This window comes from Ammospiza caudacuta, chromosome 20 (genome assembly GCF_027887145.1).
Source record: "Ammospiza caudacuta isolate bAmmCau1 chromosome 20, bAmmCau1.pri, whole genome shotgun sequence".
NCBI classification, from domain to species: Eukaryota; Metazoa; Chordata; class Aves; order Passeriformes; family Passerellidae; genus Ammospiza; species Ammospiza caudacuta.
In genome coordinates this window covers 11,928,298-12,064,465 of record NC_080612.1, presented here as the reverse complement: position 1 = coordinate 12,064,465, position 136,168 = coordinate 11,928,298, and the positions used below count along the sequence as shown (strand labels likewise).

The 136,168-nt window shown below is 47.7% G+C and overlaps 6 protein-coding genes across 8 annotated transcripts; 2 read left to right on the top strand and 4 right to left on the bottom strand.

Annotated features, from left to right (window-relative positions):
- Positions 1 to 21,251: 21,251 nt before the first annotated feature.
- WSB1 (WD repeat and SOCS box containing 1) lies at positions 21,252 to 29,165 on the bottom strand. Its single transcript, XM_058817754.1, has 9 exons — positions 29,051 to 29,165; positions 28,405 to 28,573; positions 27,271 to 27,539; positions 26,272 to 26,403; positions 25,761 to 25,861; positions 23,481 to 23,653; positions 23,078 to 23,191; positions 22,857 to 22,964; positions 21,252 to 22,367 (listed from the first exon to the last, which is right to left on the bottom strand). Exons 1-9 carry the CDS (start codon positions 29,088 to 29,090, stop codon positions 22,208 to 22,210), a joined length of 1,266 nt encoding a protein of 421 aa, XP_058673737.1. The 5' UTR covers positions 29,091 to 29,165; the 3' UTR covers positions 21,252 to 22,207.
- An 11,947-nt stretch (positions 29,166 to 41,112) lies between these two features.
- On the top strand, positions 41,113 to 113,930 carry NF1 (neurofibromin 1). Of its 2 annotated transcripts, XM_058817974.1 has the most exons (58): positions 41,113 to 41,324; positions 47,438 to 47,581; positions 48,850 to 48,933; positions 51,055 to 51,245; positions 53,456 to 53,562; positions 53,824 to 53,891; positions 54,131 to 54,206; positions 54,720 to 54,877; positions 55,396 to 55,569; positions 55,739 to 55,861; positions 56,158 to 56,232; positions 56,560 to 56,691; positions 59,051 to 59,185; positions 59,724 to 59,837; positions 60,176 to 60,255; positions 60,818 to 60,941; positions 61,572 to 61,715; positions 62,032 to 62,278; positions 62,605 to 62,678; positions 62,795 to 62,878; positions 62,991 to 63,431; positions 63,874 to 64,013; positions 64,448 to 64,570; positions 64,850 to 64,933; positions 65,023 to 65,139; positions 66,077 to 66,258; positions 66,330 to 66,541; positions 67,124 to 67,285; positions 67,824 to 67,927; positions 68,436 to 68,571; positions 71,548 to 71,610; positions 73,434 to 73,592; positions 74,405 to 74,502; positions 74,622 to 74,768; positions 75,233 to 75,379; positions 75,717 to 75,827; positions 92,849 to 93,281; positions 93,466 to 93,806; positions 94,522 to 94,724; positions 94,990 to 95,183; positions 95,517 to 95,657; positions 95,867 to 96,146; positions 97,252 to 97,466; positions 97,779 to 97,840; positions 97,964 to 98,078; positions 98,909 to 99,010; positions 99,882 to 100,022; positions 100,350 to 100,476; positions 101,027 to 101,158; positions 101,701 to 101,836; positions 102,591 to 102,748; positions 103,592 to 103,714; positions 104,396 to 104,523; positions 104,978 to 105,078; positions 105,544 to 105,686; positions 105,795 to 105,841; positions 106,459 to 106,675; positions 109,327 to 113,930. In XM_058817974.1, the coding sequence occupies exons 1-58, from the start codon at positions 41,265 to 41,267 to the stop codon at positions 109,467 to 109,469; spliced, it is 8,502 nt and encodes a 2,833-aa protein (XP_058673957.1). In that variant the 5' UTR covers positions 41,113 to 41,264; the 3' UTR covers positions 109,470 to 113,930. The 2 variants fall into 2 exon arrangements, with proteins under 2 accessions (XP_058673957.1, XP_058673958.1); XM_058817975.1 differs by lacking the exon at positions 71,548 to 71,610.
- On the bottom strand, positions 78,925 to 82,600 carry OMG (oligodendrocyte myelin glycoprotein). The gene is made up of 2 exons (XM_058817971.1): positions 82,503 to 82,600; positions 78,925 to 81,774 (listed from the first exon to the last, which is right to left on the bottom strand). Exon 2 carries the CDS (start codon positions 81,766 to 81,768, stop codon positions 80,506 to 80,508), a length of 1,263 nt encoding a protein of 420 aa, XP_058673954.1. The 5' UTR covers positions 81,769 to 81,774; positions 82,503 to 82,600; the 3' UTR covers positions 78,925 to 80,505.
- On the bottom strand, positions 84,105 to 86,728 carry EVI2B (ecotropic viral integration site 2B). The gene is made up of 2 exons (XM_058817973.1): positions 86,617 to 86,728; positions 84,105 to 85,625 (listed from the first exon to the last, which is right to left on the bottom strand). The coding sequence occupies exon 2, from the start codon at positions 85,592 to 85,594 to the stop codon at positions 84,776 to 84,778; it is 819 nt and encodes a 272-aa protein (XP_058673956.1). The 5' UTR covers positions 85,595 to 85,625; positions 86,617 to 86,728; the 3' UTR covers positions 84,105 to 84,775.
- EVI2A (ecotropic viral integration site 2A) lies at positions 88,417 to 91,844 on the bottom strand. The gene is made up of 2 exons (XM_058817972.1): positions 91,687 to 91,844; positions 88,417 to 89,752 (listed from the first exon to the last, which is right to left on the bottom strand). The coding sequence occupies exons 1-2, from the start codon at positions 91,788 to 91,790 to the stop codon at positions 88,912 to 88,914; spliced, it is 945 nt and encodes a 314-aa protein (XP_058673955.1). The 5' UTR covers positions 91,791 to 91,844; the 3' UTR covers positions 88,417 to 88,911.
- Positions 113,931 to 116,725: 2,795 nt separating the features above from the next.
- AKAP1 (A-kinase anchoring protein 1) lies at positions 116,726 to 134,586 on the top strand. 2 transcript variants are annotated; one of them, XM_058817635.1, is made up of 12 exons: positions 116,750 to 116,864; positions 122,565 to 122,963; positions 126,054 to 127,650; positions 128,933 to 129,066; positions 129,571 to 129,697; positions 129,943 to 130,073; positions 130,155 to 130,332; positions 130,990 to 131,140; positions 131,787 to 131,854; positions 132,737 to 132,810; positions 133,308 to 133,373; positions 133,501 to 134,586. In XM_058817635.1, exons 3-12 carry the CDS (start codon positions 126,078 to 126,080, stop codon positions 133,558 to 133,560), a joined length of 2,562 nt encoding a protein of 853 aa, XP_058673618.1. In that variant the 5' UTR covers positions 116,750 to 116,864; positions 122,565 to 122,963; positions 126,054 to 126,077; the 3' UTR covers positions 133,561 to 134,586. The 2 variants fall into 2 exon arrangements, with proteins under 2 accessions (XP_058673619.1, XP_058673618.1); XM_058817636.1 differs by lacking the exon at positions 122,565 to 122,963 and having other exon boundaries at positions 116,726 to 116,864.
- Positions 134,587 to 136,168: the final 1,582 nt, after the last annotated feature.

Here is a 136,168-nt window from a genome sequence, read left to right as displayed (position 1 = left end):
CGCTCTCCTCAGCGCGTCCCTCACCCCTCAGTGCCCGCCTCACCCCTCAGCGTATCCCTCACCCTTCATTTCCCGCCTCACCCCTCAGTGTATCCCTCACCCTTCCTTTCCCGCCTCACCCCTCAGTGCCCGCCTCACCCCTTAGCGTATCTTTCATTTCCCGCCTAAGCCCTCAGCGAGTCCCTCGTCCCTCAGCGCGTCCCTCAGCCCTCATTTCCCGCCTCAGCCCTCAGCGAATCCCTCACCCCTCAGCGCGTCCCTCACCCCTCAGTGCCCGCCTCGCCCCTCAGTTCCCGCTTCCGTCTCTCCCCTCTCCGCGCCCGCCTCAGCTCCTCAGCGTCCCCTCAGGTATGTCAGGGCTCGCAGCTCGCTCCGAGGAGCCTACGGTCGGCTCCGCTCCCCTCGGCGCCCGTGGAGGAAGCAGGGGCGGCCTGCCCAGAACAGGGGAGGTGTGAGCGGGCATTAGGATGTGTTTTAGTGAATATAAGCTTTGCGGTAGGTGTGTGGGTTCATCCCTACCATGAGTAGGAGGGAACTTCATGATTCCTTGTGGAATCGCTGTGGTTTCAGTTTTCATAATGGACACGTGAGAAAAATACTCCAGGTAACTGCATTACATTTGGTTTCATATCCAGCCTGTCTAATGGACTTGCACAGAGCTGAGCTGTCAGTGCAGGAACCACTCATCTCCCAATTATTAGAATTGGGACTGTTCATCTGACATGAGGGATCCAGAGAGGCAGTTAGGTTGTACCTTACTGACAGAAGAAGACAGCCTCCTTAATTTGCACTAAATTGATACCAGGTTTTAAAAGCTTAAATGACATCTGAAAAAAAAAAAAAACAAACCTGAATTTAGGACATGAGGCAGTGGAGCAGGGCAAAGCAGCTGGCACTGAGCTGTTTTTCTCATGGTTAAATAAATACTGGTATCCACATTAGTTTGTGTGGATTTGCATCAAGTAGTGTGGCATATGCTGTTTAGTAATTTTCTTAAGAATGTGGGTCAGGTTAAGTATTTGATTTCATTGTCATTATTCACATGCTGTAAATTTCATACGCAATAAGGGCTTTGCTGGATTAGGGTTTAATTAGTTTGCCATCTGATGAGTCTGTGGTTTTGAGAAAGTAACTTTGCTTATTACCTCCATATTTCTGACCTTGTGAAAATGCCTTTATCTATCCTGTCTGCGCTCAGGAGCACTGGAAATTTAGTACCAGAAATCTTTGTTTCTAGGACTCTGACAGGTTGAAATCCTCAAATATAGGTGACTGTGGAACTCGGGAATGTTATTGACAGGATATTGTTCTCGTAGACATTCTCTGCTGTGCACCCACCTGAGAATATCCATTTGCTTACAGACAAGAGGCCGAGCGCATTGCATAAGAAAGCAACCTAGGAAACTTTGTGGGCCGTGCATCACAGGATACTTGGCATTCCCTGCAGTGTTTGTGTGCTGGGAGTGCCGGCCTCATTACCCGGCTGCCATCCGTGGGCAGCATTCCAGTCCCAGCGCACAGGGCTGCCCTTGGGCCTGCGGGAAGAATGTGCTGACTAAACACTGCCTCTGCGTCCATCCCTGCTCAGCATCGCTCAGCATCGCAGCTTGCGGGGCTGGCGCCTTCCCAGGAGCTCAGGCTGCTCTTCCACCACACACCTGGTGTGCACTCCTGGTAGTTTAAGTTGTCTGAAACCACACCTTTCTGTCTATAAGGAGATGGGGTAAAAGCACTGCTTATCTGAGGGTTTGCAAAGAGAAATACCATGGCTGGGCCGTGCTAGAAGGACCATGTGAGCACACTGAATGAGCCCTTTTCCCAGAGATTTCAGGAAGTGACATATTTAATGTTGTACTTTACGCATGTGTTGATGCACCTGTTAGGATTTTTCTTTTAATGTACGGTTTATGTAGGGTGGACATAAGAACTGCATTCTTGAGACTAAAACAACTGTTTTTTTCTTGAATTGAGTGAACCGTACCCACATTGTCAACTTCATTGTACAGTGGCCTTTTTTGCCACCCTGTCAAAAACCAATAGTTTTGAAAACAATAAAATGTGGAATGCCTGAACTAGATTGGAGAAAACCTATAAGTCCTTGGTTAAGCCACTGGCCTACAGATTGAGGGGATTTCTCTTCCCCACTGCCCCCATCTCTCTTGCCCACACAGATCAGGTTCTAGCTACCTCAATAAAACCCAAACCTTGCTAAGCATCCCTGGAAATCCTGGACCATAGCAATGGTCTTCGACTCAGTAAAATAAGCTCACTGGGGAAAAATACCTTTTTTTTTTGTTCCTGGAGAACGAAAAGCACAGATGCATTTCACAGGCTGCCTGTATGAAAAGCCTCTATTACCTTTTTAGCTATCTTGCCCCAATTTCATTCAGCTATCACAACACTGAATTTAGATGATGAGACTGAATTGCTCTATTTGATGTGTTTAACACATAATAGAGACCTGTTTTAAGAAAATGCAGTGTTGGGATTTGAAGAGCTGAAATGTTAGGTATTTCAGATAAAAGAGGCCTTTATTATCCGTGATTTTCCCCTCAAAGGCTTCCTCCTACACAGCCATAGGAGTATTCCTCTCCCCGGCACAGCACAGGAATACACAGTAGCTCTGGCATGCTCCTCTGCTGGGAAGCTGAGAAACTTAAGTCCTATTTTTAGACATGCTGCTGGATATTCTTGTTAGGATATACAGAGAAAGTGAGGATGGTGAGATGGTGTTCCTGGAACAAATCCTCACCATTCCCCAGTTTAGATATCTCTGTGGCTTGCAACTGAGCCAAACCAGTTCACACAAGTATAAGATATGACCTTCACCTTTAGGAAAAAGTTTAGTCTAAGTGCGCTTCTTCCATGGATTTTTTCCTTCTCAGCTGTCTGTGCCGAATGGCACAGTCAAATGCCAGGCATGGACCAGCAAATCTACAGCTTTGGCAGTGGTGGATCCCAGTGAGTCAGGGATAGATACAGGAAACTGAACTGTGTGCTGACAGTAATGGGGGGAAAGATGTGAAAATTAAACACTAACTCCTTTTCTTAAAAATAATTGTGATGGATGGGGAAAACAGTTGTGTTTGGGCAATCTTGAAGGAATTTCTGCCCCACAAGTAGAAGGCAAAAGAAACTGCTCTGTAGCTTCACTCAGTGTTTTCTGTGGACAGGTGTCGTGGTTTAACCCCAGCTGGCAGCTAAGCACCACCAACCCCCTGCTCACTTCCCCTGCAACAGAAAGAAACTTTGAGATGGGACTGGGAGGAGGAGGACTGAAGTGATGTGTTCATCTTACCTTCTGGAGTCATGTGAGTAAACAAGCATTGCAGCTGTTACAGCAACCTATAAACTTTCTAGCTTTAAGAACATAAGAATTTTAGTTGTCTATAAAACAAATAAAACCCCCAACATTTATTTTTAGAGTAATCTCATGGGTTTTGCAGTCTTTCTTTAGCATCAGCTGTGTTGCAATAGTGCTGCCTTTTTGTCTGCTATTTATCACCAGTAAAATAAACTGTTTGGGCAGGAAGAGTCTTTTACTCTCTGCTTGCACGGCAACGCCTGAATCTCAGCGAGAAGCCTCTGAGTTCTGCTGTAATATAAATACTCAATAATTACAGGCCCAGAGGCTTTAGCCCCCACCCCACTTGGAGCCCTGCCAGCCCGTGGGGTTTGTTCTAGCAGCAGACATGCCAACAGTGAAAAGTGACAAATTTTGTTGGCGAAAGATATTCATAGGTCTAACAAGGATAAGAAACACCCGCCTTTAGAAACAGAGGCTTATGTCTCTCCAAGGATAAACACACCCTGGATTGACTCATGCTGGCATAATCCCCTTGTGCAATTTGTATATTGGCATTAGATATGTGTGTGAGGCAAAAAGACAAATATTTGGTTAATGAAACAACAGAGGGATAATAAAAAATAATTAGACAGCTTTACCTCTCAGAACAATGCAGCAGGTGAGCTGCTGCTCTTCCCCTCAGACAGGCATATCCCTGCAAGCAGAGCTTCCTGATGTTTGTTTTATTTGCAGCAAAATAACCTGTTTATTTTGTTAAATGCTCTCAGAGTAAAAATAATTAATAAATAATTAAATGAATCAAGTCCAGTAGTGCACAGTCTGGTGAGGGAGGGGGCATATACTGTGGTGGAAAAAGCAGGCTCATATTCCACAAGAGAGCTTTGTCAAGTGTATTGCATAAGGAGATTACAGGCCTGAGTCTGAAACAGGCTGAAGGTTTTAGTTGTGTTTGTGATTAGCACGCTGTGAACTGCAGCACAACAGCCCCTCTTTCATCTGGGTGAGAAAAGGCTCCAGGTCCATCATTATGATTCTGGAGCTGGGACTCCACATGGCTATTAGCTTCATTCCCTAGAGCCCTTTCTTGGTGTTTAAATAAAGGAGAGGAGCTGGGCGGGTTAATCATCTGCTGCCATTCTTCCCGTGCGGGATCCGTTTGATGTGACAGCCCTCTGGGAGGGCCCCGGGCCCAGGCTCTGCTCTGCAGCCCCGCTGAGCCTTGTCCTGTGCTCCTCGGCTTTGCCAACCGAGTTATGTTAATTAGCAAAGTGAGAACAAACTCCTCCCACCCCCGTGCCCTGTGCCTGTTGGCAGCTCTGAATCAATGCCAGTTTTTCTGGTGACAGGAAAAAAAACCCAACTTCTCCTGATGCAGCCACTTCTGTGGGGAGATTTTACCACCAGCTCTTGTCCTGCTCTGTGGGAGGCCTCCTTTCCAGTTCTGCAACCCTTCCTCTGCAGCTGTGTGTGGAGTGCCTCACAAGTGGGCTGACCACAGCCATTTCTCAAGCACCACATTATGTCTCTCATTACATACCTAGCAGGAATGCTGTCCTGGGTTCATCAGGGTCTGCTGGATAATCCACATCCCTTCCCATGGGAGGAGCAGCACCACAAAGACCACTAGATCAAATATCCACATTCTTCCCAAGATCCACCTGCACATTTGATGTAGCTGTATCCCTCTACTGTGCATGATGGGACCTGGGAGGATCTATTGCCATCTTCCACCTGTGAAACATCTAGGAAATATCTTTTTGTGAAGCATTCTGGTGCATGTCTTGTAGGTCTCAGTTATGTAGTGGTCCCTGGGGAGAGCTTGCATGCACTGACAGCTATGTTTTGGAAGAGCTGCAAGAACTCTGCCATAGAGAAAATGGAAGGAGCTGAGTTCTATAGGTTTCTAAATGTGGAGACACTGTAAAAGAGGCTGGGCCAAATGATATGAGTGGAGGGACTGTCCTGATGCATCTGAGGGGCATTGCCTGTGGCATTCCTTCATTGGAGATGGAATTCTGTGTGCAACTGCCTGTGTGTTCTGCTGTTCCTCCTGGCCTCACAGCCTGATCCTGCTCTACTGAGTCAGGCTCTTGGAAACCAGGTCTGTGAAAAGCCTGCAGACAGTCTAAAGAGAGCTTACAACATTCTGAAGAATATTTAGAAACGTAAACCTGTCTGCTGCTGCTGCTGCAAAAAAGGCTCAGCAGGAAGTCCTTAGAGTATGAAAATAGAAAGGACATTTCATGCAACTATCAATCATTCTCACTCTTGATGAGTTGAGAATTAATCTGCAGAAGGAAAAACAAACACAGATCTTTTGTTCCTTCCAATTCAAAGTCCTTTGAAAGCAGTGTCTTCCCAGCCAGTAAGTTTTGGATTAAGTCCTTGTTCCACCCTCCTTTCCCCTATCCCTACAGTACCATGAAAATTCAGGCTGTTTCTCTTTACTTCCTTCCTCTTCATAAAATGTCTAATAATCAGCCATCTGGTGTCCAAGATGCCTTGAGTATTAGGGCATTTCCTTTATCCAGGGGAGGCTTGTGAGAAGGAAGATAAATGTGTCCATGACCCATCCCTGCTGTGTGCTGATTAGAGTCTGGCAGTTTTTCTTTGTTCACAGTGATTACAGTAGTGCTAAGTTGTTTAGGGGAGAAACATATTTAAAGGGAAAATCTTGGTTCCTGATCTACTAGATTTCATGACATTACTTAATTATGCTTAATGAGAATTCTGTAGAACCGTATAATACTGGTAATATATGTTAAAGACAGAGTGATATTTTCAAGGGAAGATGCAAAATGAGATTTACAGAAAACACTATGTATCCTAAAGAACTGCAGTCTGGATTCATTCTCATTTTAAATCTGTCTCACACTGGCACCCTATTTTTCAGAACTAGCTAAAAAAATTAACCCCTTCCTTTCATTTTGTATTGCAGAGACCACAGCTGCAAGACAAGCTGTGCTCAGAGCTCTGTTCAAGTCAGTGTCAGTCCCTGGGAACAAGGGTTCTGTTTGCCATGCTGTGTAGAACTGGGTCAGGTCTCAAGGTAGCCAATGGCTTGAAATTCAGGTTTAGGAGGAAAATACTGAAGGGCACAGAGAAGCTGTGACTGAGCTTCCACTGGACAATTGCAGTTTTTTAAAACAAAGCCTGGAGGGACTGGGCAAGTCATATACAGTGAAAACAAAAGCAGCACGAAGAATCTGCAGTCTTCGCTCTGAAGTTAAAGAGAAAAACCTACCCCCTATTATTCTGTGACAATTTGTCGGCCAAATTCGTGACATAAAGGAGGTTTGTGTCTTGATTTGTGAGCCCTTGAGAGCTGCAAATTCTTGCTGCTTTGACTGTGGTGGTGGGAAGAGATGCCAGCAAGGTTCTGTTTGTATTCACAGAATGATGCTCCCATTCCATTAGGGTATGGACAGTCACTAGACATTTGTACCAGGAGTCTTCACTTGATGGTATGTTTAAATAGTGAACGATTTTGGTCCAGCTGGAGTTTGTCAGGTGAAAGAGATATAAAAAGAGATGTCCTTAAAATACCTTTAGGCTGTTTCTGTACACCTTGGTTCTCAGCAAAGAAATATTTCTGACTTACTTTTTTCTGTTGAAAGTCACCTCACCTTTAAGGGCATATACTGCCCTAATCCCTGCTTGAACTCTGTGTACAGTTCAGGCTGTGGATTATGGCACCCATACAATACATAAGCTATTTAGTGCACCCATTAATTAACCAGCTAATAGCACGCATAGCTTGAGTGTGAGGAGTATGGTAGCCCAAACTTGCTGTGCAGGACTGTGCAAATCTTCCTCTAAATGAGGGCTCAGAGCTTCATGCATATGCTTATCTTCTCACAGAGGAGATAGATGCTGCCCAAACTACCCACCAAGAACAAACATACAAGCAGATAAACCTTTTTCTGATGATGCCAGAGAAAACAGTGAGCCACATACTTGCAGTTTACTCAAACACAGTAAAAGTCTTTGTCAAATCAAATGGGCATAAGTTTTACGTTAACTGTTGACTTGAGTTTCTCATTTTGAAAGGAGAAACTGTCAGTAACTGCCAGCTTGCTGGGGCTCAGCTGCCCCAGTTCTGCACGAGTGCACACCCTGATCTTGCTGAGAGTGTCTGAGGAGAGAATGGTCTTGGCTGGTTCTTGTGAGCATTTGAATTCAGTCTCCTAATTTTCTGCTCACTCTTCTTCCTCAGTTTCCATCACAGTCATTGACTTTCTCAATAGCACCATCTCTGGAAATAGTTTGCACCGGAAGCAAGATAAGAGAACTTGAATGCTGGCAGGAGCTGAGCCAAAGTTTTGAAAATTCTGACTCTTACCCCACAGCACTAAATAGGAAACCTTCTGCATTCATGGTGGACAAATGGACAGGAAAGAACAAAGTAAACCCTTACCACTTTCCCTCATACTTGAGTTTAGTTTTCTCTGATCCAGGAGCTTGTATGTTTTACCCCTGCTCTGAGTGCAGAATGGGAGAATTCAGCAGCTAAGGAAAAGGCAGCTGTCCCTGGCTGCTGCTTCTGCCATGCAAAGGGTGCAGGTCCCAGTGGTTCTGAGGGGGAATATGGCCTGACAAGACCACAGTGTTTGATCATAGTAAGGACAGAAGGCTCAGTGCAGGAAAGTGGTTGTATTCAGAATGTTGCATAAGCACAGAGTTAGTTTGATGTCCATATCCATACTTCAGTGCATGATTTCAGAAACCATTTCAAGGCAGGGAATGATGACCCTGTGGTTGAGACACTGAGACTGGACCGGTCTGGTTCAGTTCCTGGCTCTTTCAGAAAGTATAGCCATGGGCAAATCATCTCATCTGTCTGCCCCCCCCTGAACCAGAGATGAGAATATTTCCTCTGTCTGACATGTCTATTTAAACCATGGAGAGCACTGAGGAATTAAACTCAGAAGATGAAAGGGGTCGATGTGATCCGCATCTGTGCTTCCCAGAACCCTTTTCAAAAGGTCAGATTTTGCCCATTACAGTGGGCAAAATAAAACATGAATCCGTGGGTTTAGTGGGGTTACTCCACATATTCACTGAGCTTAGTGAAGTCAGAACTCAGAATACTGCACTTTAATGCTTCATTGTGGTGTTCCTTTGACGAGACTGTGGTCAGAGCATTTGATAGAATGCTTCCAGCTCCCATCCATCCATGAACACCCATTGCAAACTCCTCCAAATTCAAGAGCCTTGTTCAATTGTATTGCCTGTCTTTTACCAAAACATGAAACAAAGCATCTCTCCTCAAACCATAAACACTGTAATTTACCCCCAGAAATTCACATTTAAAATAGAAAATAAAAAATATCAAACCCACAAGCATCCAAATATTTTCATGAAGGATAATCAGGATTTTAAGAGTTGCTAATGATTTTATGTAGGTGTTCAAGCTATGAAAGAACCCATGTGGTCCTTTTCCATTCTGCATTTCTGTTAAAAATTGAGACATCTGCAGAATTTTAGCAGTTGTTGGTTGTCCTAGATGTCATGCTGATCACCTGTGCTGTGAGGCTGGGAATTTTAGGTCAGCCAATGCTCCCTGTAGTCCCCTCCACGTCCTGACGCCTCTGGCACCCTTCAAACCGGGACAGTTTCACCATCACCAGTTGTTAGAGGGATTTGCCCAGCTGGGCTCATCAACCGTGGCCCACGTGGCAAACAGCAGCCCCGGGGCTGCAGGTGCCTTTGTGCTCACATCTCCCCTCTGCCACAGGGGAGAGCTGTTGGGAGCCCCCGGTGGGGTTTGCCTCTGCCCTCTGCTGAGCAGACACAGCCATCTGCAAAGAATTCCAGCCCAAAGGTGGGTGCCAGCCCCGAGCCTCCCAGCCCAGCAGGACGGTGCATTTGGCAGTGCTAATGCTCAGTGTGCTCCCAGGATTGCATCGTTCAGTGCTGCCAGCTCCCTCTCCTCACACAATGTGGTTCAGATATTGGCTGCACAGGAGGTCAGCTTGTGCTAGGAGAACAAGCTGCTGCTTGGCTTGGTGCAGCAGTGGGGAGGGCTGGCAATAGCCTCTGACAGGAGACATTGTGCCTTGTTAAGTGTTGTTACTGTGATGTGGTCAAAGCATTTTGACCCAGCTTTAGTAGGCCAGGCTTAATACACTTCTTTTTCCACACAGTGATGTGTAAAGGAACTAATCCAGATTGGCTTGTGATTGCTTTAGTCATTCCACAGACAGCTCCCAGTCCAAACCAGTGACTGTCCTGGGGCATGAGGTGTGCAGGTAGGGGTGGGCTGTGCTCTCAGCACGGAGCTGGGGCACACAGAGTTCTGCTCCACATGCTGTGCTGGCTGCTTGTAGGAAAGTATTGGGTACAGCAAGGCAGCTTGTGTGACTCCCTAATAAACTATTTATTTATTTCAAACAAATGTCATAGAAGGGTAAAGGTATTAGTGATAATTAAATCCCTGCCTGATTGGGGAAAATAATCTTACGATGGAGGTGCCAAGTGGTAGTGTGAACTCATTGCTGATTAGACACCACAGAAAGGTTCTCAGCAATGTCTTTCCCGTTAGAAATGCTTTGTTTGGAGTTTGTTACCTCAGTCAGGTTATCCAGGCTCTTGCAGTCAGCACAATCTGACATTCCCAATCACACTAGCTTTGCTCCCAGAGAATCAATTGGGAATTACAGAGGGGAAGGCAAAGTAAAGCTCTGCATTAGCAGCTGAGCTGAGAAAAGAACACAGAGGGTTGCATTTGGGCAAGTGAAAAATCCCCACATGGACTGCAATGTGCTGGGTGTGCCAGGGGCTTTTGTGCCTTCCAGAATATTCCCAAGGGTCCCAAGTGTACATGGGGTTTTTTTCCTAAATGGATGGAGTTAGAATGACACAGCCTTGCCTCCATGGGGGCACTAGAAAAGCAACCAAGGAGTGCCTAATTAAGGCATAATTTATTTTTCTCTTCTGCAGCAGCTATTGCTATTCAGTTAGACAGATAAAGCAGCACATTAGGAAGGCACATAAACTGTGCTACCAGGGAAACCTGACTTTGGTTCTTGTTTCCTTTCTTCCTTTAATCCCACATACGGTATCCCTGCTGAGAGCAGACTGGCAGGAGCTTGTGAATAATGGAGAGGGGTAATACTGAGCAAAGTCATCCCAATGCACATCTGCTGCACACACTGTTTCTATTTAACCCTTTCTTTTTAACAGGTGCTTCTAAGGTATATGGATGTATAGAAATTGAAAATATACCACAAGAAGAAATAGTAAGACTACTAGGAGAGGTAGAAATAGTAAACACTTGCTAGATTTGGATTTTTTCCCCCAGGGCATCATTTTCTAGAATGAAGTGGTCACCCTAGACAGCCCCAGCAAGATGCAAGGCAGGGTTAGTACGTGGTGCAGCAGACTGGAACAAGGGTGGGCCCCTCAGAGACCAGTGCAGCTCAGGTGCCTCTTCCTGCACGTTAAAGAAGAAAATCTGCCATGTAGAAAGCTGAAGAAAAGAGGGCTCTGAGGAGAGGCTGTGCTGCCAAAGGCTGGGTTTGGAGGCAGCATGCTGTGGAGAGGACAGCAGAGGAGAGGAAGGCAGAACTGGCTGCCTCCTCCTTGCGTGCCACATGTAGCTCTGGGCACATCTCACAGGTGATCCTTTGATCTCCTTGTAAACTGGGGCTGATAGAACTTACCTAACTGTCTCTTTCACAAGGTTTTGGAGAAGGTTGGTTATTTTATTAGAGGAAATTTATCATGATGACTGCTATGTAGAGTACTTTTTGGAGGCAAGCCCTTGTAGGCAAGCCCTAAACTTGCCTTTAGACACGAGTGCTGTTCAAAGTCCTGCAGGACCTGGGAAAGGCAGGGAGGAAAGTGTCTGCCTGAATCTGTGGCAGAACTGAAAAGTGGAATGCAGCTGTTTTATCTGGGAAATGTTCTGTAAGTGTGGAATGATATAAGAAATTGTTGACCCTGAAAATCAGGAAACAGGCTGGACTGGCTCATCCCTCATGTGACTGGGCACTCCCTTTTGATTATTACCTGGGGCTGTGATAGCAAAGAACAGGAATGCAGTCAGGGTGTCACAGAAGGCTCTGACCTGGGCTCTCCAGATGTGTGCTGGATGGTCTCAACACCTCCCTGCTGCTCTAGAGAGCTGCAAAAACCGAGATGAAAGGCAGAGTATCGTGCTGCAACTCCAGCAGAAGCTTATCTGCACACAGGAACAGTGCTTGTAGGTCAGCTCTTCATACCAGTTTTGTGATTGAAATTATTTGGCAAAGAGGAAAAAACCAAGTGATTATACACGTTAAATCCTCCTGACCTGGGCTGTGGAAGATGTGTTTCAGTTGGTAACTTCTAATGGCCTCACCATGGAAGTGAGACTTGCAAATTGGGGCTGAAAGTCCCAAGGGCAGTACAGATTCCCTACCACTTGTGGAAGCAGTTGTGATCACTGTACTTTCCCTCACACACAGAGCAACCTCAGTGAGCTTATACATAAAGATAGGAGAAACAAAAGCCGCTGGCAAAAAGAGACAACAAAAGCCTTCAGGAGACACTCTCTTATCTGCAGTTTGCACTCAAATAACCCCAAATGGCTGCTTATCTGTAGCAACAATGGACTTCTTACCGATTTAAAAGTGGGAAAAATAAACCCCAACAACCCAGCCCTGGAGGGCTTTTCGAGTTACTCAGATAACTGTTCTGCAGTGATGTCAGGAAGAGAGCAATGATGAGGTCATAGGGAAAATGCAGTGCTTTTCTGTCACTGGGAATGAAGGATCGTCTTTGCTAAACTAAGGTGAAAATCTGAAATATTGACATGTTTGGGTTGTGCAGGGCTGAGATCTCAGCACTTGAAAATCACAGTAAAATGGTCACCAATATTCGCACAGAATGGGGCTGTTTAAAGATGCTGGGATAAAGGAGTGTGAGCACTGCTGTAATAGGAGTTTCAGAACGCTTGCCAGCTCGCAGTGAAGGCTGCAATCAAGGAGCACTGATGTTACAGTAGTGCTTATTTCCTGTTCCCTGTGGACCTCATCCAGTGCCTCAAAGTCTTGCAAAAGCTCCCAGCTGACTTTGTCTAAACCAATGCTGTTTCTGCCCAAACCAAGGCGTGGATTTTATGCCATTCTCCCCCAGTTATGTGCAGAGCATGCTCCCGCGAGCCAGGGAGGGACACAGACTCACTGAATTTATCAAAAGCCAAAGGATATGGTCTCAGCATTTTATGTCACTTTTAGTGACATCCCCTGTGCCTTGAAGTGACACAAGAGGGAGAAAACAGCTACCCAGGAACATTGTGCAATTCTGCATTTTCTCCCAGTCCGGGAAATTACTTAAGTAAGAAACTGAGCCGGTTGGGCCAATGTGTTTATTGCTACTTGTTTTGGCGTGCAGCCAGTACCCAGATGAAGCCGCTCCCCGGGGCTGTAAATCCCTGCTCTCCTCCTGGCACAGCGGCCGCGGCCCTGGTTCCGCAGCAGCGGCAGCGATGCCAGATGGTGCTGAGGTAACCGAGGGGGGCTGCCCCGGCAGCCTCGGGGTGCCCGTCACACCCCCAGGGCAGGCTCGGGGTGCCCGTCACACACTGGGGGCTGCCCCGGCAGGCTCTGTGTACCTGTCCCACCCTGGGGCTGCCCCGGCAGGCTCTGTGTACCTGTCCCACCCTGGGGCTGCCCCGGCAGCCTCGGGGTGCCCGTCACACACTGGGGGCTCCTCCGGGGCAGGCTCTGTGTACCTGTCCCACCCTGGGGCTCCCCCGGCAGGCTCTGTGTACCTGTCCCACCCTGGGGCTGCCCCGGCAGCCTCGGGGTGCCCGTCACACACTGGGGGCTCCCCCGGCAGGCTCTGTGTACCTGTCACACACTGGGAGACCCCAGGGACTGCCCGGCGCTCTCGGGGCGCTGCGGGGACCCTGGGCTGTCCCTTGTCTGTCCCTTGTCCCCTCGCAGCCCGGGCTGCAGCCGCACCTGCCCGGCGCTCTGGTGCCCTCTGCAGCCGCTGGCCTGGGGCTCCTGCGGGAGCTGCGGAGCATCGCAGGCAATGAAAATCGGTAATCCTGCCGGAGACAGCTGTTTTCGTTAGATTAATTTTCGGTAGATTAACTTCACACGCTGGTGCTGCCCCGGCCCGAGCCGCCTGTCAAAGCGAGAGAGGGAATCGTGCAGCCACGGGCGTGATTCCTGTAAACCAGCCTGGAGACTGATCCTTCTGCCCAGATAAGGGACTTGCATGCTTTGATGGACATCAATCAAGAGCAGTCCTGCAGAATAACAGCAGCATAACCACGCTGAGAGCCTGTGCTCCCTGTCCTCTTGCCCATCTGTGCAGAGGCTGTTTCATGCACGAGGAACACTTACAGTGGGGACAAATGCAAGCTGCTCCCCTCACAGAGTCCTGCTTACACCAGGCTCTTGCATCTCCTGTGGGCCTATCATTTATGAACCTAAATATTCTGCTCTTCATTGTGCTATGCATTTATTCATGGCTTTGCCCTGGGAGCCTCAGTTGTGGTCTGCCTCCCCACTGTTTGAATCACTAAGGAATATAGTTAGGGACAGATCCAGAATAAGAAAATTATTCTTGCCCCAAAACATTTAAAACCCATCCTTGTGTGTGTTATAAAATAGCAGAGGTGTGTATAATTTCTTAACAGACTCACTGCATAAATCTTTGTCAAGTCTACTTTCTCTCACAGCCTGTGAGAGTGTATGGTTTCTGGTTGTGGGCAAGATGAAATGAAATACATTCCTAGTGATTGAGAACAACCTGAAGGGAATGGTGCCTATCCTTCCGCCTACCCAGTCCACCCCTACGGAGAGCTGAACTGGGGAGGTGAATGTGGGGAGTGACCTCAGACCATCTCAACTACACAGTAACAATGCCATTGAGATACTGTTTCAGGTGGCTGTTTTGTGGAATTGGGTCTTATCGCTGGAGTCCTGTGCAGTAACGTAGTCTCTGTTGGAGAACTTTGGTTTTGGGTCTTTCCCTTCCTTGTTTTCCTGTCGTTGAAGTTGTTGTTTTTATTTTAAATGCAGCTCTTCTAAAATCATTGCTAATGTCCTGCATTGCAGTATCCTACTTTCCTCAAAGGTTCAGTTGCCAGTAGGAATTGACTTTGATGTTGGTGGTGCAGCTTTGTCTGAAGCCCCTGTTGTGTAGGTCAGAGCATCTCTGTTCTGGAAAAGGAGCTCGTGGGGGTGGCTGCTGCTAAAGCCCAGGTGTTGTCGGAGGAAGAGGATGTTGGATCTCTTGGGCCCAGCTCTGCTCTTTGAAGTCACTTCAGGCTGGTGGCCAGCTGTCAGCCGTGCAGGGCTCTGCAGCAGTCTGTCTGTAGCAGGCAGATTCAGCAGCCACAATGCACACTTGTCCTGTGCCCCCAGGCACTCCTGGCATCCCCCCTTTCCTGTGGAGCCACAGCTTTGTGGGGACCCTGCAGTCAAACCCCCTCTGTGCCAGTGCTGGGGAATCCTGATGGGGAGATTCTTCCTGCGGTGCTCTGAGCACTGCTTGAACAGTGCCTCTGCTGAGCCTCAGGCTGAGCAGGATGCTCCTGCTTCTGCCAGAGCATGGAAACAGCTCCTCCGGGTGCCTGCTGGCTGTGGGGGATGTGGAGCACACCCCCTGGGCTGGACATGGTCTGTGCTGGGTTCAGCCCCAACAGTGCTGGGGGCAGCTCAGGGCTGGGAGGGGAGCACAGCAGCCAGCGAGGAGCCAGGCATTTTACTGCAAACTGAAACTTCAGGGCAGTTTTGCAATGCAAGAACACTGACCCCACTTAGCCATGAGGAGATTTCGTGCCCTGTAATCCCACACTGATCTGGATTACTTTTTTATTTAAAGAAACTGACCTCCAGTAGACACAGCAAGTCTCTCTGGCCCAGCAAGCAAGTCCTGAGCACAAGAACAGAAACAAAAGTTCTAAGTAATAAAAAAAATGGTGGAGACCACTCTTGTGCCTCAATAAAAATGCCAAGGAGAGCAGTGTCTTCCATAGGTCTTGACATTTTATTATTTGACTAGTTTAGCTAGTCTTGTTAATTCTTTTTCTGAATTAATAAATTAAGAGTTACCAAATACTCAGCACATTTGCTGAGAAAGAGGGCATCATTAAAATGCTGCCTTCTCTTTCCAGCAGGCAGCCTCATTTCTTTTGGAGAACCTCCATAATGGAGTTTTAACCAAGCAAAGTTGTGCTTACATCTCTGGTGTGACACTCCATGTGTGACTCTGGGTAAGGTACCCATCTCCTCTGTGTTTCAAACATATTCCAGAACTTCTCCACCTCCCAAAGGTGTTCTGGTGTCCAAGCAGGTGATGCTCAGGTGTGTTATGAGCGAGGCCGTGAGGGTCACAACATGCAGGAGTAAATGGGAGGTGAGAATGTCCAAGGCACAGTTGTTCTGAAGCTGGAAGCCTCTGAAGTGGTGACTGGCAGCTTTATTGTGTTTGGGACAGTTTCAGAAAGTCATTCTTCATTACTTGTTCGAAGAGCAGTTTTTGCACTCTTCCTTAAGCCAGGAATCAGTCTGCTCTTCCCAGAAGTGATGAGAATAAGCAGGTTTAGCTGGACCTCTGCTGACACTCCCCAGTGCAAGGACTCTGCAGTGCAGCCCCACCAGAGAGCTGCAGGACTGTTCACAGGCGCAGGGGAGCGGGGCTGCAGATGTCACGTGAGCAGCTCCAGCAGAGGAAAGCAGTGCTGATGGATGCTAGGGTGCAGCCACTGCTGTCACGCTCTGGTGACTCACACCAGTGGATCAAGACAGGCCTGGAAAGCCGAGCTAATTTGTCACTTCCTTCCTCTTCCTCTCCCAGGGCAGCAGTTCATAGGGGCCCCTCTGACCTTTGGCCTCTGAAGGGATGAGAGACTGAAGAGCTGACAGAGGTGTGTGTTCAAGGGAAGAAAGCATCAAAGGCTTACATTTGTTTGCTTTTCTGGCACTCCTTGTGTTTCATGCATTGGCTCTTTTCTAATTAAAGCAGGAGGAACAAAAGAAGTCCGAGGTTTGTCTCCCGGCCTTGGCAGAACTCTTTCATGCTCGGTGCTGCTGTTTGCAGCAAGCACAGCACCCTGATGAGACAGAAATTCCCAACCAGCTCATTTTCTGTCTCTAACGCTGACAAATTCTATCTGCAGCAGGAAGCAAGGCACCGATATGACTCAGAGTGGAGGTGCTGCAGGAATCTCCCCTCCAAACACGGGCCAAGCTGCGAATCCCCCTGCAGACAGTCCCGTGGGGGTTATTGCAGGCTGGAGGAGCCGCTTTGCTCCTGCTCTTTGCAGGACACGGGGAGCCAGCAGAGAGCGCCACGGCCGCCTGCCCGGAGCCGGGAGCCACCGGGACCGAGATCAGGATCGGGACCGGGATCGGGGCGCGTGCCCAGGTGCGCAGAACTGTGCGTGCCCAGGTGTGCAGAACTGCGTGTGCCCAGGTGTGCAGAACTGCGCATACTCAGGTGTGCAGAACCGCGCGTGCCCAGGTGCGCAGAACTGCGCGTGCCCAGGTGCGCAGAACTGCGCATACTCAGGTGCGCAGAACTGCGCGTGCCCAGGTGCGCAGAACTGCGCATACTCAGGTGCGCAGAACTGCGCGTGCCCAGGTGTGCAGAACCGCGCGTGCCCAGGTGCGCAGAGCCGCGCGTGCCCAGGTGCGCAGAACTGCGCATACTCAGGTGTGCAGAACTGCGCGTGCCCAGGTGCGCAGAACTGCGCGTGCCCAGGTGTGCAGAACTGCGCGTGCCCAGGTGCGCAGAACCGCGCGTGCCCAGGCGCGCAGAACCGCGCGTGCCCAGGCGCGCAGTGCCGCGCGTGCCCAGGTGCGCAGAACCGCGCGTGCCCAGGTGTGCAGAACTGCGCGTGCCCAGGTGTGCAGAACCGCGCGTGCCCAGGTGCGCAGAACTGCGCATACTCAGGTGTGCAGAACTGCGCGTGCCCAGGTGCGCAGAACCGCGCGTGCCCAGGTGCGCAGAACCGCGCGTGCCCAGGCGCGCAGTGCCGCGCGTGGCCGGCAGAGGGCGCCGCACACCCGGCAGGTGTCCCGGAGCCCCTGCCGGGATTTGGGGCCGGTGAAGGATTCGGGATTTGAGGAAGGGGTTTGGATTTCCTCCCCCTGCTGCCCTCCCAGGCCTTTCTCTCCAAGCACGAGGGTACAGCAACAAGCCAAACCAATTCCAGCTTTCCAGGAGGAAAGAGCAGAACTAATTAGAGATCTTGTTCTCAAATATTTTTCTAGAAATACAACAGAATTTTCTTGCTCAAGGCTTCTCTTGCCTTGAGACGGGATTCAGCTCAGATCCCTTTGCTCTGGAAATTGAACATTTAAGAGCATTGGTACTTGGTGTGAGACCACAAGACCAGAGTTTGAAAGGGCAGAGAAAATCGAGGCAGCAGCAGAACAGCATCTGTGCTGAATGAGGGCAGGCCTCTGGAGCAGGCCCTGCACGCTGACCATCAGGAACTGCATTTACATTTGGCATTTGTTTGGAAAGCGTGATAGGCCTGTGCCAAAGGGACTTTCTGACCACATCAGGGAGGAAAACTAGATTCTGAGGTTGGCCACAGTTTTCTTTAGAATCCCTTTCTGTGCCTCATTTATTTACTTCTAAGTGAGTGATTAGGTTTTCTGCTCCCACCTTTGTCTCTTTTCTGTTTAACTTAGGAGTTGTTTGGATTAGAGAGACTTCTTTATTAAAGGCTTGGATGCTACTGTAGTGCACAAATGAAGATAATTCAAACATTTCCATGTTCCCATAAATACTCCAAATGTTATTATCCTTACATTTTCTCCATGAGTGCTACTGAGTTATGTTTTGTTTAAAGTGTGATTTAAGATAATTGGTGAGTCAGAATACTGGTTTGTTTCTGAATAATAAGTAGTTAATAATATCTGCTGTTGAAGCCAAGAACTATTATAGATTCCAGAAAAGAATACACTAAAAAAACCCCTCAACATCATATTTGTTATGAATTACTAGACAGAAGTGATACTAAAAAGAGGAAACCCTTCTCACCACAGCACAGTGCACAGAATAATGTCTTCCCAGGCAATGCATGAGGATCCCTGTTCAGGGGAGTTTCCTTGGGCAAAGAGTTCCATAGGAAAAGTGTCATTTCAGAAGTTCTCCATGCACACAGATGGACATCTTGGGTCCAGCAGAAGCTGCAACACTTGTGTTGGCCACATGCCACCCTGGCAGCTCTTCACCAAACACAAAGCTTTGAGCAGGTCAGTCCACTTCCAGCTTCTCTAATGTCTCATGATCCAGTGGACACAATCAATAAACCTGGAGATGCCAAGGGGCCTTTGCACCTTCCCCCAGGAGGTAATGCCCTCCCAGTCACTGCCTACCCAGTGCAGTGTTGTCACTGTGCAAGCACCGAGCTTTTCCCAGGCTCCAGAGTGACCCCTGGCAGGGAGTTACACTGTGTGTGAGTTACATACAGGCACACCTGGATGGAGGCACTCACCCCCACATCGACCCACAGAGATGTACATGTGTGTATCTCAAACTTCCCCAGCTTTATTGCAAGCCTTTGCTATGAATATGCTTCATTAGAGCCTGGTCAGTTGTTGCAGATGATTGCCATGGTGGAATCTGTTTAATTAGATTTTTATTTGTAATGCTGTGCTGGAGTAGAGTCAGGAGAGGATTCTCTAGGCACCAGATCAAATTCGTCTATGAGAGCACTGAGGTCAGAGAAATGGCAAAGTGCAGCCAGATTTGGTGCTGATTTATACAGTCACAGAGGCAGCATGCCACCCCTGGTTCCTGTTTGCTCTCAGAGCCTGCCAGCTGGAGGTGCTTCACCTGATGATCAGAACTATCTGAACTTCTGGGATCAGTGAAGGAAACCACGTGGCAGGTTCACACCTCCCTTGGAGGCCAGGTGGCCTTGGGGCTGTGTCACAGACCTGCTGGAAGGCAGGGAGGAGACTTTCTCAGCTGCTCCTTTTCCTCCCGTGCCAGTGAGCTCACAGAAACCAGCACAGCTCTCTGGACCGGGCAGCAGCAAACCCCTGTCCCAGTCTTGTGACATGCCACATCAGGACCAAAGTTCTGCCCAAACTCTTCTCACTGCTCTTATCTGCAATGGACCTTGGAATTTTTTTTTGTTTTTTCCTTTCCTCTGATGCAATTAAGATGAAGCAATATTTTAAGTCTTTCTTCTGGGCTTGTTCCTTCTGCAGTGACCACAAGGAGCTAGTCATAATAAATACCATCAAACACCCTAATGGCTCGTGGGCAGTTGCCCCAGGTTTGAATTACACTGTTAATAATGCATACTGATAGATTTTTCCCCATCTAATTTCAGTTGAAGTTTTCCATCCTGGCATTTATTCTGGTACAAGAGTTTTACTACGATTGCTGTTATATCAGGAAGCAGATTGAGATAGTATTCCCAAAGAAGTGCTTGCCTTTTGAAGCAGGAGGGGAGAGGAGCACCTGAAGAAGTGGGCAGAACTCTCCAATTAAATGGGAGAAGTTCCTCCCGTTAGTGTGCAGGGGGCAGCAGGAGCTTGTGTAGGCTGAGAAGTGAACTCAGAGAGGGAGAGGGATTATGATTTCTGTCAGGGAACCCCAGCATAGCAACTCTTATTAGAGCCCATAAATAAATATTTTTCTCCTCAATGCAACAAAGCACTCAGCCAGCTGTAATAGAAGTGAGCATTCAGGAGCTTCTAATCTCATGTTAGAAATAAATCATATCTGCCTCAGAACTTCTGTCTGGATTAGCTGGTTACACAAGGCATAACCTTGCTGATAACTACCAGTGTTATCATGACTTATCTGAAGTTTACTCTGGCTTTCTTTTGATTCTAGTACATCAATAATTAGGGTTGTTCTGATCCAGCTCATTGCAGTGGGATTTGGGTGTGGAGCAGTGTTTATAAAACAAACTCGTCCTTGTGCCGAAGCCAGCATCCCACAGAAACCCGCTGCCTGCCTTACTCAGGTGGTTCTGATCTGAAATAATTACTTGGGTAAACAGTTTCTGCCTGACACCTCTACCAGATTTCCCATGGGATCTTACATAACCCCTGTCCTTTATGAGACTATTGTAATATATAAGGAAAAGGTCACAGGATTCATCCACCCTATTTCTAGAGTGCTTCAATGGAAGTCCTCATCCAGCACTGAAACAACAAACCCCACACAATACTTAGCAGTGTTATTCACTCATGATTCAACTAAATGCCATATGTGAATGTGGAAAATAGAGCTTTCAGAGCACTCCAGAGAAAACTGGAGCTTCAGCCAGCAGGAAGTTTCTCCATGGTGTTGTCCTTTGCTTGTTCCCTTTCCCCCAACAGTGGTTACTGAACACAGCTGGGAGGAGCCGTGTGCCTCACCCTGCTGAAGGGCCCAGCTCTGTGCTGTGCTCACAGCTGGGACCTGCTGGGGATGCTGGGGATCAGGCCTCACATTGTGGTGTCCCACCATGGCAGGAGGAGGCTTGTAAACGTGGTACATGATTATAAATAGCCTCACTAATGAGCAAAGCTTGTGTACTTGGTCTGACACTATTATTTGTGTCCTGGGAGAAAGGTTAGAGCAAACAGAGGAACTCCTGCAGGCAGAAGCAGCTTTCAGAGGTGGTGAAAGGCGGAGCTGGGATGTTGTTTTCTTCCTCCAGTTGCATAAATCAGAGCTTTTGGTGAACACAACCTGAGGGGACCTTTAGTAAGGCTCTCCTGCAAGACCCCCCCTATTGCTGTTCCAAGGCTGGAACTGTGATCTTGCAGAAACAGGCTCATGGCAAGCCTAGCTTTTAGCTCAGCTCATGAAGGGGCTTAAATAGGCAGATTTGCAGCTCACACATGCCTATAACACTGTCATGGCTTTAGAGAGCTCTGTAAACATCTGTCAGGGAGCACAAACCAGGCCTCACCAGCTCAGCCTGGAACGCTGCAGCCAGACAGTGCTGATAAATCAGTCACCACATGAGACACCAAAAAACTTTTATACAAGTTTTTAATACAAAATTCAACAAAAATATATATAATCAGGCATTTTATGCAATGCATACATTCTTTATATCTGCAGGTACAGATAAATAACAGAAGGCAAAACCAAGTATTTTGCTTATCTTTGGCCATTAACCAATAATCACCCCCAAACAGATATTATAGGGTTAAAGGATAATAAACTGAGTCTGCAATGTCTCTCATTACAGACACAGTATCAGGCAAAAATACAGTAGTCAGATTTTCAGAAATGTAAGGAAATAGTTCTCTAACACTGCCCAATACTGAAATTTCACCTGGTTTGCTGCTATGGAGCATAAGGCCTTCAGCTGACTCAGGCATGGTCCTGGGTTACATCAGATACACTGCACTCCTTTTAACCTCCTGCCCTTTCCCACACACTGCTCTCTACAAAGCTGTACCTCTCACAAATAAACTAGCACAAAGTCTGACCTGGGGGGCAGCTTTCTGCACCCCAACCAATGTACAGAAGGAAGCTTAACTGCTGTGTAAGTCAATAGTTTTCCTACCTCAGTGTGCCAGACCAGCTGTCCTTCCACTTACAGCTCAGATGCATCATGGCTCTACCAAAGCAATATATACATGAGACACATGAAAAATCATACAAGCAATTTTAAAGGTACACTGATAACATGTAGCAGCTTATGTCTATATATGTACATGTTTTCACAGTTACATTTTAGAAAATTGAGAACACCAGAATACTTCTACTGTGTTTTCTATAAATAGTAAAAAAAATTACCTGTCAGGCATTTTGATAAAATAGTATTTAGGTTATCACTTTAAATAGCTCTTGAAAACCTGTAGAGTTTTAAGCTTAAAGGCTGTACAGTTTGAGGATTCTGTAAAGTGTTTGTAGCCAGTTTCAGCAGCTGGGCCACCTCCCAGTTGTTGGTTTCGTTTGCTTGTTTTCTTCTCAAATAACTCAGATCTGGTAACAAAGGAACTCCACCACTTTGCCCGGGATAGGCAAGTTCTTGACCTGGCTGGTGGGCATCACCCTGCGGATGGCCATGCGACACAGGTGCTGCAGGCTGGACACCTGGCTCGGGGTCGCCCAGAAGTACAGGCTGCCATCCTGGGTCCTGCACAAAACCCACAAAAGCCTCCAGGTTATTCCACAGGAACCAGCTCAGCCTGCTACCAACTCACACACACACATGACTAGGTAGGCGACTTGCTGGTGCTCAGTTCCAGCTGCTCCAGGATCCTGATTTACTCCAGTTCCTATTGTAAGCTGCAGCAGCACAATAAGCAACTTGTCTATGCAAAGGGAACAGATCTCCCAGCAGCTACTGCTGTGCCACCTAACACACAACAACTGCTCTCAGCTATCTGATGGGCTTCTTCCAATCCTCATGTTCTGGGTCTCTCACATATTTATTTTTAAAGATAAGAAATGAGTTTATCAGCTGATTGATTTTACTGCTATTCCAGGCATGTTTAAACAAACAGTACCAGTCAGAAGCACCAGGCTGCAAGTCACAACTGAAGATTTTCAGAACACTGAGCCACTGTTTTCAATCTCTTGTGTTACCTTCATATTTTAGAAAGGAAAAGAAGTCTGTACTTGCCCTGCAGCCAGAACACTGCCATCAGTAGAGAAAGTACAGCAGAGTCCATTGTTCAGAGGTGCAACTTGTACAGGGTATTCTTCATCAATTCTCCAGAACCTCACCATTCTGAGGGGGAAGGACAACACAGGAAGTTATCAGAGTGGGTTTTTAACTGTGCTAGGCGTTTTCTGTGACAGTGCTGAGAGGCTCCTGTGCCAGGGCAGAAGGCCCACACTCACTTGTCATCGGCCAGGCTGGCCACGTGCAGCCCGTCGTGGCTGAAGCACACCGAGCGCACCCAGCGGTCGTTGGCGCCGCCCGCGAAGATCGGCGTGGGCGGGGGGAACAGGTGCCTGCGGACAGACGGACAGACACACGCTCAGGGACAGGGACACAGCCAGGACAGCAGAGCTCGGGCACTCACAAACAAACAGCGTTGGACCAGTTCACTGCGGATTCAGTGGGGACTGAACTGCCGCGCGCTCTTCGGTGTAATTCAAACCTTAAAATACCGGTCCTGTAAATTCACTCTCAGATGGAAGAACAACCTCTAGCCTCTGCCATTTTACGACTTCCATCAGCCACTGCTCATTTCCAAGTCCATTCTGGGAGACAGTTCCCAGATTTGAGTGCTTTACTTACCCAAACTCCCTAAGGATCACTCCAATATGTGGATCCCAGAGATAGACTCGAGTATCGTAAGATGCAGTAGCCAGTAACGCTCCATCAGGAGAGAACTCACAAGCTACAACATCATTGTGATGGCCTTCGAGTTTCCGTAGCATGGAGTATTTATCCATATCCCACAGGAAAACCTGCAATTAAATCAGCTGATGTTATAGCTCTGCTCAGAGAGGCAGTGAAGCATTTAATTTGTTTTTTAAGTATAGCTAGTCTTATTTAGGATTACACTAAAATCAGGTATTATGAATTACTACAATTAAGAAATATGCTCAGTGTCATATTCAGATTAAAATCAAGGTTTTTTAAAAAATAATTAAAGCAGACATGCAAGTTCTAACTCAAATTTGTTAAATGTTATTAACAAAACAAGCCAAAATATAAGATAAAGGCAAAACAATTTAACCATGTAGCTTACTGAAATTCATATATTACAAAACTATTTTATTAAAATATTCAGAAATAAATAGGGTTAAACTCTACAGTACCCTCTTTTCAGTAACTACCAAAATTTTAAGAAATATACAGACAGAAAATGTAAGGTTAACATATTGTTACTCCAGTGGCATCCCTTTGAGTTTAAGATCACTTGTTTACAATTGCTTGGATCACCAACGTCAGCCTAGGAAGAGAAACAGATACTGCAAGCAAAAAGAATTTTCACAGCCAAAAGTTATGTCTGTGGCAAAACAACAGGGAAGTCTAACCACATTATTAGAAAGAATTTAGTCATTTAAAATCAAGTCAACAGTAACAAACAACATTAATATTACAATTTACCCAACTAATTGCACAGTGTATTGTAAGAATTCATGAAATATTACAGTATTTTACATGCAGTTGTATATTATATATTATCAAAACAAGGACTGTGCAGAATGACTTAATAGGAACTATCCATGCACTGCAGCATGGTTTTACAGGAATATAAGTCTTTAGCAAAGGCTATTATGTCCCTCAAAGAGCTCACTAGTGGCCTTGATTTTACCCTTGACAGTTTTACTGCACAGGTTAAATTCTGACAACTTGGACAAATTTATGTTTGACCAAAACAAACTCAACCTGAGTGCCTCCCATACCGCCTATCTCTGAACCATTTTACAATCAGTTATACACTAATAGTTCACTAATTTTTCCAAGGAGACCCCAACATTCTATGAAACTGGAAACTAAGTTTGAGGAGTCAGTGTGTTTCACTGCTGTGAAAATTATTAAAAAAAAAAAAAACAACAACAAAAAAAAGCAAGCAAGCAAGCAGACAGTGGACATGGAGCAGCACCTGCGTACGTACAGGACCCCTTGCAGCCGAGGGCAAGGTTACTTCGTCCTACGGTACAGACGGTACAGCTCGCCGGGCTGGCGGCCAGAGCTGCCACTCTCTGCCCGCCAACACCACTGTGCTCCTCAGAGTGGTGCCAGCTTAACTCAATCACACCAATATTGCTGCCACCACCTGTGACAGGGAAAGCAAGAAGCTTATGGAAAACACACAGCCTCCAGACAGCAATGTACACATCCCCCTCTGCTCCACCACAGAGCCAAACCCCAGAGCTCGGCCGTGCTCACCGCTGTGGACAATGCCTCTGAGCACTCCCACAGGAGCGATGGCCAGTGCCTCAGCTGGGCTTCTGAGGCTGCACTACACTGCCTACAGAGCCCCTGGAACCAGGCTGAACTCCCTTTCTGGTCTGCCCTAACTCTTCAGTGCCAGGAGTAGCTTATGGCATACATGCATTACCTGCACTGCTTTCAGTTCTCTAGCAGAGCATTAGGATGGAAGCAAAACCAGTGTGCTCCTCTTCCCTCTAACTCTCAGGTACTACTGCCATTGGTAGGAGAGAAATGTTTTTGTTCAGCAGGAGATGCCCTGTCCGGCTACAACTTTGGGAAGCCTTTGTCATTGAGCACGAAATAGGAAGGACAAAATCAAAACCAAAATAGTTTTATGCATTAATCTAAGTATCTTTTAACACTGGCAGCTTTAGTGGTCTTTGTTTTATGCCATGACCCTGTGCAGACCTATTTCTCCACACTCACAGCCTCCTCAACTAAAAGCAGTGCAAGTTCCATTCACAAATCAGGGTCTCAATGCACCATTTGCCAGTTTAATTTCATGCACTTTCACATCATCATCAAACATTAGAAGTTCATGACACCGAGCACAAGCTTAATGTTCTTAGATTTAAAATGATTATGCACACAATTCAGGAGAATTAAGGAACAAGAAACTCTGACACATACTGCTTTACTAGCTCCAACAGAACAGAGGATGGAGGAGTCTGGAGAGAATGCACAGCCATACACCCAGTTCGGATGGCCTCTCAGCACCTTCATCATGTTTCCTAAACAGAAAGGCATTGCTGTAAGGATTGGTTAATTTTCAGATGGGAAATCTTTTCCAAGTTAGTTATTTCTTTGCAAAATTTTGTATTATTTTCCCAAACTTCTTGCAGAGTCATTCTACACAGAAATAAAACCCCTGGGATGCAGCCTCTACTTCCATGTCCCTATTCAGAAAGGTCACTTCATGCACTCTTAGCCCAAAACCTGCTTCTGCCTCCAGGCTTCAGACAGATAAGGAATTCCAAGGGGCTGCAGAGTGAGTGACTAAAGAATTCCAAGTGCACAGTGAGTGACCAACCGAACACTCAGTTTTTAAGCAATCCTGACTAAACTGAGTCTAGAGCAATAAAAGAGGTGAGTACATGGGTGCTTCTCTCAGGTACTGGAGCAGATAAAGCCCAGACATTACCATCATCTTTCAGGTCCCACACTCGCAGGGTTTTGTCTCTGGACGCAGACACGAGAATCAGGCTGCCATCAGGGGCAAAGGTTAAATCTCTGACAACTTCTGTGTGGTCCATCAGGTTAAGGAGGAGTTTTCCTGTTCCATGAGAACACCACAATTTAACATGAGGACTATTGCACCTAAATAAAATGCTTTATGGACACAAGTACTGAATATAAAATTACTGCATGTAGATACAATTTTCTTTGTAGAAATGGTCCCTACAATGAGCAGTACATGGATCCTTTCACTCTCCTGTATCAAGAGGTAACTCCTGGAAAAGCTACAAAATCTATATACTAGAACCTCAGAAATAAGGTAAGACATGTCTTCTGATGAACATACCTGTTCTAAGCTTCAATTTACAAGGACAGATTACTCAACAGTCATTATTTTTTTTAACTGTGTTTTCTCCAACCAAACAGCTGTGCTACCAGCAAAACTGAAAGTCCCTAAGTTCAGATTCAGTCTTTTTAAGTCATTCATTTTCTTTTTAAAAAAATTAAAGGTCCTTATCAACATAAACCAACAATTTCATGCTTTTAAAGCTTGGTAAAACTAGGAAGACTATTGAGTAAAGAACCAATGTATGTATGCACACATTTAATTATTTTGCATCTTCCATCTCTCACATCTCAAAGCATGACGTGCCTCTCTTGTTCCTTTGGCAGTTTCTTGTTACTTCTAGTTGCAGGAACTCATGCTTTTTAAATATTTTGAATTTGTATTGAAGGTTCAGTTCCCAGTTACAATTCTATAACCAACTCCAGGTGTGTACCAACATTATCACTGCAAGAAGTGTGAGCTGGCACCTGAGCGTGACACGGAGCATCTGGACAAGGCTCTGAGGGACAGGGTGGCAGTGCTGGGGTGCCCTGGGGCAGGCCCGGAGCCGCACCGGGCGCTCCCCGCGTGTCCCTGAGCTCAGGATGCCCGCTGTGCCCTCAGCTCCTCCGCACTCACCCGTGTACACATCCCAGATCTTGATGCGGCCGTTGTTGAGGCCGGTGGCGAGGAGCAGCTGGTCCTGCCCGAACTTGAGGCGGTGCCACTCGATGTTGACGCAGCGGCTCTGCTTCTCGGGCACCGAGGAGCCGAAGGCCAGGCTCCACACGATGTCCCCGCAGTCGATGACGTGCTCGCAGGGCTTGTTCTTCTGGCCGCCCTCGCTGCTCTGCCGCGGCAGCCGCGTGCCGGCCGCGTTCGCGCCATTCTTGGTGCCGTGCAGCAGGCTGAAACACAGCACAAAGCACGCTGCAGCACAAGGTGCAGCCAAAAACAAACCTTTCTTCTAATGAAACCTGGGAGGCGTCATGATGTACATCTCTGAGGCGCAAAACGGTGCATCTTTACTTTAAAATTATAAAAGTGGCTTTTTCTGGTAACTGATAAAAACGACCAGCACCTGGAAATCTTCCAACACAAAATAATACTTATACTGTGTATACAGTTTTACCTCCATGGAGAGCAAGATACTAACTTAACCTACTAAAATCGAACAGTTCTGAACAATTTACAGAAAAAATGAGCCACAAAATTTCTAGGATTTTCTGCTAAAGAGTTACTGAGTGTCCAGCACATGGAAAACAATTAACCACCCTCAAAAGGGGGAAAAAATGGGTCAGAGAAATATAACCATCTACAAAACTGCAGTGGTGAGCTACCAGCTTTGCTAACATGCAACCTGCATGTGTCAATAAAATGTGTGTTTTGGAACTCCACTTGCATTCGAACAAGGATGATAAGGAAAGAGGTCTGCCTTTAAGTAAATTCCTAAAAGGTAAAGCCAAACAGCGTTGTGATAGGAAGTGTAAAGGGCCAGATCTGCCCACGTCTCTAAATTCCCTTTTCATTCAAACTTCCTCTTATTTTAGAGTGTGTGAATTGATTAACAAGTCACTCCTCCACAGGCTTTGTGAGGTTGCAATAGTTGTTCCTCTTGCTGGCCACATAGGAAGAGAAAGAACAGCTGTTATTTTAAGGAATTAATTTCTCCCCAAGGTGTCAAAGCCTAGAAGACCAATACATGCGTTTTAATCGATCTGAAGCTATCTCCTGTTTTCCAGGTGCACCGAAAGCCATAGCGGTTTGTCTTACAAGTTGTTGAGGCACTGTGCCCAGGGGACCAGCTTCACTATGCGATGTCCCTGTGACCACGCCAGGTACGAGCCATCGGGAGCGAACGCGACCGTCCAGTTCTCCCTGCCGCACTTCTTGTCGAAGGGAGACGTGGGGGCCAGGAGCTCTCCTACCGTGCGCGACCGAGCTAGGGGGACAGAGGAGAGCCGTGAGGGGAGAGCCGTGAGGGGGGGAGAGCCGTGAGGGGGGGAGAGCCGTGCCGCGCCTTGCACCGGCTGCACGGGCACCCGCGCGTCACCCCGCTTTGTTTCACGGCGGTTACCGCCATCGGGAGGGGGCCCGGTGTCACCGAATAACCCAGCAGGGCTGAGCCCCCGCCGGGAGACACGCGGTGCTGACCGAGCTGTGCGCGATACCGCAGCCGGTACAGTACGGGCGATGCCGCCAGGCCCGCGCCTGCCCATGGCCGCGAGAACGGGCCGGCGGCCGGGAACGGCTCCGTGTGCCGGGAACGGCTCCGTGTGCCGGGATCCCGCCCGTTCCCCGCGGGCAGCCCCGAGCGCGCTGCCGTGCTGCGGGATGGGCTGAGCGCCCGCCCGCCCGCGCCCGAGCCTGGGCCCAGCCTGAGCCCGGCCGCACTGCCCCTGCCCGCCCCCCCTCTCACCGATGAGCTTCTCGTTGACACTCGGAGGAAAGCTGGCCATGGACGGGCGGCCTGAGGAGCTGCGGGGCTGCCACGGAGCGGGACCGAAGGGCGCGGGCTGGGCAAGATGGCGGCGGCGGGCGGCGGGGCGGGGCGGGGAGCGGAGCGCTAGCGGGGCCGGGCCGGGCTGCGAGGGAGCGGCTCTGCCCGCCCTGCCCGGCTCGGCCCTGCCCTGCTCGGCCTCCCGGGACCCTGCCCTGCCCGCCCGCAGCCGTTCGCGCTCCTGCCCCGCTCCGCTGCCCGTCCCGGCCTGGTTCGCAGCCCGACCCCGTCCTCCCGCTGTGCGCCTCCCTGGTTCAGGGGCTGGAGGAGTCTCCTGCTCTGTAATGTTACTTTCTGTATGAGTGTAGTTCAACATTTAAATCCAGCAGCGTCAAGTTTGTGATAAAATTTTGCTGTTAATGAAGTTGTTCACAAGGAACTTGGGGAAAGACACCCTGAGAGCCCCTTGCTCTCTGTGATTTTGTATTAACATCTCTATACATCCCTCTCTCCTTCCATTAGCTCTTTTCTCCTTTTGCATATCTAAATTCTGCCCCTCTTCTCAACGAAGTGACTCTTCCTTGCTCTGCCTATGGACTCCAGAGAAGCACGCAGCAGGATAATTAACTGCAGATAATAACTGTGATTTCATTCCAAAGCAGTGGCCTCGCTGGCAGGCACATTACAATAGCCATGGGATCAACTATTCAGCTGTAGCAAGAGCCAGGAATTACCCCAGCGTGAGCTGGGCTAGCAAAGCATTTTTTAAAATTATGCAAAGATACAATGTCAAAGAAAGGAGCAGGGAGAAGTTCGACACGTTCTTGGTGATGTGAGCCCTAGCATGGATTAGTGCTGGTTTGTATAAATTCCCCTAGCACATCCTAGCACTTATTTGAAACAGCACAATCCTGTTCCTGCTCTGTCCGTCCCCCACTGCCTGCTGAGGGAAGAGCCCTGAGCAGCTCTCTGCAGCTAATCCCTGGACAACTCCTTGGAGCAAGGCAGACTTGAAGCCAGTGAATATTGTGAAATGCTGCTTGGAATTGCTCATGGGTTGTGGATGTTTGAGCCAGGCCAGCCCAGAGCTGAGCTGACTCACGTAAGGATTCTCTGGAGGGTTTGAGCTTCGCTCAGAGCCAGCACATGCTGCTGACTCTGGGGGCTCTTACAGCCAGCAAACTGCAGCTTTGGCTTACTCAGCTTCACTGGGGTGTTACCACCCTGCCTTTCTCACTTCTTTTTCTCCAGTCCACATTTTGTGCATTATGGACACAAAGGCAGAAAGGGATATGTAAAACCCCAGGGGTTTGCAAGCGTGTTAGGAATTGTTTGTTGTCACAGGCTGTCCTGGGGACCTTGGTAGCACCTTCTCTGTTTGGGCAGGGCTGGAAGGGCTTGTCCTTGTGTCTGAAGCCAGAGAGGGAGGGGTGAAAAGCTGTGCTCTGTCTGCAAGCTGCCAACTCATCCACTCTGCTCAGTAAAATGTATCTGTCCGAAATGCAGTCTAAACTTGAGGAGATAAAGAAACCACACTTTCCTTCCTGGGGACTTGCTGTGTTTATTTTCCTGGCAAGTGGCATATGCAGGGTGATTTTTCAGTTCTTCCTGGGTGAGGTGTGGCTGTGGGATCCAGGCTGTCACACACTGCCGGGGCCTGCAGCGGGTGGCTCAGGCTGATTTATGGGTTTTCCATTATCTTCCTTTAGGGATGCAGCTGCCAAGCCTCCACAGGGCTGCTCAGCTGGGAAGCTCACAAACTTGGTGCTGTCTTTCTCCATCAAGTCTTTGCTCACTGCAGTAAGCTTTCACAAGTGAAGGGGCTTTTGTCCTTTTTGCCTGTCCTGGAAATACCTTCAGGGTTCCAGGCTATGGAGCTTTCCCCAGGCTGCTGGAGCACCAGGATCTGCTGGTTTCACACTCCTGTATTCTGACATGGTGAATTCAGTTCTACACATTTTCTTTGCTTTGTCTTGTCTTTTTCAGGCCCACAAGTGATGTTCCTTCTCCTCACAGCTGTCATTCTATAAAGCACTCCTGGCAAATTAGTAACAGGTCCAGTCACACTTAAATCCAAGGTAGCTCATCTGTGCAATAGTGCTTGCCATTAAAAATTATGCTATTTTTAGTCTACACTGTTAATTATTCACAAGCTCCTGTTTGAGAACCTCTTGGGGATGGAGGAAGTTCAGCCTCAGGCCATGGAGGCAGAAGAGAAGGTGAAAGGAAAACACAGAATGGAAGAAAGAAGGAGATGGCAAAGAAGGTTGAGAAGGAAAAGGGCTCGCAATGAAGAGAATGGTGAGCAGCAGAGGATTGAGACAGGAAAGTGCTGCCAGGAGCTGGACTTCAATGATCCTTGTGGGTTCCTTCCAGTTCAGGACATTCTGGGGTTCTGTGATCCTAGTCCAAGTGACAGCTGCCCCCAAGCTGAAGGGTTAAAAACTCAACATGCAAGTAAAGCAACAGCCCAGCCCTGCAAGGAGCTGTTAGAGTGCATGGGACCTTGCACACGAGGCTTTGCCAGCTCTTGGTCTGTGAATACATTTTCAAAACTCTCAGCAGTTTTGGCCCCGAGTGCCTCCTGCCCCCCTTGTGCAGCAGTGCCCTGAGGTGCTGCTGGGCTGGCACCAAGCTGTTGCTCCATTTCCCCTCCGTGCTGTTTTGTGCCTGCTGACTGTGAGCAGTGTTGGCACCACCGTGGCCCTGGAAAGTTTGCAGTCTAAACAGACAGGGCAAACAGCAGCTGGGAGGAGGAACAGGGGGATGAGGCCACTTTCTCAGGGTCATCATGGAGCAGTCAGGAGCATAACTGTGTGATTTTCCCACAGGCACCAGATAAGGCTGCCTCCCTTCCTGGAATTCTGGGCTGTCATTTCTCCCCTTTTGTCCATTGCTCTGTGATCTCTTTACCATTGCTTCTTGTGAAGAATTTTAGGTGATTCTAAATTGATGTACATCTGGTACTTAAGGGTTAATTTCAAAGGTCTGCTGGAAGAGTGTGCAGTGGAAAAGTTGCACAGATGGAATATCAGACCATGGGAATTTTTTCTCTGGTTTTTTTGGTCTCGTTGGGATTTTACAATTTTTGGAGCACGTCTTTGGATATAATAAATAGAGCAGATGGCTCAGTGTATGTGGGGAATTCAGTGCTTCCAAGATGAGTAGCTGCACTGAAATAACAGAGACAGAAGTTTGGGGTTATTCCTTTTAGATTCAAACCATCCCTTCTCTGTAAGCCAGCCACAGGTGCCTTGTAAGGGAGCTGCTTGCAGAAATATCTGTGCTAAATTTACCCTCTGAGGGTACAAGAGGTCTTATCCCAGATGGCTGAAGTGACACTGAGAGTTTTGAGCTGTCCTAAAGAAGGGCAGGGGCAAAGGAAGGTCTGCAAGTGCTGAAGAGCCGGGTGCTCAGCTCTCCTGGGCCCATCAGGCATTGGCCAGAACAGGCTGGGATTGGGAAGCTGGTGTAAGACCAGAGGAATTCAAAGCAGTCACATAACAAGTTAGAAAAAGGGCTGTGTCCTGGCCAGCTCTGAGTGTACAGATCACAAGGCAGCAGAGAATGTTCTGAATTGTTCCAAACCCAAATGCTTTTGTGCTAATATGAAATATTTACCTTTTTTTAAAATATCTGACCCATGGCAGAACTCTACAGCGGTTGCTGCTAACCTGGGGTGCAAGCAGTAATAAACTGCTAAACATGTTCACGATGGAAGGGAAAGATTATTTTTGGCTGTTGGTTTTTTGTTTTTTTTTTTTTTTTTAATGCTTTGGCATTGAACTATCAGGATTGTGCAAACAGAGGGAAAATCAATGGCATGGAGGGTGTAAATGTCAATAAGTCATCTATAAAGTCAATTTATAGGAAACCAGGTTGTGTTTAGTAGGAAGAACAAATGGGATAGACTCCCTACATTCTGTAGAGCAGCTCAATAAAATAGCCAGGACAGAAGAAGTCAGCTTGTAGGGAATTGCAGGGCTGTGTGTGACAGCCTCTGCCTGGAAACAGCCGAGGCTGCATTCCTGCTGCGGGCAGTTGGGAAAGAGCAGGTTGCTTATAGATAAAGAGTGTTTGCTCACAGATCAAACAGCTCCAGGTGGGCCTGAGCTGGTGTTGAACTGAGCTTGAAAATATTTGGGTGGCTTGTGTCCAGCCCTGTTGCTACAGGGAACGCAGGCAGAGGGCTACAGAGGAGGTGCAGAATCTGAGAGAAATGGACATTCTTTGAAAGTGGAGGTTGGACAAGCAAATTTCTCCTAGTCCCCATTTGTGGGCTGTGAAAATGCTGTAAATAGGAGTAAGAGGAGAGAACACAGACCCTTCCCTTCTGTAGTACCCTGAGAAGGGTGGCTGTGCTTGCCCCGTATGTGCAGGTAAGGCTGGTGTCACCCTTGGAGGGGACACCCCGTGCACACACACAGGAGGGAGCTGCCAGCAGAGCTGGCCGTGCTGTACCTTTCAGTGATGGCCTCTCAGGTCTGGCTGAGCCCAGCTCTCTGTTCCTCACACTCCTGTGCAGTGCTGCTCTGCTCACAGCTTTCTGGGGCTGCCAGACCACTCTAGAAGAGACACAGTTAAACTCATACTGCAAATGGATCTGTGACCATGTGCATGTGCCTTAAGAGAGCACAGCCCATTCCACAGGGTAAAGGAATAAGCCACAGCACCACAGATCCCAGTGTCTGGCTGCCCCACACCACAGCACAGGCTTTGTTTCTTTATGTGTGTTCCTGAGCAGCCCTGGGTGCAGAGGCTGTGCCTGTGTAATTCACCTCCTGCATCACCTTTCTCAGCCAGCCAGGGTCACTCCAGCGAGTCTGAGAGCTCTTAAGGGAAGGCCCTGCCCTCTGCATTAACGTAATTGCAGGTTATTTGTGAGATTCCTCCCATGGCTTACTTCCTGAAGGTCTGGCACAGAAATCCGGTTTTGTAATTTGAGCTCTAACGAGTGGCTGGATGTAATTATGGGCTCCATTATCCCAGCAGCCTCTGTAGCATGGAAAGTAAAAGCTCAGTGTTGCCACTAGCACTGAAAATGCAGCAGTTGGCAGCTAATAATTGCCTTGTGCAAGCAGTCTGTGGGCACTGTGTACACAGGTAGGACCCAGGTTCTCTGGGTCTGTTTGTAAATGTTTCCCAAAAGAAGCTGACGAGATTTCTGGTTATACTCTCATTATAGTTCTCCTGAAGGCACAGATTGCACACAAGATGTGTAACAAGTAAGATTAATAGGTTCCCCACTAAAGCAAAGCAGGATTTGGGGGAGCACAATGAACCTTTCTGCCAGGTGTCATAAATGGGGGATGAGCTGGACCTATGGACACAGGGATCACCTGCAGAACAAGGAGCTCATGGCTGGCTGAACACTGGGAATGCTCTGGGAATGCTCTGGTCACTGGGAAAAGGCTATTGAGAACTAAAGGCATGGACAGAGAGCACATTCCTGCCAGGCCTGACGTGTAAGGCAATCTGCTCCCACATGGCTCAATCCAGGCCCTTTTTTGGGCTGCATTTGAAAGCTGTTAGGCCATGACTCTGTCCAAAAAATGGTGAAATTTTCTTTTTTTAATTTGAGATCCATATATGGAAGTAAAAGATGAATTGACCACTTGAATCCTGCCAGTTTAACACAAGAAAATATTTAAAATGCAATTCCATTGCACGATTTAGCTGGAGGAAGCTCGTGTGCTACACAGGTGTAACCTTCTCCTTTCCTTCCTTACTGAGCCTGGGAGTGTTGCCCTCTTGCCTTTCTTTCTGTTGGAGCTGGCTTTTCCTGTCATACTGCATACCCTGAGAGAGCTTGGCATTTTTCCCTGCCCTCTGCAGCTCTGGAATGCTTTCTTGCTGTTTCTTAATGCCCGTTATGACTGCAAGTAAGGCAGAGGTGGTGCCTTTGTTTCACTGCTGCTTTTGAGTCACATGCTGATATTTGGGGAATCCGTGGACCTGCAGCACTGCAAAATCCACCCACAATGAGCAGCGAGTCCAAAAATGCAAAGCAGGTTAATGAGCCCTTACAGGGTCAGGGTCAGGGGCAAGGACAGTTATTAAATGGCCAGCAGTGTGAGTCTTCAACATTGTCATTGCCCATGTGGCCAGAGAATTAAAAAAATAAATACAAGGACTGGATCTGTGTGTGGATACCAGCTGGGAGCTCACCAGGACAGTGCAAATGTAACCCTGGTGTTCACAAGAGCAGCATGGCCCTGGGGTAAGCTTTATCCCCCGTTTCCAGCTCCATTTATCAGCAGCTCAAGGACACCATGACCAAGGCCTCTGTGCTGCTCAGCATTATTTAGAAGCCCAGCAAAGCAGGACATGTTGTATCCAAAGGATATTGCCATGTACCATCCATCCAAACCACTGGATATCTCCTGCAAGTAAGCTTTTTTAAGGTTTTATTTTAGAAAAGCTTGTGTGGGCTTAAGCAGCAGTTGCAATTAAACAGGGCAGCATCAGCTAATGGCATGAGTCATGGGGAGGAAACTGAGCAGCAGTTGGGGAAAACTCTTCAGTAACAAAGAGTCTTTATATTCATAAATTCATACAGGCTGACACAAGGCTTACACAGAGGTTGTTTAAGAAGTAGAAAATTCAATTCTGGTCTTGACATTTTCCCAATTCTTAAAGACTTACCTTTCCATCAGACAATTCCTTTCCCTCATCAGTCCCTCCCCTAAGCTCAGTACTTCAGGAGACAGAGCAGGAGGGAAGGCAATCTCTGATGGCCAGGCTGCTCTGATGGCTCTTCTCCCCAGTGCACTGCACCTGTGTTTAAGGTAAGTTAAAATAAAGTCCAGGTGTCCCATGTGTGAACCTGCAGGTCTTTGCTAAGCACTGACTCCAGCTGTGCCAGTAAATCCCATTTCTGCCCCAGCCCCTTGGTCAGGGTGAACTGGCAGGAGCAGTGCTGTGGTGCCACCAACAAAGGCCATGCCCGATGGGTGTGCTGGTGGTACTGAACCCAAATCCTGGCTCCCAGACTGCGTGATCATGGTCTAAAATCAGCTGATCTGACTGAGAAATCATGCCTCTGAACTGAATGGGACTTGCACAGTTTTTTTACACCGTGCCAGGGGGACAAGCGTCAGGCCCAGTCCCATATTGTACAAACTGAGACTGGTTTTAATTCCAGGGGTCCCCAGGCGATGTGCGTTCCCTGGGGCTCCTTGGGTGGGTCTGCTTGGTGCTGAGCAGCCTTTGGGAGCTGATCTCCAGGCACTGGAAGGCTTTCTGGAGACACGTTTAATGTGATTTTAGGAGAGTTCTGCGTTGCTTGCAGTGGTACCACTGTAGGATGCAGAGGAGATAGAGACTAAGAACAAGCTGAAAGCTCCTCTTGCTGACCCTGTGGTGTGATAAACAAGAAAGGAAACAAAATGTCAGGCAGAGGAAGTGATAACCTCGAATTATCCTTTGGGGCAATGTTCTAATCTAGGCTGAACTAATTAGTCATCCAGAACAATTAAAATACTGCTTTACAATATTTAAGTAACTTAACCTCTGCAATGACTGTCGTATGTGGGGATGGCATTACTCACTAAGGAAGGGAAAAGTAGATACACAAAATGATCTCATTCTGCTGAAGTCTTTAGAACATGAACACGTACACTGGGAGTGATTGTGATCAAACAAACTTCAACTGGGACTCGACAAAGAGCTTGTTTCTAGCTCCCAGGCAAATGGGCAGACACTAACGGGGCTGTGTCCCTTTGCCGTGCAGGCATCAGCCTCCATTTCAGAAAATATACTGTTCCATTAAGTGCAATTAGAATATCTGAGCTCTTAGGGGCCCTGATAATAGACTGTTCCTTTTATCAGATCAAGTACCAGGGATTAAACTCCTGGTGTTTTGCATCCAAATGAGATTTCTACTGGAACAGAAATATTTGCTTTTAGAATTGATTGTGTGAAACATCGTGCTACAATTTGAATGATCCCTTGATGACTGGACTTTCTGGGATAGAAGTTCCGATGTGAGTGTTTTTTACAGAATCCCTAATAGTCAGATCATTTGCTGACACTGCTCTTGTTCAACAGATCCTGTCGCCGTCAGGGAGGAACTGGGAAGCAGAGAACACAAAGGAAAACCCGTGGTTTGCTCTAATGAAAAGGTTTCTTCGCGTTTTGCTGTATATCCACGGGTGCGGGGTGAGTCCGTGACGCAGCTCACGGCGGAACAGGAGCTCACAGCCGGCAGGCAGCCCGGACCCGAGGTATTTCAGCGGCCTCTAATGCCCTCTGATGGACGAACGGCGGGGAGCTCCCTCCGGGCCGTCCCGGCTGTCCCGGGGCGGCAGCTCTGCTCGGGACCTGCCCGGGTTCTGCTCGGGACCTGCCCGGGTTCTGCTCGGGACCTGCCCCGGGTTCTGCTCGGGACCTGCCCGGGTTCTGCTCGGAACCTGCCCCGGGCTCTGCTCGGGACCTGCCCCGGTTCTGCTCGGAACCTGCCCCGGGCTCTGCTCGGGACCTGCCCCGGTTCTGCTCGGGACCTGCCCGGGTTCTGCTCGGAACCTGCCCCGGGCTCTGCTCGGGACCTGCCCCGGTTCTGCTCGGGACCTGCCCCGGTTCTGCTCGGGACCTGCCCCGGGCTCTGCTCGGGACCTGCCCGCTCCGCCTTAAATTTGCGGGGTTCGAGGGCTTTGGAGCTAGGAAGATTAAATCACCTCTGACTAAAACCTGGCAGATCCTTTCCATCCTCCCTTCCTTCCTCCTTTACTCAGGTTGGTTTGTTTGGCTTCTCTCAAGAACAGGAAATATTTTTGGATGGCAGATTTGGCCCGGTTCCCCCCCAGTGATACCCCGTCCATCAGGAATGGTATCAAACCTGTGCCTTACAGAGGGATGCTTCCAGAGCAGAGCTTTCTGGACCAAAGCAGATAAATAGAAATTGAAAAGTATCACTCTGCATGTTTGAGCCACTGCTGCAGTGTTTGGAAAATGCCAGTAAAAATGAGAAACTGGGATGGGAAGGAATGGAGAGAAAAAAATCAAAGGATGAAACAGCCTTCAGGAAGTCAGAAGGAAAAAAGGTTAATAAATAATTTGAGTAAAAACACAAAATAAGGAAAGCAGAAGATGTGAGAAAGGAAAAATTCTATATTCTCTGGCAAGAAGCCAAGTGTCACCTCCAAGAGCCAGTTCAGGTATATGCCAGAGAGGCTCAGATCTCCTGGGTACAGTGTGGGTGATGTTCATGAAATTAACTGAATCTGAAAGGGTAAATGCAGCAGAAAGGAAGGAAATGCTGCAGAGCTTCTGCCTTTGAAGGGGACTTTATTGGAGGTGGGGCTGTTAACTGATGGTATCTGTGACACAGGATCAGCACCTTCACTCCCAGCAAGGACAAAGGGTGAGCTGAGAGCTCCCTGAGGTTTTCCTGCAGGCCTGGCCAGGTCATTTCCCATGCATGCCTCGATCTTCTCCTCTGCCTCCTCACCCTCTAGCTCAGGCAAAAAGCAGAAGTGCCAGAATACCTCCAAGGAAGTGATTCAAGGGGCGTTTTTGGCTGGATTGAAAGCATCCGTGGCTGGAAATTTCACAAGGGGGACTCTTCCCACGTGGATAAATTTCCAACTCACACTTTATGGCTTGGCTGCGCAGGCTCTAAACCTCTGCTGAGGGGGAATGGAGACATGGCAGGGACTTCCCTGTGCCAAGAGACTCCTACCACTAGTGCCACTCTGACAGCCACTCTGGGAGAGTCTCAGTGAGGAAAAGCCATTGGCATTCACAGCAGAACCTGACAACACTCTGTGGATGCCTTAGGCTGCAATTCCTTATTTTAGTTCACATGGAAGCTTAAGGAAGTGCATAAAAAAGCTCTTGCTAAAGTGTCCTTAAAAATCCACAAGCGGGAGTTTGTGAAGAGCTGCAGAAGAAATGGTGCCATCCCTCAGAGTTCTCAGGAGCTGGGGAACTTGGAAAGGCTCATTCTCCAACAATTCCCAGCTGGCAGTCACAGACTGTCCTGTCTCTGCCTGGGGAGGGCACAATCAGGGGGGCTCTGGCACAAAAATCAATAGAACAGCTGTTGTGGGGCTTTGGGGACAGCAGAATGGGTCTCCAGTACTGGCTGGAATTTTTCATGGAGTTTGGGGGAACACTATGAGAATTTCCAACATTGCCGTTCTCCCCCTGTGTCTAAAATCTGGGAATACTGCAGCAAATCTTGTTTGCTTTTAGATTTACAATGGGAAAAGCACTGCCAGAAGCAGGAAGAAACAGTGTTTGTTTTGTTTGGTACGTTTTGAAGGGAAGAAATAGCCTGTCCTTTTCTACCTCAGTCAGGAGTTCCCAGGATGCTTCTCTCTTATCTAATCATATCACCCTGATTTCTTTCTGGCATTTAGGGACATGTTTTTCATAACCATATCAGTCAGCTGAAGCCCTTTCCTGCCCCTACACGAATTATTATTGTTTAGATTTTGGCAGAACGCAGAGATCCCTGTGAAGATTTGGCTGGATTGCCTTCAGTGGAGATAATTCCAGCCTGGCTGCTGTGGGACACTGAGGGCTCAAATCAGAAGCAGCTGGAAAAGGAGACGTGCCCAGGGGCCCAGTGGGGTCGGCTCTGCCCCAGCAGGGAGACCCAGCCCTCAGTTTAATGTGAATTAATAAACCTTGCTGGGGAAGGGCTCTGCTCCACTGAACCCTTGGGGTTTTGTGTTCATCTCTGCACCTTCGGTGTCGGTGTTTTGTGTTCTCTGCCTTTGCACTACTCCCTGGGACAAAGCCTTATTCTTCAACCAATTAATTGGGTTTTTTCCTTAAATTAAATATTTGCAATTGATTTTTGTCTTTTTATAAAACATCTGCTCTTCAAAAATTTGCTGTCACCCAGATTCCTGGATTTGATGCTGGAATGCAATGGAACTGCTTGTCCTGTAAATCCAAATTACAGGATTTTTATTGCTCATTATTTACAGGGAAAGTTAACTCAGGATAAATTTGATATTGCTGTTGCTGGTAATAATTCCTGTGTGCTGTGATAACAGCAAGAGTCTCTGAGTCACATCAAGGCCCTGACTGAGTGGGGGGGACAGAAATTTCGTTTGATTCTCCAGTTCTTCTGCCAATTTTAAATCCACTGTTCCAGAGCCCTCACCTCAAGCTGCGTCTTTATTCATATCATCAGAATTTCAACGTGACTCTGGTATGAAAGAACATTATTTTGTGCTTCTGTCTACACAGAAGGAAAACAAATTAACATTCCCAAGAAGGAAAGTGGAAGTGGATGTTTATTTGTGTGCATCCTCCTTTTCTGAGTCACCGAGTAAAGAGCTGGCAGGGGCTGGTGGGACCAGGCTCGGATCTGCAGTTAGTGCCAGAGTGAAGACTCGGAACGTGACAGAATAAGTGAATTTATGGAAATACCCGGGTTTATGTTGGAAGGTAAGATACAGCTGTGCATCCCAGAGCCAGCGAACCTGCGGGGGATGTGTCACGCACAGCGCTCGGAGATGGCCCCGCAGGGGGAACACGGCCCCAGCCGAGGTGCGGTCTGAGGGGAGCGGCCTCGCTCCGGCAGGGGCGCGCACCGGAGCGCCGCGGGGAGGGGCACGCTGTGTCCCCAGGGCGGTGTGTCGGTCCCGCAGGGCGGCGTGTGTCCCTCCCGCAGGGCGGCGTGCCCGTCCCCCAGGACGGTGTGTCCCTCCCGCAGGGCGGTGTGTCCGTTGTGCCCGTTCCCCCGGGCGGTGTGTCCGTCCCGCAGGGCGGTGTGTCCGTTGTGCCCGTTCCCCAGGGCGGTGTGTCTGTCCCGCAGGGCGGTGTGTCCGTTGTGCCCGTTCTCCAGGGCGGTGTGTCCGTTGTGCCCGTTCCCCAGGGCGGTGTGTCCGTCCCGCTCCCCAGGCCGCCGCCATGCCTCCTCCGGCCCCGCCCACGGCGGCCCCGCCCCGCCAGGCCCCGCCCCAACCGACCCCGCCCTCGTCGGGCCCCGCCCTGCTCCCGCCCAGCCCCTCCCCTGCGCAGGCGCCGCGCAGGAGCTGGCGAGCGCGGGCGGGGGCGCCGCGCAGGCGCAGTGCGGGGCTCGGTGTGCCCCTGGCGCGGCGGGCGCGGCGGCGGGGGCGGCGCGCGCTCCCGCTTCCGGTGAGGTGTCATGGCGGGCCCCGCGCGCTGAGGGCCCGCGACACCGGCACCGCCCGCGCGCACCCGCCACTCCCCGGGCGGGCGGCGGCGGCGGGACATGGCGGCGCACAAGCCCGTGGAGTGGGTGCAGGCCGTGGTGAACCGCTTCGACGAGCAGGTAGCGGGGGCGGCGGCGCGTCCCCCTCCCCGGGCCGCGGGGAGGGCCGGGGGCGCGCGGCGGGGGAGCGGTCCCGCTCCCCGGGATGGGGCGGCCGTGGCAGCGCCGCTCCTGCCGCCCCCCGCCCGTGCCGGGGCCGAGGCCCGGGGCCCCGGCGCCCTTTGTGCCGGGCGGGCCCGAGGCGGGGCCGCGCTGCCCTCGCAGCCCCTCGCAGCCCGGCGCTCCCGCCGCTCGGGGTCCCGCCGCCGTCGGGCCAGCCGCTCCAGGTGCGGCGCATCCGTCCTTGTGCCGGCAGCGGCCCTGAGGAGGGGCCTGGCTCCCCTCGCCGCTGCTCCCCCGCCTCTCCCGGAGTGTCCCTGCTCTCCGTGGACAGTGCTGTGAAATTCGCGTCCTTGCTTTGCATCATCTGCCTCTCCCGAGGGGAGCCGGCCTCAGAGCGGGGTTAGGAGCGCTGGAGGCGCTGCCCGTGCCCCCGGTGCCGTAGGATGTCGGTGTGCAGCCCCAGCCCCTGAGGCGTCACGAGGGGGTTCCGGCCCCTGGTTTCCATTGCAGGGATGGATATTTACATCTCCTTGCAAAGTCAGCGCTAGTAGTTCCGAGAAGGATTTTCTGAATGGAAGGAAGAGGGATTTGTTGGCCTTAGGCTTTACATTTCTCTGATCCACCAGCAGGAACTGCTTACCGGGATTAGGTGGGTGACTCCCCGTGGGGCTAAGCTCGGAGCTTACACTCCTTCCCTGCTCCCAAGGTGCTTTCCTGACTCCGGTAGCTCCCCTGAGGCTCAGTGATCAGTTCCTGTGGTGTTTGTCTCATTTTGCCACACTGCGAGTGCAGCCCTTGTGTCACAGGAGTCCCAGCTCTGTGAGACCCTGCTTGCTGTAAATCCATCAAAAACGTGGAGCTGTTCCTCCAGGCTGAGCCTTGTTCTGTGCTGCATCTGTCCAGTGCTGCGGGGCTTCAGCACCCTGCAGAAAGATGTGGCCTGGTGCAAGAAAAACAAGCTGTTTCTTTTCACATTTATATGAAGTTTATTTTGAAGAGGAAAATATCAAACTTTATCTTTTGACATTACAATGAGGCAAATTTTTGCAATATATTATAGACACATTTGCATAGTTACCTTATTCTCCTCCTTGAGTCATAGATCATTTTTTCCATAAGCTTAGAAAACATAGGATTCATTATGTTCTTAATAATGCAAGAAAATATTTCCTGATGTACTGGTGTTTAAAGGAGCTGGGCTTTCTCCTCTTCTTTGTTGTGTTTATTGTGGAATTGGGCTTGCCAGCATCTATTAGGAGTTACAAACTTAGAACAGAATTATTTTTCTGTACTTTTTGTGGCATGGTTATGGATAATGTAGGGGAGGAGTCCTCTCTGGGTAGTAAGAAAGCTGAGATGCTGAAATAGTGGAGTTACAGTGATAATATGCATCAAGTGCATCGTTGTCAGTCACAGTTGTGCTGTCTTATCAAAATACACTGAATATATGCAGATTATTTCAGTGGTTCATGCAGCTGTGAGGGTTTGCATCCTGTGTGCGCCTGAATGCAGGACCTGTGGGTTCAGCACCAGGAGCAGCTTGGCATGCCAGAGTGGGTTTGAGTGAGGAGGGGGAGAGGGGCAGCTCAGCTCCGTTGTGTTTTGGTTTTCCTGCCCAGGAGAAGACAAACTTTTCCAGGGTTTCTTCCTTCCTTTGCGAAGAAGGAAAGTGTAACCATCTTTCCTCCCGATTTACAGATGTAGACAGGCTTTTCATTCATTTGCTGAGTGCTTGAATTCATTTTAGGAAAGATGAAGCAGCAAGCTGAGAGGATGCTAATCGGTATTGAAAACAAGGGAAATCAGGGCAAACCAGTCTGCTCTGGTCTCCCCTTGTTTATTGTTAAAAATGCTGCTTTAACCGAAATGTGCTTTTGTGTGTACAATTCTGTGGGCCTGCAGTGACTGGCAGGCAGAGTTTTGTGAATTAACCAGTGCCTGGCTCACAGAATAAATCCTGGAGCTCCTGCCAGTCCTGCCCTGTGCTCCACTGAGCCCTCACCTGCAGCAGGTGAGACCTGTGGGACCAGACCACGCTGACAGAGAGCGTGGGGACACCTCTCAGCAGGGCCTGCCCTTAGTACTAGTACTAGTTTCTAGTACTAGTTACTGCATTTTTCAAAACTTGGGGTGAACAGGATAAAATTAGACTGCGGGAGCACAAAGAGCCTGGAAATTCATGGAATTCCCTGTGATTTCAGACATAGTCAGAGCTTTGGAAAATAAAATTCTCTCTGTTTTTCCTATGGAAATACTCACTTCCAGTTTTATGTTTTGTGTTTTCCTAGTGCTTGAAGTGTGTTACAATGTGAAATCACAGGAGGGCTGGCACTGCACTGAGTAGTTGTGAGCACAGTTGGAGGAGTCTGACTGCCCAAACCATTTATATCTAGATTGGTTTAAAACTATCAGATGTAATAAAAACTATAAATCCTTTATAAACTTGTGGCCATGTAAGTGGTTATTGTGGTGGGATGCCCATCCCTGGAAGTGTTCAAGGAATGACTGGATGTGGCACTCAGTGCTCTGGGCTGTGACAAGGTGGGGATCAATCACAAGGTTGGACTCAGCCATCTCAGAGGTCTCTTCCACCATTAATCATCTGTGGTTCTGTGATTCTGATATGCTTTAAAGAAAGAAGACTTCTGTTATGTGGGTTTTGGTTTAGGCTTCCCATTTGCAGTTCATGAGGTGTGATGGCTGTCAGTTAAGTGCATAAAAACTGGAAGTCAGTAGTAATGTTCCATTTTCCCTTTAATTAAAAGGTATTGAATTAAAGCAAATATTCCCTCCTCCTGTTGATTTTTCTCCACAGTGTTTGAAATCTGTGCAGAATCAGAGACCTGAAAAGGCAGTGGTTGCAGGTACCAGCTGTGGTTTTCCTCCTGCCTTGTTAGGCCATCCCTGGTAGTAATGGGGTGTAGTGTGAGATGTTTGCTGTGCTGTGCTGTGCTGGCTGTGCCCCCAGGGCTGCCCTGTGCCGGGAGGTGAGGCTGGGCCGGGCTCAGCTGCTGTGTGTGGGGCAGAATGCCCCAAGGGCTGGGGCTGAGCCAGGCTGGAGCCCTGCCTGCGGCACAAGGCGTGCTGTTCCATCTTCCTAGAGCACTGCCTGCCGTGGCTCTGCTGTGCTGGCTCTCAGGGTGTGTGCAGGGCATCTGCACTGAGGCGCTGCTCTGCCCAGGCACAGCAGGGAGATGCCCAGTGCCACAGGTGTGCCCTGGCTGCATGGGGAGCTGCTCAAAGTGTCCAGGTGAGCCATGGCCCTTCCTCACCTGGCACAGTGTTTGTGTTGGCAGGATGGGGAAATACAGGATTGGTCACAGCACCGACTTCCAGTTCACTTTCTGACAATGCTTTATCTTTAGAGCATCATATATAAAATCTTCTGAAAGTTTTGAAACTTGGGAAGGCTGGGCTGTGAGGTTCTTTTCAGGGATAGTGCCTCATTAGCAGGTGTGTGTTGATGAAGGGGGGAAGGTGCCTGTTGATTTAGAGAGATTTGTGTCTGGTTCTGACAGTGCTGATGCTGAGGAGGGGTGCTGCTGTGGGGATTTTCTGTCACCAGTACGTGTGTGTATTATGTTCTGCTGAAAAGTTCCAAGAGATTGTTTGGAAGGGTGAACTGAGGCGGATTTTGGGTCTGTTAAGGATAGCAGTAGGGATTTTTTCCTAGATATTGTGTGTTTCTCCAGACTATGAAGTACCAACTAACTAGAGTTGATTTAACTTTGTGTTCATTAATTACAAGTGATAAAGCAAAACCCATGGCTCAGTGTAGTTTTTCTCAACAGCCTGAGTGCCCAACTTAGAGACACTCAGGCCTGTCAGCGATCATGGTTCCAAACCAATGTCCATCTTCATATAACAAAAGATTGGACCTTCTTGCATCAGACTAGAGAATCAAAAGTCAATGAAAGTTAAATTTCAGCTTTCTCCCACCCCCAATGTTTAGATTAATGGATATTTGTAGAGAAATAAAATAGATTCTCTCTAGTTGCTCACCACTGTCTCTGCATTCTGTGAGGGGAAATAAAATGTTCCAGCATGTCAGAGTGCACAAAGAAAAGAGCCAAGTAATAAAAACCCCCCAAATAACAGTGCTAATATTTCCTTTTTGTATAGTTTCCTTTTTTAAATGATAGTATAAAAAGTAGTTTTACTTCTAGGTGACCTTGTTGTAGTGGCTGTTGTGGCAGGAAGCTCCAGAAGCGTGTAATGTGATGTTTCTCTGGCATGGGAGCACACAGAACTAGATCTATGACACAGTTTCTTTGAGAAGCTCTTCTCAAGTGTTTTAGCACTCAGGGGTATTGAGCTTTGCTGCTGCTGTCAGCACAGAGACTTCAAAATTCAAATAAAAAGTACTAGCAATAGTGAAATTTTAAATTAAATGTATCTATCATCCTCCAATGACTTCCAGAAATGTATTGTAGAAATAACATCGGACAGTGAAAACAAAGCTTGAGTCATAAATGCTGTTTATTCTGCTTTTCCAGGGGTAAGGGAGCACACTGGAGCGCCTCACGCTGCTGTGAAGCCCTGCAGCCCAAGCTGCCAGGAGTCACAGATTCATTGACAGTCAGCCATTCTCTTAGGAAAGACCCAGCCATGTCCATAGGGATCCTAGTCCATGGTACAGAAGAATTGACCTTGAACCCACACCAAAGCTCAGCACATACAGAGAGGGAGTCACCCATGGCATCAGAGCAGGACGGTGTGTCAGTGCCCGTTTCCCTCCCAGGGGACAGGCTGGCTCAGGCACACTGCATTCACAGCTGCTGGACAAAGGTGCTCCAGGCTGGGGCTCTTCAGTGCCATTCATCTTGCACTTTCATTCTGGGCATTTGGACCTTCCCCAGCAGAAGGTGGGGCCGGGTGGCTGCAGGGGGGCAGTGGGGAGGGTGCCCTCCCAGAGCCCCCAGCCTGGCAGGGGCCTCCTAAGGCACTTTGCTGCTGTAAAGCTGGTTGTAATTCCTTGGAATCCTTCTTTTACCCTCTCTTAAATTCTCTCTCTCTCCGATAATCTTTTCTAATGCACAAATATTACACATGGCCTTTCCATTGAGCTATTGCTCTCTTTCAGAATACACCTTTGTTCACAATTCTGGTCAAAATTGGTTAAAACTTTTAGTGGCAATTCAAGCTCCTATGGATAGGGAATTCCAAAGTCGCACTTTCAAATACAAATGGCATAAATGTTCCTGTATTAGTTTGCTTTAAAAAATATAAATCCTGAGTAAAGGGATTGTTTCAGAAGAGTGGCGGCTGGGAGCAGGCAGGGGGAGTGGGTGTGTGCCTGGGAAGTGACTTGTTTGTGACCCCTGAAGAATTTGGGTGCAGAGGAAACAAAGTACCCAGTGTTCACACAGCAGCAGGAACATCTCAGGCCGTGCAGTGGCTCTGAATCTTCTCTTTCTGGGCAGAGATGGATTTCAGGTCTAGTTCTTACCACTGGCTGATGGGCAGGGACAGGTAATGTGTGGCTCACGGGTGCTCCAAGCGTGTTTGAGGCTGAGATTCAGCACTGGGGGTGTTTGTGGGGGACCCCAAAGGTACCATGTCCATGGGGGCTGCAGGGCCAGCACTGGCTCCTCCTTGGCCAGTCCTGCCCTGTGACAGAGCAGGGGACACACATGGAGCAGCTGCTGCCTTCCAGCTCACCTGCTCTGGAACCTTCTGGGGTTTCCCTCCCCTCAGGTCCCAAGATGCATTTTCTTCTTGGAAGCTTTTTGGTCTTTATTAAGCCCATTTTTAAAATAAAGGCTCTTTTCTTATAATTCTGTCTTATATTTTTTCTGCTCCTTTTGATTGCTTTGACATCCAGGTTGTAGAAAATTTATCACAAAATAGAGGTTTAGTTTCAGTTCAGAAAAAGGAACAGGTGAGCTTAAGTGTTTTGTTTTATAGATAACTAATGGAAAGATGAATGTAGAGAAGATGAAATAATGTGTTTGCTGTTATCTCTTGTTGAATGTTTTTCAAGGTGGTTTCTGGTGTGTCTCAAGTTTTTAACCCATCTTTAAAGCTGTGAATTTCAGTGTGAAAAAGCTTATAACAGTTCTCTCTTGTAGCTTCCAATAAAGGCTTGCCAGCAGAATACCCACACCAAAGTCAGCACGGAGCACAACAAGGAATGTCTCATCAACATTTCCAAGTACAAGTTTTCCCTGGTCATCAGCGGTCTCACCAATATATTAAAAAATGTTAATAACATGGTAAGTTTTCTAACTTGAGCTATTTGAATTTTCCAGGCTGCTTAGGTGTTTCACTGCGTGTCTGTGTATATATAAAATAGATGTGTTTTTTAACAACCAGAAGAGTTTCAGTCAGAACCTTTGCCATGAGAAAAGTTTAGTTCATTGAGTTCTGAATCAATGTAATTTGGGATCATTTGGAATCTCCCCAGACAGGTAACAGAACTGGCCAGGCTCTGGCAGTGCTTTCTTTATGATTTTAGAGACATTATTTAGAGTGAGCCCTTGGCTGTCAGTTGTACAGGGATGTGCATCTGCTGGAACTGCAGAGGACTGATAAAATGAGAAAATAGGTTGCCCTGCTGCTAGGGATTTTAGGCTGCTTAAAGCTAGCTGTAATCCCTTTGGAGAGAGAATTTATTTTAATTAAACTCTACAGGCATGAGGGAGCATGTTGATGTGCAAGGTGATTGGCTAATAAATGAGAAAACAGTACAGTTTAAAGACATTTCTCTATGTGATACACAGATTTTGAGAGGAAAGACCTAGCTGAAAGTGTCAATTAAAAGGTTTGCCCTGAGGAGCAAGTCTGAATGTTTGTCACATGTGGTGGTGTGAGCTTCTGTGGCAATCAGCAATAACTGGGGAGGGTTTCTGTGGCTGGAACAGACCAGGCCAAGAGACACTCAGTCATAGCACTCAGAAAGAGTGTCAGCTGAAACCTGGGCTGAGGTGAGCCACCCCTGCCCTGGGGTAAGGTAAACTTCTCTGGGTGGCTCTGACAGGTGCTCTGTCTGTGGTTTTGGTTGAGTCTTTCCTGCTGTATTTTGCTCTTTCAATGTTGCTGGAGGCAGTGCCTGTTCTAGGCACAGGGCTGGGTGGAGGCTGGAGCACCCCAGGGAACCCTGCCTGTGTCTGCAGTGGGGCATCCTGTACAGAGCTGCAAAGGAGTCAGCACTGATTGATACCAAAATAGGTTCTGAAAGGTGAACCCACACTTCTGAGCAGCCAGTGGGCCTAGGGGAGGGGAGGGGCTGCAGGGCACCTCCACTCTTACTTTGCTGGGGCTGTTGGTTCCTTATTGCTTTTGGCATTGCAGACTGGACAAAGATATTTCTTTAGTGATAAGGTTTTACTTCCTATTTTAATTTGACTTTTGCTGGCTTTATGTCTAAACTCCAAACCAGAGCAGTAATGGAGCCATGATTTACTGTGCCACTTTGCTGCTTCCCTTTCATTACATCACAAGTCAAAGATCTGTGTCTCAGATGAATCCATTCTTCTTCTAGAGAATATTTGGAGAAACTGCTGAAAAGAATTTATATCTATCTCAGCTGATTATCTTGGATACACTGGAAAAATGTCTGGCAGGGGTGAGTAGGCTTGCTTAAGTAATTCTAACTTGGAATCCAGTGGGTTGGAGAATACAGGTCAAATGCTTGTGTATCTGTTGTTACTGGTACTAAAAACTCATCAGATTTAGAGCAAAATAGGATTAATGCAATTTAAAAACACTAAAACTTCCTATAAATGCAAGTAGTTGATGTAACTGATGCATTAATGATTTGGAGGGTGCTTTACATTGCCTAAAATTAGTGGTCCTTTTTCCTGTTAAAAGTAACAGAGGATTCAGTACAAGCTTTTCATTTTGTGCTACTTAGTTCTCTGTATACAGGGCTGAGTTTTTTTAAAATGTCTTAAAACTTTCATTTGTTGAAGTAATTTTCCATGTGCTTTTATACAGAGCAGAAACTTTGCTGCCACTACTCTAGAGATGATTTCTGCAGGTGTTTCCTAGATTACATTAGTTAACCATGTCCAAATCTCCACTGGGAGTGCAGGCCTGAGCTTTCCAGTCAGAGCTGCTGCGAGGCAGTTTGCTGGTCCCTTTGGGAGGAGAGTGCTGCTGCTTGTACAGCTTACTGTGCCGAGCTGCAATTGCAAAGCCAAACTTCACTGAGAGTGAGATTTGCAGTGGTTTATTCTTTTAACAAGAACAGATTTTATTTTTAAGCTGTATTCGATTTCCAGCTTTTACAGCTGAGGAAAGCACCCCTTTTTAGCACTTTTTGTCTTTGATGTGTTGAGTCAAAAGAACAGTTTGAGTCAAAGAACCAGAATTTTATCTTCAGAATTTGGTTATTTTTAAATATTTCTACTATGCATAATATTTGAAACAGTGGTTTTCCATATAGATCATCATATTTAAATAGCCTAAAATTGTGCTGAATCTTTCTTGCTCTGTCACTTGAAATGAGAGCAGTTTGAGGCAGAATATGTTAAATCAGAGTGAGCCAAAGCTCTGTACAAAGCATGTTGTGTTCTGTGGTATCTTCAGATGGATTTCTTGCTCAATGTTTCATCAAGTTCTCATGGCAACAGGACGCAGGTCAACTAAATGGGAGTCTCTGAAACTTCCCAATTCCCTATGGAAAACTCATTGGTAGAATTTTAGAAAGCTTTAGTGCTGACCCTTCTGTTAAAACTTGCTCTTAGTAGAGCAAAGTTTCACTTTGAATTCTTCTGTAAATAGTTTCCTTATGTCTCACACTGTGCAAACTGGCAAAAATTAGATTTTTCTTTTGCAGGGAAATTAAGCTGTTTTTGACTCATATAGAGCAATTCCCAGAAGGAACGAGGGAGAAGCACCTCTTTTTTGTTCATTTTTAATATAAAATACTCACTGTCAGAATATGGCCAGCAAGCCCCTACCCCAAGGGAAGTGAGGGTGGGCTTTGCTCTTTAGCCCTCAGGGGGAGCCGAGGCAGGCAGTGCTGTTCTGATCCTCACCCAGAGCAGCAGGGCACGTTCATCAGGGCAAAGCATGTATTGCTGCAGAACCTGGTTTGATGTTTGCCTGGGGCCCAGTGGGATCCATCAGCCTGGGGCCCAGTGGGATCCATCAGCCTGGGGCCCAGTGGGATCCATCAGCCTGGGGCCCAGTGGCATCCATCAGCCTGGTGTTCAATGGGATCCATCAGCCTGGGGCTCAGTGGGATCCATCAGCCTGGGGCTCAGTGGGATCCATCAGCCTGGTGTTCAATGGGATCCATCAGCCTGGGGCTCAGTGGGATCCATCAGCCTGGGGCTCAGTGGGATCCATCAGCCTGGTGCTGCTCAGTGGCATCCATCAGCCTGGTGTTCAATGGGATCCATCAGCCTGGTGTTCAATGGGATCCATCAGCCTGGGGCCCAGTGGCATCCATCAGCCTGGTGCTGCTCAGTGGGATCCGTCAGCCTGGGGCCCAGTGGGATCCATCAGCCTGGGGCCCAGTGGGATCCATCAGCCTGGTGCTCAGTGGGATCCATCAGCCTGGGGCCCAGTGGCATCCATCAGCCTGGGGCTGCTCAGTGGCATCCATCAGCCTGGTGTCCTAGGCTGGAGCTGTGGGGTGGTTTGGCCGTGCTGGGGCAGGAGCCTCTCTGTGCAGGTCGGGAGGTGGATCCAGGCTTTGCCTCCCGAGCAGAGCTCAGGGGACGCTGTCTGCCCGCAGCAACCGAAGGACACCATGCGCCTGGACGAGACCATGCTGGTGAAGCAGCTGCTGCCCGAGATCTGCCACTTCATCCACACCTACCGCGAGGGCAACCAGCACGCGGCCGAGCTGCGCAGCTCCGCCTCGGGCGTGCTCTTCTCGCTCAGCTGCAACAACTTCAACGCCGTCTTCAGCCGCATCTCCACCAGGTACGGACTGCTGGCATCTGCACTGCTGTGTGCAGGCAGCCCCCTGGGGAGGGACAGCGTCTGCACTGTGCCTGCAGCCTCTGTCTGCCACCAGCTTTCAGAGGATCCGATGCTTTAAATACTCTTTAATGGGGTAGTTCTTAAGTGGAATGCCCTCAACCTTTCACTGGGCAGAGTAAAAGGTTTACTTGGGTTTCAGGTTATGAAATGAACCCATTTCAACCCCATCCTGGGTTACTGCCGGCTGCATTTATTGCTTTTTTTAATCTGCTTTCAAAAGTACCACTGAAAATGGTGAGTGAAGATAATGCAGCAGAAGTTGAGTAAGTTATTGTGGATGCAAGGTGTCTTGGAAAAAAAAAAGAATGCCGAAGCTAATGGTTGTATCCATTTACTTACAAATTTGGAGTGAAAACTGGTGATTGTCCACAACTCTGCTGATTGTTTTCCTGCTAGGAAGCTCTTATGTTAAATCTGTCTTATGCCTGAAGGGGACAAACAGCTGGGTTGTTTGTTACTTGTTGGAAAAGACCCATTTGTCTTCTGATTTGAGTTTCATAGCACATCTACTGTAAAAATAACTGGATTTTCTGCTTTTCTAAGTAAGAAGGGAGACAGGCCCAAAATTTCCATCTATTGTCTCTTTTTGCTCTGTTCCAGATCCTTCTGATGCTTCAGCATTTGTCAGTCCACTAGAGTGGTGTGCTAAGCTTTTTATTACTGAAGTACTTTGATATTTTTGAAAGGTGCTTGAAGTGGCTTAGCTCTTGTCACACAGTGTTACAGTTGACATCATTCTTGAATTATTAGAAATGGAGCTTGGGCAGCCTTACATGGTCACATAGCAATGAGCGAGCCAATTTAATTGAAACAAAGATTTATATTTTCCTCATATGTTTATATATTTCTTTGGAAAATGTTTGTGTTTTAGAATTCAGTCTAAAATGATTGAGTAATTTGAAATTTAAAGTATTTTCTAAGTTGTTACAGAACCTTTAATAACTTCATTTCAAGAACATAGACTTGGCAGCTAGCATGGGGAATGTTGTTTTATTCTGTAGGTTGATAGTGTTTTGTTGCTTATGGAAATGGAAACAATTTCTTTTGCTCCTTCTATTGGAAGCATTTTTTGGTTGAAACTTTTTGAGAATCCTTGATTCTAGTGGCTGGATCTGTGTGAATTTGTATGCCTGTAGCATGGTTTGTTCCCCTGCTCCAGAGCCCCCCTCAGCATCCCTTTGAGCTGGAGCAGAATGCTTTTCCCCTAACCTGTTTTCCCTTGCAGATGGCTTGTACAGCAACAGTTAAATGTTTGACCGATTGTTGCTGGTCTCCACAGGGGTCAGCCTGCTGCCAGTCAGCACTGCTGATCCCTGACCTGGGTTTCCTGTTTAGGCATATTTCTGGGCCTTGCACAGCAGCTGGGGGATTTTTGGCATGAAAAGCACAGCAGTGGGGACCTTCCCATTCCCAGCGAGGGCTGTTAAGTTTCCTTGGCGCTGAAGACATGAAGAACTGCTTTTGTGTCTAGTACTAGAAATCACATTCCATGTCTGAAACACATCTGTAGCCTTGGAAGGAGCCATGGCACTCCGAGTTTGTGGGAACAGATGCTGCAGTGATCAGTGGCTTGGTGTCTGGGAGATGCTGAGTAAATTCTCTGGGACAGCAGTGTGAAAAGATGCTGTTGTGTTTAAACGGGTGTGATTAAACTTCATCCTGTGTGCCCAGGCCAGAGAAATGTGGAGCAAGAATGGTTGTAGCTCACTGCGGTGATACCCAGTAGTACCCTCAGTCCCTGCTGTACTCTGAGGTCTTATCTGGGGCAGGACCTGCTGGGAACCAACAGTAGCCTAAAGGTGTCAGGAGTCCATGACCTCAGTGTGTAGTTGAAAGGATGACAAGGTTACTGCCACAGGAGGGTGGATAACAGGAGCATTTAGGCAAATCTTGGGCACAGTCAATCCACAGAAGGTACTGGCATCTTGTAAGATTATCACTGGTTTTCTAGCTCCATTTTCAGTATGAGGATGGCACAAGACTGTAATATTAAGTCTTAATCGTGCAAGATCTTTTATTTCTAAATCTGGAAATGTTCATCTGAGATGATGGAACATTCTCCTGCTATTGAAATGTATAATCTCACAGGTGTGTTCGTACCTGTCTGGCAGGATCTGATGGAAAAGTTTGTTTACTTTGTGTATTTTTAGATTACAGGAACTGACTGTTTGTTCAGAAGATAATGCTGATGTTCATGATATTGAACTTTTACAGTACATCAGTGTGGATTGTTCAAAACTCAAGCGACTCTTGCAAGGTATGGTCTGAGCCTGTGTTTTGAAATATTTCTATTTTAATCTGATTAGTCAGAGATGACACAGTGCAATTGATATATAAACAGGGTTTATTGCTCTGTTTTACTCCAAGGAGTCATGTATTTACTGAAGTATTTAAGAGTAGTTAAGTACTATTAAAATATTTATTTGAAAATTGCTTTGTGCTTCAAATATCTTGTATAACCTGTGTTGTTTTTAGAACAAGTTTCTGTTCTAAATGCAGAAATATTTTATCTTTACAGAGACTGTATTCAAGTTTAAAGCTCTAAAGAAAGTAGCTCAGTTAGCTGTTATCAACAGTCTTGAGAAGGTAAGTGTTCAGTACTTCTGTTTCATTGCTTATTTGTAGACTTTCTTCTAGTTTAGCAATAGTTGCAATTCAGTAATTTACTATAAAATAAAAAATTGCTGCCACCCTTTGATGCAAATATGTTTTGCAAGAAATTTTGAGTGATTAGAATTAAGAATAAAACCTCTCTTTGTTTAAATGTGTAATTCAGTAAAATTGTTGAAGCTCTGGAATGTGAAGGTGTTTCCCATTATCTGCAGGCATTTTGGAACTGGGTGGAAAACTATCCTGATGAATTCACAAAGCTGTACCAAACCCCCCAGACTGACATGGCTGGTAAGGCATAACACATGACAGTGTTCAAGGCTGGTTTCTCAAATATCACCAAATGCATTCACTTGCATTTTGTGCCCTCTTTGCTCCTTGTGCAGCCTGCAAATAAACAAATTTCTGTCAGCCTTTGTCAGGGCAGGCAAGAGTATGTTCCTGTCTGTTTTCTTTCCTGACTCCCCTCTTAAATGAGATTGATTTTGTGCTTCACAACACAAAGAAATAAACCCCAAAAGATGGAGACGCTTTAAATTTATATTTTTCATCTTGATACAGGGTAAAACTTAGAGAACATCACCTTTACTTGTCTCTAGTGAAAAAGAGAGGAGAATTTATATTTTCAGGTAAACTATGTCTTTAACTGGGTTGAGACCATTTGATCCCCAGTAGCATGTCAGTATTGTGCAGACCAGAACTTTCCTTCTGTGTAGGTGGAACCATCCCTCTGCTCTTTTATACCTGTTCTTTACCTCTTCATAGTTAAAACTGGTATTGGACTTGGGCTTATGTTTTATGCAGATTGTGCTGAGAAGTTGTTTGATTTAGTGGATGGCTTTGCTGAAAGCACGAAACGTAAAGCAGCAGTGTGGCCACTGCAGATCATCCTCCTGGTCCTGTGTCCAGAGATAATCCAAGATATAGCAAAGGATGTGGTAGAGGAAACTAAAATGAACAAGGTAAGAGAATGAATTCTGGCTCTGGTTTTTAGAGTTGGCTTGGTTTTGCTGATTCTGTATTTCAAGGATGTTTAATTTTGTCTTTCCTCCTTCAAGAGCACATTGCAATTCCATATGTAAATTTATGCACTCTTTTGAAGTTCTCACCTTACATACGTTCTTTTACTGTCAGTAATTCATACAGATAGTATGTCCCAAACAAAGTTATTTCAGAACTTTCCATTTCCTTGGAGATTTGAATCTCTGTGCTGTGATTTCCTCTGCCTCCACCCGCAGCAAACAGCTGTGCTGAGGGTCTGGGGTCTGCAGGGGGCTGTGAGCCCCACAGGTGCTGGGTTTGATGTGGCTGCAGCATGAGGGCTGAGAGTGAACAACCACCTCTTGTGCCATTCTGATTGCCCCAGCTCTGTCAAAGGGAATGTCTTTAATAATGACAGGATTTCTCTAGGGTGCTGCATCCAGTGGGTTTTTGCCATCACAGTGTCTGGTTATAACTATCCCTGCTTGGAATTCTGCAGAAGCTGTTCCTGGACAATCTCAGGAAGGCCCTGGCAGGACACAGTGGGAGCAGGCAGCTGACTGAAAGTGCTGCTATTGCTTGTGTTAAACTGTGCAAAGCATCTACGTACATCAACTGGGAAGATAATTCTGTCATTTTCCTGCTAGTGCAGTCCATGGTAGTAGATCTTAAGGTAAGAATGTCTATTTCCTAATTGCAGTGAAGAAATTTGAAATAATGAAGTTAATTTTGAATTTCTTAATTGAATACCAGTGGTTTTCAATTGAAAGTTTTGTATTAAAAGTAGCCAAGAATAATAATGGTATCTGATTTATATATTTATATCTTTCTGAATTATATAGAATTTGCTGTTTAACCCAAGCAAACCTTTTTCAAGAGGCAATCAGAATGCAGATGTAGACCTGATGATTGACTGCTTGGTTTCCTGCTTCCGCATAAATCCTCACAATAACCAACACTTCAAGGTAAGAACACTGCTTATGGTAAGTCATTCTCTACATACTATTGACAATCTGTCAGTTATAAAAGCTGTGCTAACAGCAGCTTGAAGCTCATAAATGAGTTCAACTGTATAAATATCCCTTAGTAATAAATCCCTGCATGTTTTGATAAATCTTTTCACAGCTGATTAGGCTTCTCTTGTTCAGATTTGACAGCTTTGTCAATTTAATAAAAAGGCTCCAGAATGTTTTTCAGGATGATAAGAAAGATGGCAAAGACAAAGATATTCCTAAGTGGCTTTTATGTATTTTTATTGTAGATCTGCTTGGCACAGAATTCCCCATCAACATTTCATTATGTGCTGGTAAATTCACTCCACCGAATCATCACAAACGTAAGTTCTGGCAGTATTTCATCAGCCCAGTGTCTGGGGCTTCTGTTCAGATCAATATCTGCTTAGTAAATACCATTTGGATGGCAGGCTAGATCTTGTGAGTGCAGAACATCTCGGGGTTGGTGCCTGTTCAGGAGGCAGAGTGTTTTAGTGAGCAGCTAGGTCGGAATCGTTGCTTCAGTTGCAGCCTGTTTAAAGTTATAGGTTTGATAATGGGCATGCAGGATGACTGGGCATACTGGTACAATGTACAGGGAATTTGGGGCGAGGGCTGGGGTGAGGGGTTGAGAGCCATGGCTCAGGGTCAGCGCTGCCCTTGCCTTGCAGTCGGCGCTGGACTGGTGGCCGCGGATCGACGCCGTGTACTGCCACGCCGTGGAGCTGCGCAGCATGTTCAGCGACACGCTGCACCGCGCCATGCAGGGCTGCGGGGCGCACCCTGCCATCCGCATGACCCCGGTAAGCCTGGGGCAGCCGGCCCTGCCTGGGGCAGCCGGCCCTGCCTGGGGCAGCCGGCCCTGCATGGGGCACCTGGCCCTGCGTGGGGCAGCCGGCCCTGCGTGGGGCAGCCGGCCCTGCGTGGGGCACCTGGCCCTGCCTGGGGCACCTGGCCCTGCGTGGGGCAGCCAGTCCTGCGTGGGGCAGCCGGCCCTGCCTGGCGCAGCCAACCCTGCCTGGGGCAGCCAGCCCTGGGGCACCTGGGGCAGCTGGCCCTGGGGCACCCGCCCTGCCTGGGGCAGCCAGCCCTAGGGCAACCAGCCCTGCCTGTGGCACCCAGCCCTGCCCTCCTTTTCAGCGCTTTGCGCTGGACACCAGAAGGGGGAAGAACAGAGCAGCAGGGAGCCACACGTGCTCTGTAGCCCTGCAGTGATGGGGGGTTAGCTGTTCCTAGTTCAATGTCTCTCAGTTTTCCTGGTGCTTTTAAACTGGCTACATACAAGTATTTGTCCTCTAACTGTCCTCTTTGGCTAACTGTCCATTTTAAGCTTTCTGGCTCTGTGAATAGCCAGCTAACATGTCCATCCCTGCTTAATGTGGAAAAACCAAAGCATTCTGTATGTGAAGGCAATCACTGAAAACTGTGATACTTTTACCATGATTGGCATCTTCATTTGTCTTCCTTTATGTTGAGCAAGTTGACTGTTTGGTCTTTGTGACAGCAACAAAGTAAAAGATTTTTCAGCCATTATGAAATAAAGTTAATATTTTTGGCTGTCTTGGAGAAAGTCTTGAGTAAATTCAGATTTGTAGTTCGTCCAAATTCTTCCAGTAAATCCACACACAGCTGTGTTGCTGCATTCTCCTCTGAACATTCCTTGAGGACTTCTGCTGTGGCAAGTGGTCTTGGTAGGTTGGTTTAGAGAGCCTAAAATGAGACATAAAAATATTCGTGTTGGGCTTCTCAAAGGAGAGCAAATGAGCACAATGCTTTTGGTTGAAAGCTACTCCATGTTTAACTTGCTTTTCACCTGTGTGTATTCATCTGTTGGAGAATAGTTGCCCTGACAATACCCCTGCTCTGACTGGTGGTGCTTTGTCTTCTGCTTCTCACTTTCCCTCTGCCTGGCCGCTGTTGCCCACGTGCTCAGACGCCCGCCAGCCCCTGCTTTGCATGGCCCTGGGCCTCTGCTGCTGTAAGTATGACCCGTAACTACCGCAGAAAAGCCCTTCCTTGCGCTGACTTTTCTGTGCATAGTTACCGCAGAGCCCGCCAGCCCCGGGCAGCGCCAGCGGAGCTCCTTCCCCCAGGAGGGCACCGTTGGTTCTGTGCCCAGCACGATGCTCTTGCCCCGTGCCCCTGCTCTGCTTTAGAGCTGGTTCCTCATTTCCAGCCTGAACTCACTGATGCTGAACTCCTCCGCGTCTGTCCTTGTCCGGTGCTGTCTGTCAGTGTCTTGCTGCTGTTGGTTCCTTGGTGCACTGCACAGAGCCTGGCCTGTCTTTCTCACTGACACTCTGTACTTTGGATTGTGTGGAGGCAATAAGTGCTTTCACAGAAACACATTTCCTTTCGCCACGTGCCTCTCCTAGAAATCCCTGAGCTGTGGCAAACCAAGGCTTAGCACAGAGTTAGCTGCCTCTACCACTGGGCTATCAATTTCTTGATCAGATGCTTTATGTGGTAGGTTTTATTCCATATATTTGCACAATAACTAATTATTGAAATAACATGAAGACCTAATTTCTTGTAGAAATTAATCATACCATGTCATAGCTCATCATTTACCTTGAATGGTAAAGGCTTTCTCCTTTTGTTCAAAACTTACAAGTAGTTCACTGGTTTTTCAGCTGAAGGCAGATTTTTATATTTAAGTGGTGCCCTGTGTGCCTTTTAGAATTGAAAGGTTCATTTTCCAGAGGCTGTTGAGGTGAACATGCAAGCATCTGGCCTGGGGCTGTAGCAGAAAATAAAGACATTACTTTGCCTTTAGAAAGAATTCCCTCTCATGTACTCAGAACGAGTTGTAAACATTTATTTTTATTTCTGTCTCAGGCCAGAGACGTAACCAGTAATTCCTTTTGGTACTTTTTCCACTTTTCTTTCGCCACAGTTTGTCTCTTTTGCAAAAAATTTTATGTCTTCGTGCAGCTTACTGAAACAATTGTTAAGGGAACTTTAAAGATACAGTAGTGATTGCCTGTGAGAGGGGATTTTGAACTAGAAGGCTATGTGACTATACTTGAGTTTTGTGTACTTTTAAACTTTTTCTTAAATTATAGATGATAAAAGCAATATATTTCATAAGATATTTAATTGTAACTGTTAGGTTTGACTACTTTCCTGATGAAGACTGTCATTTCTTTTTCCTTCTATCAGAGCCTTACATTTAAGGAGAAAATGACAAGCCTTAAATTTAAAGAAAAACCTACTGATTTGGAAACCAGAAGCTACAAGTTCTTGTTGTTGTCCTTGGTGAAACTGATACATGCAGATCCAAAGCTTTTGCTGTGTGTAAGTAAATCCTACTGTCATGGTGTTCAGTCATAGTGGAATTTACTTTTGAAGCTACTAAATGAGAAAAAATTAATGGTCACCTGACCATCTAGGACACTTCCTACTCATCTTTTTCTCTGGTTATGATGGTCCTGTGGTTTTAAAGGAAAAAGAAACTGTAAGAGACTTTACAGAATCAGAGCAACACAATGAGGGGGAGCATGAAGTTCTGTGACTCTGAAGGGGAAGGTGGGGGAAGGAGAGGGGAATAGAAGAAAATTAAAATAAGGAGGTTGGAAATTAGTCATCATTTCAATGAGTACTGTCTTAGATCTTCCATTTTCTCAGGCCTGTGATGGTTTAATATAAAAATATTCCAGTTCTGTCAGAGACATGATATGCAAGGCGTGTTATGGATTAAAAATAAAATAACAGATTCTCTGAAGGATCCCCAAATCCTCCTAGTTCAGCAGCAGGAGTGCTGCAGGAGCTGTCAGCAGCGTGGTCAAGCAGGGAAGGCTTTGCAGCTGAGCCTGTGCTGTGTGTTTCTGTGCAGAACCCCAGGAAGCAGGGCCCCGACTCGCAGGGCAGCACGGCCGAGCTGATCACGGGGCTGGTGCAGCTGGTGCCGCAGTCCAGCATGCCCGACATCGCCCAGGAGGCCATGGAGGTGAGGGGCACAGCCCTGGGTGGGCTCCCTGGCTGGGCACTGCTGCTGCCACAGCCTCTCCTGCAGAAACAGAGTCTCTGTGTGTGTGTGTACAGCATGGCTTGGGACAGAGATACCAGGGAAAACCTCTGCGTCTGCAGTATGAGTGTGGAGTAATGACTAAACTGAAATGCTGTTGACACTGACTAACAATGAACTCGTGCTGTTCTATGGAAAATGCTTTTTATATCTTTTGTTGTTCTTAAAGCAGTTAATGAATATGACTGCACCTGTTTCTCTGCCTGTGCTCATGTACTCTGTAAAGTTCTGTCTTTAAGTGTAACTGTCTTTGGCTTTAGGCCTTGCTGGTTCTGCACCAGTTGGACAGCATTGACTTGTGGAATCCTGATGCTCCTATAGAAACATTCTGGGAGATCAGGTATGTAAATTAACTTATATAAATGAGAGAAATAGCTGTTTTGATTTGTCTTCTCTTTTGAAATAGCTGTGAGTATTTTGGGAAAGCTTTGCAACAACAGGGAGTTCACGGTCTCTTCGGGCGGGGGGAAAACCCGTCACACTTGACACTAATTTGGACCCTTTGGCAGTTTTAACAGAGAGTGTGAGGCCTGACGGGATGTGAAGAAGGAACATCCCTAGATGTGTTCCTTCCAGAGCAGAGTTGACACGTTGTCAGAGCAGTGTAGGTAACTCGTGCTGCCCTGTCTGTGCTGTCTCTGTCCCGGGCAGAGCTGGAGCTCCAGGCCGGGCTGCCCGCGGGGCTTCAGCTGCTCCAGGCCGTGGGCGCTGGGAAGGGTCCCAGGGGAGCTTGGCCTGTCCATGCACACTCTCACCTCTCTGTTGTACTGCTGGAAGCCCAGGGTAGTGTTTGCACAGGGTGTTCATGCTAAGTGCCTATTTCTATGTGAAATGTAGTGTAATACCTTCAGAAGTGTTGCTGTTCCATCAGAAGGCTGATGCTGAATTTCATTTTGCTGCAGTTCACAAATGCTTTTTTATATCTGCAAGAAGCTCACAAGTCATCAGATGCTCAGCAGTACAGAAATCCTCAAGTGGCTGCGAGAGATTCTCATCTGTAGGAATAAATTTCTGCTAAAAAATAAAGTAAGTGAACATTACCATCTCCCTGTTAGGATCATTAACATGAATTGTTCCCTGTTGGTGTCACTTCCTTTATTTACCAGGTTATTTTTGATTGGAAAAGATTAAGTAGCTACTCCTACATGTTCTGTTCTCTGATTTCCTCTCTGCTTTGTGAGGCACCTTGGTTAGAATGGGTAACTAAAGTTAGGTTTGGGATGGTTTTTTTCCTCTTTGGCTGCACAGGTTGCTGTACTTGCCTGGAAAAGGAATGTTTCACAGAAACATGTGCCTTGTGCCTCTTTGCCTAATACAGGGAAATAGTCCCCAAGGTGAGAGAAAGGGAAGGTAGTTAATGGTAAAATACACATGCTTATGGATGGAGGAAGTTTCCTTTTGCATCTCAGGTTCTTCTGAGTCCCAGAATTCTGACTTGCTTCTTTCTGATATTCTTAAAGTATCAAATAATGTATTACTTTTGGGGAAATATCAGTCTAGGATACCATTAAAACAAGGAAATTGGTAGCACCCTGAGTGCAGCAGTGGAAAAAGTACTGTGTAAATGTCCAAGAGCTTTTTACCTTCCTCAGATCTATGCCTTTTACTCTTTTAAAGTATCAATTGATATATTTTTTTCATCCCCTCTCTTTATAGCAATCAGATAGGAGTTCCTGCCACTTCCTTTTCCTTTATGATGTCTCTGGAAGTGGAACTAGTCAAATTTCTCTTGACCATGAGGAAATGATGCGCTGTGCACCAGGGGCTGCCCTGAGGAAAGCGAAGGGGAATTCTTCCATAGTAAGTAATACATGTTTATAGTTAATTTTAACATTTGAGAAAAACCCTGTGGGCAAGTAGAAATTAAATTACCTTTAGAGTTAATGTGCTGGTTAACAATGATGTTTCAGACTTTACAAAGTAACATTTTTTCAGTTTAAATGTTGGCGGATATTTTTTGATTACAATTGCAAACAGCATTGTGACAGCATATATGAGCTCTGATCCTTTTTAGGATGGCTTATTCCTAATAGAACAAAAGCAGTTTCAAACGCAGTGTGGCCAGGGCTGAATGTTCACAAGCAGTGTTCCCCTCTGGGGATTGTGTGTTTGCCAGGAGAGCACTGCAGGCTGCAGCGGAACCCCGATCTGCCGCCAAGCCCAGACCAAGCTGGAAGTGGCCTTATACATGTTCCTGTGGAGCCCAGATATCGAGGCAGTCCTGGTGGCCATGTCCTGCTTCCGTCACCTCTGTGAGGAGGCTGACATCAGATGTGGAGTAGATGAGGTCTCAGTGCATAATTTTTTGCCAAACTACAACACTTTCATGGAGTTTGCATCTGTGAGCAACATGATGTCAACAGGTGAGAGTCATGAGTCAGTTAAAGTAATTTTGTACCTGGACAAAAGGCTGTTGCCTGTGCTTGAGTTCTTTAAACAGGTTGAAGTTCTTGATTTCATGCTGCTCTGGCTTTTCCTGGAATGTCTTAATTATTAGAATTGCTAGAAAGTGTAAGGAATTTGGGTGACTGAGCTCAGGAGGATTTTACAATTGTGTAACAAGAAGCTACCTTTCTAAAGACTTTAAGGGGGATATGTTCCTCTTAATTCAATAATTACTTTCAAAGATCACAAATTTGATGTAGGTGGATTTTCAAAAACTGAGTTCAATGTTCTGTGCCCTTTGCAGGGAGAGCAGCTCTTCAGAAGAGAGTGATGGCATTATTGAGGCGCATTGAACACCCCACTGCAGGCAACACAGAGGTGAACTAACTTCTCACTTCATGTGCTCTGTGTGCATATTAAAAAAACAAACACAGAGATATTGTCACTACAAGTAGTTTTGAAGTTAAGTCTTGATATATCTTATTTTCTTTCAGGCCTGGGAGGATACTCATGCAAAATGGGAACAAGCTACAAAACTAATCCTTAACTATCCAAAGACCAAAATGGAAGATGGGCAGGTGACTATGAATTTTTCCATTGGTTCAACATTTTGAAATTGAAAACAAGTCTTTAGGCTTATATATTTTAAGGCATTTGAGTTTTAACTCAGCAAACGACCTCTGTGTGCAGGTGACCGAGAGCCTGCACAAGACGATCGTGAAGCGGCGCATGTCGCACGTCAGCGGCGGCGGCTCCATCGACCTGTCGGACACGGAGTCGCTGCAGGAGTGGATCAACATGACAGGGTTCCTGTGTGCCCTGGGCGGGGTGTGCCTGCAGCACCGCAGCAGCGCGGGGCTGGCCACCTACAGCCCCCCCATGGGCCCCCTCAACGAGCGCAAGGGCTCCATGATCTCCATGGTCTCCACCGAGGGCAGCGTGGAGACCCCGGTCAGCAAATTCATCGACCGCCTGCTTACCCTCATGGTCTGCAACCACGAGAAGGTGGGGCTGCAGATCCGCACCAACATCAAAGACCTGGTGGGGCTGGAGCTCAGTCCAGCGCTCTATCCGATGCTCTTCAACAAACTGAAGAATACCATCAGCAAGTTCTTTGATTCCCAAGGACAGGTGATTCACAGTTTTACATTTGATACTATTTCACACTATTTGATACTATTTACATGTCATGCTATTTACATTTGTGTCAGTCCTGCCTTCCCCCCCAGGTGACTGAAATGATGGATCCCTGTTTGTGTTCTGTGCACACCCCCTGTGAGCAGAGTGATCATCACAGCACATGTTAACGATTATTGTGGTTGTGATTCCAGGCTGTATTTAACATTCTTGAATAGTGAACTCTTGAGTGCAGAATCTGTGAGATTGTTTGTGGAATCCTTATGGCTGGCAGTGTTCACATATTGAATTGTGACGTGTATTGGAATTCTGTTGGCTTGGTGGTAACTAGAAAAATGCTTGTCCATGAGATTTTTGAAATGTTGCAGTATATTTGGCAAATACTCTTTCTTTGGTTTTATGTGTAAAAAATTAACCAGAAATTGTCATCCTGCAGGTCTTGTTAACTGACACCAACACACAATTTGTAGAGCAAACCATTGCTATAATGAAGAATTTGCTTGACAATCACACAGAAGGGAGCTCAGAACACCTTGGCCAAGCAAGCATTGAGACAATGATGCTGAATCTGGTTAGGTAAGGAGCCCTCTTGACCTTCTTATACACAGGCATTATGTTTAAGAAGTGAGTTGGAGCCTTCTAGTTTATATCTTTTTGCTTGTGTCCATGGAGAAGCAGCAGCTGATTTTCTGATCCTCCTTATGGTTCTGACAGCTTCAGTAATTGTGGAAGGTGTGTAGCATAAAGTGCATTGCTGAAGAGTGGCTGTTTTGTTTTTTAGAGCTGACCATTCCATAGCTTGGCCCTACTGCCATAGGCATTCCTGGTTACTTTTCTGTACATTGATGTTAGTGGTTAAAAACCAGCTGAAGGCCAGATTTTGGTTCACTATTACACTGATAGAAAGTTTTGGCCAGAAGAAATTTTCTACTGATGCAGGGGATTACTTGGAGCAGAGGAAGTGAAGTAACATGAAGTAATTAACTAATCTTTTTTGCTTTTTTCTTCAGGTATGTGCGTGTGCTTGGAAATCTGGTACATGCCATTCAAATAAAAACAAAGCTCTGTCAGTTGGTAGAAGTAATGATGGAGAGGAGAGATGACCTTTCATTTTGTCAAGAAATGAAATTTAGGTAAGGATGGCATTACCTAACTGATAGGGTAGAGTACTGTGGGCAAGTGTAGTTTTCTGTGGTTAGGTGGTTAAAAAAGAACCCAAAGCCCTGGCACAGCAGTATTCTTGGTACAGGGAGAGTTCCCTTGTCTGTCTTCAGAACGATTATGAGCCTGGTGCTGCATCTAAGTATTACTTAGTTTGTGGTGATACTGAACACTTGTAACAATTTATTGTGTGATAGAAGACTGGTAGAAAAACCCCAACGAAGCTTAAACAATCTGTTTATGTGTAACAGGAACAAAATGGTGGAATATTTGACAGACTGGGTAATGGGAACTTCTAATCAAGCAACAGATGAGGATGTGAAATGCTTGACCAGGTAAGGGGCACTCTTCACTGTAACAGCATTTGATTGCAGGTAGAGCTATAAGTAAAAGTGACTTATATTTATTAAATTTTATTTTTCAGAGATTTGGACCAGGCGAGTATGGAAGCAGTGGTCTCTCTTCTTGCTGGACTTCCACTCCAGCCTGAAGAAGGAGATGGTGTTGAGTTGATGGAAGCAAAATCTCAATTATTTCTCAAGTAAGTAGTGACTTTTAAATGTTTCTCTATATAATTACTCTGAAGAGAAGCCCTATATGACCTTTATTACAAACTGTGCTTTTCTTCCAGCAGAAATAATTTTATTATCCCAATAGGAATTACCTCTTTGGCCCATTTCAAAATCTCTGCTTTGTAGGTTTATGGAAACATTTTCCTTTTAAAATAATTAGAAAATTTGACTTTGTTTTTGCTTAATGCAGATGTGTGTGTTTCAGTCATGGCAAGGATTAGCTCAATTTGATACTGTATTTTATTTGTTTTCATGCACAAAACCTAAATTCTCTTTGAAGACATTTGTTGATAGAGGCACACCAGTGTTGGGGAGAATGGGCACACCAGATTTGGGACAAAGGGAGGTGGTTGGAGCACAGTTAAGGTTTGAGCTGTGCCTTGAGGAGGCTGCCTGGGGAGGGGATGAGGTTTGGGGGGGTTTGTTGGGTGATTGCTGTGGGTGAGGTTTGGGAGGTTTGCTGTGCATTGGCTCCCATGGGTGAGGATTTGGGGGTTGTTGTGGATTGGCTCCCATGGGTGAGGATTTGGGGGTTGTTGTGCGTTGGCTCCCATGGGTGAGGATTTAGGAGTTGTTGTGTATGTGCTGCCATGGGTGAGGATTTGGGGGGTTATTGAGCATTGGCTCCCATGGGTGAGGATTTGGGGGGTTTGTTAGCTCCAATGGGTAAGGATCTGGCGTGTTTGTTGGCTCTCATGGATGAGGATCTGGGGGTTGGTTAGCTCCCGTAGGTGAGGATTTGGGAGGTTTGTTAGCACCCATGGGTGAGGATTTGGGGGTTGTTGTGCATTGGCTCCCATGAGTGAGGATTTGGGAGGTTTGTTAGCACCCATGGGTGAGGATTTGGGGGTCGATGTGTGTTGGCTCCCATGGCCGGGCACCTGTGACCGTGAGGGCTGTCCCCAGGTACTTCACGCTGTTCATGAACCTGCTGAACGACTGCAGCGAGGCGGAGGAGGAGGGCGCGGCGGCGGGCGGGCGCAAGCGCGGCATGTCGCGCAGGCTGGCGTCGCTGCGGCACTGCACCGTGCTGGCCATGTCCAACCTGCTCAACGCCAACGTGGACAGCGGCCTCATGCACTCCATAGGTAACGCCCCGCCTGCCCGGTGCCCGCCCCTGCCTCTGCATCCCCCTCACTGCTGCTGCCTCTCTCCGCAGGCTTGGGCTATCATAAAGACCTCCAGACCAGAGCCACCTTCATGGAAGTCCTCACCAAGATCTTGCAGCAGGGGACGGAGTTTGATACCTTGGCAGAAACAGTGCTAGCGGATCGCTTTGAGAGATTGGTGGAGCTGGTTACGATGATGGGTGATCAGGGGGAGCTTCCCATTGCTATGGCTTTAGCCAATGTGGTGCCTTGTTCTCAGTGGGTAAGTTAGTTTTATTTCCTACATTTTGTTAAAATAATAAGGCGTGAAATAAAAAGTGCCACAACAGTCTGGTACGGAGTGAATAGAGCTGTCACTGACAATAGCTAGCCTTCCTTTGTGTGTTCTTAATAATGTACTGAATCTAAGTTCAGATCTTGGTGATAAACTGCATTTTAGTTAACGTCTAGGAACTATTTATATGCAGTTATTATAATAAATGCATCTGGGCTGGTTATTTATTATGGGTGGTGTGTGCTGTGATGCAGACACACAGAATTGTGTTTGCTCTTCTAGGTTTTAGCAAGATGAGTTGGGCTTTGTTACACAGCAGAGTAACTGCTTGTCTGTCTGGATAACCATTATGAACTTGTAAGGCTGGATATCCTGAGGCAGATTTTGAGACAAGTAGTAGCATAGGAAGCGTTTGCAGAGAGATTGTTTTTGTGTAATTTGATATTTACCTGCCAGTGCCCATAGCAGACATAAAGCTTTATTGCAAACTGCTCGGTGGTTTTGTCATAGTGCTGGGATTTCATACTTGGCTCCCTGCGAGTCAGATTAACTCTTCCTCTTCCCTTTAAGGATGAGCTGGCTCGTGTCCTGGTCACACTCTTTGATTCCCGGCACCTGCTCTACCAGCTCCTCTGGAATATGTTCTCAAAGGAGGTCGAGTTGGCAGACTCCATGCAAACACTCTTCCGAGGAAACAGCTTAGCCAGTAAAATAATGACTTTCTGTTTTAAGGTACATAATCTCTTTTTTTTTTCCCTCTGGTACAGATCTCTTCTATAGCAGGAAAACTTTTTGTGTTTTAACGCTTCATGAAGTGAATCTTGTAGAACACTTTTGCTCAGGCCCTTAAAAAGTAGGCATCCCTCTGGCACTAAACTTTTGCCTTTCTGACTGGTTCAATTGTATGAGTGATTCTGGGCCAGTGCCAGCTGGAGGACTCTTCCTGCTAAATTCTGAGGTCTTGTTGGTGCTCCCATTTCAGTTCAAAAAGTTGTGTACAAACAGAGGTGAAGTGTGGAGTCAGTGCTCTAAGGAAGAGTGTCTGCTGGTTAATGCAGTTGTTATTTTTTTCCAATTGGAAATTAATTAAAATAGCTGTAGAAATTGATCTTGGTTGTGTTCCAGAGGTGAGACTATAATATACAAACCCGAGTTTTACAGAATTTGGCTTATGTCAAAGCAGCCCAAGTGTTTCAGGCTGTTGAAAGCTTCCAGAACTTGCAGGTTCCTGTGTCAATCTTGGCTCTGTCCTTGTTTCCCCTGCACACAGGTCTATGGTGCTACATATTTGCAGAAGCTGTTGGAACCCTTGCTGCGGACTGTGATCACATCCCCTGAGTGGCAGCATGTCAGCTTTGAGGTGGATCCAACAAGGTTTGAGATTCAGGGCAGCAGAGCAGCAATTGTATTTATTTGTAAACATGATTCCCACTCATTCTCTGTAATAGCATTCCTTTTTCCTTGTTGCAGATATTTCTCTTATGCTTTCATACTGTTGTACCTCTCACTTTTCCAGACGCATTGTCTCTGCAGCCCTCTTGCTCTGTTGCTTTAAATTATTTCTAACTCTTAGAAAAATCAAAATTATTTCCAACTCTTAAACCATCATGAACTGATAATGCAGTTATCAGTTGGAATTGTGCATGCACATGTTTGTATAAAATGGTCTGAGAGAATGCCACCTATATCTGTCTGTTCATTGCTGAGTTTTACATGGCCTTTTATTTGTTCCTTATGTGGTTTAAAATAATGATGGAAACTTTTGTGTAAAAGATCACAGGTATTTCCATAAGAAAAAGGGGAAATGAGGTTCTTACCAAGGATGTAAGTGCAGCTTGTGTTGTGTTTGATTGCTGGTCATACATGTGTGGGTCTGTTTCAGGCTGGAGCCCACAGAGAGCCTTGAAGAGAACCAGAGGAGTCTCTTGCAAATGACAGACAAGTTTTTTCAGGCAATCATAAATTCCTCCTCGGAGTTCCCACCCCAGCTGCGCAGTGTGTGCCATTGTTTATACCAGGTATGCCTGCAGTGCTTGCCTGCCCCTAAGCTTTGGGGTTGGTTTGTGAAATTCCAGCAGTTTGGAGCTTGGTGCTAGACACAGGGGCATCTCTAAAGGCTCTTCTCAGATGTTTGATACGTAACACCAGTCTGATCACTGGGGCTAGGGGTGTTTTAAGGCTTGTGTTTGCAGCCAGCAGGTGACTGAAGGTACCCAGGTTCCCTGACCTCCATCCCCAGCTCCTCTGCTCTGTCCTGTGGCTGCTGAGCCCAGTGTCCTGCTGGATCTCCTTGTGTGTTTCTGATGGATTCAGCTGCTGCTAAAACTCTGAGTAGCAGTTCCCTTGAGGCTCACTGGAAATACAGTTTCCAATCCAATTGGAGCATGTCACAGAAATGCTGTGCCTGGTGGAATGTTGGAGCTGTGGTCTCAGTGAGGTGCTCTGGAAGAGCTATTTCTGCCTTTTCAGCCAAAGTCTGTATTCGGGTCTAAAGCAAAGCCAAGCAAATGGATTTTCTGACCTGTGTGAAATAATGATGAGTAACAAAAATCCTGTCACATTTGCATAGGGAATGCTGGGGTGATCAGGACAGCTGCTGCAATCCCCAGAGTTTGGGAGTGAGAGCAGGGAATGTGTGTTGGGACTGTTGTGGTCTGGGGTTGTTTCTGTGAGCCCTTGCCCTGAAGCAGGAGTGCAGATGCTGAGCCTTGTTCCTGACTGAGAGCTCTGTAAAAGCCTCTGAAGGCTTTTGGTTTCTCTTCCTGACAGTGGCTGTGTTTGGGTTGGTGGCAAAGTGACTTTGGGGTTTTTTGATTTGTTTGGGTTTTGTAATCAGGAAATGAAGTGGGCAGATTGGTCTCCTTCATGGCCACAGTGTCACAGACATCAACTAGAAGAATATTTGAGTGTTCCTGAAAGTATCACGCACAGCCTTGGTTGTTCCTTCTGTTATTGGATGTTACATTCTCCCTCACCTCATCCCAGAATTGGGTTTATAGGCTGTTTCCAGGATATGTCAGATTATTACCATTTCAGTGCTCCATTGGTAGCAATTATTTCTGTGCAAACCATTGATAATTCCTTCATGAAATGGAATTTTAAAAATGTGCTCACCAGCAGGCATTTCCACAGATTCTTCTATGGAAGCCTTTCCAAGTGTGTTGGCTTTATTCTTGCCTTTACTGTCTGTGGTAATAAGGGTAATTTGTTCCCAAAAGAGAATATTTACTGGCAGATATACAAGTGGTATTAACTTGTATATTTAGCTTCAATATTTACTAGATATTTAGCTTCAATATTTACTACTTTAACTGTTTCTAGTAACAACTAGATTTCTGTACAAGTGTTTGACTAACACTATTTGTGATGAACATTCTGTACTTAAAATTTCAGGGAGTTTTGAGGTCTAGCCTTTATCTGAAAGAAAGTACAACCAGGATCTGATTTGGGGGCATTAATCCATTTTTATTGTATGAACCAAATAGGTGATTTTTATAAGATAACTTCCCTTTTAAAAAGGTGAACATGTTCCATCCAAAGCACTAGTGTGAGAATACATTATACTGAATTTTGTGGTGGTTTTTTCATGCTTAGAGTGTTAAAGTAACTGTGCAAAGAACGCTCACCAGATGTGTTCTGTAATAATTAGTAGCTAGTTTTAATCACTGTAGCTACCTCACAGAAACGGTGTCTTTGGTTGGATATTGGTGGCTTTGCTGGCTGGTGTTTCTGTTTGGGAACAGAGCCCAGTGAGTGTTTTCCTTTGGAAACATCAATAGCTGGCTACTGGGACAGATTCACCTGGCTCCTTACAGGTAATGTATGTTCAGGAGTGTGGTGTGAGAACAAGCATGCTCACAGTACCTCCTCAGAGGATCTGTGCTGCCTCTTCCATCAAGTCCCCACAGGCATGCATGGGTTTTCTTGTGAAAGGAGGGTGGAAACTTTGCTCTCGCTGCAGTATCCCAGTGAGTAGAGTGTGTGTACAGCTGCTCCAGGAGCCACTCACAGAAATTTCACAGGGAAGGTTGGCAGAGGTGCCACTGTTTAAATGTTCATAGGTCCTGCACAGGTTTCAGTTCAGCTTGCTTAGCAGAGGGCTTTCCTGGCTGCTTTGGGTTGGGTGTTTGCTTTTCATCCTCTTCCATCCTGGACGTGTGGGAGCTCTCAGTGCCAGGGTGACCCTCTGGAGGTGCCTGGGTGCCCCTGGCACCCAGGGCTGGGTGCTGCTGAGGCTCCCAGGGGTGCCCAGCCCTGTCCCAGCTCCCAGGAGTGTTGATGCCTCTGGCTGGGGAGCAGGGCACGAGGGCTGGGGCTTTGCTCAGGTGCTGCTGGAAGTAAAACAGAACTGGGGCCTTCGTGGTGGGTCCCTTTGCATCTCACTGAAATGCAGAAATAAGCACAATAAGTCAGATCTCTTGACTTGGAAATCTCTAATAAATTAACTGTAGGCTGTAGCTTCTTTCTTCCTTTGTCCAGAGAGTGTTTTATGGCAGTTACCTCTCACAGTGTAATAACCCTGATGGTTCACAGGTCTAACCAAATTGAAGGACACACAGAGAAACATTGGGAAGATTTAAAACTCTAAATTTAATTTTAAAAGCAATATGTGTTTCAAAGGTATAACACTACTATTTGTACTGTTAAAATTATTTGGGGATGGTAAAATACATTTGAAAGCTGAATACACCATTTAAGGCCCAAGATTGTGTATCATGAGCACATTGATGTGGTTTGACTTTTAATCTAGCCAGAAATAGTAGAAATGATTGAAATTCAACATTTGCTTGTTTTGTATTTAGTGCTTTGTAAGTAAGATGTAATAAAACTGTGGAATAAAAACTCCATCATCAGTCTTTAGTTTATATATTTCATTTTCTGTTGGTTATGTTTGTTACATTTTACTGTGTAATTTATGTACAAGTCAACATTGGTTTTTTGTTGCTGTATGTAGTTGGTGCTGTGACTTGTTTGTGCTCATCTCTGTTCTGTAGGCAACTTGCCACTCTCTACTGAATAAAGCTACCGTAAAAGAAAAAAAGGAAAACAAAAAATCAGTAAGTTTGGAGACCTTTTTATTAGCCATTTCTTTCAAAGCACAACAGAAATCTTTTGCTGTTTGTTCAAAATATCTTCACTTCAGTCTATTTGACCTCACTGTAAAATCATTCTACTAATTCTGGCACAAAATAGCTTTCATTTCAATTAACACTGGAATTAAGTTAGATGTAAAATATTCTCTGTGTGCCTATTTGACTAAATGAGACATTTTTAACATTACTGCTTAGTATTTAATATTCTGACTCTTCTAGTCTTGCCACCATCTTCAAATTAAAAAATTGTGGAAGAAAAATGTTTCCTTTGGTTTTGAGGAAAATCTGGGTCTGTTGAGCTGCTTTAACACTCTGGCAGATAACCTGAGCTTGCATCCTGGGCAAAAAACACTTAATATTTGTGGGGTACTCAAAAGAGGCTCGTGGGACTTGTTTCTGACATGTTGTCTTCTGTTTCCTTTGTGATGAAGTGAGAAAACCCCAGTTTTAGCACTTGTATTATTTCCTGAGAAAAGCAAATTTTCCATTTTAAATAACTTGCTGTGTTAGGATTTAGATCTGTGGGTTGCTTTAGAGCATTGTCTTTAAAAGTTCAGACTTACTCTTTTCTTTGGCAGTGACCTCAAAATACAAAGTATGAAGCAACCAGAATGGAAATCTAGACTTTTATTAAATACTGTTATTTTTGCTGTAACTGAGCAGAATAGTAATCATGTTTAAAATGAAAAAGTTGTGGGCAAACCAGTATTTTACAAGAAAATAGCAGTAATTGCATCACAAGGTAACTGACTGGAGTTGCTAATGAACCAAAGTGATTTTTGGTGTATTTTGTACTAATGGCTTTGTCTGGTTTGAGCAGCATGATTTGAGATTGCATTAGTTATGTTTTGAAGTATTTTACTGAACTGGGATTTGTTTGGAGTTTTTTTATTTTAAACTATACAGGACAATATCAAGTTTGCTAATTTTATTCTGTGGAAAGGAAGAATCTGACTCCTTTTGATTAACCATTGTTACTTGTTACAGTATACACATAAGGACAGTGATGTTTTATAGAACCACATGTTGAATATCTAAGAACTTCATTTTTGTCAGGAAGCTTTGTCTTTAACTTTTCAAAGTTAAATCAGAGACATCCAAAGAACAACTCTCCTCTTAGTAATGCATAATTGATTTCCTAAAAGAAAAGAGATTTCTTGGGAATTATTTTTTTCCTGGATGGCAAAGGACAATATTTTAAATCTGCTCAGTGGTTTTATGCAGTGTATGTGTAGGCAGAGGAGTGCAGTGGCCACTCAGCTCTGGCTCCTTCTGTCCTGCTGTGGACAGATGATGGTTCTGAAGGGTATTTCTGCAAATAGCTCCTCCTCACAAATGGAAAATGACTCCTGAAGCTGTAGAGTACAGTGTTATTGTTGGAGAGGCTCGTGGCTCAGTGTGCAGTTACAAACGCACAGATCAAAGACCCAGTAGGTGGAAGGTGTTCCCTGCCCTGGGGGACGGCACTGCACACCTGAGGCACCTGCGGGGTCCCTCCAGGGGCAGGGCCCTGCGTGGGGCCAGCTCTGAGACACGGCCAGGAGCTCTGGCAGCCGTGTCCCTGCCACGGGAGCTGTGCAGCAGCTGAGGGAGAGCCAGCTGCTGTCTGAGAGCCCCACTCCTTTCCCTCTCGTTCTGGTTCTCTGGGATGCAAGAGCGTGCCGCTCCAAGGTGCTGCGCATGGTCGGTGTGGAAGGAATGCTTGGCTTGGCTTGCCACGCAGGGCTTGTGGCAGCCCCTGGCCGGTGCTAAGTGCAGGCTTGTTGTGTGTGCTTGTCCGTGCACAGGTGGTGAGCCAGCGCTTCCCCCAGAACAGCATCGGGGCCGTGGGCAGCGCCATGTTCCTGCGCTTCATCAACCCCGCCATCGTGTCCCCGTACGAGGCGGGCATCCTGGACAAGAAACCGCCGCCCCGCATCGAGCGCGGCCTCAAGCTCATGTCCAAGGTGAACCCACCCCCTGTCTGCCTGCCCTGCTGTGTGTGTACCTGCTGCCGTGCTGCTCTTTCACCAGTGTGAGAAAAGGGGGGAATGTGGAGGGTTTTGTAGCAGCCAGCACGTTTATTGAAGGTGCAGTGTCTGTGCTGTGTTTATGCATCGTGGCATTGCTCGAGTTCTCAGCAGTGTAAGGTTGGGGATGAGCACTTGGCCAAAAGGATGGATAAGAGAGTGGAATTCCAGCCCTTCACTTGAACTTCTCATTTGGGTAACAAAGAGACCAATGTTCCTATGAGCACAGTGAGGGTAGCAGTGCCAGCATTTATCAAGTTCATCCCACTGCTATAGAAGGGATTTTTCCTGTCTTTTATCTTATTTGGTCATATTTCTTGTAAAAAAAATTTAAAAATATTTAATGAGGGCACACAAATTCTGTGGTCTGTCTATATTATCCATTGTAAGTGTTGGGAAATCGTATTTTTCTTTAGATGTGCTACTGCTTTTGCTTACCTGCCTTAAGTTCCAGGAGAAATACTTAATAACTCACTGGTGGTTTGAAAGATGATTTATTTTCCTAGTTTAAAGTTCATAAAAAAGTGAATTGGTTTTTAGTATTTAAAAGTATGAGAAACAAAAAACTTTGAAAGTGAGTGTATTTTAAGTTACTTGACTTACTGGCTTTTTGTTGTAACACCTCAAGACAACAAGTGAAAGTAAACTGTTTCTGCCAGTTTAACTTCACAGGCAGAAATGTTTGTGTCAATTGCTGTAACAGTAATGCATTAAACCTCTGTGTGTCCCTGCCATGATTTTCCCTTTAGATCCTTCAGAGCATTGCCAACCACGTGCTGTTCACGAAGGAGGAGCACATGCGGCCTTTCAATGACTTTGTGAAGAGCAATTTTGACGCGGCGCGAAGGTACGGCCTGGGGACGGCGCCCGGGTTGTGCTGTGTGCAGGGAGAGCTGGGGTGCCCCTGCAGGACAGCCCTTCGCTGTCCCTGCCACCCTGATGTATGCTCCTGGCTGGGAATTGCAGGTTTTTCCTGGACATCGCGTCCGACTGCCCGGCCAGCGACACCGTCAACCACAGCCTGTCGTTCATCAGCGACGGCAACGTGCTGGCCCTGCACCGCCTGCTCTGGAACAACCAGGAGAAAATCGGCCAGTACCTGTCCAGCAACAGGTGAGCCTGCAGCCCTGCGTGGGGTGTGTGCTCAGGGGAGAGCCAGCACAGTCCTGGAGTGCCTTGTGTTGGAAGGAACCATAAAGCTCGTCCCAGCCATGGGCAGGGACACCTTCCACTATCCCAGCGTGCTCCAAGCCCTGTCCAGCCTGCCCTGGGACACTTCCAGGGATGGAGCAGCCACAGCTTCTCTGGGAACCTGTGCCAGGGCCTCCCCACCCTCACAGGGAAGGATTTCTTCCTAATATCCAATCTAAATCTCCCCTCCTTCAGCTGAAAGCTGTTAAAAGTTGGAAATACTCCCTTCTGTTGCTTCTGTTATTACTGAGAAGAATATCAGTAATCATTGAAGATTTCTCATAATTACTTTAATAAAGAAAATCCAGCTTGTTCCAGTTGAGGAAGGATAGTGGGAATTGCTGAGTGAAGGAGGAGCTCCCTGACAGAGAACATGTTGTTTGTAGGGACCACAAGGCTGTTGGACGACGACCTTTTGACAAGATGGCAACGCTTCTTGCCTACCTGGGGCCTCCTGAGCACAAACCTGTGGCAGATACACATTGGTCCAGCTTAAATCTCACTAGTTCCAAGTTTGAAGAGTTTATGACAAGGTAATAAGATTATTGTGGTGGGGACACACAATGTGGGTTTCTAGACTTTATCATGTGAGGATATATCAGAAGTTCTTAAGACTCTGCAATCAAGACTGTTTTAAAGGAGAATTAATAAAGCTGAGTCTACACAAACCTTTTAGGTTTCTCAGTAGATTTTAATTTAAAAAACTAAACCGAGTATGAGAAATGGTGGTAATATATGTGATTTAAGGAAGACTCAGGATTGTGTAAACTTAATACTTTTGTTCAGAGATGGAAGTAAAGAGGGTTTGGGATTTTTAAAATTTGTTTGAAAGGCAGTTGTGAAAGTTGATGTCAATGTATTGCTTTTTAGGCATCAGGTACATGAGAAAGAGGAGTTCAAAGCACTGAAAACATTAAATATTTTCTACCAAGCTGGGACATCCAAAGTTGGCAATCCTGTTTTCTACTACATCGCTCGGCGGTAAGAAACCTTTCACCTTCCCAGTCTGAAATGAGCTGTCACTCAGAGGTGTCAAGTGTATGTAAGAGACACCAGCTTGGTAACAAACAAGCGTCTGAAGATAGCTTATTTGTTAATATTTGCTGATGGTATTTTTGAGTTTTTTCCTAAAGCAAGATTGTCATTTCAAAGTAATTACACTCATGAGAGGAGTCATTCCTGGAGGTGTTGAGGAAAGGGAGATCCCTGTGCTCACCCCCAGGTGTGGTCAGAAGCAGCTCTGAGGGTTGGGTGAGCTGCTGAAGCTGCTCTCTGTGCTGAGGTGCTGCTGGTGGGGGTGTGCTCCAGCCCTGGGGAGGCTGGTTTGGCCTGGGGGGCCACGGCAGTGCTGCCAGGGCTGGGATTTCTCCAGTCCTGCCATCAGCAGGCACTTTGGGGTGCTGGCACAGCCTCTGGGCTGTTCATGGTCTGGTCATTGCAGGTGCATTTTGTGCCTCTGGGAGCAGAGCCCTGCCTGGGGGTGCTGGGGTTGCTCTGTGGTTTGTGCAGTGGCTCTGGGGGGGCACTTTCTGTGTTGTCATGAGAGGATGTCATCAGTGGTGATTCTTTGGATGGAGTGAAAGAACACAAGATGAGGAGCATCATTTTTTTAAGCAAGATCCCTAATGTTTAATCCCGTTACATGCACAGAGTTAGAATCAAAGGCAGTCTTTTGAGTCCTCTTTAAAAAACTCTGTTTGCTTGCCACATTTTCCTTCTCCATTTTGTTCCATTAGACACAGTCTTATTTCATGTCAAGTAAAACAAAATGCCTGCATTGTTATCCTGCCTTGTTCAGACAAGAAATTAGGTATACAAATGCAGAGAGTAGTGATAACCCATCTTAAAAAGTGACTGTGCCTGGCAGTGATCCGAGGCATCCTTCTGTATTCTGTGCAGACCTGACATGCAGTGTTTCCTTGTTTGCAGAGCAAGAAATGGTTATTTCATCTGCAGAGAAAGAGTTTCTGGAAGTAAATCAAAACAAAAGTTTGCACCACATGTTTGCTAGGCCTAGCTCACCTCCCTCTTCTTTAAAAGCAGAAAGATTAATTTATCCAAAGATGCCTCACTGGGCAAAACTGTCATGGTCCAGTCAGCCAAGCATTCCTGCCTTCAGAGAGGGTGGGCAGGAGCAGATTTCTGAACGTTTTATCCAGGTATGGGATATTCCTGAAAATATGGTTGGACTGCAACATGGGCCTTGCTGCTAGGTGAGTTATTACCTTTCTCTTCAGCAGCTGCACAGTTCAGGAATCCTGGCGGGGCTGCCTGTCAAACCAGCAGGAAGGGCTTTGCTCTGGGACGATGCTCTGGCATCATCTCTTCTCACAGGGATGTGGCTAAGTGGAGCTTATTTGGGGTGTTTGTCTTCTGGTTCTGAGACAGGTGTTGTGTTTGTTTTCAAGGTGTGAAATGTGGAAGAATTGTTTAGATTGAAGGTGCTAGGCTATTTGAGGGCTTGTAACAGGCTGGGTTTTTTTTGGGGTTGTTTTTTTTCCCTTTTTTTTTTCTTTTGTAGTTGAAGATCTTGTTGCTAAGGCATTGTTGAGTCATTTTACTGATATATCTGGATCAGTTTATGTCCTCCTTGTGCTGTGAAATTTAATTCCTTCTGTCATCTGTCTTCACATTTTGTTTCCTGGGCAACAACCCAGCTTCTGGAGCCAGTGCTCTTCTGTTTTTAATCCCTATCCAGTTACAAAAATGATCCATAAATCAATGAATATTGATCCTGAACTACTGCCATTAGGTTTTAAGGCTGATCCCAAACTAATTAATAGGAATAAAACCTCTGAGTTATTGCTGCAGACCGCAGCAATCCCCACAGCAATTTTACCCTTTCCAGAGCGAGTACCCAGCTATTAGGGGTGTGCCAGGGCTTTTCTGAGTATTTTGAATATTGCCCTGAAATGCTGAATGGTTGTTTTGGATAGCAGTTTCAGCGGGAATAGATTATTTTGTGTTTCTGGAGGTCTGAGTGCACAGGGTGTTTACAAGCCCAGGCCCCGAGCTCAGCTCAGAGTGGCTGCGCAGTTGCCCAGCAACAAGTGCTCGACTCCCACACTCCTGCCTCCTCCCTGTGCCTTATCGACTCATTCGTATTCCAGAAAAATACCAGGAAGCCTCCATTCCAGTCTGCCTTTCTGAAAGCAGTCTGAGCAGGCAGCCCTGGTGCTGCAGCAGCTCAGGCAGGGTTTGGGAGGGAGCAGAGCCCTGAAGTGCCGTGGTCCGGCTCACTTCACACCCAGCTGTGGGTCTGCATCCAGCTCCCCAGTCCTGCCTGTGCTTTTGGGAAACCCCAGAGCCCCATTTCCCCTTCCAGGCTTTTCTTAGCCTGCTGAGCAGTCTGAAGGCTGAATAGCATGTCCTTCAGGATGGGGGCTTGCAGTTTGCCCCAGATAACCTCTGGAAAGCAGTGTTTCCTCTTGCTGGTCATCACATTGTCTCATTATGGGTGAAACATTCTCAGAGCCTTAAAGTCAATTCCCTGTAGGTTTTTTAATGCAATAGAATTTAGCATCCTGTACTGATTCTGCAGCAAAGACACATGCAGTATTTCCTGTAATTTCCTCAAATCAAGCAGTTTAGCCGCAGCACCTCATTTTGTAATGAGTCCTGCCTTGCAAGCCCAGCTGCTCCCACTGTGTGGGATGAGGCCAGAGAATGATGCAGTTCTGGGAATTGCTGAGTTCTGAGCTTGGGAAATAGGTTGGTGCTGTGCTACAGTCAGTCAGCCCTTAGCAAACCCAGGGACTGTCCAGGGACTGTGGCAGCAGGGACTTCTTCAGTGTTTCTAAGTTCTAAAGAGTAGGAAGGGGAAGGATAGTCACAGTGTTGTGTCATCAGCTCATTGCTAAACAATATTAGAGATACATCAGTATCTAAATAGTGCAATTTAATATAACCATAATTTTCCCCCATAAGACTGCTTCAAACAGGTTTGTATAATACAATCAAACAGATTTGTATAATACAATGCTATCTATTTATTTGTTTTACTCTGCTTATTAGAAAAGAAGCACAGTCACTAGTTCAGTTCAATACAAACATAACTTTATTTTTATTTAAATGCCAATGAAATAACTGTACAAATCCATTGTGTAACATTTACTGTTAGAAATTAAAACACGTATCCGGTTATAGAAATACTGTTCACAATTGGAAAGTTGTCGTTTCTCTGATACCAGTAGTTGTAAATGATCTACAGCCCCCATTGACACCTTAGGAGAAACAGGTAGAGGACTCCAGTCTTGGTTGTGAGGTTTTCTGGGTTTTGCAGCACCTTCATGCTACAATAACTGGAAAATAAATGGCCTGGAATGAATGGAAAACATTGTATAAGATCTGTAATATTAAGTGGATAATACTTTTTCAATTAACTTGTTCTTCAGTTTTCATTTCATGCTGTTTGCAAAACTTCATCTGTAGTATATCAGGTACCTTTGCCATAATTTAAATAGTTTTCCTAGAGTGGACAGAACCATGCGTGCAGCTATTTCTACTGGCTGGCGGAGCAGATGTCGAGGAGAAGAGCATCCATGCTCGCCCTTAGAAAGCAGGGATTTGGGCATGTTCAGTGCCATGGCCTGCATTCCTTCTCTTTGGAGTCACAAGAGTCAGGAGTGTTTCAGTGACAGCTCACCAGCTAACTGCGTAATTGATTTGTTACATGACTTGTGTTAGAAATCAGCTGATGTTTCATTTTACTGATCGTAGTTTGCTACGTTCTGGCTGATTTGTGGGTATTCTTTTAAGCAGAACATATTAACATTTCAGGATGTCACTTGACATAAAGTCAAGGAGTTCCAGGTCATTAATTTGGGTAGATAACTCCTTGGTGTTTGACAGTGTCATGGCATTGAACATCTGGCATTTTTCACTACTTTTATCTCTTTTTTTCTTCTTTTTTTTCTTTTTTTAATATGGAGAGAGCAATAACTTGCCTGCGGTCTCTAAGTGAAGCCAGAGCAGAAGGATACTGGCCCCTACCACTGTCCCATGCTGAAGTTGGACCATGTTGCCATCTCGGTTTACACCCTCTTAGCAGACATCATGGCATTGTCATATTTAATTCCTAAATTCAAAACTGTTGTTCTTCATATTTAAAATGCTCTAATACATATGAAGCAGACGTAGATATACATGCTAGCGATTTTGCTCAGGAATAACTTCTGATTAGTGAAACAGTTCGGTTTAGTTCCTTTATTTTTTCCCTTTCTTTTGCATGTCATCATAACTTACAAAGAATCTGTGCTGCTATATTACAGGAATTGCTCACTGGCAAGTCAAGCAAGACAATGCAGATATGATACAGGCCTTCTGTTTTTTTTCCAGTTGTTCAATGACAAAATCATACGTAAAATCAGTACTTAAAATTCTGATGTGTTTATTCTGTGCAAGTAAGATGAAAAATTTAAATACAAAATAAGCACATTTTTAAAAACAAAATAATAGATTAGTTGTACTCAATTAAGACATATGAAAATAAGTAGCAGCTTAGTATCAAGACATTAGTGTGCGCGTCTTTAAGAACTGTTACTTTCTTTAGATCAGAGTCGGGACTTTGAATTTCTTTCATTCATTATTTCAGCTGGATGTGTTAACTCCAGCTGTTATCACAGGAATAACCCCAGTAATTTCCATGGGGTGCAAGCCCTTAGTCCATAGCCAGGGCCAGGGCGTGCAGCAGTGCCAGGCAGAGCAGCCCCATCGGCCAGCGGCTGGCGCGGGAGGGCACGCTTGGCGTGGCCTCCTCCTTCCTTAAGGTAGCGGTTGTGCTTTGAGGCATCTTGGAGTAGTTAGTTGGCATTCCACTGGTGATGCTTAAAGTCATGGGAGTGGTGGAGGATCCCGTGGCCGGGGCCAGGCTGGCGTTGCCCTCGGTGGAGTCCTGGACGAGGATTGTGCGGGTGGCCGCGGCCTCCTGGGGGCCATCAGGGGAGTCCGTGCCGGGGAACAGGGCCGGGGGGCTTTGGCTCCCCAAGGGAGGGACTTCCTTGGCTTTCAGTTGTTTGTGTGTTTTGGTCACTTTGGTGGGCTCGGGTGCCGCGGCAGAAGCCTCCCTGTCGGCTGCCTTGGTGCCTTTGATCATGGGGCTGGAGTCCAGGGCCGTGGGCTGGCCCGGGGCTGGCCCGGTGCTCGCCCAGGGCTGCTCAGCACAGGGGGCCCCCAGCACACGGGCAGCTGTGCTCTGCACCCACTGCAGCACGTAAGGGATGGTTTGGTTATCGCTGCACGACCAGGGGTTGTTGTACAGAGTTATTACCTGCAGCTGGGAGAGCTGGTCAAAGGCTTTGTCAGGAATGTATGAGAACTTGTTGTTGTGCAGGTAGAGGCTTGTGAGGTGTTGCAGTCTCACCAGTGTTCCTGGGAGTATCTGGGACAAGAAGTTATTGGATAGATCCACTGTCTCTATGTTGTAGGGCATATTGGTTGGAACTGTCCAAAGTTTGTTGCTGCTGAGATTGAGAAACTTGAGACTGCTCAGTGTGTTGTTGATCAGGACAGCTCTTTCCACCATATTCCTGGAAATATCGAGCACTCTAAGATTCCACTGGTAAGCTGTATCAAGTTTCTGAAGAACTTTAATGTTGTTGTTTGTGGCATATAATTCCCATAAGGACTTGGGCAGATGAGCAGGAACATTCTTGAGCCAATTATTTGAAATATCAAGGGTCCTCAGATTGGTGAACCTCGTTAGCTGATGATCGAGATCTACAAACTGGTTAAAGGACAGGTTTAAATATGTAAGGTTGTCTTGAAGTCCCTGGGGCAGTACAGTTAAGTTTCTGCCTGAACAGTCCACATTCCTGTCGTTTCCTGAGCACTTACAGCTAGAAGGACAGATACCCAAACCAGTGGGTATGAAAACCAGAAGGACCAGCAGACAGGTAGATGTATTCAATATCTGGTATTCCATTGTTGCCTGGAAATAAATATACCAAAATGACACCCTTTAAATCCATGTAATACATTTTATCTCCGTATAAGGGTTGTCTTGGCAATGGCAACTTGCAGGAGAAATTAAGTAAAAATATCAATAACCCCCTTTGTGGCACGGTCCTTTTTAGAATTGTTCAAGAGAGACTTCACAAAGCATCCCTTCAGCCTGTCATGTTGTCTGGCAGAATGAGACTTGTTTTTTTCATCTCCCTTTCCCCCTCCAGCTCAAATGAGGGCTTTCTTCCGAAAACGCAAGTCTCTTCCAAACGTTATACAATGTCTGCTTCTTGTTTTTAGTGATTTCAAGCCTATATTATGTTTGGAATAATGTGTTCATTTATAGAGGATGAAAAAATGGCTGTCAACTGGATCTTCACAAATCTCTGCAGTAATGTAGCAGTCCCCCCCATCCAGGCATGCTGTTTGCTTAAGTAAATTGGTTAAAATACATCGCAGGAATTTAGCTTGAACCCCAAATTCCAGTGTTCATGCTAACATGCACTGTAGCATTTTTTCCTCCTTACAATGTTAATTACGATCTCAAAGCTGGAAACACATGTTTAGAACCCGAGTTACCGTTAGTAAGAAATCTCAGACACTGCAGCAAATTTCTGGTGCAAGCATCTGTCATCAGCTCCTAATTCCATTCCCGTTTCCTTCTCTGATTTGGTAGTAGGATTTTGTGAGTAAAATCAAAAAGCACAAACTTACCGTGGTGTCCTGCAGTATCAGCACATCGTTTCTGTGATGGATTGGAGCTTAGAGGTCGCCTTGTTCTGGAGAGCAGCTCCAGAGGCTGCCGAGGGCTGTGCTTGTCTCAGCTGCATCGTACGGCTGCGCCCGGCTCCGCAACCACCTGATCCTGTGGGCACTGCAGAGCCGGCCCCGAGCCCTGGCAGGGACCTGCTGGGGCAGGGAGTGCCCGGCTGCCCCCAGCCCTGCCAGGGAGGGACCTGCTGGGGCAGGGAGTGCCCGGCTGCCCCCAGCCCTGCCAGGGAGGGACCTGCTGGGGCAGGGAGTGCCCGGCTCCCCCGAGCCCTGCCAGGGAGGGACCTGCTGGGGCAGGGAGTGCCCGGCTGCCCCGAGCCCTGGCAGGGAAGGACCTGCTGGGGCAAGGAGTGCCCGGCTCCCCCGAGCCCTGCCAGGGAGGGACCTGCTGGGGCAGGGAGTGCCTGGCTGCCCCCAGCCCTGGCAGGGAGTGCCCGGCTGCCCCCAGCCCTGCCAGGGAGGGACCTGCTGGGGCAGGGAGTGCCCGGCTCCCCCGAGCCCTGGCAGGGAGTGCCCGGCTCCCCCGAGCCCTGCTAGGGAGGGACCTGCTGGGGCAGGGAGTGCCCGGCTGCCCCCAGCCCTGCCAGGGAGGGACCTGCTGGGGCAGGGAGTGCCCGGCTGCCCCGAGCCCTGCCAGGGAAGGACCTGCTGGGGCAAGGAGTGCCCGGCTCCCCCGAGCCCTGGCAGGGAGTGCCTGGCTGCCCCCAGCCCTGGCAGGGAGTGCCCGGCTGCCCCCAGCCCTGGCAGGGAGTGCCCGGCTGCCCCCAGCCCTGGCAGGGACCTGCTGGGACAGGGAGTGCCACCAGGAGCTCCCCAGCCCTGCTGTGCTGATGCTGCTCCCTCCCAGCCGGGGCTGCCTGCACTCTGGGCTCCCCCCGCAGGCTCAGGCTGCCACCCCACTGCACGTTTCTGTTTGAAATGGCAGGTTAGCTTGGCTTCTTTTTGCCTTCTGTTAACCTCTATTACAGGAGGAGAGGTTAATGTGAATTTAGGTTTTCTAGCTTAAGCTTTTTAAGCTACGCTGCCAGAATATATTGTCATAATTTTAAAATACTGTTTTCCGCTCTTTGGATCAGGCAATTGCTGTGTTGTCAGGTATATTATAGCTCAGCTCGTAGGATTTTACAGATTTCCACAGGAAATCTTGATCTGATTTTCTCAAAGCAATATGAGAGTGAGAGTGTTTATAGTGTTTTGTTTATAGTGCTGTTAATTTTAACAGGATGTCATGTGAACGAGCCTTGCAAAAGTCTTTGTATAATTGTAATGCTATTCTTTAGGGATACCCAATCATACAGCTTATGTAAACAGTAAAGAAAATTGAAAATATATTTTCCTATGGCCATTGTATACACAGCAGCCTGGAATTGCATTTGGATAATGTACTACTCTTTATTAGTGATAGTTTGAAAATTCTGAAGTTTATTGTGTGCAAGTCTTAGTTCTGTGCTCCATCCATAAACCTATTCCCTCCTCAAGCAAGCTGCAAACTCTACCATTTTGCAGAGCTCTCATGGGAAGCTAGCTTCAGCATCTAGCAGCTTCTTAATATATATTCAATATTGGTAAAAAAAAAATCCGCTTCTGATACTAGCCTGCTGCTGCCCAGCCAAGGCTGGTGTGGGGGAGATGAGCTGTGCTGGTACTCAGGGCCCAGAGAGGAGCGTGTAAAGCGCTGGGACGCCAGGAGCTCCAAGGAATGTAGCATCCATGAACCACTAAATGAGTTTGTATTAGTGACTGAGTGCATGCTGTATCTAAGCAAATATTTAGGTGAGCTTTAAGTGACCAAAACGTCTTTGACTGAGAAAGCTTTATTGCAATGTCCTGGAAGTGATTGCATTCACTTGCACAGCCCAGGGGAGCAAACCCAGGTGCAAAGCTGAGTCCCTCTGATGCTGGGCTGTCTGTGACATCTCCACGTGTGTGTTACCTGTGTCTGGCTGTGCTGGCACACACAGCTGTGTACTCTGCCTTCTGGAATCTCTGGTTGCAGGTGATGACTGGGCACAATTTGTTTTGTAGTCAGAAATTTGCTTCAGGCAGAAGCAGGTTGTTCTCTCTTGTGAAAGCCGAAGTTGGGAAACACCACAGAAATGTGAAGGAAATGCTGGGGCCTCACCGTTCTTGCCCGTGTCAACTTCTCCTTTTTTACTTTATTGAAAATTACTCAGTTTAAGAAAGATATAGAGTATTCTGGAAATGAATTTGGCAGTCTACAAAGGGTGTTCAGGCTGGGGCAGTGTTTCATGGATCTCCTGGATCAGTGGCTCAGGTGGTGAGGGCTGTGGTTCCTCCGCTTCCAAGTGAAGTGCCGAGTGCTTGCTGGGGTCTGAGCCGGGCTCCTCAGCGGGTTCCCTGAGCCAGTCGGGGGGTGGTGGCAGGTCGGAGCACTCGGGCGGAGGGTCTGGGGGAGGGCAGCACTCAGCTGCAGCGTTGGCTGGCTCCTGCTCTGGGGCAGGGGCAGAGCTGGCTCCGGAGCAGCCCGCGGCCGGCGGAGGCGGCTGCCCGTTCTCAGCACTGCGAGTGTGCTGGGGTGGGTTCTCTGAGACAGTCGGGTCCTCCTGCAAGTTTGTGCCTTGTTTCAGTCTCCAAGGCAGCATAAATAGGACAGAAGAGCGCTTGGTGCCGGGGTCAGGCTCCATGCAGAGGTCTGAGGTGTCCCCATCGGCGAAGGGGGAGCGGCCTGCCCAGTGGGACTGGGCCTGAGGAGGCCTCAGGCAGCATTTCCACAGGAGAATCACCGTAATGGCCAGCGCCATCCCGATCAGAATGCTGCCGAGGATCAGCGCTGCCACCCAGCTGCCATCCCCGGCCTCCTCCTCCCCTGGGAAGGCCTGGGGCTCTGTGGCAGCCTGCTGTGGGCTGGGCACAGTCGCTTGCAGGTGGCGCAGGAGGAGGCTGTCTGCCCTGGGGCTCGTGGCACTGGGGCACATGTGGCTTTCAGTCCTGGCAGCGTGCTGAGGTGCTGCTGCAGACAGGGAGCTCCAGATCTCCCCACAGAACACAGCCAGCATGACCTGGTGTCTGGCCATTTCCCTCCAGCCTCTTTACAAGGGTCCTCTGCTGTTGCAGGGAAGAAGTAGAACGTGGTAACTTGTACACTGTATTTCTGCACTTTACTGCCACCAGACATTCTGTGTTAATACCATCAGACTGAAAATAACAGTCTCCCCAATATTTCACATTTCAAGCGTGTTCCCATCTGCATGATCTGTGGGTTTGGCACTGACTTTACAAATAACAGCAGATTTTCAGCATTATGGATCATATTAATAAAATGGCTTGTTTGAAAGTAATGGCTTATTATCATCTTGTTTCACCTTATCAGAAAAAGGCATTGGCAGAGCAGTCCTCACAAGGTTTCAAAATAACATTTAACTATCATGTAACTGGTTATGGACCTGGAACAAACTCTGCAGCATTGACAGACAGGACTGTCAGAAGTGAAGCAGTGGCTTGTTGTGATATAAGCTGAGACAGAAGTAAAAGGCTTTTTACAGTTCTCTTAAACTTTTATTTCCTGTTCTCATATTTGTTCAGCATAGCAAAATATTTAAAAGTTTTCCAAGTACTAATGCCATAATGACACAGCATTCTAATGGTAAAGTATTTTATAAATAAATTCCTGCATGCAGATTGTGCAAATGTTGAGTTGTTGGCATGAAACAGACTTTTTTTTTCCTGTACTGATTAGAGTTCAGCTCTCTAAATGTCTTCATATGAAATAAATTTTATAAAAATTCATCCCCTACACAGCTCTTTTCCTTCTAAAATCACTTTCATGCAATTTGAGCTAATTCATTAGTTACTGTAGTGCTAGTCCTGTGAAGCTATTTCTGGGAAATTAATATGCATGAGTCTTTGTGGGTTTACAAATACACAAAATTGAATTTTAAATGCAGCAGTGTAAACACACATGAGCAGTAAGTTAATGACTAGAGAACATCCCGATGTAAACTCTGACAGATTTGTAATGGGTTAAAGTGATTCTATTCAGTTTTTATCCTGCTCCCCTCTTCTCAGAATAGGCTCAGTACTTGAATGTGATCCTTACCTGCACATTTATCTTCTCTGAAGCAGGCAGCGTCTGCCTTTGTTGTTTGGAGGCTCGGGAGGGCTGTGTGTGCTCAGAGTCAGGCTGGGCAAAATGGCTCTTTTCATGTAGAACTTTGTGCAAGAGGGAGGAAGTTGCCAACCCGGCAGGAAGCGTCTGCGCCAGCAGCTCGGGGCTCCTATCTCAGATCAGATCCTGTGTCCCCTGTCCCACGGGCAAACCTCTGATCTGCCCGCCCTGGCTTCTGCAGAAAGGTGTTTGTGGCTCCTGCCACATCAGGCACCTCTGTGTATTGATGTGGAAATTCTCAAATACCTGTTTGCCTGTCTTTGTAGAAAATAGTTACGGTTTCTTCTGTGGGAATCAAAACTCTGCGAGTTTGGGTGGATTGGAGTGGCTGATGTAATTCAGTGGTGGGTTTGCTGTGCTCTCAGGGTTATTAGTGGGAAACCACCGCTGGGTTCCTTGGTGAGTCATGGAAAGCTCTGTGGTCATGGGATGCTGGCTGCTTGCACATCCTCCCTTGTGTGGCTGCAGTGAGAGGCAGAGGGCAAAATCTGATTTCACCCTCAGCCTGTCCCTACTTGCTTGGTTGTTTTTCTGTGTGGACAGGGTTGTGACCAGCTGCCATCGCTGGTGGAGGGCCGTGCTCTGAGCAGCTGCTTCCCCTGTCTGTCCCTGTCCATACCCTGGAGTGTAACCCAAGCTGCTCTCTTGGGTCTCTGGGAGCATTTTTGCCTGGAAAGGCTGCGTGGCAGAAAGAAACCCACACCAAATATGTCTCATGGCACTTTGCAATTGTGTTCTGCCAGTAGCTACTGACAGATTCCTCTGCAGCCCTTCCTGTTGTGCCTCTCTGACTGCACTGCTTCTCTCTCTGACACTCTGCCTGCTCCTGCAGCACACACACATCCTGACCCCATACTCACACTAACCCAGTGTTTCTCGTCTGGTTTCTTTGTCTCCTCCCCATTCTCTCCAACCCCCACAGCTGATTCCCAGTTCTAGGCTAAGCATGCAGACTCCTTCCAGCTTTGTTTTCCTCACCACACAGCCCACCTTTGAGCCTGGCAGTTGAATTTTTTGAGCTCTGTCTCTGTCCTGGCTCCCACAGTGCCGTGGTCCTGCTGCTGCTCTATCTGCCCTGCCAGCCAAGCTAATGGGTGATCCAGTGGAACTGGGGTGGGGGATTCAGTCATCCTGGTCCTCTCAAACTCATACAACCATCTTATGTGTCACAGCTGTTGGTTACAGCTGCACAGGATGTTTGGAGCTTTGGCACTGTGCAGCCTCAGCACTTGTAACCGCAGTGCAACAGAGCTTCTTCAGCCTGAGGGGCAGCCTGTGGAAAGCTTCTCATGTTTCCTTAAAAGAGCAAAGCTCTGCTGCAGGACAGCAGCCACAGGCACCTCCCTGGCACTGGGGCAAGGTCAGGTCTCTGAGAATAAAGAAACTAAAAGTTGTTGTGGTTGAAAGGAACTCCAGGCATGTTCTGTTTGGTGTCAGGAGAAAGTGGAGTGTGTTTCCATGATGCAGGAAATCACAGCGAGTCATCAGAGACCTTTCCTGAGCCAGCCAGTGTTACAGCAATAAAACATTCCAAGATGCCTGGTCATAGTTTTTTCTAACATCTGACTTAGAGAAATAGTATCATGTAAGCAATTAAAAAACTCATATTGCAAGTTTATTGAAGATAACAAATTGCACAAGTTCTCATATTCTAGCAAATACTACAAACTTTATCTACTCACAGTCGATGTGGAAACACAGTAATTATGGTTCCAATCAGTCTGCTTCAAAAGTAACTAAGCTGTTTTATGAAGTTCTTGATGGAAAATCCAAAAGGGCATTTTGAGGCATTTGATCCTGGGTTAGTGGTTGAATCAGAGTTGTGACTAATGTATGTTTTCCTTTGAAAAGCAACTTGGTTATGCCTGTGCAGCATGTTAGTGTTCAGAGTGTTGATCAGACTGACAGTCTGTTCCTTGTTCCCCTCTGTGCTCTTGGAGCATGGGCAGATTCTGTCCTTTAGGTTTATCCTATCAGCTCCTGTCACCCTGACTTCTGGTCAAAGGAGTAAAACCAGTCCTGACACGACTTACAGAAAGCTATTTAACACAGTGTTACTGCCTTCTGGATCCACACATGGCTGCAGCATTCCCACTGGCATAAATGGAAAACCTCTAAAATCTGGATTTAGCTTTCCAGATTTTTTGCTGTTACTTGAAATACAAGGTTTTGCCTTACATTAATGGTGTAACAAAGGCAAAAGATGGATTTTTACCTGAGTGTGAATTAAATCTCAACTACAAAATTGGTTAAGATGGGTTTGTGTGACTGGGATGGTTCTTTGCTTTCTTGTTCATTTTCTGCTGCTTTGGTGAGTTTCTCAATAGTTTCATCTTCAGTTTTCCTTTGGTTCACAGCATCCCTCCCTGATACCAGCTCCTGCATTATCAGCTCAGTTCCACTTGTCTCCTTGGGCATCCTCTGCCACGTTCCTGCTGCTGTGGGCCACAGGCTGTTGGTGGCCAGGAGGTCCCCATTGCTCCTGGGCCTGCGTTTGCCCTGCTGGGCTCTTTTCAGATAGGAGATTTTGTTGGCTGCTATGACTGTGGACAGAAACAGGGAGATGCAGATGAGCACAAGAACTGCAATGATAATGAAGCAAATCAGTATGAGAGACTTATTGTCTTCACAGGTTTCTTTGGTCATTGGGCTCTTGGGTTTATTGCTTTTCTCTAATCCTCCTGTGGTGGAAACTGCACTTGGGGCAGGGGAAATCAAATTTTGAGTCGTTGTGGAGGAGAAGGATGGCAGGGTACTTCGTATTTTGGCACGGGAAGATGTTGAATTTTGGGCCATTGTGGAGGAGGAGGATGGCAGGGTACTTTGCATTTCAGAAGGAGTTGTTTGGCTGCTGAAATTGAGGCTCAGAGGAGAATTTGTGCTTGCTTCTGTCCTGTTCTGATTCTCACTGAGGTTTTGGCTGATGGGACTCCAGGTTTCTTCTCTGAGGTGAGGGTAGCCTGTGTGGTTTGCACTTGTTTGCAGCCACAGGGAGAAGATGATCATGACAGGAAAGGCCAGGCCTGGGTTACTGCATCTCGTTGTCTGCATCTTCCTGTTGAGTCCCCTGCAAAAATACAAATTGGGGTGCTAGTTTAGCAGATGCTGCTTCTTAGAGGTTCGGATTGGATTTCTCAGGGAATAGCAGGATTCTTGGTGAAAAATACACAGCCTCATTTTGGGGGATGTAGGAGGGCAAGTTCAAGTGCCCAGATTGTGAAAGAATAGATTGTTTCAAACTTCTGACAGTTGGAGGTTATAGAAAACTTACAAAGATCAAAAAAGAACATGGAGAGAAAAAGAGAAGTGTTTCCTACTGGGGGCTCCGTGATGTCAGGGCAGACTCGGAGAGTTCCTTTTCTCTGAAGCTGCCCACGTTACACCCGGTCATCACTTCTGCTTTACACAAAGGCCCTGTGGAGGTTACACACCACTGGCTGCTTCTCACCTCCCTGAATTCCCCTGGGCCAGGCAGGGGAACCCTGCAGGGAACAGATGGGCAGGGAAAAACTTGAACCCAAAATGTTCCTGTAAGTGACAGCAATAACTTAATGTGAACTGTGTGTAGTTCCTAGCACAGCTGTCTGGGGTACTTTAAAATGCCCAGGAAAATCTTTGTTCTCTTGTTTTTCTGCTTTTTTGTACAAAAAGCTCTTCATCACAAATGCACTTCTTGTATTTTTCTCCCAAGCATTCTGCAGATTGTGACATTTTCTGTAAAATGCTGCCGATAACCATGCAAATGAGAGTAACCATTCATATGTTCTGTTTCACATTTGTGTGGCATTTAAATCTGTACCTGAACTTTTCTGGAGGGTAGGAATGTGAGAGTGGGGTTGGTCAGATATGAAGATAATATTAATTATCTCAAATTAGCAGTGACAAATCAGCCAAGCAGTGACCCAGGCAGTGGGCCAGGCTGCTCCTGCCCTTCCCAGGGCAAGGCTGTGTCCCACCAGAGGCTTTCTACTGGCTCTGGTAACAGACCAGAGCGTTTCCTGTGAGTGTTACACACTCTGCATAGTGCAAATTGAAATGCTACAGGGAGTGACCAAAAGTATCATTGTTAATTTTATGGTTGTTCTTGAAAAAATGTGTTTGTTGCCTGTAAAGGTAACAAAGTGTATTTGTGTGTGGGTAAATATGAAACGTCAGAGAAGTGATGTTCCTGTGTGTGAACAGGTGAAGGGAAGGCAGGGATACACCTGGTGTGTAAGGGGATCTCTCCTTGCACAACAAGCAAGCAACAAAAGATCTGTCTATAACTTTGCAGTTCACCCATAACATAAAATTGTTTTCCATCCTGAGATTAATCTTGTTTGTTCCGTTTGAACTGGAAACCATCTTGGTCATAAGCGACAACTCAGGTAGGATTTTTGTTTGTGTATGGTGGAAGTGACCTGGGTGATTCCTTGTAGCATACTTTGGAAAGGAGAAGGAAAGCAAACCCAGCGAAGCTTGGGGTTTGTAACATTTCAGCTGTTTGGAGCAGGACAGGCAGGGCCAGCCCAGTGTTCCTGTCCCTGCCCAGGGTGCAGCTCCAGCTCTGCCCCAGCACACTGAGCCCAGTGTTCATTGTGGGCTCCCACTCCAGATGTGCTTTTCTTACAAATCAGCGGGCTCGTCTGTGAGGGGCTGCTCTTGAAACCACGAGAGCAAAGGAACTGATCTTTAAAGAGCTGGTTTTCTTTTTAGTTCAACCCTTTGTGTCTGGGTATTGACAGGGTCTCGGTACCCAGCGAGATCTGCACTGCAAGGACAACAGAGCCAAGTAGTGACTGTCACTGTTAATTCCTCAGTCTGACTGTGAATAACCTTTAACATGATGAAAAATTCAGTATATCAGCTTCCCTGATTCAGTTGGAGATACTGTGTCTACAGTTTGTTGCTATTTTTTAATTACTCAAATTTCTGTAAAAATACCTTTTCATATATTTTTCTACAAAATGTAAGTAACTTTAAAGTGCAACTTAAAATAGGAGAAGGAAAATGTGTACTTACCTTGCCAAGATGTAGTTGACAGAACGTGGATGTTTCAGATATTTAGTCCTTTGGCAATAAGATTTCTTTGTGCATATATTTGCTCCTGGGATGCAGGCAGCCATCAGTGTACAGCAGGGAGATTTGGGCAGTGCTGATGTTTTTTAGGCAAACCTGTAACTGCAATGACATGTGGCCCTAAGTGGGGAACTAAAACCACAGCTATGACACACTTCCTTTGGTAACAGCTCTACCATGACATGTTGGGGGAAAAACACCACTTGCCCAACTTAGCTCTCAGAACCACCGGAGGTAACGGGGGTGGAAATCTCTTGTGCAGATGAGTTTTCTGTGTTCTGTCTCCTGAGCTGTCCTGCACTCAGGTGCTATCAAGAGAAGTATCCCAAAACCCTTAAAGCTACACCTGTGCTCTGAGCATTTATCAGCTCTTCTGTAGCCTGTTTGTTTGCCTTGGAAGAGTTAATGACAGCTCAGAACAGTGACAGGTGTTTAAAAATACCTTAAAATTTCATAAGCTGCTGATGAATTTATTTTTAATTAATTCTTACTAGAATTCAGTCTGCTGTGTGAACCCTGGAGATGTCGTTTAGGCTAATGCATTGCCCAATCTCAAAATTCAGAGAACTTTTAAGTAAGAAAAACTATTCTCAATTATGTGAATGTTTTTGAAAAGAGGTATTTTTGTAGGCAAGTCCTCTGTCCTCCTCAGAAGACTGACCATTCTCAGAAACACCCCCAAGCACTGGAGTGCTGCAGGATAGAGTCACTGGAGTGGCTCTGGACCCTCTGAAAAAGTTGGGGTGTGGATGTTTAATTATTAAGACTCCTGAGACAAATATCTTTTTCCACATACAAGTATAGATATGATTTGAATGTCTAAGGCTGTCACAAAGTTAGAGGCACTTAGAGGTTTTGGGGCACTTGAGGATGAAGCTGGGTTGAATCCAAGCCCCCTCATCGTGGGCACTAAGCGTGGCCAGGGTGTGAGGCCGTGCCTGAGGCCGGTGTGCTGTCCCTGCTGTGGCCCAGCCCTGTTTGCAGGACTGGCACAAGGGTCAGTCTGCCTCAGGGCAGGACTGGGGTGCTCTTGGTGTGCCTGGGCACTCGGGGTTTGTGCTGTGGGCCTCCAGCATGACCCAGCTGTGTCTGTTCTGTCTTGCAGGTTCAAGACTGGTCAGATCAACGGGGATTTGCTGATCTACCACGTGCTGCTGACCCTGAAGCCATACTATGCAAAGCCATATGAAATTGTGGTGGACCTCACACACGCTGGCCCCAGTAATCGCTTTAAAACAGACTTTCTTTCTAAATGGTTTGTAGTTTTTCCAGGCTTTGCTTATGAAAATGTTGCAGCAGTTTTTATTTATAACTGTAACTCTTGGGTCAGAGAATACACCAAATACCATGAAAGGCTCTTGACAGGTTTGAAAGGGAGCAAAAGGCTTGTTTTCATAGACTCTCCAGGGAAGCTGGCAGAGCACATCGAACACGACCAGCAGAAACTCCCAGCAGCTACCTTGGCTTTGGAGGAGGACTTGAAAGTGTTTCACAATGCTCTCAAACTGGCTCATAAAGACACCAAAGTTTCTATTAAAGTAAGTGCTTTTAATGCTGTTCCTAGTGATCTGTTATATTTGTTTAGGGATTGGAATATGATTTTACTGTCTCTTAATTCATACATACAAAATTTCATACATTCATCTTTGCTAAAAGTAGGAGTGTGTTTTCTCTGTGTGATTACCCAGAGGTGCTGCAGCAGTTTTCTGTTGTGTCCCCAAGGTTGGCTCGACCGCGGTGCAGGTGACGTCGGCGGAGCGCACGCGGGTGCTGGGCCAGACCGTGTTCCTCAACGACATCTACTACGCCTCTGAGATCGAGGAGATCTGCCTGGTGGATGAGAACCAGTTCACCCTGACCATTGCCAACCAGGGCACCCCGCTGACCTTCATGCACCAGGAGTGCGAGGCCATCGTCAGGTCCATCATCCACATCCGCACGCGCTGGGAGCTGTCGCAGCCCGACTCCATCCCCCAGCACACCAAGATCCGCCCCAAGGACGTGCCCGGGACGCTGCTCAACATCGCCCTGCTCAACCTGGGCAGCTCCGACCCCAGCCTGCGGTAACAGCTCTGCTCTCTGCTCCTCAGGGGCTCCTCAGGGGCTCCTCAGGCTGCTCCACTGCTAGGGAGCCTCTTGAGCAAAACCACAGCTCCATACAATGCAGTTCTCAGTAAATAAAGATTGAGTTCCTGTGAGTGAAGAAGGGCACACACTGTCAGGGGAAGTGAAGGCGTGAAGGAAACTTAATTTCTCTTTATGAGAAGCAGTAGTTTGCTTTGCACTCTGTTTTTATTGGTACATACCATTTCCATGGTGTTGAGCTTCGTGTTTAAGAGCATGGGAGCTGTACCCCTTCGAGCAGCTTGTGATTTGTGTCAGAACAGGCTCTCCCAGGCTTGGGGCTGAGCAGGGGCACCCCTGGGCTTTGGGCAGGCTTCCTCCCAGCAGCTTAGGTACACCTGGAGAGATTTAGAATTTCCTCGAACTCCATGGTGTTCTGGGAAACCCAATACAAAGCCCTTCAAACATACTCTGTAACCTTATCAGCAGTTGTTCAGAGCAAGTGGAGGAATCATTTCTTCTATTTCTCCAAGGGAAGTTCTTTTTTGCTGCAAATTGTAGCCTGTCCAGGGGAAAACGTTTGGGAATGTAGATGTAATTTCTACTATAGCAGCATTGAATTGATTTTGAAATGTCAGTACTGTGATGTATAATATGTATATGTTCAGAAGTACAAGAAAGCTCTTACAAATCACATTGTTTGCTTTGTTACAGGTCTGCTGCCTATAATCTTCTATGTGCCTTAACCTGTACCTTTAATTTAAAGATTGAGGGCCAGTTACTGGAAACTTCAGGTCTGTGTATTCCTGCCAACAACACACTATTTATTGTATCTATCAGTAAGACTCTTGCAGCAAACGAGCCACACCTCACCTTGGAGTTCTTGGAGGAGTGTATTTCAGGATTTAGCAAATCCAGTAAGTAGCTCCAGTATGGTTAGTGCCATCCATTAATTTGAAAAGATACTAATCTCTAAAAGGATTTTAGATCTAGCTTAGTCAACTGAGCTTCCTCACTGGCTCTGTTGCTCTCTCCTTTTGCCATGCCTCTTTGAAGGCTCTCAACTGGCCCAGTGTTCTTTGCTCAGCTGGGACAGTAATTGTTTCAGGCACTAAAACTGGAGGAGGAGTTATTTATGAAGGGGGACAGTGCTGGCCGTGTGTGATGAGTATTTTGTTGCAGGCATCGAGCTGAAGCACCTGTGCCTGGAGTACATGACCCCCTGGCTGTCCAACCTGGTGCGCTTCTGCAAGCACAACGACGACGCCAAGCGCCAGCGCGTCACCGCCATCCTGGACAAGCTCATCACCATGACCATCAACGAGAAGCAGATGTACCCTTCCATTCAGGCCAAGATATGGGGCAGCCTGGGACAGGTACTGCTTCTGCATCCTCTGTAAACAAACACTTCACATCAGGTTTCTTCTTCCTGGTCAGCATTTTATAAAGAGTTAAAGTGGAAAATGAAATAAAAATAGTGCTAAATTTAGTTTCTAGTTCTGAATCACTGGTAGCAAAACCTAATGGAATTCAGCTTTATGCTTCTAAAATTTACATGGGGCTTTTTGCCAGAAGGGTAATGAGTCGCTAACGTGGATGGTTCAGTTTGTGATAGTTGTGCATCTTCAGCTAAAGAAATTAATTACTGCTGTTCAAAGGGTCGTTCACGGTGCAAAAGTCAAGTTAATCTGACTCTTTTTCTCTGTCAGATAACAGATCTCCTGGATGTAGTGTTGGACAGTTTCATCAAAACCAGTGCCACGGGGGGCTTGGGCTCCATCAAAGCTGAGGTGATGGCAGACACAGCTGTAGCACTGGCTTCTGGCAATGTCAAACTGGTGTCAAGCAAAGTGAGTTCTCTCTTTGCCTTCATTTCCTTTTAGAGAATTTCTAGTTATTTACTAATGTGACACTGAGATGCTTTCTGGTAACTCAGGACAGGCAACAATGCAGAAGCCATGATAAAATAGATTCCAAGCAGTAGAGTGTTGATCGTTTTTATTGAAATTCTGAGCTGTGCTCCTGTTTGAGTAGAACAGAATGGTTGCTCTCTTTTCAGGTGATTGGGAGGATGTGTAAAATCATTGACAAGACCTGTCTGTCCCCCACACCCACGCTGGAGCAGCATCTGATGTGGGATGACATTGCCATTCTGGCTCGGTACATGCTCATGCTCTCCTTCAACAACTCCCTGGACGTGGCTGCACATCTGCCCTACCTCTTCCACGTGGTGACTCTGCTGGTGGCCACGGGGCCCCTTTCCCTCAGAGCTTCCACTCACGGGCTCGTCATCAACATCATTCACTCTCTTTGCACTTGTTCCCAGCTCCACTTCAGTGGTGAGCTTTTTTGGATTTTCAATGAAGCTGATTGCTCCTTAATTTGTTTAACAAATATTTGAGTTATCTTTCTCTGCAAACTATTCTGAGAGTTTGAAAAAAGTGGGTTGTAGTTCAGCATGAATACAAATCAGAATGAGGATATGATCAACAAGAAATGAGTATGGAATTAAAAAATATCCTACTTAGAGCAGGTGCATAGTGTAAATTGTTTGTATAATGGGTTTTAGAAAAAGAGAAGAAAGTACCAGTGATTTTCTGGTAAGGCAAAGGAGAAAATACATCTGTGCTAAAACTGGCTCATGTACATCTTGTGAAGGGTTGCATAACATGGTAACAAAAATACCAATTACATAAGGGAATTGTGAACTTACAGTGTTAAAACAGGTATTTTATCTACTGCTGTATTTTAGCAGTCCTAAAATAATTGATATTGGCAATTTGGCTCTTCTTAGCCCAGAAGCACAATGTGAAACCAGGCTGAATTTTGTGCAGAAGAAAAATTCAAAGTTTATGTGATCTTGTCTTTTTTTTTATAGTCTCTCATTTTGTCTGTAGATATCAGCAGGGAGCGTGGGTGTGCACACACACACACAGAGGTGTCTGTGTGTCTGTGCTCTCATGCACGGGGTGCTGAGCCTCCTGCTCACACAGTGGGTTTGAAGTACACTGAAACCAACTGAAAGGTCAGAACTGTACAGATAGTCAGTGCCAGAGCAGGGCCATCATTTTCTTCTGCTTTAAGTGTATTTCTTCATGTGAGTGCCAGAGCCAAAAGCAGAGTCTGCTGCAGTTTGAACTTCCAGTTCTGTCGATATTTCAGAGCAGGAACACTCTGGGTTTCCATTTTTTGAATGAATCACTGTGAGGAGAACAGATAGAGCCACCTCTTTACACAAGTTGCTCTGTAGAGTCTCTAGAATCCAGTCCTCGTGGCTGGTCTCAGCAGTCCGGGCAGGAGAGCAGAGCTGCTGTGCCTGACCCGGGGCAGCGGCCAAGGGAGCGGTGCTGGAATGGGCACAGGGACCTTGGCTGTGTCCCTGGGGGGAAATGTGCATTTGAATGTCCCTGGAGTCAATATAAAATGTGCAACTTTGTTCTACAGAGGAGACCAAGCAAGTTTTAAGGCTGAGCTTGACCGAGTTCTCCCTGCCCAAGTTTTATTTGCTGTTTGGGATCAGCAAAGTGAAGTCGGCGGCGGTGATCGCGTTCCGCTCCAGCTACCGCGACCGCTCCTTCTCGCCCGGCTCCTACGAGCGAGAGACCTTCGCCCTCACCTCGCTGGAGACGGTCACCGAGGCCCTGCTGGAGATCATGGAGGTGTGTGGGGACAGGGGGGAGCCCTGAGGGACATGGGGGAGCCCTGAGGGACAGGGCCCTGCTGGAGATCATGGAGGTGTGTGGGGACAGGGGGAGCCCTGAGGGACACGGGGGAGCCCTGAGGGACAGGGCCCTGCTGGAGATCATGGAGGTGTGTGGGGATGTGGGGACAGGCAGCAGGGGCAGGGGATGTGCCTCCTCCCTGCTGAAAGTTAACAGCTGATTTCTGAGAGCCAAACCTCTGCACATTCCCAGTTGTACAAATACATTTTCTCCACGTTACATCTATTCAAATAGTCTAATTCTCTTTAGGCTTGTATGAGGGATATTCCAACATGCAAGTGGCTGGACCAGTGGACTGAACTAGCTCAAAAGTAAGTCAGACTTCAAACCCTGAGCCCTCCCTGCATGTGCAGTACACCCAGTTCTCATCTTTTTGTTATGTATATTTTGTTGTATATATGTTGTTTAATGCAATGTGCTCTGTTTCTTCACAGGTTTGCATTCCAGTACAACCCCTCCCTGCAGCCAAGAGCATTGGTTGTCTTTGGCTGTATAAGTAAACGAGTGTCTCATGGACAAATAAAACAAATAATCCGAATTCTCAGCAAGGTATATGGGTCTGTCTCTTTTCCTTTGTGACTCATAAAGTAGCTATTTTTAGCTTTATTTTCCCATCAAATATAGAATCTGGCATAATTTTAGGATAAATGTTTTTTCTAGCATATTCTTGTGTAGAACTGATTGGAAATACACTTTCTGTAGGTCAGGCTTCTGAATTTAAATGGATTTGGTGGCTTCTGAATTTAAATTGAATGAGTTCCGTCACTGCTGTGATTTCTAGAGTATCAGTAGGTCTCAGTATTGAGTTTAAAACTCCTGACACAGGTAGGTCCAGCAGTCGGTATTTGAATAAATGAGAAATTTTCTGTTGAGGCATTTATCAGCATGCACATGATGCATAGCTTCCTTTTTCTTAAAGGAAGTGAATGACCTCATGTGTGGTAGGTAAATATAGTAAAGAGCTGATTTATATCAGAAAACTTTGAAGCAGGTGCCTGGCCTGACAATGATGTTCCATCATTCTAAAGCAGGTTGTGTTCCACAGCAGGTTAAAAATGTACTAAATATGTGTCCTTTAAGCATTTCATTAGAGTTTTATAGACACAAACTTTGATTGAATAGTGTCTAAATGATAAAAGAGCTTTTCTACAGCTCTTACAACCCCCTGCAGCCTGACTGTTAGGGTACATTGTGCAGTCATACATTTATTTCTGCTGTCTAAATCTCCATTTGGAAAACTTCTTGAGAGTTGGTTTAAAATGAACTCAGGCTTTGTAAGTAATTGAGAAAAACAGTTATTGTGCAGATCTTTGATCTTCTTTTTACAAAGCAAAATGTAATTATGGTTGTATTTTTAATTACTCTCTTTTTTCAAACAGGGACTTGAGAGCTGTTTAAAAGGCCCTGATAATTATAATAGCCAAGTTCTAATAGAAGCCACAGTTATAGCCCTCACCAAGCTGCAGCCTCTTCTTAACAAGGTAAATCACCGCCCTTTTGAATAAACAGAGAATGTATTTTGTTAATTGTGATTATGGGTATGATCTCAGAAATACAAGTTAAATGTTGGGGTTTCTGAAGTTCTCACTTCACTGTGATTCATGCATGGAAGGAGCACATATGGGAAGTGTGGCAGATTGTGGGACCAGTGCAAAAGCTTGAGAAATGCTGGGAATGTTCTGTTCTGTTCCCGGAGCGGGGCCCTGGCAGTTGGGCAAAGGCTGTGCCCAGGCTGTGCCCGTTCCTCCCACAGGCTCCAGTGCAGCTTGAGCTGTGAGTGCTGCTGCCCTGCACGCCAGGGGAACGGCCACGTGTGGGGGCTGCTCCTTCAGCCAGCCTGGGTCACTGCCAGGCTCTGCCTCAGAGCACTCGGGGGCACTGCAGGGACAGTCAGCTCCTGGTGTGAGTGAAACTTGCTCTGCAAACAGCTCTGCTCAGGGCACCCAGCGTGTGCTCAGTGCCAGTTCCTCCTGTGTGTGGTTCTGGTGTTGAGGAGGAAGTGCTTGGCCAGTGCTGTGTGCAGAGCTGCAGTCCATGTTCAGATGGAGAACCACAGACCCATTTCTGCTCAGGCTGGTGCAGGGCAGGGTGGGTCTGACACTGAGCAAGGAAGGGATGGAGGTGAGCAGGAATGGCTTGGGAGTTGCAAACAAGGCTTGAAATTCATTTTCTTTCTACTGTTCACCTGTGAAGTGCATTAACAGGTCCACGTGAGCATCTGTTCCCTTGGAATGGGTGTGGCTGAGACAAAACCTGCTACAAGGGGCACAAACCCTGCCCTCCATCCTGGTTGTTCCTTCACCTGCAGGAACTGGCTCCAAGGGGCAGTGGTGGCTCTTTCTCTCCCTGCAGGACTCCCCTATGCACAAGGCTCTGTTCTGGGTGGCCATGGCCGTGCTGCAGCTGGATGAGGTGAACCTGTACTCGGCAGGGACAGCCCTGCTGGAGCAGAACCTGCACACCCTGGACAGCCTGCGCGTGTTCAACGACAAGGTGAGCCCACAGCCTGCGCTCCTGCAGCCACCAGAGCTGCAGAAAAGGGGAAAAACCCAGCTTTGTCCTTGTGAACTAAACCTGAATTTGCATGAGAAATTGTTACACTCGAGTGATATCCACAGATAAAGGTGTGGAGAGAAGTTGTCATTACTGGGTTGGAAACTGGAACAGAAATGTCCAGATGTGATCTGTGAGAAAGTGTTTGATATTTTCCTGTAGCCTCTGAAAGAACTGTTCTGCCACTTAAACAAAAAACCCAACAAACTTGACATGTCCCGAGTAACTTCAACTAAGGTGCTCTTGTATTTTGTTTTTGTGGGTCAGAGCCCAGAAGAAGTGTTTATGGAGATCAGGAGACCACTCGAATGGCACTGCAAACAGATGGATCATTTTGTTGGGCTAAATTTCAACTCCAACTTTAACTTTGCACTAGTGGGACATCTCCTGAAAGGTAAGAGTGCATAATGCTCTTTGTTTGAGATGGCTCATACTTCAGGAATAAACAAGTCAAGAGATAAAGGGGCCACATTCGGTGATGGATTTTGAGAAACTTGGATTATAGAGTAGGTACAGAATTAAACACTCTTGGATTAAAGGACTTAACCAGTTTTACTTTATATGTCTCCTGTGAAGGTCTTTAGTGCTGCTGCTAAAAGTTCTGAACTGTCACAGGGTGCAGAGCTTTATTTGCTGCAGTCTTTTACTTCTTCCTCCAAGAATATCTCTCCCTGTTTGCCTGTGCTCAGGCTCACCGGGATTTTTAGAAGACTGATTTGTGAGATAACAGATATAATGTATGCACAGACATTTGACATTATGCAGTTTTGAGGGAGGGGTAAAAAGAATTAGTCTTAAATGTGCCATTTCTAGTAGCACTGTGCTCTCTTACCCTTGAGATGGAATGTCTGAGAACGTGCTGGAAAATATTTATAAATGCCTTCAAAATATTAGTGCTTCATAAATATGGATTCAGAAGTTAAATACAATCTTTTGTTTCTTAGGGTACAGGCATCCTTCCCCTACCACTGTAGCAAGAACAGTGAGGATTTTGCACACACTCCTTGCTCTGGTTAACAAACACAGGAACTGTGACAAGTTCGAGGTGAACACCCAGAGCGTGGCTTACCTGGCAGGTAATGAACCAAACCTCCTTTCCAGTCTGAGCTGACTGAAAAGGACTGGTTATTGTGGGATTCCTTCAGGTTCAGCTTGTTAAAATTGTACAGCACAAAGAAAACTTGTAACTGGTGGACAGGAGTGTGGTCAGGGTGGGCACATTGGGAAGGTTTTTTGGGGGCTGAGGGCTTTGCCAGCACAGCACATCCTCTACAGCTTTGGCACTTCTTCAGGGAGGCTGGAGGTTTCTTGGTGTAAATAATCCAGTGTATGCCTGACAGCCTTCAAGTTTCCAGTGGTCTGGACACAGAAATTGTGACCATGTGAGGGCAAATTTGTAAATCTTGTCATTGTAACTGGATGGGAAACAGAATTCTTTTTAAATTATCTGGTTTTAATCTGTACATTCCCTAAGGTGTAGCTGCAGCTCAGTGGTGTTGGTGTAAAGGTACACTGATGCCTGTAAGAAATGCAGAAGGCTGGAATATTGTTTCACTGTTGACTGTGCTCTGCTGTGAAAGCTTCCCTTGCCTTGCCTTGCCTTGCTGTGTGTTTGCAGCCCTGCTGACGGTGTCGGAGGAGGTGCGGAGCCGCTGCAGCCTCAAGCACAGGAAGTCTCTCTTGCTGACAGACGTGTCAATGGAAAATGTTCCCATGGACACATTCCCCATCCATCACAGTGACACTAGCTATAGGTTGGTTGTCTCACTTTTAGATCAGTTACCCACATTGCAAAGCCTGGTTCCTGTAGTGAGTGAGCTAAGCCCCACTGATAGCGCTGAGTCCTTGGGCTGTGGTGGCTCCTGAGCAATTTCTCCTTACACTGGGGTCAGGAGTCACAGAAATTTGGATGTGCAATTCATGCAGATTTAATTTTCAGAGCTTAACTGCTCTGGAGGCTGTTAAACCTTTTGCTAAAATCTTTCTATGAGACCTGATTTAATCTCATTTATATTTTAGAGGAACATTTTGTTTGTCCTTTTAAGAGCTCCAGGGCATGGAGCTGTCTGTCCCACTGGGAAACCTTGACACCTTGTTACAGCCTGTGTGCAGCCAGAGAGATCAGCCAGGAAATCAACTGGAAGTGCCAAGGAGAGCCTGTGTCCTCAACAGGGAGCACTTCACTCATGATCTCTCTTTTTAGCACTGAGATTGGAGTGGCTGATGACAAAATATATTTCATCTTACCCCATATGCTGATTTGCTTGTGTTCTTTTCATGGCTTTATTTTTTTATCCCTTCACCATCACATTCACATCAGATTGTTTGTTTTCAGTAGCCCAGACATCTTTGCAAGCAAAGTAATTGCTATTTCTTGTTATGTGTTTTGGGGAAATTAACCAGGTAGGAAAGATGGGTTTAAAAAAGGATAGTTTTGCTGCTTGAAAAACCTCTGCCTAAATAGCATAGTTTTAAGATTTTCTTAATTGAATTTCTCTGCACTTTCAGGACACTAAAGGAACACCAGCCCTGGTCATCCCCCAAGGGGTCAGACAGACACCTGGCTGCCAGTTACCCAACAGTGGGACAGATCAGCCCTCGCACCCGGAAATCCATGAGCTTGGACATGGGGCAGCCTTCACAAGCCAACACTAAAAAGCTTCTAGGTTATTAACATAACTAATTTATTGATCTGTCTACAGAATACCCTGGGAAGCGTTACTGGAGAAAAAATGTTCTTGTATTAGTTCTGGCTTTAAGGGCTTATTCCTGATTGAGAGGAATAAATGCAGTTTCTGCAAAATGCAAATTTCAGGGCACTGGATAGTTAAAGAGGACTCAGTTCTTTTGGCCATGATGGGGGGAGCAAGAGCGATGCTCAAGATCTGCATGTTGAAGTGGAGAAAACAAGATATTCCATTTCCCAAAGGTGCCTAGTGCCAGTCTTGTGCTCCCAGCCCTTTCCAGCAAACCCAGGAGGTGGATTTTTAGCTGCTCCATAGAGTGCTCTGGTTGGGGCTGGAGGAGATGGTCCCAGAACATGGTAGATGTGTGTAAACAATCTGATTTGTACTCGTGGCTTCTCAGTGCATCATGTTTACAACAAACTCATGTATCAGAGGAACAAGCTGAGTTGCTTTGCAGAACTTGTGGAAGCCCTTTGGCATTACACAGGTGGAAGAACAGGGGCATTTCCTTCATTCCAGCCCTTTCCTGCTTCCTTTTCAGTAACCTGGCATGTGTATTCTGTGTGGGGGCCAGGAGTCCATGGCATGCCCCCCTGACTAATTGCATGCTCCCTCCTGTGTATTGTGAAGCACTCTGGAAGCTGTGATGGAGAGCGGCATGGTGTGATCGTATTTTCTGTCCCATCCCTGAAAATGGTGAAAAGGTCCACAGATTCCTGTCAACACATGGTAGATAGGGGAGTAGCTTGGCCAGAAAATCAGAAAAAGTTAGAATATGGATTTAGGTTTAATGTTTTTAATTGCTTGATAAATTGTTTTTAGGTACAAGGAAAAGTTTTGACCATTTGATATCGGACACAAAGGCTCCTAAAAGGCAAGACATGGAATCTGGAATCACAACGCCTCCCAAAATGAGGAGAGTAGCCGAAAATGATTATGAAATGGGTGAGACACAGGACTAACATCTTAAGAACAATACTAATTGTAAACGCTTTGTATATCTATACAAAGGGCTATTTCTAAATTCAGTGTTTACTTACCAAGGTTACTCCAAGGTAAGGGAGAAGCACTTTTCTTAGCAATGGCTTCTGCAGGGTGCAGCCTTCATATCTTTGGCAGCTGCACTGGAGCTGCTCAGTTTACAGGTGCAGAATCAGGGGCAGCTCTAAAGGACTGCATATAAGAGTGCAATGAAATAAATAGCATTTGGCCTTCTATAAGTTAATAAGCCCCAGCTGCAAATTCCTGCAGGAGATGGAACGTGAGCTGATGCCTGGAATGCCTCTCTTCATCTTCTCCCCCATCTGCTTCCTGTGCCCTCACCCCCAATTGCAATGCAAGACCAGGGTTCTTCTCTTGTATCTGCCTGACCCTAAATTTGGTACTTACACCCCTGGGCCTGTATTTCACTGAAGAGGAAATTGGGGTTTTTGTTTGCCATCTGATAACACATCCCATGTAGTGGTGCAGTGCTGCTGCACTCCAGCGCAGTCGTTGCTTTGACCTTTGTGACGAGGCCGGCGAGCTCTGAGGTTTGCTCATGACTGACTTCGGTGTGCAGAACCTGATTCTGCCTTGCTTTGGGTTTCTTTTGCTCTGGATGAGTTGCTCTTTTTTATCTGGCAGAAACCCAGAGAATATCACCACAGCAGCACCCACACCTCCGGAAAGTTTCCGTTTCCGAGTCAAACGTCCTCCTGGATGAAGAAGTTCTGACTGACCCAAAAATTCAAGCTCTGCTGCTTACAGTTCTTGTAAGCTTTCTTCTGTGTGTTGTCTGCTATTTTCTGATGTCCTTTTACCTCCCAGCAAAACAAACATGTTCCTTGGAGTTTTTCCTGCCTGAGTTTATGACAAACTATTTTGTATAACAAAAGGTTATTAATACATTATAGTTTAAAAGAAATGAGCATTATTTGAATCCCAGGATGATCCAGTTTAAAAGTCATTAACTAGTCAGAGGTGCAGTCTGATAGCACTTTCTTCAGCTGTACCACTGCGGTTCCCACCCCAGCTACGCTCAGTTGTGTAAAACAGTGATGAGATATATTTATTGGCAAAAGACAAATTGTTGCCACCTGGTTCTGTTGTTTCTCAACAGAGACATAAATCAATCTTTTCTAGCATGCTTTCTGGTAGTCAGAAATGTTGAACCCTTTCAGCAAAGGCTGTAAGCACACAGGTCACTAACAGCTCCTTCCCTGGCAGGCCACGCTGGTGAAATATACCACGGACGAGTTTGACCAGCGCATCCTCTACGAGTATTTAGCAGAGGCCAGCGTTGTCTTCCCAAAGGTCTTTCCTGTTGTGTGAGTACCTGAAGTTGTGGTTACAATAACTCTTCTTTTACAATGGCTCTTCTTTAGAGCTCTCTGGTCCAGAAGCACTAGCTCTACAAGGCACTAGCTTACATGGAGGTTACAGGCTGCAGTCTGTCCATGCTGGTTGATTTTAATTTGTGCCCCAGGTGTTTCAAATCTGATGTAAAGCCTAGTGCAGGTGCTCTTTGGGTGTTTCTTTAGACACCTGTTGTAGTTTTGCTGGAGTGAATATGTGTAAAGGAAACCCAGCTGTCAGACGTTAAGGTGAGCAGGTGCTCACAAACTGACCTGAGCACATCATTAGAGTCCTCATGGAACAGAGTTGGGAATTGTGTTCTGAAATCACTGCTGGGGCAAAAATCCCACCTGAAGTGCTGGTTGCTAAAGTCAGTTGGGAACTGCAGGTTTATTTTATTTAATGACCAAAAACTAAGCCACTTTTCCTTTCCTCAGGCATAATTTATTGGATTCCAAGATCAATACCCTTTTATCGCTGTGCCAGGACCCAAACTTGTTGAATCCAATTCATGGGATTGTGCAGAGTGTTGTGTACCATGAGGAGTCTCCACCCCAATACCAAACATCCTATCTACAGAGTAAATATTTTTCCTTTTTTAAAAAAAAAGTGCTGTACTAGGAGCACTCTCTGTTCTCTGTCAGGTGAGAGCTGGGCTTTCATGGTGGTGTTCCATTTGTTGTTGCAGGTTTTGGATTTAATGGGCTGTGGAGGTTTGCTGGCCCCTTCTCCAAGGTAAGAGCTCTGTGGGGTCTGGGCTGTTTGACCTTTCTGGGCACGTTGGTGCTGCAGCAAAGATGCTCATAAGGAGCATCATCCTCATATGAGTGAGGAGAGAGCATCAGGGGCACCTCCAGGGCTACAACCAGCCCTGGGCCTGCAGCAGGTGCTGTGATAGATAAGTTACCAAAGTGGGGTAAAAGCAGCCAGGTGCGTGAGTGCAGCTTTTCCTGCTCCCAGGGTCAGTTCATTACATGTATCTGACAGGGTAGGGGTTAATTTAGTAAGAGTGATGATTCCAAAAAGCTAAATTTTGTGTTGAAGCAGAGCCAGTGGAGGACTGCCCGTGTGTCCAGCCATCCCAAGGGAGGTGGCCCAGGTGTGGGGCTGGGGCAGGGGCTCTGCAGCCCCTTTTCCTGCCCTGGGCTCCCACACACTGAGATCACACTGACACCTGGTCTGCAGTGTGGACAGTTAGATTGATCTGGACAAGGCCACAAATGAGTTTTTACACATACATCAAATGCTCTTGAAAATATGCAGGCAAAACAGAGGGACTTGAGAGTGAGCTCTGGAGCAAAGCTCAAACTGACAATGGAAGGAACAACTTTTTTTCCCCCCATCTCCCACAGCAAACCCAAATCCCAGACTATGCAGAACTCATCGTAAAGTTCCTGGATGCGTTGATTGACATCTATTTGCCTGGAATTGATGAGGAAACCAGTGAAGAATCTCTCCTGACCCCCACCTCTCCGTATCCTCCAGCGGTGCAGAGCCAGCTCAGCATCACTGCAAACCTCAATCTCTCCAACTCCATGACCTCACTTGCCACTTCCCAGCACTCCCCAGGTCAGTGCCTCTTCTGGTTCCATCTGGGTGGGGGAAATGGGGAATTTCCTGCTTTAGGAGCCTCCTTGGCTCTTTGGATGTGTTAATGTGTCAAACATTGGTGCATTGTGGAGTCAAACAAATATTAAATTGTTCCTGAGCTGTTACCCTGTGGATTCAGATCCTGGATTTTATCCAGCACAAAAATTGTCTCCCAGGTCACTCCATGTGAAGGGAAGAGAATTAAGGGCATCAGAACAGCAGCACCTATATTGGAACATGTGCCCTGCAGGGGATCCCTGGCTCACAGGCACTGAGATGGTTTGTTCAGGGTTCAGAGGAGCAGCAGGAGCAAGGCAAGGCTGTTGGGATTATTTGGGAACGGGGGTTTCTTTGGGAACATACCTTGCAGTCAGTGTGGAAGGACATTCTGGGCAGCATCTTTCCATTTGGAACACAGCATCGGTGGCAGCTCCGGCAGTTCCTTTCCAAGGATGAGGTGGTGGTGCAGGATTGGGCTCTCTGCAAGGGAAAGAAGCATTTTGCTCTGCAAATGTCCTCCTTCCTTCTGCCCCACTTTCCATTCCCTCTTCCTTTACAAGCTGAGAGAAAGGAATTAATCCAACTCGTCAGACATTCCTTCCAAGTGCTGTGCAAACAGATGGCTTTTGTCAAAGGCTGGTTAAGAGTCTCCACAAACAGAGTTGGGAACTAGGGAACTTGTTCAGGTTAATAGTGAGTCTGAAACAGCACACTGCTGGCACTCTGAACACTGTTTGGAAATTAAATTTAAAACACCAGTGTGAAGGCCACGTGTTCAGCAGCACTCCGTTAAAAGAAACATTTTCAGCCAAGTGAGTTTTTTTTATTATGGCTACAAATACTAAGTTGCAGATACATGAAAAATTCATTTCTTGCATCTGGAAACAACTATGCAGGATCATTGTTTATGAATGTTTTGTCTGTCACCATCTCTGTTCCTCTGCCTCCACTTTCCAGTCTCATGGACATTATTCACTTATGTTTATTTCTTTCATTCTGTGTCTGTGAAGCTTCTCTGCCTTGCTCTAAGTCTGCAGTTTTCATGCAGATGCCTCATCCAGGTACTCTCTTCTTTCATCATATTTGCACGAAATGCTGCTTGAGCTGCGTCAGGGCCGGGCTGTGGCATGAGGAGCAGTTTCTGACACGGGAATGGCTTCAGCAAGTGCTAAGCTGGTGCATTTCTTGGGGGATGACAAAGTCACCCACAGCCTTGAGAATAAATCTGGTAACAAGAGGGATGCTTAATATGGAAATCACTCTGCTGCACGTGTGAAGCTGAAATGAACTGTTTGGTGTGAGCTCCTTATGTTGGCCAGGACTCAGCTCTGACTGCAGGGACACACGTGCAAACAGACACGAGTTTGGACTAAACTGCAGCAGACAGTGGGGCAGTAAATCAGGAGCTGCATGCTTCTGCATTTCTGCTTTGTGTGGAGAAGTAAGAGAAAGCTGCAGAAGAGGGTTTTTTGCTCGTGCCCGTGGATTGTCCCTGTCCTCAGCATAGTTTGGGAGTTTTGTGCTGCCACCCACACCAGGAAAGGAAGGTGCAGGCTCTGGCTGGAGCCCTCACATTGTCCCCGTGCTGAGTGTGGAAGGTGTTCTTTGTTCTCACTAATGCCAACACCAATTAATTTCTTGCACATAATTGTGAATATGTCACTTACAATAACAGAGCTTTGTTCTAACCTTTCTATTTGCGGTCAGACATCCTATTTTTTGCTGCTGATTGTAGTTGTATCCTCTTGCATAAAACCACCCATCGTGCTCTTCATTGCTGAGGTGTTGGTGAGCACTCCCCAGACAGACTCAGTGTGGCAGCTGCATGGAGAGGCTGCTGCAGGGGTTAACTCACAGCACAGTCTCAAGAGCAGCAATTGCTCAGGAGCAGGGCTGCACTGAGCCAGTCCTGGGCTGTTGGGTGTGCAGTGACAGTGCCCAAAGCCACTGCCAGCTGAGGGCTCTAACGCTGGCATTGGGTGGTGCTGTTGTGTCAGTGTGGGCTTTTCACTAAAGCACTTCAGTTTTGAGGTTTGTTTGATGGGAGACTTTTAGCAAAGCATAACAGAGTTTTGCTCTGAAGGACAAGATCCTGCAGAGGACATGCAAAGCTTCTCAGAAGGGTCTAAGTTTGTAGGCACAAACCTGTCTGGTGCCATTCTCATCCTGAGCCCCACAAGTCTTCCTGCCACCGGTGGGGCTGAACTCAGCACAGTTTTCATGAGGAGACCCAGCCTCAGTTTCTCTGTGCCTGTGTCCTTTCAAGACCCTCCTTAGGAAACTGTTTCTTTACTCATTAAGATTCGTTTCTTTACTCATTAAGAGTCAGTTTGGTGGTTTGTGTTTTCCTCCTTCCTTCACTTAAGCAGACTTGTTTCCAGCCAGACAGCCAAGTTTTCTTGGTTTTACTCTCCCTTTGCCCTCTGCCGGCCCCACAGGCTGGAGGGCAGGAGCGAGCGGCTCTGCAGCCCTTCCCTGTCACAAATCGTATTTGGTTCTTTTTAAACTCGTCCCGGGGGAGGCGGGCGGAGCTCGGCGGGGTCGGGCCTTCAGGGGGAGCGGCCCCTCCGGGATCCCCACGGCCCGGGGCTGCCGGCGGCGGGCTCAGCGCGGCGCTCGTGTCTCCGCAGGGATCGACAAGGAGAACGTGGAGCTCTCGCCCACCGCCGGCCACGCCAACAGCGGGAGGATGCGCCACGGCTCCGCCAGCCAAGTGCAGAAGCAGCGAAGCGCCGGCAGCTTCAAGCGTCACAGCATCAAAAAGATCGTGTGATTGTCGCTTTTTAATTTTATTTTTTTATTTTCGGACCTGACTGACGCGCGGCCCCTCGCGAAGGGCCCTCCACCGGGTGTGATGCTGCACTTGACCTGTACAGTTCCCATCCAGCCGCGTTGCCAGATGATCAACTCCTGACCCACTGCCTGAGTTAACGCCTTCCTTCATCCCCCTGCCGGGCTCCAGCCGTGTTCAGAGCCACGCCTGTGCCCCACGCCAGGCTGGAGTTCGGTAGCGCTGCAGAGCCGCGTCCTGTTCCAGTCCAAAGCCATTCCCCAGCCCTGCCATGTCTGCTCTGGCCTCAGGTGTTCCTGCTAAGGGAAGTGTTGATCCTTAACCCCGTTTGCACGCCTCAAGGTAATAGTGGCTTCCTGAGCCAGGGAAGTTTCTCTAACCCTGGTTTTAATCCAAACTATAAGATTTTAGCTGTGTACTTTTTTTTTTTACCACACTGAGAAGAAGTTCATGATAGCTGCAGTACAAGGAGCTTAACAGAAGTGGTGGATTAGGTTAAATTTCAGGTAATTAGCAATAAAGGGGAGAGGAAAAGGAGGCTGCAGGAGTCCCTCATTCCCCAGACCAAGCTTCACACACTTGGACTGTACATGGACCAGACTGGACAAACTGGCTTTTTTCCCAAAGCTTTTTTTTTTTTCTTTTTTGGCTGTACTTTATCTTCCCTGAGGAAGTTGTACGGGGGAAAATCCCTGGGAACTGAGCCTCGAGCTGTCATTGTAGCACCTGCTTTAGTTCTGCCCTTCCTAATAATGTGCACCTTCAAGAGCTCCTGGCAGAATATCCAGTGGGGAATGGAGGGAAAGAAAATGGGATGGATTCATACCCGGCTCTGGGGGATAGTGTGTGGCAAAGCTGCCCCTGTGCTGCCCGAGCAGGGACAGAAGCAGCCACGTCCGCTCAAGGTACATGAATTTAAATTAACTGACACTGTGTCCAGTCCCAGGGAGGTGTGGTGGCGGAGGCGCAGTCCCCTCCCGGGCGGGTTCAGGGCTCCTGCGGGGCTCACACAAACCTGAGGCTGCGGTGGCGGTCGGGAGCCGCCGGCTGGCGGGGCAGGAGCCGGTGCCCGGTGCCGGCGGTGCCCGGTGCCAGCGGTGCCCCCTGCCGGGGCTGGTCCCGCTGCGGGTGCCGGTGCCCCGCGGGCTGGAGTCCAGGCAGGGGCTGTGTCCCTGGGGCTCACACGGCTTCTGCTCAGAAACAGATCCGCTGCCCGGTTTCACATCCCTCTGCTGGGGTAGGAGTTAACAATCCTTCGATGGCTTTAAAGGAAAAAAAAGTATATCCATTAGGTAAAAGCCAGTCCTCCAGTGCAATCGTTAGTGGCTTTCAGTAAATCAAACTCCACAGCTAAATTATTAGAGAATGGTACAATTCATGGTTCCAACTTATTGCTATAGCACATAATTCCCATGTATCCACACAGTAACAATGTAACATTTATGTAAATAAAAATACCTTTATTGTATTGATTCATAAAATAACAATTTCTTTAATTTGTTTACAGTCCTGGAAAAACTATGAACACAAACTTCATATGCAAGTAGTTTGCCAAAACAAGAGGAAAACTTAGAATTACAAGTCATGGAATAAACAGGCTAGAAAGGTGAACTGGTGCAATTAACCAAATCCCTCACTCGGGTGATGCAGGCGCCAGGGCAGGAACGTGGTCACTGGTGACACAGAGTGGGGTCTAAGCAGGGCCACGAGGCTGAGCTGGGCTCAGGGACAGAGCAGGGGCTCAAGCCTTGGGTTTGGGGTCGCCAGGTTAGAAACCATTGTCATCTCACAACTCGGATTGTGAGGAGCCACCCCTGGTGTCACTGGGGTTTGCACTGGGTTGTGCCCAGTCGAGCTGGTTTCAGCCCTTCCCGTTTTGCTGAGGACAAGGAATTGTAGAAGCCTGAGGATTTGTATGTAGGAGGAAAACAACCTCTTGTAAAGGTGGTGTGCTGTTTTCAGTTGTTTCTCATATGAGCAGGTCTCCTGCAAACAGGAACAGTAATTCCAGAGGAACTGCCTGACTGACTTTGTTTGGGCAGAGAGCAAGCCCTTCACTGTTGTGCATCGCCCATGTCAGAAGTGTCCCTCCATCAGAACTGCTGTGTTCTCTGCAGCACAGAGATGTGGCAGCAGAGGGGACAGGGATCAAAGTCACCTTCCCTGTGAGAACTACTCCAGCCTCTCAGTCCCAGCTGGAAAAAATGGTCTCTTCCTAAAGTCAGTGAACAAAACTGAATTTCCTCTTTCCTGGAAGGAGTTGGTTGGAGTTTTCCCTGTGTGAGAGGTTCAGTGAGAGGGCCTGGACTCTGGCAGAGGTATCAGACACCTGTGTCAGGTAATGGGTGAATTGGGGTGTAAGGACTGCTGCTGGCCAAGGTTGGATTTGGGATCGGGGGCCCTGATAGACAGGAACGTTGTCTCCTAGTACTGGTGCTTGGGAAGCTTGTGCTCGGCTCCCAGGGAACCATGGCCTTTGGGTAATGATTAAACTCCCATCAGTAATTAGTTGTTGAGTGCCTTACTGTCAGTACATCGCTCTCCTGCTCCCTCCAGCAGCCACTGCTGGGATTTGCCTCTTTTTCTTTCTCACATCCTCCTTCCTTTGTTCTTTGCCTGTTTGAGCACTCTCCATCCCATCCCATCCCATCCCATCCCTGGGAGCTCTGCTCCCATCCCGGGCTGCTCCATCCTTTCTCCACCTGCTGCTCTGTTCTCTGGTGAGCAGCAGGTTGTTGCTGGTGACAGTGTGGGTGTGAGCCCTGACCTGACAGGGAGCCCCATCCCAGGGTCCCCAGTGCCCCACGCTCCGGGCAGCCCGCGGGCCCCTGGCAGTGCCTGCTGCTCCAGGCTCTGCTGCTCCAGGCTCTGCTGCAGGGCTGGAGCTGCAGCCCCAGAGTCCCTGTGCTCTGACATGAAAACTTACAATTCAGAAAAATCCTATTGGAACACGTGGACCATGTAAGGCCCTCCCGGGGAGCGTGTGTGACCCCCTGGCTCAGAGCCCGTTCCCTGCCCCACACTGACCACAGCTCAGTACTGTAAGGACAATTAACATTCTGTTTGTGTTTGTATTTTCCCTGACTTAAAGATAACTCAGTAGTATTTGAATAGTGCATAACCTACCTGTAATGATGCCAACGTTTCTGCTTTCCCATGCATGAGGTTTCCCAGGACAGGGAACATTTCACTGAGTCTGAGGGCTGAGCCCCTGGCTCATGCCAGGGCTGGCTCTGACCTGACCCGGGTTGTAGGTTTTAGGGCTTTTTCTGTTTCATTCTAAGGTTAATTTTTTCCGAAGTCACAAAGCACGTCCTATTGTTATGCAACAAACCACAGACAGTCACTCAGAGTGTTGGTCCCACCTTTTTTTTTATGCAGTATATTCACCTGTAAATAGGTTTTGTGTAAAATTTGACAGAAAAGTATATTTACTACACTGTAAATACATGTGACAATATATTGTATTATTTTGCTTTTTTTGTAAAGCAGTTAGTTGCTGTATATGTATAACATACAAATTTGATTATTCTAGTGTTAGTAACTGTTAACTACTCTCTCCCTCCTGCTGGTGCATTCCATCATTTAAAGCAGAAGCTGTGTCCGACACACTCACCCTCTGTATGATCTCACTGCTTCCATTGGCCTCAGCTTCCCAGGGGTTTCCATGATGCCAGTCCTGGCCGTGCTCACAAAGCCAGCTTGGAGAGCCCCAGGCTGCTGGGAGCTGTGGGTCACAATGGTGGAAACCTGCTTTCAGATAATTATTGTTCACCCCATTCTCCCCTCATGTATGTACTTCCCCCTTTTTTTTGAAGTAAAATGTAAATTCAACCTGCTCCCAGTTGTTTGAAGGTCATTCCGGGGCTGCAGGGTGAAGGTGGTGGACACTGATGTCCTCTCTCTGTTGGAACAGGTTTGGGAGGGTTCTTTGGGGCTGAACCAAGGCACCCAGCCCAGTTACAGAGCCCAACACCCCAAATTTCTGGGGAAATTCAGATTCCAGTTAAAATTGAGTGTCTGGGGTTTGTCTTCCCAGACTGGTGCTGCTCTGGGTGTGGGATCCTGCACAGATCTGAGATTACCTGTGGTGACTGAGGAAGAAAAAAGCCCATTGTCATGAATTTCATGTCACTTTAATAAGATTATCATAACTGAATAATAAATCAGAATATTTCTTTTTAAAATGTAAATTTAATATTGTAATAAAACAGCTGCTTGGTCTTTAAAGAACAATTCAGTATAATTTGTCTATTTGAGCTTTTTTTGCCTAGAAGCTTGAGGTTTCAGTTGTCAGGCAACTTCTCTGACAAATGATTAATCACATCTATTTTTCTTTTAGGGGGATACATTACTTCCCCATTAAAAGTGTCTAAGTACTTATATTCTGACTTTGTGAATCGTAAAAGTATGTAAAGACACATTAAAGTGTGACTGCATTGACTTCTTCTGAGACATCTTATTGTTCCTGCACGGTGAACAGACAGACCTGCAGACACCTGGACAGGTGATTCCTGTTGTGCTGCTGCTGCCAGCTGGGCTGCACCAGTGGAACAGCAGCAGTGTGTGAACTGTTGCATTTCATTTTCTTTACTTCAGAGGAAATGTTCCTCAGTTCTGAGTTGGGCCTGGAGTGGGATCCAGGCAGGAGCCAGCTCCTGAGCAGCACCTGCTCAATCACTGCTGTCAAAAACGTTCCTAAAGTTCCTCTTTTGGACAGTGGAGCCTCCCTGCTACTTGAGATCACAATTACACTGTAGCCACAGGGAAGGAATGAAAGGAGAGTCTTATTTAGTTATGTATGCAGTTGGAAAAACTGTATTTAGGGGAAAATTGCACTGTTGGATCAGGCAATTCTGTCTAAGGAAATAGCTTCAAAATCCCTGCCCAGCTGATGCTGCTGAAATATTTTACAAAGGAAAACAATGAAGTCAAAATGCAGAACTTACTTGCACTTGGGGAATGGATTCTGTTCTGGAGCTGAAAACTGCACAAGGAGGAAAAGCAAGCTGTTGATGGCTGAGCCCAGGATGGCTCAGAGCTGCTGGTGAAGGTGCCCCAGCAGTGTCCCAGGTGAGATTCCTGTTCCCTTAGGTCCTTGTGTGGGACTGGATTCTGCTTGGTCACACTATGACCAAATGTGTGTCTGTCCTCCCCTCTAAGGCCCGGGACAGAACACCTGCACTCAGCTCTGAGTGATGGATGAGCCACCTGTGTGACAGAACGAAGGGCCAGAGCTCTGCAGCTGGGCCCCTCTCAGAGCGGGGACCTGCCTGTCCCCCTACCCGAGCTGCAGCTCTCAGGTGTGAGTCTTTTGTGCCTCGCAACAGGGGCTCCTGCTGGGGCTCCTCTGCTTAACCAGCTCTCAAATGAAAATCACTCCTAGGCTTGTGTGGGTGGAAAGGGTACAAAAACAACTCTCATGATGTGACTTGTTCAAATAAGTATGGGTTTGTTCTTCAAAGGAATCATGAAAAAACCTCTGATGACAGGATCTTTTGGGATATTTAAATAACAGTGCTATAAATAGCCAGGAGTAACTATATGCTCAAGAAAATCCCCCTGAACTATTAAATAGTATTTTAGGTTTTTTTTCTCAGAGCATACTGTCCTTCAGACAAACTGGAAATATCTGTTCTGCTGCTTCCACCCCCAGTTAGGTACTGGCAGAGCAAGGTCTGCCCAGGAGAGCTGGCTGTGCAGCAAGACACAGTGCAAATGCTGAGGAGCTGCTCATCCAGCCCTCCTCCTCCTCCTCGGGCTGTGAGGAATGAAGCTGCAGGAGGTTCCAGCAGTTCTGGTCCCTGTGTGTGCGACACAGGCTGTGGCTGTGACCCTGACAAAGCCCTCTGCCCGACCACCAGGCACTGCACACACTGGGATTGCCCAACGCTAACAGCCAAGGGTGCCTGTCCGTTGGGAACTCCTAACGGAAAAACTTCTGAGAGCCTCAGATTAGGGACATCAAAAGGGCAAAGTCTCAACACCGATGGATTTTTCCACTTCGTGTGTGACACAATTTGGAGTTTCTAAGTGGGTATTTAGTATTAATTCCCAACTGCTATGAACAAGAAGATAAGAGGCAAATCAGGAACTTTTCACAGAAAAATACTTGGACAAATCAGTGATTTAGGAAGGACAATCCTGCCCATGACTGTGGTTTCTCCAAGTTACTCATTTACACTCTCACATACCCACCGCCTGCTGCAGGCACGTGTCAATAAGAAACGGGCAGGTTTGAAGAACATCAAATATTTCCCAGTCTCCTCCAAGTGCCTTGTCCAGAGCTGTCCTGGAATCAGCTGTCACACAGCCCACTGAGCGTGGCAGTGCCAGCACTGATCAGCCATGCTGCTCTACTGTGCATCCCCCCAAAACCTCAGAGCTTCCTTGGGACAGAGAAACCAGTCACACACACTGGATCTTCTGCAAGGATGCCAAAAGCCCTGGGAGGAAATGTCACAAGTCCTACACAATAACATGGAAAGTCTCTATTAATTCCAACTTGGTGCTGCTGCAGCTGAGCAATAACGTTGCCTGAACACAGATTTGCATTTCTCATCTAGTTCAGCCTTGCAGTTCCAATCTACTGCTGTAGCTTCTGGCTAATATTTGCTCACTAATGTGTCACCACCGGCCAAACGTTTGTGTAAAACTCTGTCTAAAGCTCACATTCACCTGTTTGCGTGTGTGGCTGTGTTAGCAGGCAATGAGGTGCTCTGGCTCCGGGGCCGAGCCCGAAGGTGCCAGCAGAACGCAGAGGCGGGAGGCGGAGGGTGCTGTAGCGGCCTTGAGCAGCAGTGACAGCAGCCATTCCCAGCGACTTGTGGAGGTGCCCAAGGCCCGACCGGGGCACCCGGCACAAACCCCGGGGCCAGGCGGGGAGCGGGGCTGCGGGGACCCGCAGGGCTGTGGGAATCAAACTCCCTTGAGGGCAGGGGCCGGGGGAGGCCCGGGATGAGGGACATGGCGGGAGTGGGCCGGGCTGGGCCTCGGCGGCCCCACAGGGCCTGTCTACGCCCGTCCTGTGACTACCGCGGGAGAGGGAGGAGGGGAAGAAGGGGGCGCGTCCGGACTCTCCCCGAGCCTCGGCCCCAGGAGCTTTCCCAGCCGGGCCCGCCCCGCAGCGACCCCAGGAACGATCCCGGCCGCGCTCCGATCCCGGCTCCGCTCCCTCAGGCCACGGGGCGGGGCTGCGCGCGCGCGCGGAGCAGTCTCGCGGGGCGCCGCGCTCTCGCGAGAGGGGCGGGGCGGGGCGGGGCGGTGTCGCTGCATGTCCGAGCCGGGCGGCCCGGCCGGGGCACGTGGGGCGGCACCGGCACCGCTCCGGACCGGGCCCGGCACCGCTCCGGGCTCTGCCGCCGCGCCGGAGCATCCGTAAGTACCGCCCTAGGCCGCCGCCCGCCCGCTGCCGGAGTGGCGGGGCCCGCGGCCGCGGCTGTCAGCGGCGGCGCTGCGGGGCGCGCTGAGGGTGCTCCCGCTCCGCGCTCCCGGCCGTGCCTGCCTCGGTGCCGGTGCGCGGGCCGGGGCGGGAGCGCTCCCGCGCCGCCCAAGGTCAGCGCTCCGGCCCCGCCGTGACCGCGGCCGTGGGCTGGGGCCGGCCGTGCCGCAGCGGGCACGGGCCGTGTGTGTCGGGGTGCGGGGCAGCGAGCGGCCGGTGTGGGCCCCGCGGGGGTAGCTCGGTGTCCTGCTCCCGGCATGGGGCGGTGAGGGGCCGGTCCGGGCCCTTCAGGGTAGCTCCGTGTTCCGCTCCCGGGATCCGGGCCGTTCGGAGCAGCTCTGTGTCCTGCTCCCGGGATGGGGCGGCAGCGGCTGGTCCGGGCCCTGCAGGGCCGCTCCGTGTCCTGCTTGCGGTCCCGGGCGGCCGCGGCCGGGGCGGTTCGCCCGTTCTGAGGGCAGCGCTGCGGCCGGGGCTGCCCGCCCGCCGTGAGGGCCGGCGGTGGCGCGGCCGGGGCGGAGTCGCGGTGAAGATTAAGGCATCTTGTGCTGTCTGGTCTGGCGAGCCTTGCCTGTGTTATGGTAATGGCCGTAAAAAGTGTTATTTGCAAAACTTCTGATGTGCTGTAGTGACTCCTTTTGTTCCGTAAGCCAGCATGGAATACAGGTGGGAGCAGAGGAATTAAATTATATTGCTACTGAGGAAGCGATGTTTGTAGTCTCGCTTTCCTGGGAGAATCGTTGTTTGCTCTCTCTTTTTCTTCTTCCCCTTAATTGAAGCAAGGGAGATCTAAGTAACTCCTGCTCCAGAAATGGGCAACTTGATCTGTGCCTGGCCGAGTTCTTTACTGCAGTCCAGTAATTCTGTGAGGCAGTGACCGCAGAATGGACAGGGATCCCAGCAAGGGCGTCCTCTTCGTGGATGTTATCCATAGCAGCAGGAAATGGCACCAAAAGCTGCGTTGGGCTGCAGCCCACCTGTTGGGCAAGGCCAGGGGCTGTGGGATGGCAGAAGTCGGGTCTTCCCGTGTTGCCGGGGTTGTGCTGCACCTGCCAAGCGTTATCGGGCCCTGTGGACTTTGTCTCAGTGAAAGGAATTGGCTGGTGCTGCGGAAGGTGTAGCGCTGGTGTAACGTTGTGGCTGTGAATGATCTACCGAGCACGTGGAGCGGGGAGTGCAGCGCGGCTCCCCGGGAACCCAGGAACGGGGCTCTCCCTCCTCGGGAGCGCTGGGCCAGAGCAGCTCAACAGAGCTGGCTCCTCTGCTGGGATCACTGTGTGACCCACTTCGGGTCAATTAACCTCCTCATTCTTTAATGAGCTGCTTGTGTAAGGGCGAAGGGCTGTGCAGGCACCTGCTGACCTGCTGTACCTGTCACCTGGTGAAGGGCCTGTGATTCTGGAAAAGGGCAGCACAGCCTCACTGTGTCTCGTTCTGGTGTGCTTGCATGTGCTGCACAGTGCAAATGACCCGGAGGAAATGACAGCTCTCAAGTAAGTGAAGTAGGATGGAATCCACTGGAATCCATTCATGCCTTGATTTCACCTGACAGTCCTTCAGCTTCTGCTTAAGTTTCATTGAGCTCTTAAAGGACTTTTAAAAGCTCTCATGGGGTTTATGCAGGTCAGTCTCTCACTGCAATTGTAGCAGTATCTTCTGCAACAGGCTGTTTGCTCTCAGACATGAAGCTAATGATATGTTGGGGCTGCAGGGTCTGTGTGGATGGCACTGCAGGAGCTCCGTTGCTGTGTGTTAACAGCTGTTTTGTACTTGGGAGTGCTCTCCTTATTCAGCCTTGGTTTAGAAACCCATCCAAGGAACCAGATTCCTTCTTAAAGAATGTTGGAGATGCTTTGAGATCCTAATACTGGAAATTATGGATCGCCTGCGAAGCCTTGGCTTTAACCTAGACACTCCACAACGCCTGAAATGGGGGAAGAGGAATTCCCTCACTGCGAGGGTGTGAGGCGACAGGACCTGCAGCTCGGATCCACCACGATTTGTCTGTTCCCAAAGGTGCAGATTGCCTGTGGAGTTAACTGTGACAGGAGTTTGCTGCAGGAGTGCAGCCAGAGCTCTCAGAGCCAGCAGCAGTTGGATTTGTGATGGCTGAAACTCTCTCTTCACTTTGAAAACATTGCAGGCTGGCTGCAGGGGGATTGGAGAGCAAGTGCACTTCTGCAGGAGCAGTTGTCTGAAGAGCATAATGCTTTTAAAGCAACATAGCCCACTTATCTGTGCATCTCCTTGTTCATGTGCACTTAACTCATGTAAAAAAACGATTTAAGGTATTTCTAGCGTCCAGGGAGCCTGTAATAGGATTGGGGCTGATATCCCAGTTGCCCCTAGCAACATCTAGAGCTAATAAAAAGCATTAATTGCAGCATTAATTACTTATAATTGTTTCATGTTTCAGATCTAATGATTAGCCTTTTTTAAATCCTGATTTCTAACTGCAGTGCTTTTGTGGAGCTCTTAATGCAAATGGCTGGTTAGACTTCATGAAATGATGATTAAGTTCAGGCAGCCACACTCAGATATTCAGAAAAAGCTATTTTATTCTTCAGGTGTTTAATATTTCCTGGAAATTGAAGCTGTTGCAGTTGTTTCTCATGGGGATTGCTAGAAGGGGAGATATTTGCATGTCCCAAACTGCTTTTTCAGGTGTTCTGTCTTCAGCTGGTTCACTGTACATTTTTTTTATTGTCCACTCTGTGGATTCTGGTCCTGCATTTTGTCAGCTGGAAGCTAACTGGATTTTTGGGTCCTGTACTAGCAGAGATGAATATTCCATAAAAGACCATTTAAAATCATTCTTGAGCAAACAAATCACTGCTGCAGACCTGTCCTGGTCGGGGTTGCTTTTGACCTCAGCTGCCACCTGGCACTGAGGATGAGAAACTTGCCATGTGCTGTGGCTGATTTTTGACTCTGGGTATAAATAGCAGCAGTTCCTGGCAAAAGTTCATGATTTTCATGTGCCTCTGGTATCAGAGGCCTTAGCTTTGCTTGGAGATGAACCTGGGAATGGGGAGCTCTGGAGATCTCTGTGGTGAGGCTGGCGTGCGCTGTGCCACTCCTCATAGCCTTTGTTCGTACAGGTGTCTTGCTGCTCCTTCCCATGAGTGGCTCTCGGTGGAGCCTTTGCTGTTCCCTCCCGGCACAGGTGAATACAGGGCATCTCCTTGCTGATTGCTGCCCTTCCTCTCTGAGTGCTTCTGCAGTTTCTCCTCCAGCCCAGCCTTGGCCACGAGGCTGCCAACCAGACTGCAGTGCTTTTTGCTCTCTGCCTAAGCCCAGGGCAGCTCTTGTTTTGGGAAGCTGTTTGTCAAGGTCTCGTGGCTGTGCCCAGCAAACCTCCCATGAGCAGAGCTGCTGCTGCTCCCCAGATACCTGGGGACCTGTTTGGTCTCTGCTGCTCCTGGCTCTTGCAGCCCTATCAGTGTGTTTGCTGGAAACCTCCCCGTCCTGTCTCCTTGAAAATTCCAGCTTGTTTTTGTCTCCTGTGCAGAGTGTATGAGAAGCCCTTGGTTAGTTTAGTCTGTGTTCTCTGGAAATTGATAGAGATGCCAGCCATCTGACTCAGGTGGCTGCTTTTAAATCTTCATTTATAAGCTGTGCATGTAGTGGCCACTACTCTGCGTTACCCATAGCAAGGGCTGCATTGACTTCCTTACGTAGAAGCAAACACAAAAGGCTGATTATTGTATGTGTTTATTCTGAAACTCCGGAAAATAATTTGTTCTGTTCTCCAACCTGAGGGAAAATGCAGAGAGAATGAAAGATAAAACTTTTCCCAGATGCAGATCTTTGTAATGTGTTGATAGGTTATAAAGAGAATAACAGCTGCTTTACCTGTACTGTGGGGGTACAGGTAGAGTGGTACAGAAGCAGTTTCTGGTGCTTGCTGAAGTATCTGAAAGACTTTTCTGGGAAAGTGGAGAAAAAGCTCTCTGCAGTAGAGGATTCACAGGCAGACACCAACTTGGGTGAGGAAACTATAAATAATGAAACAACTGGAGCAGGGAGGTAATAAGATATCAAGAGCAGTATGGAGCTCAATAACCTAATAGGATTAATGTTAATTACAAACTGTTCATTCCTGCAGAGCAGGAGCACCCAAGGCCCTGCCTGAGTCCATGAGAGCAATGCTGAGGGTTGCTGGGGATTGGTGTTTGTGTCCTTGTGAGCTTCTTAATTTCCAAAACATGTATTAAAAAACCCTACAGGTTGGCCCAGCTGATTCTTTTATTGTAAAGCTCTGAGTGTGGAAATAAATAGGAGTGTTCTGAGTCCTGCATTGGTGCAAAGGCTGCTGCAGGAGCTGTGCTGGGCCAGGGCTGGGCTGCTGAGTGGGGGAAAGCACAGAACCAACAATCAGTGTGGCAGCTCCAGCTGAGGGAGACTGAGCTCTTGTAGGAACAGCACTGATGCTGATTATACTGAAAGCAGTTTTTATCTCAAAGACAGCCTGGTGTTAATGGTGTTTCTTGTTCCAGAGCACTAGTTTAATTCTACATCAACCAGCTTTTTCAGCCTTTTACTTAAGTCGCAGTTTATCCTTCTGCAAATAGGAGACTGCTGGTTCCTAAATATTCTAAGGTTGTGAAGTGGCTTCAGTGGTGGTTTTATTCAGAGAGGAGCCTGTTCCTTGGGCTCATAGCCCATGTTTACTGGGCTGTGGAAAGGTGCTGTTGCTTAAGGGCAATCTCTTGCTGTTCTAGTCTTTCAGTGCTACTGTTTGAAGCAGAAATTGCTGCACAGCACTTGCCTTTAATTAGTTAAGTACAGAGAGACTTCCCTGTTGGCTTCTTTTAAAACAAGTGCCACCCAGTTTGAGATCTTGCTGGCCTGGCTCCTGCCTGTCTCTGGGTGTTGGTAGCTCCTGAGTCACGCAGTCTGAGCTCCTGGCTCTGGGTGCTGTTGGGTTTGGTGGGGGTACTCCAGGCTGGCTGCCCAGAGGGCTGGGGAGGCTGTGGAATCTGGTGGCCCAGTGACACCCTGGTGATGCAAGGGCTGGCAGGCTGCTGTAGCTTCACAGCTCCCTCCTGTAAGCTCAGGCCAGGGCTGCTGCTGACCTGCATGGGAGGAAGCCCCCTGTGCTCTGCAGCTGGAACAGCTGGGAGCACGTGCTGCAGCAGGACTGGCAGGAGGGCCCTCTGGTGTGGATGTTCTGCCTCCTGCATCTTGTGTGAAGCACAAAGGAGCTGCAGTTAGATAATGCAGTGCCACGTGCCAGTTCAGCTTTCGATGAAAATATGCCTCATGCCAAGGGTGGGTTATGTAAGTCCTTACGTCTGTCTCAGTGCAGCAATTTTTCTTATTTTAATCTCAACAGTAGGGCCCCCAGTTCCTTAGGTTTTTGTTAACTCCCGTTCTTATGCCTCCTGTAAGGCAGAGCATGTGCTACCAGTTATTTTTAGCATGGAAAAATTTAAGAGCCCACGTGGTCCCATTTAGTCTGAACCATGCCAGCCTGTCCAGTTCTCTTTCACCCAGATAGTATTTATTTCCCAAGTGCTGCTTCACTAACTGCAGGGTTTGTCAGGAGGCATCCTGGCCTTGCTGTTGAAGCTGCATTTCCAATTTGCTCTGTGATCCTTTAGGACAGGCTTTAATTCCAGCCTTGATTTCCACAGCTTTCAGGGTTTGGAAGCCTCTCAAGTGCAGGGACAGAGGGAAGCGGAGGAGCCAGGACCGGCTGAGGGCACGTCCCTGCAGAGCATGGGGGCTCAGGCACTTGGGAGTCATCCTGGCCTCTCTGGTGGAGACTCGAACCAGCTCACCTTCAGAACAGACCTCCTTGTGCATAGGAAGCCCTGAGATTCTGAGCAAGTGCTTGCTGAACTCCTCTCGGACCTGGAGAATGAATTATCTGGCGTCCCCGGGAACCTCGTGCTGCGAACATTTCTGACCTTATAAGGCTGTGAGTGCTGAGGGCTCTGTGTCCTGGCCAGGAGGCAAGGTGGCTTAGAACTGCTCTGGGACCCTAATGTAAACCAGTAGAGTAAATTGGCTGTCCTTGGCTTTTTTCTCAGGTAGGTAATGTGTGCATTCTTTCTTGTCCTCATCTCCTTGTTCTTTACCAGCAGTTTTCCATAAATCAAGTCAGGACACAGACTTGGAGAGCTGACGGAGCCCTCCTCTCCCCTTGGTGCATTGATCCCATCCTGATGTGTAGAGGGAATTATTTAGCAGTTTGGAGAAGTCTCATGGCCCAGCTGCAGCTCTCCAGCCCATGATAGGTGTGACATTTAGGCCAGATTCCCGGCATGCCAGAGGGAAGTGGAAGTGGCTGGTGCTGGGCTGAGCGCATACAGTGCATGAGCTCTGCACTATTTATGGTGCAGGGCTGTTGGGGCCCTGCCTCTTGGGAATGGTGCTGGAGATGCAGTGTTTTCTGGGGGCTCTGGCTGCTGCAGGCTGCTCCTCTCCTGTCCAGAGCTGCTGCATTTCCCAGCTGGCTCCTTCTGCCCAGAGAAGGAGGGTGCAGGCCCTGCTGGGCCAGGCTCCCTCCCTCTTGGCACTGCTTGAGGGCATGTGATTTGACAAGTTGCCATTTTCTGTCCTGCTGCTGGCAGGAAAATCTCAGGCTTTCTTCCCCCACTGTGTTAAAATGATCCCATTGCCACTGCAGTCCTGAGCTGGCTGTCGGACAGTGGGGGGATGGCTTGGTTGCTCTGGGACAGGTTGGGCAGTGGCTTTGGGGCAGGAGTGGACAAGGAGCAGTGTCCCAGCCCTTGGGATGGGCAGTTTGATCCGCTGTCCTCAGGCATCACGTGCAGCCAGGCTGTGACCAGCGTGGCAAGATCTGCCAGAGCTCCTGCCAGGTCTGTGTGAGGGGATGTTTGTTGGTGTTGAGCTGTTTCCCGGCCAACCCAGCACTCCGGGATGTCTGCTGGCATCCCGTGCACAGCCACTGCCTTTCAGCCTGCTCTAACCGATGGCCGGATGTGGAATTCCCATTTCACATGATCCTGGTAGCAATGCAACTCTGGCTTAAATAAGAAATCAAAAACATGAAATCAAATGAGCATTGCAAGGAGCTATCAGCTAATCCAGCAGTCCCCACTCATCCAGGTATCATAGAGGAGTGAAGATCTGTGTCCTAAATGATGATAATGTTCAGAATGACTCAGAGAACTGTTTTGTCTGCCAGACTTCAGGACAGGCTTGTCCCTCTGGGGCATCCTGCAACCATCTCCCTGTGCTGCAGAGCTGCGTGGGGCTATGGTTTGGACAGTTGGTGCAACTTAGTAGGGAATCAGATAATAATAGGGCTGTCTGTTTAATTGGGAATGCTTGCTGGGAATGGACTTATGTGAACTACTTTAATTTGGGTTTGTAGTGTGCCTGAGAGACAGCTTGTAGGGTAGTTCTGCATTAATTACAACAACTTGGGCACGCAGCAGATGAGCACTCACAGCTCACAATGTGCCATTGTTCTGGGCAGCATAAAGGGGAACCTTTTGTCTTGGGGATGTAGAGGCTTCACCCTTTCCATTTGCCAGCTTCCAAACACAGAACAGCCACAGTATTGCATAGGTTTGTTGGGTTTTTAAATCTAAGATCCCAGACGTTGCCATTAACAGAGGGCTCACCCTCAGCAGTGCTCCCTGACTGCGTACAATCAGCTGGGATTTAGTTACTTCTTAGTTACTTAGTTTATTTAATCAGATACAAATGTCCAGTGGACATGCGAGTCTCTGTGTAGAACAACATAAATGCCTTATTTGTGATGTACTGGGAATATTACTGAACTTAAATCGTCTCTGCAGCTGACCTTTAATTTGGGATTGAACAAGCAATTTTCTAGTCCCTGCCTTTGCCATGCTTTCATTCATTTGTGTGCCTCAGTGTCTGGGCCCTGCAGGAAGCAAGGCAGAGTCTGAGCTAGTGTGGGTGAAGTTGTGTGGATGCTCCTGTGGAATGGAGAGTGAGGCTGGAGGAGGTGAGAAATCTGGGGTGAATATGAGATTATCTGAGGCTCTGACACTGGGTTTGAGCCCGAGGGAGGCATGGTTTTGTCCCTCAGCTAGAATGTCATCAGCTTCCTGTGGAGATTGTGGCCTGAAGGAGTGTTGCACTGGGAGCTGTGGCTGGGGTGTTAGTCCTGATAACAGAAGGGGTTTTTTGGTTGAGACTCACTGGGGCCAACTGCTTTGGTTGTCCTCTCTTGTCATAGAAATATTATGCTTCTAAAGAGGAGCCAGATAATGCTCTTTTCCAGTGGGTGGCTCCCATTTCTAAGATTTTGCTATCTCCTGAAAACAATCTTTATTTTTGTTCCTTGCTGGCAAGAGTCTTGAGGGCTGTTTGGATTAAAGCCTGTCTGTGTAAGCACCCTCAGACACGTGGTGTTTTGCTTTAATTCCTGTGCAGTGAAAATATAAACTGTAAGTGCTTTGCAGCAAGGCTGATTGGGATGTGGTAACAGTTTAGCTGTGCATTCCTGTTGCAGACATTCCTTAAGGAAAAGGGAAGGCATGGCAGCCCTGCCCCATGAGGCTTGCCAGTGAAGGAGCATGACTGGCTGTCCAGGTGGGAAGGAGGTCACAGGCCTTGCAGAGGAAAAGGGAGAGCTGTCAGCTTTCAAGTCAGGGGAGTGGCAGCTGTCAGTGTAGTGAGTTTGGATGTAGAATAAACTTCGGAGCTGCGTTCCTAAGGCTTTATAGGAGTGCATGTTGTCAGAGTCCAGAGCCCTCGGGAATGGGGTGCTGCCTTTCAAGGGAGAGCTGGGAAGCCCTGCTGTGTGCCAAGCCCCTGCCATGGAATGCTGTGGTCCCCTGGGCTGGGAGCCCAGCCTGGTGCTGAAGGAACCTGCTGTGCTGGAGGCTATCCTGGGGGCAGGACTGAGCTGTGGAGGTGTGAGGCAGAGGAGGCAAGGGGAAATTAAGTGCAGAGGTGAGGAGGGGTGAAATCATTGAACATAATGATGAGACATGTCCAGATATCCCTAGTCTTGGGTAAAGATCTTGTTCTGTGGAGTGCTGGTAGAGCAGAGATGTGCATTTCTAGAGCAGCTGGAAAACAAGCCTGACCATGCTAATAGCAGTACCTCGGGGCACTTATGGGACCTCCTGCCACCTTCCCTGGGACTATTTTAATGCTATTTGTGTTTCTCCTAGGTGTAACTGCTGAAGCCCTGTAAGATGGCTTTACGCTTCCGCAATTTCGTCCCGTATGCCATTCCCGGAGTGCTGGCGCTTCTTGGCTGCTGGTGGATCTATTCCTGGAGAAAAAAGCACTCGGGCTATTGCAACAAACAAGCAATAGCCATTGCAAGGGAGAAGCAGGAGGAAGTATCAGAGAGTGATGCACGTCCCAAGGCAGAAGCATGTGTCCCTCGGAGAGTGCCTCTGTTGTCAGAAGAGGAGTGCCTGGAGCAGCCAGCCCCCAGCTCCCTGCTGCCTGCGGGGCTGACAACGCCCTCTCCCCTGCACCCAGCTCATGAGGGGCCAGAGCTCTCACGGGACCCCCCAGACCTGCCAGCCACAGCAGCTGGGCCCAGCCCCAAGGACGACAGTGAGCAGCTGGAATCAGTAGGATCTGGAGAGGGAGGCGGTGTCCCTGCTCGTGCCTCGCTCCCTGTGCTGGCTGGGAGCTCAGAGTGTGACCAGAACATGGCACTGGGGCAAGGCTTGGGGGCAAACCAAGGCCAGCAGCCACCCCTGACACAGGAGTCTTTGGGAGTCACGGAGGACACCAGCAACACGGAGCAGTCGGATGAGTCTTTGTTTAAGCCCCCTAAGGAAAAGCAGATGCCAGGAATTGTGCAGTCAGCTACTGGCTCTGTGACAGCCTGTTGCTTGGGATTGGAGAAAGAAGCCGGTGCCCCACAAGCCTTTCTGAATGAAGCTGAAGTATCAGGTCACGAGGATTCTGCAGTGAGTGTGTTACCAGGGAGTTTGGAGTCTACCTGTCCAAAGCAGTCCAGAGAAGAAGAGATGTCAGAGCCAATCACTGGTACTGTACCAGTGTGTCAGAAGGACACACAGCCAAAAGGAGATGAGTTGGAAAGAGAGAAGATTGGAGGAGTGAGTTTGGACAAGGAAGTAGAGAAAATTGAGCAGGTAGCAATACAGATAATTTCCAAGGTCATTTTGGCAGCAACTGAGGAAGTGCTGTCGAGTTCTGCAGGTGATGCATCCCCTTGGCTCTGCCAGACCAGCCGGGCTGAGGCTCCTCTGGGAATGGAGAGTGTTGCTGCCTCTGCTCAGGTGCCTGTGGAGGGAGCCACAGCAGCTGATGAGGGTGTGGCTGCAGGGGAGCACGGTCAGGGTGTGACAGGTTGTTCATCACACGGCTGTTGGGCCAGCCCTGTTCAGGGGAGCACAGAGGGCTGTCAGGTGAAGAGCTGCGTGTGCAGGGAGTCCCAAGGAGTTGGTCGGACTCGTGTGGAGAACTCTCTGGAAAAGTCACCTTTGTCCCTGGAGGACTCTGGGTATGGCACACACACACCTGGCGGTGGGACGAGTGTGGAGGAGCCCCTGCAGAGCACAGTGCTGTCTGTCACATCAGAGCAGCACTCGGACTCACTGAGCACAGCCTCAGCCCCAGACACGTCTGCTGAGCAGAGCTTGGTACCAAGGGAGACCCCCTCTGCTGCGGGGCTGCCCGAGGGCAGCACGGTGCCCTACAGCAATGGGATCCTGAAAGAGGATGGGCCAGACCTGAGTCAGGAGTGTAGCAGTGCTCCAGGCACAGATGGAGATCACTCAGAAGGTAAGGGACTGCAAAATCCTCCTGCAGAAAATGTAGTGAACACGCATTGCTGGGGAACACCTTGCAGGTGTGAGACCTCATTCCAGTGGTTTCTGGTGACCTCTGGGAACCCCTGGGTGCTTACCCCTGTTTGTGGACTGCTGCTGACAGGAAGGTGAGGCAGGTTCTGAGGTGCTGCTGGAGGAGCCAGAGCAGAGCTCTGATGAATTCTGATAGAATCAACTGGTTGCAGAGCAATTACCCTGAAGCCTTTTTGTTTGGAGGGGCAGGTGCATGCCAAGAAATCCCAACAGGGAGCAATATTCATGGAGTTCCCCCATCTGTCTGTGCTGCTTTTCCCTTGTAGATGCTGGATGATGTGTGCCTGGCACAGTACATGCAAAGCTGTCTGAGCAAACATTAGCCTGTGTGACCTTGGGGAGGGATGTTAAAATCCTCTGTAGGACCCTGTGGTGCCAACAGCCCTTAATGACAGGGGATGTCTCTAGTAATTGCTACAAAGCAGTTGGAACACTGCTTGTTACAAGACATGGGGGTTGAGTTTGCCAACAATGAAGGATTGAACCCACGGAATGTTTTCACTAGTGAGAGTAAGCCAGGAGGAGAAGATATTGCCTTGTTGTGAGTGCTGGTGTGACAAGAAGGCCCAGGAAGGAGTTGTGGAGCCTGGTGGCACTGAGACACTGAGGTGGGGAGAGGGGAATGCAGCGGGTAAAGCTGATAAAGTGGCAGTGTTGGACAACAGGTCACCCAGCTGACCTTCACGTCCAGGCTGTGAGTCTTAAATCTTCCCTTTGCCTACAAAGCCGATGCCAACAGCTGCACCCTTGGCCTTTCTCAGCCTCTGTGCTGTGTTACCCATTAAGATGTGGCAAATGTGAAGCAGCTCTTGGGTTCATTTTTCTCTTTGGTCTCACTGCATGGTCTGAATACTTGCAAGCAAGTGAGGATCTTCATGTTTCTGCTTGTTAATGGGAGGAAGGACCAAGGTCGTGTTACACTGGCTGTATCAGAGATGTGGTCAGGAGGAGGCTGTTGGAGTTTGTCCCTTTCCCAGGCAGAAATGTTCCTGGTATCAGCTGATGGTTTAGGAGCAAAATGCACTTCAGCTCTTGCACCTTGTTTCTTCAAATATAGGGCAAATTTGGGCAAAAGGCAGCCCCCTACCATGCCTCACAGTGGGCACATGTAGCACTGGGGTCACTCTGCAGCCCTTCTCTTTGGGGTGGGAATGTAAGTGTGGGTTTTGGGGGCTGTCTGAATGCTTGTGTCTGTCTCGTAGGTTCAGATGTAAATAGTGTGGATTTTGTGGACAGTGGCAGTGCCATGAGGAAGACGGTGGCTCGCCAGAACGCGAAGCTGGAAGGAGGATCCAGCAAGCCAGACTTCGTTATCTGGGAAATCGAGGTCCCAAAGGTAACCAGCTGCCGGCCTGCTCAGCATCCTGCCCTCCACAGCCACCTCTTGGTCTGCTGCTGGCTCTGTGCCATCCCAGGGAGATCAGCAGCCAGTCCAGGACAACTGGAGCATTCTGCTCCCGTTAGGACTCACAGGGGTGAGGAGCCAGTGCACAGCTGTAAACATGCAGCACTCCAGGGCTACACCCAGGGAAATGGTGCTGGTTGAACTTGTTATTCCCCATTATCTTCCATCCAGCCTGGAAGTCCAGTGCTTTGAAAGCATCCAGGAGGCTTTGAGGGTACACAGGTATTCAGAACAGGGGATTATCAAAATGAGCTGTGCTTACTGGTCTGAGCTCATCCCAGACCCCCTGAGCTCTGCACTGGTCCAGCACTGCCTTGTGTTTATCCTGCCTGTAATGGGGGAACTGAGAATGTGGGTGGTGTAACCCAGAGAGGGCAGAGATGTTTGATCTGTGTTTCCCTTCCTGACTGTTGCTTTCTTGTCCCTTTCCTGAAGGAATTGGTTGGCCGCTTGATTGGCAAACAGGGGAGGTTTATGAGCTACCTGAGACAAGCATCTGGTGCCAAGATTTATGTCTCAACACTACCTTATTTCCGTGACTCCCAAGTCTGTCACATCGAAGGTGAGTGGAATATGTCTCTATTCATGGTCTATTGGGGGATTTAATTAGATGAGCAAGGAATTTAAATGGATTTAGTGGCTTCTGAGTCCAGTGCTTTTCAAAACTCCTCTGGGCAACCTCTTAAAACTTACACTGTTGAGGTAGTGCAGGAGGATCCTGGCAGTTGTATTTCTTCAAGTGACAGGACTGGAGATGTCCTCAGCATGCCTATGCTAGAGACTTCCCATGGGTTTCTTGTCTTCCAGGGACCTCTCAGCAAGTGGAGAAAGTCCTGAGCCTGATTGGCAAGAAGTTCAAAGAGCTGTGTCTCACCAACATCTACACCCTCCCTCCGCCGATGCCGATGCCGCTTCACTCCCTGCTCGTGTCCGCCTGGGTGAGTCCCGGCTCTGGCAGTGCTGGGGCTGGAGCTTGCATTGCCAGCAGCACTCACGACAGTTTTTCCTCCCTGTGGCAGCTGTTCCTCCCCGATGGAGTCACTGTGGAGGTGGTGGTGGCACACCAGGTGGACGCAGGGCACATGTTCCTGCAGCAGCACACGCACCCCACGTTCCACGTGCTGCGCAGCCTCGACCAGCAGATGTTCGCCTGCTACTCCCAGCCCGAAATCCCAACCCTGCCCACTCCAGTAGAAGGCAAGTCATGGATGCTCACACGTTGTTCTGTTGAGAAAGTTCTGGGCTCCTGTGCAAACCTGTTGTCCCTGAGTCAGGTGTGGGAAGTTCCCAGTGGATGAGGATGTGATAGCTCACGTGTCATCTCATCTTTAAGCTGCCGCCAGAGTACTGATGTTGCTCTGCTCTCCCTTACCCTGCTCATCCCTGGATTACCTCCCAAGCCACGTAGCTGCATGTTGAAGTTCAAAGTAAGATCAAGCCTGTCTCAGCTCATTTCCAGTCAACCTGGCATCTGGGGTATTTCTGCTGGCAGTGTGGATCTGCTCCCTCACCTTCATAGTGTCACTGTGTCCGTGTCTGCACCTACTGTGAAGGGTGCATTACATGGAAAGGGGTTGTGTATTCCTGTGTGGAGACAGGAAGGGAACTGGGTACCTGGGCAGGGCAGCTTGGTTGTGGCAGACTGAGCTGAGAGTAAAACCCACCAGTCCTTTGTGTCAGCTGCAGGCCTGGTGTGCTGGGGCTGTGGGGGATGTTGCAGAAATATGGAAGCAGCCTAAGAAATGCTGTTGGTTCTCCATAGATAAATGAGCAGCACTGCTCATGGCTGAAGTGCTGATTTTTGGAAATCCACTTATCCTGAGCCTTTCTTCTCTGCATTCTGGTGTTTTGCAGTTGGCATTATCTGTGCAGCTCCAGGCCTGGATGGGGCATGGCTCCGGGCTCAAGTCATCAGCTACTTCGAGGAGACCGATGAGGTGGAGCTCAAATACGTGGACTATGGAGGATATGATAAAGTGAAGGTTGACACACTCAGGCAAATAAGGTCTGTAGATCCTCTCCCATGACCTGAGGCCATGTCTGCCTCAAATCCTAATCACAGGACTCTGTACAGTTTGAATTCTTAAAGGTTTTTCACAGCTGAGGTGGGAAATGGTGGAAAGGTTCAGCTCAGCAATGAGTGTGGGTTCTTGGGAGCACAGCAAGATCCTGCAAGGCTTTTCTGAAGGGAGGGGAGAGGAAATGGCAGCTTCTGCCACTTCAGTGTGGAAGCTGAGGAAAAGAAAAGGATGCCTTCAGGAGGCCTTGAAGTGTAATTGATTGAGCCAGGAATAAGCTCCTGATTCTCTATGCTCCAGCCCCTCTGTCTGGGACAGCTGTGTTGGATCAGGGGTTTCTTACACAGGCCCATTAAATACTTGATTGTGCCCCAGAGCTGGGAGACAGACAGCACAGCCTCCCTGGTGGAGGTGGGTTTTGCTTAGAGCCTGATCCAGCTTGGCATGTTAATCAGACAATTTATTGCTGCTCTTAGATTGCTGGGAGAATTGTCTGATTTGTATTTTTTTGGCTTGACTGTCATTAATTTAAAACTGAATTCCTGTAAGAGCAATTTGATTAATCAATGTCACATTGAAGAATGTAGGAGTGATTTAAAGCCCTGTTCTTACTCTGATCCTCTTTTCTTTAAGGTCTGATTTTTTAACACTACCTTTCCAAGGAGCAGAAGTTTTACTTGACAATGTGGTGCCACTTCCAGGTAAATGGAGCTCTTGATGTACTGTTGGCCCTTCTCCTGCAGGTTTCCATGGATGCCAGATGTGTCCAAGCCATGATTCTGTCTAAACCTTCCACCTTCTATTGCCAGTGCAGCCTCTGATGTGACAAGAGGAACGACTGGAAAAATTGTATTGTATTCTTCTAAATGTGCTAGCATGGCATAACCTGTCAGAATCCAGGGGAAAGATAATAAATGTTCAAGCTTTTCCCTGCTTGGAGGAGACAATGAATTACTGTCCTAAGCAGCAAGTTGGCAGGACTGGCAGGGTGTAGGTGCAGTAGCTGTAACTGCTCTAATTCTTCTGTCACAGAGCTGCTGTAAAGGCAAACTTAGTTTTTAATCTGCACACAGATACCTGGCATTTTCCTCCCGAAATGACTGATTTGTAGAGTTCTGTGTTCAAACTCCAAGCCTGCAAGCACTGGGAGAATGTCAGTCACTGCCTGGAAACACTTTGGTTTGCTTTTTTTGTCCTTGGGTCTGCTCAGGTGCTGGGCACCTGTGGTACAGACACTTCGGGTTCCCAGTGCCAGGGGTCAGCAAAGCCCTGAGGGACCTGAGCTTGGTTTATTGAGGATCAAAATGACAATGGCAGCTCCAAGGTACTGCAGATATGTACTTTGCTGTCTTTAAAGCCTCCTGATTCATCAGCTACTTGTTTACATGATTGTGGCTGGTGGCTGTAGGAAGCTCTTCATCCTTTCCTTTCCCTGCAGAATCAACAGCCCCAGGGATGGGATCAGCTGGCTGTGAGGGATCTCTGTCTCTAGGAGGACAGAGAACATTAGCTCAGTAGTCCTTTCTGGCCTGGAAAGTCTGTGCAGGACCTCATGTGTTTGCTCTGCTCTGCTTTTCCCACAGATGAGGATCACTTTTCCCCGGAAGCCGACGCTGCTGTCAGTGAGATGACCAGAGGTGCTGTCCTCGTGGCACAGGTACAGCCCCTGTCTGGAGAAGCCTTGCTGCTGGTGGCACTGCTGGTGTCCTCTGCCCTGCACTGTGTGTTACATAAACCCCAAAGCCAGAGCCTGGCTCCTGGGAAGTGCTGGGGCTGGGAACTCCCATCAGCACTGCCTGGAACTGGAGGGGATGAGTGTTCCCTCTTGTTTGTGATGCAGGCAGGGGGAAGGGAACCTGGATATGGTTACAGAGCACAGCAGGGCCCGGTGTCCAGCAAGTCTGGGGTCCCCTGGGTGTGCACTGCTTTGCCAGTCCTCCCTGGTTTTACACCATGGACATGTGGGATCTGGCTGCAGCTGGCCAGAGGCAGCCCTGGGACGTCTGGTGACGTCCCAGAGACTTGCAGGCAGCACCTGCTTGCAGTCCAGAAGTGCTCACCTCTTCTGAAGTGCTTCTGGTAGTAGCTGTGGCTGTCCATGTGAGGGACTTGGCACCAGAATTGCTGCACACTCATGTTTTTCTGTGTTTCCAGGTCACAAATTATGACAGTGTCACAGGGCTGCCACTGATACAGCTGTGGAACTTGTTGGGAGATGAGGTGGGTATATGCTGAAGACTCTTTAATCATAAACCTTTTATTGTTGATTAGGAATTTTCAGAACCACTGTTTGTTGCTGTGGCTTGTTCACTTATCTACTCTTTGGGTTTTTTCCCCCTCCCTTTAGGTGGTGTCAATAAACAGGACTCTGGTGGAAAGAGGGTTTGCTCGGTGGCTCGACTACTAGCAATGTCCTAGATGCCTTGACTACTCTTTCTGCAGAGAAAAAACAAAAGACAAAAAATCTTGTTTTGCACTGTTACAATTCGGTTTGGCAACTTCCCCCGAGGAGACCCGCTCACACCTGCCTGCGGAGTTTTGTGGTCCATTGAAACACGTTTTGCTCAACTGTTACCATTTCACTAGAACAGATACCTCATCTCCTGGAAGGGGGTGTTCAAAGCCATAATGACAGATACTGTAGCTTTAAAGCAAAAAGTCCTCCCTGGCCTCTGCTCAAATTTTAAATGCAAAAGATGTCAAAGCCTTGGGGGTGGCAGGAGGCAAAGCCCCCAGAACGGTAACCGCACTTTGGTTCCGGCTGTGTCGTGCCCCACGAACTCGGTGTCTGCTTTTCCCAAAAGTTACATCGGTTGTCCTCTTTTTAACAGGCCCTGCCTATGAAATTAATGAATGTTATTAAGGAATTTAATGTTCGGTTATGGATTTTTCTGTATTGTGCCAGTAACCTGCACAAACAACATCCATCTTGTGTCTTCCTTGCGCCAGGAGGTGGAGGAGTTGTGTTCCTGTGTCTCACTGCAATCATGGATTTTAGGCTTGATCTGCTCTCCCTGCAGGGGCTTGGAGTGCAGGATGTTACCACTACAATTTTTGCTCTGAAATGTCATGTATTTAAAGAAAAGAAACTGCTTGCCAAGCCCAATTGTAGTTTATATTTTTCTAGCCGTGCAAGTCTGTAAATATATATTAAAAAATCATTGTAATATTTTGTACAAGAAAAACACTGGAAACAAAGGGAACTTTACAGAAACTTTTTCACACCAAAATGTCCTATATAGGTAGAACTGGTATGGAGCTCATTAGGGTAGCCAAATTATTTGGAGCATCTGAATGTTGGGAGTGTTTCAGCTCTGCTGTATGAGGATTAGTGTCCCCTTAGGTTGCTGTCTGGTTGAAATTGTGATCGCTGCATCCTTTGCTATGTTGCTGTACAGATCTGTTAAAAAAAAAAAAAGTAACAACTTGGCATTACTCTTGCAGTGGTGTTCTCTCTCAATTTTTTTTGTTGCTCCTTTTTAGATTTCTATTACGTATTTAAAATTTTGCTCAAATAATTTAAGCTGACTTAATGCTCTTAAAGACATGCCCTCTAATGTGTATCATTTTAGATATGGATTGAGCTGGGATTTATTGCTGGCAGAGAAGATACTTGCCAGAAATTGTTGATGTAGTCAGTCCTCAGAAGCTGCTTCAGGTGATTCAAGGATGTGCTCACATCCTGTGAGCTGACGTGCCAGGGCATCACACATTTGGACAGTGGCCTACAGCAGCCTTTAGCCCAATCCCCTGTGCTAGGGAATGGTTATATCCTTTCTTGGAGTTCTCTCCTAGTCGATGCTTTGATTTAATGTTCATGTTTGCAGTAACATCCAAGGAAAACTAAATTGGGTAACTCAGATCTATAAAAAATATATCCTTTTGGAATGTTTCTTTCCATTTCAATTAAAGCTCGAATTTTAAGCTGTCTTAGTGAAACTGTGATGACTTCAGAGCCTTCCTTTCCTGCCTCCATTAGAGCAGCCCTGGGCTCCTTGCTCTGCACCCGTGGGGTAGCTGTGTCACTGCTTATTGTTCATGGCAAAGTTTGACTTGTCTGAATGTTGGTGTTTTCTCTTCTTTGAGAGGTGTCAGAGTCAGGACTCTACAGCAGGGATGGGGAGCTCTGCCAGCACCAGCTCCGTGTTTTCCTCTGGCTCTGCACTGTGGAAGAACATCCTGTTCCTATTTGTGTTGAGAGCTGCCTGGTTTTTAAACTGCAGTAAAATAGAACATTGCAGGGGGAGAGGAACTGAAATGAGGTGGTGTTGGCAGGTAACAGATACACAGCTCTTTCTTCTTTAAAATCACAACTCTCAGCCTATACAGGAGCATAAATACGGGGGGCTATTTTAGGTTTGGATTTTGTTTTGTATTGTGGTAAAAGTGAGTGGATTTGCTGAGCTGGGGAAGGTTGTAGTTGAATATGGACTGCTTGGAAAAGGCACAAGTCCAGAAAGGCCCAGGGGAGGTTGTGGCAGTGGTGCTTGGTGCCCTGTCAGACCTGGGGATGAGCTGTACTGGGTTTGGAGCAGGTCCTGCTGCTCATAAATCCAGCAGTGGCCCCCAAGCAGCTCTGTAATCCTTGGCTCAGGCCTGAGGCTGAGCACAGGCCCATGGAGCTGAGCTGTCCCATGGGTGCTCTGACTGAAGGCCTTCAAAGGGGCTTTTCCCTTTGGAAAGTGGTAATTTTATTAGGGGTGAAATGAATGAGGTCTCAGGAGGTGCCTCATTTGTACGCTCCTGGAGAGCTTCCACGGGCTGCACAGCACACTCCAGCACTCCCTGCCAAGCAGCCCCTGCGTGCCCAGATCCCCTCTCCAGGCTCTTCCCATGGAGCAGAGGTGCTTCCTGGGAGGCCTCCGTGTGGCTGCTGGCCCTTGTCCTCCTGCCCATCCTGTGCCAGGGCTGCTCCCTTGGCAGAGCCCAGAGCTGATTTCCCTCTGGCACACGGGTTTCAGGGCTCCTCAGGGAGGAGGAGGGCACAGTTCCTGGAGCAGATGGAGGGTAAGGAA

What these genes read in the sequence shown, in the direction of transcription:
- WSB1 (XM_058817754.1), bottom strand. Translation starts at nt 29,090, where the DNA reads ATGGCCAGCTTTCCTCCGAGTGTCAACGAGAAGCTCATCG. An exon ending in CTGTTGGAGCTAGTAAAGCA is followed by an intron (nt 23,654 to 25,760) that starts GTATGTGTCAGA and finishes ATTTAATTGCAG; the next exon opens with GTTTTCCTGTGGGATATGGA. An exon ending in GCCAGCCTGGCCGATGACAA is followed by an intron (nt 22,965 to 23,077) that starts GTGAGTGTGGGC and finishes CTTCCCCCTCAG; the next exon opens with AATGGTGAGGTTCTGGAGAA.
- NF1 (XM_058817974.1), top strand. Translation starts at nt 41,265, where the DNA reads ATGGCGGCGCACAAGCCCGTGGAGTGGGTGCAGGCCGTGGTGAACCGC. An exon ending in TCGCCCAGGAGGCCATGGAG is followed by an intron (nt 59,838 to 60,175) that starts GTGAGGGGCACA and finishes CTTTGGCTTTAG; the next exon opens with GCCTTGCTGGTTCTGCACCA. An exon ending in TCAAACTGGTGTCAAGCAAA is followed by an intron (nt 95,658 to 95,866) that starts GTGAGTTCTCTC and finishes CTCTCTTTTCAG; the next exon opens with GTGATTGGGAGGATGTGTAA.
- OMG (XM_058817971.1), bottom strand. Translation starts at nt 81,768, where the DNA reads ATGGAATACCAGATATTGAATACATCTACCTGTCTGCTGGTCCTTCTG.
- EVI2B (XM_058817973.1), bottom strand. Translation starts at nt 85,594, where the DNA reads ATGGCCAGACACCAGGTCATGCTGGCTGTGTTCTGTGGGGAGATCTGG.
- EVI2A (XM_058817972.1), bottom strand. Translation starts at nt 91,790, where the DNA reads ATGGCTGCCTGCATCCCAGGAGCAAATATATGCACAAAGAAATCTTAT. An exon ending in GTCAACTACATCTTGGCAAG is followed by an intron (nt 89,753 to 91,686) that starts GTAAGTACACAT and finishes GTATTTTTGCAG; the next exon opens with GGGACTCAACAGGAAGATGC.
- AKAP1 (XM_058817636.1), top strand. Translation starts at nt 126,078, where the DNA reads ATGGCTTTACGCTTCCGCAATTTCGTCCCGTATGCCATTCCCGGAGTG. An exon ending in CAATGTGGTGCCACTTCCAG is followed by an intron (nt 131,855 to 132,736) that starts GTAAATGGAGCT and finishes CTTTTCCCACAG; the next exon opens with ATGAGGATCACTTTTCCCCG. An exon ending in GGAACTTGTTGGGAGATGAG is followed by an intron (nt 133,374 to 133,500) that starts GTGGGTATATGC and finishes CCCTCCCTTTAG; the next exon opens with GTGGTGTCAATAAACAGGAC.